This window comes from Taudactylus pleione, unplaced genomic scaffold, assembly GCF_031769625.1.
Source record: "Taudactylus pleione unplaced genomic scaffold, aTauple2 ptg000004l, whole genome shotgun sequence".
NCBI classification, from domain to species: Eukaryota; Metazoa; Chordata; class Amphibia; order Anura; family Myobatrachidae; genus Taudactylus; species Taudactylus pleione.
In genome coordinates this window covers 4185911-4330089 of record NW_028284407.1, presented here as the reverse complement: position 1 = coordinate 4330089, position 144179 = coordinate 4185911, and the positions used below count along the sequence as shown (strand labels likewise).

The following is a 144179-nucleotide window of genomic DNA, read 5'->3' as shown; positions in this document are numbered from 1 at the left end:
GCTTACATCTGTCTCTCTCTGTTCAGAGCCTGGCACCTTAACCTATAGTGAGACAACCCATCTTAGGGTTAGAGTGGAAGATCATCCCTCCCTCATCATCTCGCCTATTTGTGTCCACACACTAGGTGACACGGCAACCCCACACCGAAGTGTAAGGTCCACTGACACCCAGAAGTAAGAGAGATAATAAGGAAATGCACAACACAGAGCACACTTATCGCTTCTATTTTGGTCACCGTGAGCGACGTCTGTTGCAGCGGCCTGCAAGAAAAGAGATGAGACACCTCCCGCTCAACTGTCTACGCTTTACTGGCCCTAATGTAGTGTTCACCCAACTAATATCTACATCTACAACACAGCCCCTATCTCAACCAGGCCTAGTGTAACAACAGAGTAAAGCTAACTACAGGTGTGGTGCACTAACTGCCCTTTCTCTATAAAGAGTTACTAACCCCACTAAACACGAACAAAACATAAAAAATTACCATAAGTAAATCACAGTGTCGCAGAAGAACACAGTCCTTCTTACAATTAACAGCACACAATGACACAATACTGATAGTTAGGACCACTAGCGTGGTACACTCCGGGGAAGTTCTTTCCTATCTAAGATGGCCGGCCTCTAGTTCCTAAGGGTGAAAGTACAGGGCACATGGAGGCCAGTCAAACCTACACATAAAAGAAATGGCACGCGATTAGAGGGACAATCCCTACTTCTTAGAGGGACCTACTAACTTACTATTAGAAGATATGGTCCTAGCGCCCAAGCAAGTGAGGGCTTATGGTGGCACGGGCCTAGTGCCCGAACAAGTGAGGCCTTACGGTGGCAAGGGTTTAATGCCCAAACTACTAGGGGATCATGAGGGCGGGCCTGGTGCCTGAACAAGTGAGGCCTTAAGGTGGCATGGGCCTAGTGCCCAAACTACTGGGAGCTTATGAGGGCATGGTCCTAATTCCCACACTAGTGAGGGCATAAGGTGGCACAGACCTAGTGCCTAACTGCTGGGGGCTTATAAGGGCATGGGTCTAGTGTCCAAACTAGTGAGGGCTTAATGTGGCATGGACCTTAGTTCCCAAACAAATGGGACCTTTTGATGGCATGGGCATGGTGCCCGAACTAATGGAGCCTTTTAATGGCATGGGCTAAATGCCCAAACTATGGGGCCTTTTGATGATGCATACCTGGTATGGGCCTAGTGACAGTTAATTAATTGTCCCACGGGCCTAGTACCCAACCTACATGTGGCACAGACCTACAGTCCGACTCATGAAGGCACAGGCCTAAGCCCAAAAATGCATCACGGGCCAAATGTTCAAATTCTCTGGTGGCCTAGGGAGGCCTTAAAAAAAAGTAGTGAGGGGCGTGGCTTGACTGGCACTAAGAACAGATGTGTTCTCCATAAGCTCATGCAACCTTGGCACTAAAGGGCACTTTTAGGGGACTTCCCAATCCCCAATCTCACTATACAGTGTCCCTATTTTATCAGCTTGCTGTGGGGCCTCATCTTGCCGCAAAAAGTCCCACCCCTGTTGGATCCCTGCATATGGGCCTTCTCCCCAGCTGATGCCGCGGCCTCGAGTTGAAAGCTGCCTCCGTCCGCAAGCATAAACGGACCTGGACTGCTTGGAGACCCTCCAGAGGAGCTGCCTTTACCCCGGGCTCTATCACGTAGCGGGACTGAAGTACTTACTTTGGCCGGCTCCCACGGAGCACCTGATGTGCAGCCTGTAACCCGGCTCCCTCCCATCTCTCTGACGCTGCATCCTCAGTGTTGCGCAGAGGTCCGTTGTTGTCCTGCTCGGCTGTCAGAGAGGTCGCGGCTGCACGCGGACCTGCACGCTCCTCTCCCTGCTGTATTGCCGCGGGCTCTGACTATTCTTCTAGCGGCTATACATACTGGCAGCTTGCACACGTGCTGGCTATTCTTCTAGCGGCTGCCGCACCCCCTGAAGCATCTTCATCCGATCATGCAAGTCTGACTCACTTCAAGTCTGACTGACCTCCCGCGGCTCTGCCATTACTGCAGCTCCACTGCTGCTTGTTGGATGCCAATTACCCCGGCTGGTGTCCTGTGCAGTTCCCCTCACTCTAGAGTCACTCGGACCGCTAGCTGATCCTTTCCCAGTGTCCCCCACTCCAGCAGCCTATACAGTAACCTTCTGCCTACCCTGTGGAGCCCGGCAAGCAATGATGAGCCAAATGTTGGGTTATTAACCCATCACAGTGCCCTCCGGTGGTGTAGACCCCCCTTTTTTTTCTTCTCTCATCACTCTACATACCTCTAACCCAAGTCCCCTAATATTGCTATATCTCTAAACCATTTTATCTCTGATACTATCTGTGTGATATCACCATGAATAGATGAAGCACAAATGCCAGAAAGCGTGCTGGTGGAGATATTACTCAACATTTTTCTAAAGGGGACAAGACCTCAGCGATTACTGACCCTCCTTCTCCACATCTTTCTCAGGCGGAAGGCGATGACACACCCTCTCCAGCACCTTCTACCAAATAGGACATTATGGAGCTTAGATCTCTCATCACAGATCTCAAAGATTCTTTGGAAACTAAATTGGACAAAGCTGTCTTGTCTATTAAATCTGATTTGGCTTCCTTGTCCACCAGAACCTCTAAATTGGAATCCCGCCAAGATGCCCTTCAAAAACTCCAAAATGAGACCCACAGAGACCTAGATCATATCATTCAAGACCTTACTGAACTCCTTACTAAAAATGAGGATCTAGAGAATCGAGAATGGAGGAATACTCTACGTATCCGCAACATTCCGGAAATGATACTCCAAACTGACCTAGAGCCTTACCTCCATAAACTATTCTCTCATATCCTTCCAGATTCAGGTCTTACTCAAATACCAGTGGAAAGAGCGCATCGAGCTCTTAGGCCTAAACCTCGTGATGGTGATCCTCCTAGAGGACTTAGCACCTATTACAATTCTGAAACGCAGAGAACTTCGAGATCTGACGACTGCTCTTCGCAACCGTGGGATCCGTTACAGATGGGATTTCCCCTTTAAATTGCTAATTAATTTTAATGGTAAAACAGTGATCATTCGGGACACTAGAGAAGGTAAAGATTTTCTCTCCCATCTAGAGGATGCTGGCCCTCCCTCCACGCTGGCAGATCCTTAATAAGTCGTGATACTTCTGTTATCTAGCGATTCTACAGTTAGATATACTTGTTATCTCCAGGTTTTAAAATGTATGTTCCTGTCATGGATATTGTTTACCAAGTTCATATACAAATGACAATATTCGCTCAAATTTCTAAATCTGCAGTTTAGCTGATCTCTCACTATAACTTAGCCACTTGACACATCTTCTACTATTTATATTGTATTTGTGTACTATATCAAATGTGTAATGTTATATTTCTGATGAATCTGATTTCCTCAGAGGCTCCTAAAATGTTTTATTTCCGTGCACTATGATTCTACGGGAACCCTTAACTATCTCCATAAATGTTTGAGAATCATTTCTGGTGCAATCCACCTATCCTTTTTTTTAATTTATTTATTTTTTGCGGGGGCCTCCGACGAAATTCATAGGATTACTTTCATGCTATTTGTTATGTTGCACATGTTCTAGATGTTTATATGTTCATCCTTTATTCCAAAATATTCCATCTTTTTTTTTTTTCATTTTCTTTCTTTTTTCTCCCTTTTTTTCCGCAAGTGTTAACACACTACCGGAGGGTCATATCTCCTTGACTCCTTCCATCTCCACCTTTCCGTCTGTTCTACATATCATCCTATAGGTAGCAGATCTAATTTTTTCTGCTTCCTTTTCGGACTTAGCAGTCCCGATTTCCGTGTGAGTTTTTTCTCTGCTGGTCAAGAGGAACTTCCACTCGGATCCCACCCTCTTCCCTTCCCTTCTACAACCCTCCTTTCTACCCTTTGCGAGCCGAGGTAATTAAATTTTCTTTATTTTATTTTATTTACATTTTTTTACTTCTTCTAATTATGTCTCTAAACATTATTTCTATGAATACTAAAGGTCTCAACACCCCTCAGAAACGCTCCCTGCTTGTCTGTTCTCTTCGAACACTTAAAGCAGGGATCGTTCTATTACAGGAAACACATTTCAAAGCTTCATCTCACCCAAAGCTACATTCTAAACAATTTACAACTGCCTTTTATTCCTCTAGTCAAACTAAATATAATGGAGTTTCGATACTAATTAGCAACAAAATCCCCTTTATTCAGAACTCTGTCCATACAGACTCAGACGGACGAAATATTATCTTAACAGGTAGGCTAGGTCATTTGGAATGCACAATAGCAAACGTATACGCCCCTAACTCTGGCCAAATCTCATTCTTTAACTCTTTCTTTTCAAAACTTGAACAAATATAGAAAGGGTTGCCTCATTGTGGGTGGAGATTTTAACGCTATACTTAATTATGAACTCGACAAATCCTCTGTTTCTACCACCTCACGAATATGTTCACTGGCTCGCTCTCTAAATAAACATCTTATACAATCGGGGGTCTACGACACTTGGCGTGCTCTAAACCCCACAAACCGAGACTATACCTTTTTTTCGGTGCCCCACCAATCCTATTCAAGGATCGACCTTATTCTTTGTTGTACATCAGCATCCAAACATTTGTCCGATTCATCTATATCCCCCAACTCTTCATTTAATTTTTTCAATTTACCACCATCCCGCCCTCCATGGCGCTTAAATGAAACCCTGTTGAAAATCCCAAAATTTCAAGAGAAGATCAAGCATGCCTTAAAGATTATTTCCTCCTAAATACTACAAACTCTACATGTTCCCCTTTAGAATGGGAGGCTCATAAAGCTGTCATTCGTGGACAAATAATTAGCTATGCCTCTTTTAGAAATAAGGAACGTAGAGTCCAGTTGACCTCACTTACTGTAGAGGTTCATCGCCTGGAAACCGCTCATAAGCATAGTCCCTCTCGCTCCCTATATGCTCAACTGATTTCAGCCAGCGCATCTCTCAATGCACTTCTAGCTGAAAAAACTGAACAATCTCTTCGTTGGCTCAATCAAAAATTTTATGATAAAAGTAACAAAGCGGACACATTATTGGCCAACAGACTGAAAGCTAGAAAGGCTAGGACAGCCGTCCCTGTGTTGAGAGATGACCATAGTATCTCTCAATACAATCCCACCACCATCAACTCGCTGTTTAAAACCTATTACACACGTCTTTATAATCTTCCTATGTCATCCTCCTCGCCCGCTACAAATGACTCTACAACCTCAAATTATCTAGCTTCATGTAACCTCCCACATATAGATTCTAAGACTTCTGCTGACTTAAATGAATCTATCTCTGAAGAAAAGATAATTTTAGCCCTTAAAACACAAAAGTCCTGTAAGGCTCCAGGTCCAGATGGACTCCCAAAGTCCTATTACAAGACCTTTCAATCCTCTCTGATTCCCCATTTAACTAAGGTCTTTAACCAAATTTGTGAGGGAGCCCCATTCCATTCAGACACAACTAAAGCCACCATTATAGTAATACCAAAGCCTAACAAAGACCCCCTCTTAGCCTCTAACTATCGTCCTATCTCACTGCTCAACACTAACTTGAAAATGTTTTGCTAAGGTACTTGCGAATAGATTAAACCCACTTCTACCCGCTCTGATACACCCCGATCAGGTGGGCTTTGTCCCATCCAGGCAGGCATTAGACAACACCAGACTCACTATTGATTTAATTCATCACATTAATATTCATAAAATTCCCTCTCTGGTGCTTGCTTTGGACGCGGAGAAAGCCTTTGACAGGGTCTCATGGCCGTTCATGTTTCAAACACTACACCATTTCGGATTTCATGGGAATTTTTTTCAGGCTATTCAAGCTTTATATCACAACCCTTCTGCTTCAGTCTCAGCTGGCGGCCTACTCTCCGATCCCTTCTCCATTACTAATGGAACTAGACAAGGGTGCCCACTGTCGCCCCACTTATTATCGAGCCCTTGGCTAGTCGCATACGGGCTAACCCTGATATAGCTGGAGTTATGATCCAGCAATCTCACTATACTCTTTCTTTATTTGCTGATGATGTACTCCTTACACTGACCCGCCCACTTACGTCCCTCCCTAACTTATTTCATGAACCTACTCTCTATGGTAATCTATCGGGTTATAAGACTAACCATGCTAAATCTGAAGCTCTTCCTCTTAATTTAACAGAAGGGATGAGATCACTGTTACAAGCAAATTTTAATTTTACATGGAGGAGAGATTCCCTTAAATATCTTGGGGTTCTCATAACGAAACGATACGAATCCCTCTACAAGTCCAATTATCTTCCCCTTATTAGATTAATTCACAGAGACCTACAACAATGGAATACATATTTCCTCTCCTGGATAGACCGTATAAACGCGATAAAAATGAATATTCTTCCCAAATTATTATATTTATTTCAGACCCTTCCAGTATCTATCCCTATCTCTACTCTTAACTCTCTCCAGTCCACACTTTGTAATTTTATTTTTTTTAAACATATTTTTATTAATGTTTTCATATCTTATACAATACATAGAAGATATAACATAAAGATTTACGTATGAAATTGTAAAACGTAAATATCATGCAAGAAGCTCTGGAATGTAGTAAAAATTAATATTCAACTATGTCATGAATAAATCCGTTGAAAAGAAAAACATCCCTAAATTTGTACGTAATTAACAAAGACTTATGTCTCAAAGCAAGAGAAAAAAGAGAAAGAGAGGGGAGGGGTAAGGGAGACAAGGGAAAACACATAAGGAGTTAAAAGGTAGAGTGTCTTGTTGTATTTCAATATAATTAAAGTAGAATGAATGAGGCAGGAAAATATTAATAATAAGTTTCGCAACACATTTAAAATACTCTTTGTTGTTTTGTCAGAATATTAATCCGCATATTTCAAGAGAGGTGCTTGAGCAAGTACCGTATATACTCGAGTATAAGCCGAGTTTTTCAGCACAAAAAATGTGCTGAAAAAGTACCCCCTCGGCTTATACTCGAGTGAAGTGTAGCGCTGACCGGACGGAGTTCGGTCAGCGCTACACACTGCCAAACACACAGCCGCCGGAGCCGGCAGCTGTGTGTTTGCTGTAATCAGCAGCCGCTGAGAGTCTGTCAGACTCTCAGCGGCTACTGCTGCTCCCACTGCAGGAGCCATCTTCCGGCTCCCGCAGTGGGTGATGGGAGACACGTCGTCATGACGACGTCTCTCCCATGCAAAGCGGCCGGAGGAGCGGACAGCGGCGGGACCAGGAGCGGGAGTTTCAGGTAAGTATTTATTTATTTTTTATTCTTATCACGTCTCTCTCTACTAGGGGGGGGGACTACAGGGGGCACTACCAGGGGGCGATTACTACAGGGGGCACTACCAGGGGGTGATTACTACAGGGGGCATTATCAGGGGGCAATTACTACAGGAGGCACTAAAAGGGGGGATTACCACTGGGGGAACTACCAGGGGGGGATTACTACTGGGGGCACTACCAGGGGGGGAATATTACAGGAGGCACTAAAAGGGGGGATTTCCACTGCGGGAACTACCAGGGGAGGATTACTACAGGGGGCACTACCAGTGGGGGATTACTACAGGGGGCACTAAAAGGGGGGATTACCACTGGGGGTACTACCAGGGGGGATTACTACTGGAGGCACTGAAAGGGGGGATTACCACTGGGGGCACTACCAGGAGGGATTACTACTGGGGGCACAACCAGGGGGAATTACTACTGGGGGCACTACAAGCTGCTGCCATTTCCCACACTAGGCTTATACTCGAGTCAATAAGTTTTCCCAGTTTTTTGGGGTAAAAGTAGGTACCTCGGCTTATATTCGGGTCGGCTTATACTCGAGTATATACGGTACCAATCTGTGTTCTCGAAGAGTTTGGATATGTGCTGCTGAGTTGGGATATCTAGTGAGTCAATGTATTTTTCCCGTTTTATGTAGAATTTTTCAACCCCTTTTTCGATGTCTGGTATTGTGGCTTTTCTATCGTAATAAAGAAGTTGTAATAGTTTCTGTTTTACCAACATTATGGAGGGTGCCGATTTGGTAGTCCAATGAATTAAAATGGCTTTTTTTCCTAAGGTAAGTATGTTCGTAAGGGATATGAAAATTTTTGTGTGAACCTAGATCCCAGTTTCTAAAATGTAAGTTTAGGCATGCCAATGGATCTGGTAAAATCTTAACAGAGAGGAGCTTGTTAATGTAATCCAGGAGCTTGTTCCAGAATTTTTTTATTTTCCTACATTCCCACACGCAATGAATGAAATTGGCTGATTGCACACCACATTTCAAACATTTGCCTGATTCACTGGCAACCATATGTCTGCGTTGTGCTGGAGTGATGTAGGCTCTGTGTATTGTGTGAAAGTGCACCTCTTGAAGATAGGCAGATTGTAAGAGTTTTAGGGATTTTTCATAATGAGTGAGTAGACATTGAATTTCGCAAATTTGAGGTATGTCTGCTCTCCATTTTGTAAGCAAAACTTCCCACTGAGGTGATGAGACAGCTGGGATCAAATGAGGATATATATATTTTGTCTTAAAGGAGATATTATTTTTGTTTAAACCATTAAGTAAGGAATCTAATGAGGTTGGATCAGGGTCTGCCATTGACAATATTTTAAGAGAGGACAGATAATGGCGTATCTGAATAATACATGTAGAAATGCTGATTCGGAAGGTCAAATCTTCGCTGAATCTCTGAAAAGGAAAGAATAATGCCTCCAGGATCAAAAACTTTAAATGAACAAGAAAGTCCTTTATCGCACCAGACCTGAAATGTGGAGTTGTGTAGAGAGGGAGGGAAAGAGGGGTTTCCCCAGAGCGGGATGAATTGGGTAATATGAGGGTTTCGGTTATGTTTTTTGTTAATATCTAGCCATGCTTGATATGTATCTTTAAACATTATATTATTCAGTATGTTATGCGGTATTAGAGTGGATTTTGTCTGAAGAAGCATGGCTGGAGAATAGGGGTGGAAGAGAGCTTTGTCTAAAGCTTTATCCATATATTCATTTCTCTCCAATAACCAATCAACAATATAACGGAAAAAACTTATAAAGAATATGCTAGAATGTCTGGTGTTCCCAAACCTCCTTCTCTTCTTGATGTCTTTAATTTTTGCCTAGCTATTCTCTGTCTTTTGTTTTGCCATAAGAATTTTGAAAATATTGCCTCAAGTTTAGTGATATCTTTACGTGTTAAGAAAATAGGGAGCATTTGGATAAAATAAAAAAATTTAGGGAAAGCTATACTTTTGATCACTGCTAGTCTTCCTAATAATGATAGAGGTAACAACCTCCAGTTATCAAGGAGTTGAGAAATTTTTCCTATTGCTGGTGAATAGTTAAGATTGTATAATGATGAGAGATCAGACCCTATATTGATTCCAAGATATTTTATGTGTGTAGAGGCTATTTTAAATGGGGGATTATTTGGTGAATCCGCTTGAGACAATGGGGGACCACATATATGGAGTATTTCCGATTTGGTGATATTGACTTTGTATCCTGATACTGATCCAAATGAGGAGATTAAATCCATGATGGCTGGTAATGACTGAGATGGGTTTGATAGAAAAAGTAATGTATCATCTGCAAATAATGCTATTTTCAGGTCTACCTTTTCAATAGTAATCCCTTGCACTGCCGTGGAGGAACGAATCGCAATCGCTAGAGGCTCCATTACTATAGCGAAGAGTAAAGGCGAGAGGGGACATCCTTGCCTGGTGCCCCTGCCAATTAAGAAGGGAGAAGAGAGATATCCATTGCATGAAACTTGGGAATATGGCAGAGAGTATAAGGCTTTCAAAGTATCTATAAATTATATAGGAAAACCAAATTTTTTTCTAGCGTCAGATACAGAAAAGGCCAGGACACTAGGTCAAAAGCCTTCTCTGCATCTAAGGCCAGAACAATCTTAGTGTTAACACTCTCTCCCTGAGGATACCTAGTATGTTGAATGGCCGACAAGACTCTCCGAACATTCACCACAGAGTGTCTTCCTTTTATAAAGCCAGTCTGGTCAGAATGAATAATACTAGGTAAAAATATTTTAATTCTTTCAGCCAGAATTTTTGTAAACAATTTGTAATCAATGTTTAAAAGTGAGATCGGCCTATATGAGCTGGGAAGAGAGAGATCTTTCCCTGGTTTGGGTAAAACCTTGATTATTGCTGAGGTAAAATATTTCGGCAGGTACTTGTGAACCATTATATGGTTATAAAAGGAAAGGAGAGGTGATAGTAACTTTGGAGCTAATATTTTATAAAACTCGCTAGATAGACCGTCAGGGCCTGGGGCTTTAGCTGGTTTTAATTTTTTCATGGCGCTTTGGAGTTCCTCAAGGGTAATTGGGTCAGTAAGGATTTGTCTTGCCTCTGATGTAATTTGAGGTCGTTGTAGCATTGACCAAAATAGGTCTTCAGTTTGCATATTTGGGGATATAGGGGGGGTTACTTCATTTTGTGTATCCAACTGATCGGTCGAGAGGGAGATGTTACTAATATCAGAGAGGGCAGGGATAGAGTATAATGATTCGTAATATTCTCTCATAAAACTAGTGATTTGACTGTTGGAGTCAGTAAGACCGCCATCTGATTTAGAAAGTGGATGGACTGTCATCTGTGGTCTATTGCCTGTGAGCAGAGTTGTGAGAAGTTTCCCTGTCTTATTGCCGAATTTGTGAAACTTATCATTTACTGAAAATAAGTATTTATCACCCATAATAGTAAGAAATTCATCAAAATGCATTTTTGCCTCTTGATAAGAAGTTTTTGGTGCCAGATTCGGTGACATTTTGAAATTTTGATATGCATCAGTTAGTGTTTGTTGCAGTTCGGTGTAGGATTTTTCTCTTTGTTTCTTTATGTTAATGGCATAGGAGATTATCACTCCTCATAAAACTGACTTGGCCGTTTGGCAAAATAAGGCCGGGTCTGTGTTTGCATGAGAAAGGTTATTAAGCCTGTATTCTTCCCAGGCCGATTCTAGTTTTTTGCGAAAAGTGATCGACTGAGAAAGATGGGATGGAAATCTCCATATTCTATTGGGTCCATGTTCCGTAGAGATCTGAAGTTCAAACCAGACTAAGGCATGGTCAGAAAGAGAGATGGTCTCAATAGTGGAGGACCGTAATTTAAAAAAAAATTAATTTTGAAATCAAGGTGTAGTCAATTCGCGATAGGGTATTGTGCGCCGCAGATAAACAGGTGAAATCTTTTTCTATAGGGTGAAGGGCTCCCCAAATATCTACTAAATTAAATCTTTTGGCTAGCAATGGGACTCCAAATTTTGGAAGGGGAGATATTCGTTTAGAGGTATTAGAGCGATCGAGATAGGGGGACGAAATTAAATTAAAATCTCCACACAATATTAGAGTAGCTGGATCCAAAGTAATTAGTTTGGCTAGTATAGTACGATAAAAGGACTTTTTATATGTGTTTGGGGCATAGATGTTACATAAATTATATTTAGATCCTTTAATTAGAACCTCTGCAAAAACATATCGACCCTGCGAATCAGTCTCAACATTCAACACCTTCTGCATTTATGTCTTTTTTGCCTAGCATCACAACTCCTCGTGCTTTTGAGTTAAACGACGCCGCAGCCAATATGGACCATTTCAACATTTGGAGTTTTTTAGTTTCAGCAAGTGTCAAGTGCGTCTCTTGAAGAAAAGCGATACCAATATTACAATTGTTTAAATATAACAAAATTTTCCTACGTTTTGCTGGGGAATTGATCCCTCCTACATTGAGAGTGCCAAATTTTAGTAAAGCCATGGTATAATAAAAACAAGAGTAGTAAAGCACAAGATAAATACAATATTTAAAGCCACTTTCCTATAGAATGTAACATTGAGGGAGGGGTTGGGGAAAGAGACAAAACAGTACAATGGAGGGACAGCGGGAAAAAAAATCAAAACAAACATTAAACGAGCAGAATATTGGAGAATAAGTTGCTTCAGGTATATGGAAAAAAACATATTACTGGGTGTAGACTTATTTGAGCAATCTATCTCATCACCACCTATTCTTATTATTTATAGGCAGATAAGTTTAAACAAAATAGCAACCCAAGGTATTCAAACGGAAACACGCTGTTTTTTTTTTTTTTTTCATGCAATATATTAATAAGTAACCTTGTAAAGAGGAACCTCGCGAGGTACATTGTCTGCTATGGCAAACTGTATTAACCTCAATGAGGAAAACATAATTCAGTGAATAGGTCCCGATTACGTCAAGTTGGAGTGATAGATGGGACATCAGAAATATCATGATTCCTTTCTTCATTTTCTTCCTGTAGGTAGGCTTTGGCATCCCTCGGGTTTGTAAAATCTTTGAACGTGGACCCCTCGAATAGTCGCAGACGAGCTGGGTACATCAGGGAGAAGTTACGTTTGCTTTGAATAAGGGAGGCGCATACTGGAGCAAAGGCTTTTCTCGCTGTAGACAGTTCCACGAAAAAATCCTGGAATATGTATAACTTGTGATCTTCCCATTGCAAGGGAAAATTTTTTACGTGAAGCGGACCAAATCACAGCCTTATGTAAGTAATTTAGGCACTTGAATAATGTAACCCTTGGTTTAGTGGAAGAAGGGGTATTTCTACCAATTCTATGGATCCTTTCTATAACTAGATCAGTGCACTCATTTTCAATTCCCAGAAGTGAGGGCAAGGTATTGCAAACAAAATGGGATAAAGACGGTCCTTTAATTGATTCAGGGATTCCCACTATACGAATGTTATTGCGGCAGGACCTGTTCTCCAGGTCGTCAACTTTGTTCCATAATTGCCAGTTTTCTTTTTCTAAGTTTTGGAAAGAGCGTTTAAGTTGTGAGACCTCTTCAAAATTCGCCCCAATTCTGTCTTCAGCTACTGAAACCCTATGGGTTAGCTGGTGTAACTGAGCGGTGATATCTGAAACCACTTGTGTCAGCAGGGGGGTCATGGTCGTTTTAATGGCCTCAACAATGTCACTGTAAGTGATAGGGGAATCAAGTGGTCTGCGTACCTGAGCGGATGCTGTATCTTGTGTCAGCGTGGGATTTGACTTCTTTGCTGCAGGCGTTCCAGCGGCTTTATCAGCACCCGGCGCCATGTTTGCTTCAGCTCGACGTTTCTCCTGTCTGGGAGGTAGCGGCTGCGTGGTTTGTGGTGTCTGCTGTTGGGTGAGCTGAGCCTTTAGAAATTTATCCATGGGCAGCTAGGCAGTCAATCGGGATTGTTTAGTGCCGGCTGGGAGGCTAATAACTTAGCCGTGAGAATAGTTAGGCGGTAGGAGAGACAGAGCTCGTGGAGGTAGCTGCTCACTCCTCCATGCTGGAACCGGAAGTCCACACTTTGTAATTTTATTTGGAACAACAAAAAACCCAGAATTTGCCGAGAAATACTCGCTAAACACTCATCAATGGGAGGTTTGGGGGTGCCCATCCTACACCAATATTATAATGCCACTCGACTTAGCCAGATGATTGCTTGGCACTCCTCTGGTCGCACAAAATGGTGGGTGGATTTAGAAAATGAGCTGATAGGCTCGTATTCGGTTTCTGATTTATCATGGCTCCTTCACAAACACAGACCCGGCTTAGTGCTTCTGGTCCCAACTGTCACTCTCTCCTCTCAACCTTCACCTCTGACTCCTATATGGGACAACCCCACATTGCCCCCAAGCCTTTCCCAAGCTATGGCCCGCCCTTGGCAAACTGCTGGCATTATAAAGACTCCATCATATAGTAGGGTCATCTCCTCCTACATCATTTGTAGAAATTCATGAAAAACATGGAATTCCTAACTCCCTCCATTATCAATATTTACAAATTCGACATTTCGCCACATCATCCTTTAGCGCCCTCACTTCACCTAGCCCTACATCTTTGGAAAGATTCTGTATCTACAGACCCAATGAAAAAGGGATTATTTCACAACTTTATCACTCAATTTTAGCACGGCAGTCTCCCCCACTTGAGGCACATGAGCAGGCCTGGGAATCTGATTTAGGTTTGACCCTTGATGAAGATACCTGGGTTAATATACGCTTAGCAGTCTCTAAGTGTTCCATTAGTGTAGCCATAAAAGAGAATTCTTATAAAATATACACCAGATGGTAAATAGTTGCGGAACGCCTCAATCGAATTTATCCTTCTGTTTCCAATCTATGTTGGAGGGGATGTGGCCAACAAGGATCATTTATACATATATGGTGGTCCTGCTCCTTAATTATTACTTTTTGGGACATGGTACGCTCCCTAATTTCCCGAAATATTAACCTCCCGATCTCTCTCTCCATGCAACTTATTACTATGCGCTCCAATTGACGATGTCCCTAACTCTTCTAACAAAATGGTCCTTCATATCTCTTGCGCAGCCAAATACCAAATTGCTCGCAACTGGGAGTCACCAGATATCCCTACCCAGCAGGAACTTCTGAATAGAATTTGGTATATAGCAAAAATGGAATATATTACTAGTTTACAAAACAATACGGTTAATAAATTCCACTCTATTTGGAATCACTGGTACTCCTATCACAAAACCCCTCTCCCAGTTCTAGGATGATCCCTTCTCTGTTTATCCATATTACACTGCTATCTTATTTATTTTAATTTTTCTCCCTTTTTTTTTCTATACCCCGACCCACACCCCCCCCTTTTTTTTTTTCCACCGCTCCCCTCTTATCCCACTCTTTATCCAACCCAAACTACTGTTTTGATCTCTTCTGTACACAGTTCGTGTATTAGTTTAACCGTTTTTACAAAATTTTCCACAAAGGTTATTATTGTATCATTACTATATGTGAATTTTTATTTTATCTTTTTTGATGTAATGTACAATGTTTTGTCATCTGTTTTCTATTTGTACTGTTTTGGTACCTCCCAAGATTGTAATTTTGTCAACTTATTGTTTATTCAACATTGGGTCAGTGTATTCTCCCGTTGCACTCTGTGTTTTCTGGCATCTTCCCGCGACGCTGGTCCTCTTCTCCATCTCTGCTGCTCTTGACTTGTCAATCTCCACCGTCGATCTGACATGCTTCTCTCTGTAGTGTATATGACACTGCTAGTGGGTGGAGCTATGACGTGATGAGTACCGAATTGCTTGCCACGGCCTACTCCAACTGATTGCTCTGCGCCAAATTCTAATTGCCATGGCTTCACTGGACAAGCCTGAATCTGTACAAATTCAGGCTTGTCTGCATTAGCACCGCACTGATGTGCTACAGCACTTCCGGGAAGGAAGATGGGGTCCCCCACCAGACCACCCAATGACTGGGACAGGTGAGTGACCCCCATCAATGTCCCCTCCGTCGGGCACTCACTCATACTTTTTTTTTGTGTATAAATCACTGCTATTAAATCAAAGACACAAAAATAAAATAATACAGGTAGATGGCTGTCAATACATTTTTTATTTTTAATAGTTTTGTAGTATGTTATATCATGCTGTCCAGATTAAGCTATTGAAGGAAAAAATAGATTTTAATCAGAAATGAGCAAAAGAACAAGCTCTGGACTTTATTTAATGCTAGACAATGGCTTTAGTATAATGAAGTCATGAGATTATACATTTTATTAATTTTTAAGTTCTACCTTTGTTTATCTATTTTAGGGCCTGATTCATCACCGATCACAATTGCAACCACATCGGCCAATGGTGCGCAGTGCGCATGTGTATGCACCACGGTGCGTGTGCACAGGTTAGCATTGCGATCGCACTGTGATTATACATACAGATAGAAAGATTAGACATACAGATAGACATCGCAGAGTGAGTGACGGGATGTCAGCTTATGGGGGTGGTGACGGGGGACTGGTTGGAGAAATGCAGGCGTGCCTGTCTGTTGCGGTTGCAAACAATAGCAAATTTTCACAGCAGAACTGTGTGCGTAATCGCAGCTAACTATTGCAGTAGCGACCCATGCTGAATGAGGCCCTAAAGGTGCCTACACACTAGGCGAATTTTTACACGATCTGGCCAATTCCGACGCATTGGAACGACAGATCGTGTAAAAAATGCCCAAATCGTAAGTCCCCACTCACGATCATGATGCAATGCGCGTCCCTGCTGGTCGCACATCGCATCGTCACATCGGCTGTGCTGTAGAGCAGATCTGTCAATCTAGCACACGATGCACTGGAAAAAGTCTGGATGCAGGAGAGATCGTTTGGACACCAAATCGTGTGCAGATCATGTGCTGAGCTGCTGGGGAGAGCCTCAAGAGAAATCGTGCACGATGTCGGATCGGCAGCAAGTCGGTAAGTGTGTAGGCACCTTTAGTCTGGATAATTTATATCTCGTCTCAGCTTGATGCTATCCATTCCTCCAATCACCTTTTAATTTGTCATCTTTTAAACAATGCTGAAATAAGATGTGCATTTTGCTTTTGAACTTATCCTACAATACATAAAATGAGAAACAGTGGATAATAAAAAAATGCAATAAACAATTAAGGGTAATGTTTAGGAAAAAATCACTATAAATCCTAACACTTTGTAATGACAGACAGACCCAATGCATTAGAGAAACTCATCCTACCTGATGAAGTGAAGGCATTTGTTGTCAATCATGAAGGATTACAGTGAAGAATCGTCAGGGGATGCCAACATTCAATGTTCCGTCCAATAATAAAAACACTAAAAAAACTGATTCAGAGCAGAACGCAGTCTGCCCGCGATGCCAATGTTCACGCAGTTGAGTGTTTTTTTTTTGTAACTGGCAATTCACGAACATTTTTTAAAACATCCAAAATGACATATGCGTTACACAGAGTGTACGCACAACGGTGCTGTTGCGATCGATTCAGACAGTATGAGAAAGGTGTCAGTAAAATGATGGGCGTTCCTGTGCGGGAGGTGGCTACTAGTGGATACAAAAAAGGACTGTGGGCGTGTTATGGCACTGTCACGGAGTGACCCTATGCGGAAACGTCACCTGCCATAGGGCTGGGGGGATTTTCGCTGGTGCGGCCTATGGTAGTGTATAAGGATGCACCAATCGGTATTACAGCGTGCACGGACGTAAAAGTGGGCATCTCAGTCCTTGCACATTCGACCAGGAGAATGTACACAAAGGAAGGCGTTTGTAGGCCGTTTGCACAAAATCACAGACCATAATCTATCTTTTTTTAACAGTCCATCATCCCAGCACTGGGTTTGTCCTCCCCTATCCTCTCCCCATTTCTCTCAACCTGTCTGCAGCATAGCTGGCACTCCAGTTTTCAAATGAAAGAAAATATATACATACAATATAATTGCGAAAATTATTATTGACATGTCGTTTTTTGTTTTACTTACCTCTCAACACGTTCCAACGCTGTCCATGGAGCTCCAGAACTTCTGCACATGCCTGAACTGTGGGCCTGATTCAGAGCCGCTCGTAAGCGGCCGCTCGTTCGCTCCGAGCGATGTTCGCACATCTGCGCATGCGTATGGTTCGTAATGCGCATGTGTCAACCAGTCATTGCGGTTGGAAATCGAGCGCTCGCAAAATAGCGAGTGTCTGCTAATTTGAGTGACAGGATGAGGCATTTGTGGATGGTAACAGGGGAAGGTGCTTGAAAACGGGGAGTGGTGATCCGAACGCAGGCGTGCCAAACGGTCAAAACGGGCGTTTTAAGGGTGTGCATAATTAACAAAGCAGCGTCATCAACCACGTCACTTGGTTGTTTCTTAGCCTGAACTGTTCGCATGATTTCGGTAGGATGAACCTACCACAAGCACTGCGAGCAGTTCAGATGCCTTTCGATGTACTCGATTAATCAAATAAATAGCGGAGATGACGTAGGAATGCGAGCGGCCAGGGGGCGTCTTTACAAAATGTTGTTTGCTCGCTCGGCCATAGAGGCGTCAACAGACCACAAAGAGCGAGCGCTCATTTTAAATAGCCGGCCCCTTTTTCTGAACGAGCGAGCGCAAATAGCGTCCGGCTCTGAATCAGGCCCTGTGATCGGGGCATGAGCAATGGCCATCATACAAGGAGGATGATCTTCATAGCTGTGGTTAAGCAGCTTAGGAAGTTGGATATTGCCAGGCCAGCCGTATTCGCAATGGATTTCTATTGAACATTTTTAATACATACTGCCGAAAATAGTTTCCTATCACTGCGGTTTGCAACAGAAACAAATTATGCTTTACGGGCTAAAAACCTGATAATTGATACATTGGCCTCTAAAGCTGGGTACACACCTGAATGATGGTGCGACACAAAGTTGTGGCGATGCCTTTGTAATCATATATCACCGTACACACTACAGGATCCGCCGCACGCCTATGCGATATATCGTTACATGCTTCATGTGACAACACTGCATGACTGTGTGCCCCTTAGATGTGCAGCACATGATCAGATGGGACGATGCAACTACCCAATTCATCAAATGACACACTACACGATTGACGTTGCAATCTGTCGCGGATCACAAGATTGGCCGATATATCATGTAGTGTACTGTGTACCCACCTTTAATCCCTTTTCTGAAGAAGTTCCCCATGTTTGTAGCAGTTTGCCCCAACATTACCAGTTACCTTGGCAACCTTTAATATGTGCAATCAGTAGCAGTCAACAATATAATGAAATACTATAAAAATACATTGTTAATGCATGTTTAAATTAAAGAATATATGATCACAATAAACTATGTTAGGAAATAAAACAGCCTTGTTATGATAGAGTAATTTGTTTAAAGCAGGGCTGCACAATTTTCCTGATGTCACAGTCCTGCCAACGCAGAAGAACATGATTCACCCTTGTGTGACGCACTAAAATATTGTAATAAATAATACATGAATCGGGGATACTTAGGAGTATTTTTAGAATTCTATGTAAATAAATAATAAGCCTATTTGTTTTATTCACAATTCAAATATAATTCATTTGAAATTCTATTATGGGCCTGATTGGGAGATAGGAGGAAATAAAAACCAAGAGGAGCAAAACAAAACAAAAATCTACTTGCGTCTGGACAAAACCATGTTGCACTGCAGGTGAGATGTAACATTAGGATGGGAGATTACATTGCAACGTAGTTTGTTGCAGGCGCAAAGTGTTCCTTGTTTGCGCTTTTTTTTAAATTCATTCCTATATCTGAATCGGCCCTATATAAATATATCTTCAATTCACTGTAAACATTGTAAAAGTTTTTCCATATTACTTGTAAATTTCTAGAACACGCCATCCAGGTATGGTGACAAAATAAGAGACCTGAACAGAGGTTGGGAATCACTGGGTCGGGGCCTAATTTAGAGTTTAAACACAAGGAAAAGGAAGCCAACTCTTTTATTGTGGGGGGGCACAAACTTACTTCAATATGTAAAAAATAATAATTTTTTAATATAGTATATAGTCAATGAAAAACACTTAAACAGAACACAAAACATACATGAAGAAAATAACACTGGATAATAAGATATCTGGAAAATCTTCACATATTCTGGTTAACATAAGATTAATTCCTCCAGATGATCCAAAAAGATCCAGAGAGTATCCACTTAATGTGGCTAGCCGTAATGTTCATAAAAGGCGAATATATATAGCGTATAAAGTGAAGCACTATTATGGGGAAAATAATAGACAGACCTATATCATGTGGTGGTAAATATGTCAAAGATATCGACAATAGATAAAGTATGGTTTCAAAGAACTGCTAAGTCCGAGGAGCGAGATGCTGCTGTTAACCCATCTGCTGTAAAGCATAAAATGATAATAATGAGTGTTCCCCTCCTCAGCGGCAGTTTTCACAGTCAGAAGAATCAGATTAGTAGTAGATATTGGTGAAAAGAGAGAATCTGTAGAGTCATGCATCTGCTTTCAAATCTCATTGCTTCCAAATGTCATGCAGAGGAGATTGTGATGAGAGTACATATATATGACAGTTACTGGTCCACTTTAAAGTGTGCATCTGCTGTCGGTCAAACTGTGCCCGGCTCCTGCAGGCCAGTACCAATGACAGTGTGAAGAAAGTGTTTATAATACACCAAGGTTTGATATACCCCAAAGGCATAAATAATACATAAAGCGTATAATCATACAATAAATAAAAGTGCTTGACAAATGGGCACTTCGTCCCACATACCAGGTGTACAGATGGACTCAATATATGCAGTGCCAGATAAAGGTCCACATGGGCCTGGAGCTGACAATTATGAAAGGCCCATTGTGTGCTGCAGGGGGTGTAAACAGCGCCACGGATTTGGGACTGGTGATCTGGTCTGCACAGGGGACATATTAGTGTAATATGTATACATATATGGCATAGACATTAATGAATAAAGGCAGTAATAATGATATACAGTAGGGATGTGCAGGCTCGGATAGGTTCGAGTTTGCACGTTGACTTTTGTCCAGGAATGATGATGTTCGTCCATGTAAGATGACGTTTAACCTCTTTCTGAGTTCCGTTTTTTTGGAGGGAAAAATCTGAACTCAACGTGCAAACTCGAACCTATCCGAGCCTGCACATCCCTAATATACAGTCAGGTCCATAAATATTGGGACATTGACAGAATTTTCAGATTTTGGCCTCTATTCACCACCACAATGGTTTTGAAATGAAACAAACAAGATGTGCTTTAACTGCAGACTTTCAGATTTAATTTGAGGGTAATTAGATCCAAATCGAGTGAACGGTGTAGGAATTACAGCAGTTTCAATATGTGCCTCCCTCTTTTTAAGGGGCCAAAAGTAATGGGACTATCAACTCAAAAGCTATTTCATGGACAGGTGTGGTCTATTCCCTCGTTATTTCATTATCAATTAAGCAGGTAAAAGGTCTGGAGTTGATTCTAGGAGTGACATTTGCATTTGGAATCAGTTGCTGTCGACTCTCAATATGAGATCCAAAGAACTGTCACTATCAGTGAAGCAAGACATCATTAGGCTTAAAAATCAAAACAAACCCATCAGAGAGATAGCAAAAACATTAGGTGTGGCCAAATCAACTGTTTGGAACATTCTTAAAAAGAAACAACGCACCGGAGAACTCAGCAACACCAAAAGACCCGGAAGACCACGGAAAACAACTGTGGTGGATGACAAAAGAATTATTTCCCTGGTGAAGAAAAACCCCTTCACAACAGTTGGCCAAATCAAGAACACTCTCCAGGAGGTAGATGTATATGTGTCAAAGTCAACAATCAAGAGAAGACTTCACAAGAGTGAATATAGAGGGTTCACCACAAGATGCAAACCATTGGTGAGCCACAAAAACAGGAAGACCAGATTAGAGTTTGCCAAACAACATCTAAAAAAGCCATTACAGTTCTGGAACAACATCCTATGGACAGAGGAGACAAAGATCAACTTGTACCAGAGTGATGGGAAGAGAAGAGAAGGAAAGGAACTGCTCATGATCCAAAACATACCACCTCATCAGTGAAGCATGGTGGTGGTAGTGTCATGGCGTGGACATGTATGGCTGCCAATGGAACTGGTTCCCTTGTATTTATTGATGATGTGACTGCTGACAAAAGCAGCAGAATGAATTCTGTAGTGTTTTGGGCAATATTATATGCTCATATTCAGTCAAATGCTTCAGAACTCATTGGACGGCGCTTCACAGTGCAGATGGACAATGACCAGAAGCATACTGCAAAAGCAACCCAAGAGTTTTTTAAGGCTAAAAAGTGGAATGTTATGCAATGGCCAAGTCAATCCCCTGACCTGAATCCGATTGAGCATGCATTTCACTTGATGAAGACAAAACTGAAGGGAAAATGCCCCAAGAACAAGCAGGAACTGAAGACATTTGCAGTAGAGGCCTGGCAGAGCATCACCAGGGATGAAACCCAGCGTCTGGTGATGTCTATGAGTTCCAGACTTCAGGCTGTAATTGCCTGCAAAGGATTTGCAACAAAGTATTAAAAAGTGAAAGTTAGATTTAGGTTTGTTTAGTTTGTCCCATTACTTTTGGCCCCTTAAAAAGTGGGAGGCACATATAGAAACCGTTGTAATTCCTACACCGTTAACCTGATTTGGATGTAATTACCCTCAAATGAAATCTGAAAGTCTGCAGTTAAATCACATCTTATTTGTTTCATTTCAAAATCATTGTGGTGGTGAATAGAGGCCAAAATATGAAAATTCTGTCAATGTCCCAATATTTATGGACCTGACTGTATATTACATAATAAATATAAAATAAATGTGAAACATAAATGTGAATATAAAAATGGAAAAGATGAATACAACAAAAATATATTAATTTGGAATAGAGGGCTCGGCAGCTATGGTTCGGTGTTAACACTCTTGGCGGTATATTTACTAAGATGCAGATTTCTAGAAGTGGAGTTGTTGCCCACAGCAACCATTTAAATTATAGCTATTTTATTCTAGAAGGTGCTAGATAAATGATAAGTAGATTATGATTGGTTGCTATGGGCATCAACTCCACTTCTGTAAAAACCCACACTTTAGTAAAAACACCCCTTGGAAATTTGAAAAAGGAGTGTTTTACTCGGAAACGTCAATGCTGAGCCCTCTATTGTCTCTGGAGTGCATACTTTTTTAATATATACAGTATATATATATATATATATATATATATACATACAGTGTATATATATATATATATATATATATATATATATATATATAGTGTATATACACACACATTATATAATATATATACCCACACCACAGTAGGGTCCCTTATGCCAAAACCACAGCAGTGCCCCATATACCCCCACCAATGTACTGCCCTATATGCCCTACCACAGTACTGCCCCATATGCCAACACCACAATACTGTTATTAGTACCAGGAGGATGACAAGGGGACTCTGCAAGGTCTGCAAGCTTAGATTGAACACTTCAGATACAGAAACTCTTGTGTTCTGTCACCCAGCTGCAGTATGAGATCAGTCCGTGAGCTGTTGTAGATTCTCAGGCCACTAGGAGCATGTAAAGAAGGCAGGACTGAGGTTCAACAGGCAGAACACAGTACTTTAGCTACCGTCTGCTTTTAGTGTCCTCTCCTATCTGCGGAGTGCAGGCCGCGTTCCCAACACCTAGAATTTTGAATAACGGCTGTGCCTGCTGATTTGTGCTGCAGTGCATGATCGTTTTGAAGGACGTGCGGGCTTCAGTTTAAAGAACAGCTAGCGCTGGCTGTCCGGGGCCTGTGCAGAGGTGGGCCAGTCCATGACAAATGTTTCCTGGTGGCCTGTAGTCGACAGTCAGTTTCACAATGCGCCCCTGTGCGACTCTTGAGGTACAGGGAGGGTTAGTGAGGCCTTCACCTGGCCATGTCTGAGTCATACACAGTGTGTGACAATATGTCCGGCATTTTAAATGCGGGTGGGCGCGCTGGGCGGGCAGCGGCAGCCATGGGGATAAGGCAGGGGATGTCGGGGTTTCAGTGGGCACGCCGTTGGTCAGGACATACTGACAGGCTGCTGTAGCAGGATTTTTTGTTTCCTGTCTACTGTAGCACAGCAGGTGCTATGGGCCTATTTTGATGGAAGGGCTTGGAGCTGCAGCTCCATCCGCCCCATTGTTAATCCGGCCCTGAATATATGGATATGTACAAACCTTCTGATGTGATTTCAGCAAAAGAATATACCGCATACGTCTGCAGGGCTGGAAGAATAATATCTCACAGCAATCTAACAACAGTCAAGAAATGATACAATTCTCTAGTGCTCAAATCTGGCAGCCTGTGTAGCCTATCACAGGTAATTAGTATGTAGTTAGCGGCAGGATACCTCAGTAAGTTTGCTTCCCACCTTGTTGCTGCTGTATGTCAACGGCAACTAACAGCGATTGTACATGGAAACAAAAAGAATCATAATAAGTGTTACCCGGTGTTGCATTATAGGGAGTATGAGTCACCTGGTAAAAAAGGGATCCACTACACGCACAGCGAGGATCACGAAGTGCCAGCCTCCGTCTCCGACGATATTGTTTCGCCTAACTGGCTTGTTCACGGAAATTTATGGTTGTCCGCAAAACCGATGGTTTGCAAATGACTCCAATGGCAGGAGGACAGTACTTCACCCACTCTGTGCATGTGCAGAACTGGTCCTGTGTCATCACACACGGTGCCCCCTAAGCTGCAGCCTACTTGACAAGCTGCTGCCTCGGGGCCGCGGAGGGGGTGGCGCAGGGCAGTGTTTCTAAAAACAGGAGTGTCACTGTTTTCTGGGATTTTCAAAGCTATGGATGTGTGACAGCCACAGTAACCCATACTTGTCTACTCTCCCGGAATGGCCGAGAGGCTCCCGAAAATCGTGTGGCAACAAGCCCCATCGGGGAGGGGGGAGGATGCGATTCGCGCTGAATTTCGTCATCATTAAGCAGGTAATCTCGGCACTGCGTAGCGGGCTGGGCCACAATGATATGATTGTGCGGTCACACCCCCACTCCGCCTCCTAATGCTGAGTAATGTCCCCGGCTGTGTCCCCATGCCATGCCACACCCCCCACCACTATGCCAGCCTGACTGCCCCGTCCCATCCCACTGCGCCTAGTATAGGGTAGATGTAAGTGCCGATGATAGTGATGGCTGCTACTGCGAAAGCAGTGGGGGCAGTGTGTTTGCAAAGATGTGTAAAGCTGCGTTCACACAGTACGATTTTAATGAAAGATATGAACAAAAACTATATCGTTCATCGTTAAATCGTTCACTTTTATGCAGCCAACGACCAACGATGCGCGTTCCCGCATGGACGATAACGATATTGTTAATTTTCCATAGGGTTTGTGATCGTTGGTCGTTCACCGTTGATGATATCTTTTGTGTATGGATGAACGATATCGTTCATCCAACACATCGGGAAAGGGAGATCGTTCAGCGATATCGTTCGCTGAACAGATCGTCCCGTGTGTACGCACCATTAGACTCAGAATATATTTGTATAGTCGCATTTGCATACAGTTCGCAGACTGTTCGAGGCGGATGCCAAGAGTTGCATTTGCATTACGTATTACTCAGAATCAGACTCAAGAACAGCATTGTCTATGGGGTCTGGAGATGTACTTTTACCTCCCTATCGATGGATCAGGGCAAATGGCACATAACTGGTAAGTACATGGATATTTTTTTTATTTTACCTCTGAACACCAGTGGAAATTACTTTTTTATTTGGAGTGGAGTTATCCTTTAAAACAAAAAAAAGAATGGTTCTATCTATTCTATATATATATATATATATATATATATATATATATATATATATATATATATCTCATATCTATCTATCCTATTTCTATCTACTGTATCTATCTCATATCTATCTATCTATTCTATATCTATCTATTTATCTCTCTATCTCATATCTATCTATTTATCTATCTCATACTTGCCAACTCTCCCTCATTGTCAGGGAGACCCTGAAATAGTAGCAATCTCCCTGTCTCCCTGAAGAGTCTAGCAATCTCCCTCATTTCATCCTTACCCCCATTATGAAGCTGTTATATTAAAAAACAGAGATATATACATTCCAATGGGATCATTAGTGTCATTTCCTTGCATTGGTTATTATAAGGCACAATGATCCCTATGAATTTCTGAGAAGTATCAGTGTTTTCATCAACAAACAGATCTTACTAACTGCTTTTGGGCTGGTTTACATTTGGATGTAAGTCAGGTTTAGGACACGCCCCTCAGATTTATCAGTACACGCCCATTGTAACACGCGCTCTTAGGTGCTGCTTTCACAATGTACCTGAAATGCTTTTTCAAAAGTAGGCAAGTATGATCGATCTATCGATCTATCTATCTATCTATCTATCTATCTATCTATCTATCTATCTATCTATCTATCTATCTATCTATCTCTCTCTCTCTCATATCTATCTATATATCTATCCTATCTCTCTCTCTCATATCTATCTATCCTATCGCTCTCTCTGATATCTATCTATCACATCTATCTCTCTCCCTCATATCTATCTATCTATCTATCTATCTATCTATCTATCTATCTAATCTCTCTCAATCATCATATCTATCTATCTATCTATCTATCTATCTATCTATCTATCTATCTATCTATCTATCTATCTCTCCCTCATATCGATCTATCTATCTATCTATCTATCTATCTATCTATCTATCTATCTATCTATCTATCTATCTATCTAATCTCTCTCTCAATCATTCTATCTATCTATCTATCTCTCCCTCATATCTATCTATCTAATCTCTCTCTCTCTCAAACATCATATCTATCTATCTATCTATTCCTCATATCTAATCTCTCTCTCAATCATTCTATCTATCTATCTATCTATCTATCTATCTATCTATCTATCTATCTATCTATCCTATATCTATCTATCTCTCTCTCTCATATCTATCTATTTATCTATCTATCTATCTATCTATCTATCTAATCTCTCTCTCTCATATCTATCTATCCTATCTCTCTCTCTCATATCTATCTATCATATCTATCTCTCTCCCTCATATCTATCTATCTATCTATCTATCTATCTATCTATCTATCTATCTATCTATCTATCTAATCTCTCTCAATCATCATATCTATCTATCTCTCCCTCATATCTATCTATCTATCTATCTATCTAATCTCTCTCTCTTTCAATCATCATATCTATCTATCTCTCCCTCATATCTATCTATCTAATCTCTCTCTCTCAATCATCATATCTATCTATCTATCTATCTATCTATCTATCTATCTATCTATCTATCTATCTATCTATCTATCTATCTATCTATCTATCTATTCCTCATATCTATCTAATCTCTCTCTCTCAATCATTCTATCTATCTATCTATCTATCTATCTATCTATCTATCTATCTATCTATCTATCTATCTATCTATCTATCCCTTCTATCTATCTATCTATCTATCTATTCTGTATCCATCTATCTCTCTCTCTCTCTATCTCTACATCTTACCTCAAAATATAGGACACTGGGCCTGATTCAGAAATATACGCTAATGCCGCTGTGAATGAGCATGCAGCTGCGATTGAAAATATGCAAATGTCGCAGCTGCCGGGAGATGTACTGAGACGCCCACCTGCGACTTCGCAAATCCAAGCATCTGCGTTAAATGTTGTAGCATCTGCGCACAAAGACGCAGCATTGGTTGCAGATCATTCCATTGTTGCAGTCCTGAGTGAGTGAACCCATAGCCTTGCAGAATGACTGGGAGAACTGAGACTCTGGAGCCATATTCCATGTGTACTGGATAGTAGACACAGGATGTGACACGCCCCTAAAATGGTCATGACAAGACTGTGTTCTTTGCCGCCACTCCCCGTTACCTCCCACAAATGCTCCCTGACTGTCAATCACACTGCAAGTAGCCACTGCAAGCCACTACGGTAATGTACCTTGACGCATGCACAGTGTGACTTATGGTGCATACACACGGTCAGATTTTTCTTCAGATCTGAACGATAACGATTTAAAAAATCGTTCAATCGTTCATATCTGAAGGAAAATCTGACATATCTGACATGTCTGAACGATGAACCATGCGCGTTCCCGATGGTCAGATAATGATATCTTACATCTGATGTGTTTGCAGTCAGATTTGGACGATTCCATTCATTTTAAAGCAGTCAAAAACCGTTCATAGTGATTCTGAGAAGGTTTGGCTCTTCCCAAGTGAAAACTTAAATAAAATGTTAATTATCTCAATAGCAATATGGGTTTATGAATTAAAAGATGGGTGAAAATATGTTTTATCAAACCACCAATCTGCAAATTATTAAGGTGCGTACACACACAATGATTTTTTGAACGATTTAACTATAACGACGTCGTTATCGTTCAATCGTTTAAAAAAATCGTTGTATTTTTTAGCCTAAATGATTAACGTTCATGCTCGTTCACGTTTGTAGTTTGTTGTTCATCCATTCTGACTGAACAACTTAACGATTTTCATTAAGGGAAAGTTACAAAAATCGTTTGTAGTTAAAAAAAAAATCGTTCATTACATTTAGTAAACAAACGATTTTAGTAAACGATTTTCGTTCATTTTTCCCTTGAAAAAATGAACGAAAATCGTTTACTAAAATCGTTCATTTCGAAAATCGTTTTGTGTGTGTATGCAGCTTTAAGGTGTGTACACACATAACGATGTTAGTAACCAACGATTTTCGTTCAGATTTTCCCTTGAAAATGTGAATGAAAATCGTGTACAAAAATCCTTGGTTACTATATTAATGAACGATTTTGTGAATGATTTTCATAAACGATGAACGTTTTTTAATAATGCATACAGTGAATGGACATCGTTCATTTTGTACAACATGAACGATTTTCTGAACGAAAATCGTTTGTTGGACAGTCAGAATCGACAATGCACTACAAATGGGAGCGCGCATGAACGATTATCGTTCACCCAAAAATCGTTCAAAAAATCGTTACGTGTGTACGCAGCTTTAGTATTAAAAATAGTTACTTATTGTCATATGTAATTCTTTTTACAGCTCACCTGTCATTTCAGCTCACCTGTCATTTCAGTTACTAATGGGTTCCCATCATGTGTCAGGATTCCAAGGCTGTCTATTGCTATTTTGCCCCAGCCGATCTGCTGAGTTTGCCCGGGAATTACCAATGACTACTCCTGCACCAATCATTGTTGCTGGCAATAACAATCATTTTCTCCAGTAAAACGGCTTCAAGCAATTTAATAAATCAGCCTGTGTTTTATACCTAAAATCAGACTTTAATGATGGGTCCTTGCTCATGTGCTGTTATTGTGTGCATGCACCCCTGGCTAAAATTATCCTGCGAAGCTCAATGTCTAACTCTATTTGGCGTAGCCACACCAATGCCAAACAGTGCATGGCAGCTCTCGTCTCGCTACATGACTAGCACAGCCCTGACACTTTTCTCTCTAGTGGGGTATATTTACTAAAGTGAGTTTTTAAAAGTAGAGATGTTGCCCATAGCAACCTATCAAATTCTAGCTATTATCTTCTAGAAGGTGCTAGTTAAATGTTAAGTAGAATCTTAATGGTTGCTATGGGCAACATCTCCACTTCTAAAAACTCTCACTTTAGTTAATTATACCCCTAGCAATACATCAAATGTCTTATTTACTACCAGTGGCTGTTATCCTGCAGTAGCCTGCATTCGGCAAGTAGCTAAGTCTCCCATCTGCCTGGATAGCACTAATTTGCTGTATACTGTGCCAGGCCAGCTACTGTGGGCATTTGTATCCCCCGGGCGGCAGAGCATGCTGGGAGTTATAGGTCCCCCAGCGCCAGGCACTGGGCACTGGGCAGCCACATGTTGCTGCTGCTGCCTAGGCCCCTGGGATGTGATAGATGGATGTTTAGCAGTTATTACAGATACACGGAGGGGGGGAAAGCGCGTGCCCGCGGTCGTGTTCCTGGGACGACGCGGCAGGCAGCAGGCAGGGGGCGCGCCTTGGGAAGTACTCTCTTTCCTTTTAACCCTCCTCACGTGCCCGCGCCACCTCCCTGCAGCACAGGCAGGAGAGGGCGCGCGCGCGCGCAAGTCCTGGTACGGGGACGCGCCCCACCGCTTAGCCCATGAATGATTGGCTGGTGGGAGCCGTGTGCGCGCACTCCGCTTGCGCTTGGCAGTTAGTTATTATTTGGGAAAAGCCAGGAGGAGGAAGACGGACGGAGCCCGGAGGAGGAGGAGGGAAATGCTATGGCGGCACGGCAGAGAGTAGCGTAAGACACGCTGATTGAGTCTAGACACCCCCCTCCCGTCCCGGTTGGATTGTTCCTTGGCTTCGTATCACACCCGGGACGGATCCAAAGAGAACACCGCGACGGGGGGAGAAGGTTCAGGTACTTTCCGAAGTTTCCCGCGAGGTGGGACAGAACCTGGGAAGTTTATCTAGGGCCAGGGGGAGCCGGGAGCTGCCCCCCTTCACTGTGCCTGCAGGCTTGGGAGGCAGCTATGGGTGTCCCAGCCCCCTCCCCAGACATGGTGGATGCGCTCCTTCATCTGCCCCCCTACATCCATTGTCTGCTCCTCCTGAGATCACCCGGCTGGGCTGCCTTCCAGCAGAGAGGAGGCTGGGGAGCTGTGTGTGGTGCTGCATGGGAGCCTTCTCAGTGCTGCTGCCATGAATCATAGTGTCACAAACTCACAAGAAGTTCCAGAACAACTTGGAACCACAGAACCTATTTAGTAATAATTGGATATCACTTGGGTACTGAATCCTAGGGGGTCAGCCTGTGACCCTCCAGCTATTGTGGGACTACAAGTTTCAGCATGTCCTGTCAGTAGGGCATGCTGAGATTTGTAGTTCCACAACCACTGGAATGCCACAGATTGCCTATACCTGAAGTTGCTTGTCAGTTTTTTTTTTTTTTTTTTTTGTATTTATTTTTAGAGGACTTAAGTTCTACCTCATTGTTTTGTGTACAGACAAGCATGCAGGCCAAGGGGTAACAGAACAAAACTCTTCATAATTCAATGGCCGTTGCACCGGTTGTTTTCTTTAAATTTATTTATATACCGGACATATCTTTCAGCACTTTCCAAATAATATTTGACCATTCACATCAATCTCTGCCCAGTGGTGCTCACTCTATATATTCCCTACCGCATGCTCACACATATACAAACATAGGTTAATTGCCCCAACAAAAATTAACCCTATCTGCGTCTTTTTGGAGTGTGAGGAAACCCACGCAAGCACAGGGAGACTATACAAACTCCACACAGGGCCGTAGTACGAAACTAACCCACATCCTCAGTGCTGTGATGCAGTAATGCTAACCATTACATCGTCTGTGGTGGTTTGTGACAAGATGTTCTGCAGCAGCTGTAGGTAATGGCGCATTGGCCACTTCTTTGTACAGTGTCTCGCTGGATTTCTAACTGAGGCAGTATGCATCCTGCTACTGTGGCACTGCAAGTCCCAGCATCACCTTCCAAACCTAGTTGCTTGAGTCTGATGTAGCCTCTTTTACTATTCTTAAAACTAATAATTGTTGAACTAGTAATGTAAAGGAACAGTGAGTTGATCCATTTGATCCTTGCATACAACTTTCTGTACCATAATACTATTAGCTGGCATGCATATGGCAACATGTTTTTACCCCTGGTTTGATTTTCTTTCTTTTTTCTTCAGCAGATGGTTGTCTTGTGGCGATGAAATTAGTCAGACAGCTGAGTGTGGAAGGAGTGATTCATTGATTGGGATTTCCCTTGTACCCAGCACAGCGTTACTTCCCATGATCCCTGTTGTCGATGTGCAAAGGGGAGTGACACTGCACAGTTTCTCCAGCAGGTTTTTATTGTGACACAAAAATGATGAAAACGGAAGGGAAAGGGGAGAGAACCCTCCGAAGCGCGTCTCCACACAGGAACGCCTATAAGTCTGATTTTCATGCCATTAAGTGTTCATTTGATGGTGTAAAGCCTGAAATCTCTCCAAAGCCTGCATCGTTAAAGCTTAACACCAATGGGGCACCAGCTGACCTTACCCGTGGCCGTGCCTCGTATGGTAACCGGGTTCATAAGATCAAGAATATGTTTATGCAGATGAGCTCGACTCCCAATGAAAATCAGATTGAAACCAAACTTATAAAGTCTGATATTTCCTCTCCACCGACACACACTTCTATCGTAAATGTGCAAAAGAATAATGCCTTAAATATCAGCCCTGATCTTCCATCCACCGACAAGGTGGTGAGGACAAGCGAGGAAGTGGACTTGGACAAGATTGCCCTGGCAGAGAAGTTTTCGGAAACCAGGAAACTCTTTGAGAGAAATCTTAACCGCCAAGCCACTCTTGAAGGGTCTTCCCCAACCAAGGAGGAGGTGACCAGGACTGAACGTCGACAAGGGTCTATCGAAGTGGAGAGTGATCTTAGCCCCGCTAGTGCACATTCAAATGTGACCAAGTCTGTGTCATCTGAGGACAGTACGTTCAGCCGAAAGTCCACCTCCTCCTCATCGGCTTCTTCTGTGAATGCAGGGCCAATAAGCAGGAGGCTAGAAAGCTTTCTTGCTGACAGTGATGGGGAGGAACCTAGAGACTTTTCCAAGACGGAGGAGATTTTAATAGATGCACGTAGTACTTCCTCTCCAGCATCTGTAAACCAGTTGGCAACATTGACAAATGCAGGCGTCAACGCAAATAATAATGACGGGACCAGTAGTGTAATTACTGCTCAGTATCAAAGGTTGGAAAAGAAAGTGAGCTTTGATGATGAAGGACACACGAAAAATACTGTAAGGGGTGAGGACACTGCTGCTTCTCAGAATAACAATATATTTCTAGCTAGAGAAGTCACTGAGTCTAAGGTTCCTACATCCGACAAAATCCAAACTGAAATGGTGAGAGCAGAACTAGTGGTGTTACAAAATGAATCTTCAGAGAGCGAAGAAGATGAAAACTTAAAGGACGACTTATTTGACGACATAAAACCCATTGATCCGAAGAATTGTCTCAATGACAGTGTCCAGATTGCAAAGAGTCAAGTCAAAGAGAAAGGTGAGAGCCACTGGAAAAACATGGCAGATACTGGCACGGAGGTTAGTGCGAAGCCGACCGATGACGCCACAGACAGCGACGACGAGGATGGGAGCGAATTTGAAGAACAGATTGATAAGAACAAAAACTTGCTGAGGTATTCCACTGAGGCGTTTGGTATTGAAAATGCAGCCTTTGATGACGACCGAGACACTGAAACGGAACATCCAACAGCTGGAAGTGACAAGGTATTGGCTAATGAAGAAGAGGATTATGATCTTTGTAGTGATTATGAGGAAGTACCTGGTCTGCCCGAGGAGGAAGACCTAATGCCATCACGGACAGTCAAGTTTTCTACAGCGCCAATTAAGGTATTTATGGTTTAATCATTCACTTATCTAATAATTTAAATATTATAATTTTGTCGTTATGTATTTTCTTAGGCATTTACCATTACATTTTATTTCTATATAGTGTTTCAAAATTGTGCTTTTTATTATTCTTGTTTTCTATAAGACGGTATATATTTCACAATTTTGATATTTGCTTAAACATATGCTTTCAATATACTGTGTGTCTATATTCTGTATCATTTTCAAGTTTAACTGCTACTGCCTTGTCTAATGTTTGGTCCTTCTGAATCATCATTATTAGTAGTTGAGTGCCATCTGGTACTTGTCGACATTGTGTCAAATGCTTTACAATGTGTTGGAGATGATTTGTTTTTAGTGGATTTAAAGGTTTGTCTAATATGCATGATGGATGGTTTCTGGATTTGATCTTTGTATTTAGAGACTTTGGGGTCTATTCACTAAAGCCTTGGAGAAAGATAAGTACCAGCCAATCGGCTACTAACTCGTTTTTCAAACACATCCTTTATCATGACAGTTAGGAGCTGATTGGTTGGTACTTATCTTTCTCCACTTTCTCTCTCCAAAACTTCCTTGATGGGAGGAAGACGCATATATCTACTGTGAGTATGGTACGCTGAATAAAGATACCTTTACACTGATTAATCCATCTTTATTCAGCGTACCATACTCACAGTAGATATATGCGTCTTCCTCCCATCAAGGTATCTTTTAACCATGTAGAATCAACGGCAAAAACGTGGAAGGACTCTGTATTCCAAAATATGTTTAATTTCATCCCAATAAAAACATACCAGACTTTTTGTTTCCAAATAAATCCAGATAAAAAGGAAAGTCCAAGTGGTCAGAATAAATCAGTCCATGTGTTAGGTCTCCAAAAGTTGGTGACCCACACCTTTCCAGACACATGAGATCCCACCCAAAAGGGTACAGCCTTTGGGGTTTTTCCTTTCTATCTTAGTTTGGTGATGTAAAATACAAATATATTCTTTGTCTCAAACTGTACTATACACATATATTTCCTTATCTTTTTCTCTTTTCCATATACCCACGCATTGGGAGAACATAAATAAGCCTCTAAATATTAGAAGCAATAAGGAATCTAGATGACTCATCATCATTTTCGACTCTGAAAGTTGATTCCCATATTCCATTGGACATATAAATTATTCTAAGACGTGCCTTCATCTGAGCTCCACATCTTATTTACTGTGTCCATTAGTGGGGTGTTGGTGACACCCAGGTGCTCGTGGAAGAGGGCAGCATCTAAGTGCACAGAGGTTCAGTCCACTTTTTTATATTAGGCTATATTCAGTGTCTTTATTTTTTATGCCTTTAAAATTTCCCAGTAACAGAAAGGGCGGAATTCAATTGATTTCGCGGCCCGCATCTCCCGTCTAAAGTGACAGGAGATCGCGGGCCGCTATGCAATTGTGCCAGCTTTTCACGCTGATCGCGCCCATAGAGGTCAGGTTTAGCCGCGTAAAGCAGCTAAACCCGACCAAAGTGCTGGGCGCGATCGCGAAAAGTGATGTTTGGGCACCCAAACATGTCACTTTTCGCACATTTCAGCTCTCATCCCCTAGGGGTTGCGAGCTGAAATGTAGCGCTTGGCAGCTGATCGCGCCCGACAGGAGCAAGAAAAGAATAGCTCCGTCGGGCGCGATAGGGGATGAAAAGAATTGAACTCCGCCCCTAGTATTCTAATGTGATGCTAAGTAATATGTCCCAGTGCAATTATCAGTAATATAACTTTGTTTACTTTGCTGTTTCTCCTTTATGTAAAGCACTGGTTTTAGGAAGTTATTGCTTCCTAAAAGTTATAGACTTGGGGAAAGAGCTGACAATAGTTATCACAGAAGGCAAAGCACTGTCTAGGCCTGCGTTTCCCCACTCCAGGACCCCTCACCGTGCATGTTTTCCCTACCCTGCGCTGGTAAACAGGTGTATTCAGTACTGTCTGACGCACTATAAAAATTCCACGGCCATTACTGATTATTTCTCTCTTGATTCTGTGAGGAGACCTGGAAAACATGCACTGTTGGCTTTCCCTGATGACTGGGGTTGGGTAACACTGGTAGGCAGTTGTTGAATAAATATTAGATTTGTTAATCAATGTATGGCTCTCTTAGAAAATCAGAGATTCATTAATAGCACAGATTTTAATGAAGTACCCTCTTTCATCTATGTGTGATTAAGAAACTTGTCATTTCCGTGCCCTCTTGTCACTGTCTCTGGCTAGATGGCTGTCAGACACCCACTCGCTCAGTGACACAGAATGCTGAGGTGACGGGAGGCTTGAATTGTAAGTTTCTCCTGCGGCTGGAAAATTAAACTTTAATCAGGTGCGGAAGGCTGTGGGGCATTATGTCACATTTGGCGAGGTGGCCAGAACCTGGACCGCTGTGGATCTGTTCGTTGTGGAAGGTTACAGTCTCATTTTAACTCTGAGCGGAGTCATTTCATCTTCTAATATGTTTATTTGAAGATAAAGGACCATGTAATGTGCACTGTTGTAATGTACAGGTTTATTTACGGTCTGTGGATTGTTGCCTTAGTTATTGAGTGTTTTGTGTACAGATAAAAGCAAACTACTGAACTAGAAAAAATATTTTAACATATGTTTGGAGTGTTCATAATAGTTTATTTCTATGTGGAAACAAATATTAAAGAAGCATCAGACAGACTCTAATTAATAGATATATAGATTGATTATCTATATCATGCAGATGTGTTCCTAACCTATCCTCAAATAGTCCCGTTTAGGGCACCACAAAAATGTGACTAAGCCGCACCATGCATCCCGTTCGTTGCTCAGTATGTTTTCCTGAATTTGCGTCCGTTTCGCACTGCTAATGCAATAATAGCACAAAGTTACACTGCCACGACTGCAAGAAAAGTGCAATTCTAAGCCTTCAGTACACCAATATTCTGTTTGTGTGCGTCTGGTTTGAAAAAGACGTATGTGATGCAAAATAGAGACTAAAGTATGAAACCAGCCATCCATCGTGTAGTGTCTTAGTCTCGCTATGTGTCTCGTGCCATGTAGTGCGAAAATACTAGATTAATAAGGAGACATTTGTACTTTTTTTTTTTTTTTTTGTTCCAAAATGTTTTTTTTTTTTTTTTTTTAACCCCGGCCAGGAATGAGAAGCAGCTGGATGTGCGCTGCAGAGAGTGTTCTGCCCAACATAACTGTTCAGCTTTTACTGTGTGGGGGGTATAGTGGGGTTTTATTGTTTATTTTAAACTTAGTATATATTTTGATATGGTAACAGATCTACCTTAAGGGGGTAATTTAGAGTTGAGAATAAGCATGTCTATTCACTTTTATATATCTATAATCGTTTCGCTGCATTTTAGATCAAGAAAGCAAAATTCCATTAGGATTTTGTCTTTTTTTTGTATGGGGGCAGAAAATGGATGTTTGTATTTAATTGAACTTCATACATTAATATTGACTTATTAATAACTATGGGCCCGATCCATCAGCGGACGCAATGGTGATTACGGATGCAGATCGAACAATTGTTTGCCATCGCGCATGCGTATAAGCTGCACTGCATGTGCGCAGTGTTCGCATTGCTTTTACGGATGCATAGAGTAATCCATCGCAAAGTGAGTGACAGGCTGTCAGCATTGGGGGTGGTGAAGGGGGGGTGGGTGGTAAAAACGCAGGCGTGTCTGTCAGTCCGTACATCATTTCATGGGCGTGCATAAATTAGCTGCTGCGATTGCATACGCAGAGCGAGATCTCTCTGCGTGCGAGGAGACTTAAGGTCCCCATACATCAGAGATTGATTGCAGCAATCGTGCAATTTGCAATCGATTGTGTATATACAAATCTTTCCCTTTTTCAATTGATTGCGGATTGCAGAGATGCCACAATCGATTGAAAAAGGGAAAGATTTTTATACACAATCGATTGCAAATTGCACGATTGCTGCAATCAATCTCTGATGTATGGGGGCCTTAAGTGTCTGCAACTGGTGAGACTTGTTGTAAATGCTGCGAGACTGCCCCATGTGCGTCGATGGTACCGATGATTACACAGATGAGCGACATTGGACAGATATGACAGGGCAGCAGTGGGCCTCGTTAAGTCGGCTGTGCTTTGGCTTTGCAAGCTGAGCAAAATACAGATTAATAGTATTTTTCAGATGTACTTTACATCTGCGTCTTTGTCACAAAATGAATACAACTCTGCATAAGCAACTAAATTGTCAGGTTTGCAAGTTTTCAATTTCACATTAATAACCATGGGTAGTTATGGTAACCAGTTATAAAACCACTGTACTAATTGATAACTTATTTAATTTGTTCGTCACCGTACAATATAGATTACTTTGCTCAAACATGCATTTTTTTGTTTATAAGTACAAGTAATTGGCCTTGTATAATGTTGCCAAGATGTTAATAATCTTATCTCCCTAGTTTATTAGTTGGTATTGCAGTGTGTAATAGTCCACTGTGTCTCTATAAGAGCCGCGATCAACAGTCATGTCTCATCTGGTGTCCTCTCTTGTCCCAGCTTATGCTGCCTAAGCTACATAAAATGCCATCTGCTAAGATGAACACATACTTTGAAAGGATCCCTTAGCTGTCATCAATTTGGGTTTCATGGGACTAAGGATTTCCTTTTCTCATGATTTCGCACACAGATGATGGTCATTTAGGTGTCGTTATGTAGTCGGTGCACAATTTTTTCTGGTCCAGTATGATTGGACTACGTTGATGTATTTTCCCCACACAATTTTTTATGCCACCTGGTCTAAAATCACAGTTGACAACATGTGGTTAGCATAAGTGTTATAAAATGTTTAGCAAGTCAATGTGTGTGTGTGTGTGTGTGTGTGTGTGTGTATAATATACAAGCTCAGAGGTTCCCAAACTCGGTACTCAAAGTACCCTAACAGTCCAGGTCTTATGGATATCCATGCTTAATTAGTACCTCAGTCAATTTGATTTAACCACCTGTGCTCAACCATGGATAGCTCTAAAACCTGAACTGTCGGGGAGCCTTGAGGACCGCTTTTGGGAATCTCTGTACTAGCTGCTTCACCCATGATGAAATTGCTTCTGCCAAAATTTATATTTTTATTTAGTTGTTCTAGTTGTATTGCTTTGCATAGGTATCCTGCGCAGGAGTGGCCCACGTGGCCAGCAGAGCAATACAGACTGCTGGTAGCAGAGCCTTTACCCTCCACTCACACCAGTGTCACTGTGGGGCAGATGTATGAAGCTCTGGAAAGTCATAAAGTGGAGAGTGATAAACGACCAACCAATCATCTCCTGTCATGTTACAGGCTGTGTTTTGAAAATGACAGTTGGGGGCTGATTGGTTGGTTGTTAATCACTCTACACTTTATCACTTCCCAGAGCTTCATACATCTGCCCCTGTGTGTCCTGTGCACAGACTTCTATGTAGCTTATTCAAGGGAACGCAAACCCAAAGCACCTCTGCCCCCCCCCCCCTTACTAGCTACGCGCATGTCAATAAAGTTCTTATTATTTTAGTATATACAGTATATATACTACTACTGAATTGGCAGCAAAAAAATGACCGTGTAGAACAACGTTTCATATTTTGAATTGAGTAACAAGAAACCGTCAGTATGGAAGATGCTGAGAATTTTGATAAAAATAATTCTGTGATTGGAAAGAACATTGCATTCCCTTACCACGCATATTTACACTGGCAGAGATGGTTACTATGGAAACCCTGTTTCATTTGCCCTTTTTTGTTTGTTTTTTTACATTTCTGGGACACTGCTACATGCATACTTTTCCCTAAATACGATTATCATTCTGGAGGTGAGGTGTCTCAGGTCTCTGTTCTACCAATAATTTGCCTTTATAAGCATAACCTTCTTGGAGCACTGTGGGGATATAATTTCATTTCCTTGTGTCGCCCTGACCTTCTGCATTATGTCTGTGTTCTGTCACGTACTGATGCTGCCTATGTAGGCACCTGTTGCTGCCTCTGCACTTAATATCTGTCCTATAATATCTTCTGTAAAACTGCAGCACAGTAGCCTCATTTCTTTGTTCCTGTTGCTGCAGTTCTCTGGATGTCTGTAGTAGAACATGACGTTAAGTGACTGCTTAAGCAACACATCAGTGCAATGTTTAATAGCGACGGGAATGAATTCCCAGAGGTTTTCAATTGGCCGCGCTGTTAACCCGCGACTAGAGGATTTCTGCTCACCCCCCTCCTCAGGTGTGAGCATTGCAGCCGGGACTTAAGTCGGGGAATGCAGGTTACTGTGACTAAACACCCGGCATTAGGCGGGGACAATTGAATAGCTCTGGGAACTCATTCCCGGTGCTATTTAAAGGACTTTAAACTGAAGAAGCATAGTATGTGTTTGATTTTATGTTAGCAGCTAACACAATTGTTTGGAGTTGCATACTGGAAGCTGACAGATGGTCCAAGAGACACAGGCAATGGTAAATCTCTGCTACAAAGCATAGAAGTGTAAGGGGCACGAGCAGATTCTACTAATATCATCATCTGAATAAGCCCTTTAAAAAATATAAATCAGTGTCTTGCCTTCCAGCATATATAGTGATGCTATAGATGACGTTTCAGTTGTGCCTAATTTTAAAGAGGAATCTTGACACTGACGTATCGCTACTGGCGATGCGGTGACCGTGAGGTTAATGTTGATGACTTGGCGTAAAGCAGGCACATAGGTCCGACTCGGTATTGGCAACATATCTGGTGATATGTACTGTTCTTCATATGAGCGGAAGGCCATTATTTTTGCCTGCCTTTTATTTTTTAAAATGTAGTTTACGCCCATTTTGTAAACAGCCCTTCATCAGTCCCCCAAAATATTTAATATATATTTTAATATTTATTTTTGTTTGTCTTTGATGTTTGCTTGTGACCTTTTGAAGTGTTTCTATGTTTGTGCTGAAACTTTTGGAATTCAATGATGTTTTTACTTCTCTGGGGGCGATTTCAATTCAGCGCGATGTTGAATAGCCCCAGGAAGGAGTTCCTGGAGATATTCAATTGACCCAGCTGTTAAGTCTGACTAGAACCACTTAAGTTGGAGAATGCTGTTTACCGTGCCTTTTAAGCTGGGTGTTTAGTTGCGGTAACTGGCATTCTCCGACTAAGGTGCCTGGCTACAAGGCTGTTAGTGCCATGCTAAGCTGGAAAGCGGCATCGTGGCCGGCACTTAAGTCAGCTTTCTGCTTGCACCTCAGGAGGGTGCGTGAGCAGAAATCCTGTAGTCGGACTTCACATCGTGGTCAATTGAATAGCTCTGGGAATTCCTTCCCGGGGCTATTCAGTATCACGCTGAATTGAATCGCCCCCTATATAGTTCATGGTATGTTACATGATATCTGGTAGACTAGACCAGTATAGTCTGGAAATCTTTTACATAAAACTACTAGGAAGAAGACTCGCATAAAGGACTTGCTTACATGTTTCTGTTTGTATCCATGTAAGGTTGTCTGTAGTGGGCACAAAATTGTGCTGGCCTGCACCTATGATATGAGCAATGGCCTGAGAAGCAATTGTAGCCCCTCAGCCCTGCAGAGGGGGCCGCTAATCTCAAAATGGACAGGTGTACGGCTAGGACAGGTGCAGCGCAATTCTGCACAGAGATTTCTATAGATCAAATGTTGCCCTTTGTTGCGTTCACTGTGCCCCATGATAGACATTTGTGTTCACAGAAGTTGGCGACATACTGGGTAATAAACAGGGCCTGTCCAAAATTCATTTTTAAGGATCTAAAGTAATCCTGAAGTTCAGGCTTATACTTTTTTTTTTTTTTTTTTTTAATATATTTAGGGGCAGAATAGATGGGCCAAGTGGTTCTTATCTGCCGTCAAATTCTAACCCGCAGAGCTATGCCTGTTACTCTCATGAGTAGGACTTGGGGTCACAGGTGATGCCCAGCAGGGCAAACTTGCAGAATAAGAGCTAGGGGCTCCAACAGAAAAAGGTACTGTTGGGTCAGGAAGGGGCAGGTATCACCGGTACACGCTCGACGGCACCCATTACTGCATTAGATCCTTCATTACACCAACATTATTTTTATTTATTTTTTATTTTTTTTCACAGTTTTGTAGCTGGCAGGTGATTACAATAGAGTTAAGTCTTGTTGTTATGGTGATAAAGATGGAATATGTTTACCAACTTTCTGTTCCTGCCATAGATGTCTGCCTTTGAAATGCATAAACTGGCTTCTGTTTTGGAGCAGCACAGACATTGTACTACGTGAGATTGCTAAAAACAAAATATGACCGTCTTAATTTAATGAAAGTTTGTTCTAAAGTTAGGATGTTACAGTTTTTTAAATTAATTGTAATCCATAATGTTACGTAAAAAATCTTGAAATCACTGACTTGTATACCAACTGCATGTGCCACTTGTACCACTTTCAGACAGAAACCCCGGCCTTAATTTGGCTCGGTCCTGGGACACTGAACTCTGGTTGAAGCTGGGATTTCAGTACTTACCCCCTTTCACACCGGTGGATGGACCCGCGTTTTCCCCAGTCAGACCCGGTAATAACCCTGGTAGCGATCAGGGTTGAAGTCATGGGAATGTTGACCCGGCTTGCCCCAGGAAATTACCGGGTCCTTTTATCTGTCTCAAAGGGGTATTAGTCACGTGGTGCATAGGGAATGGAAGTATTGGGCTCTTTAAGTGACGTGGTTCAGCTTATCTCATGTTCCATACCTCTCTAATTTAGAAAAGCATCTGTACTGTAACTATAGTCCTGCTCTTTTCACAAGGTTGTTTATCATATTGTCCAGGGAAATATTTGTTTTGTTAAGTAGCAAGTAAAGTTACTTTGTATGTTTTAATCAACTGTATTTGCATGTCATGAGATACTGTTTCGATTACAAAAACTGTTCAATAATCAGCTAATCGGGCTAATAATTGAATGGTGTATTGCCGCAACCGAGCAGTAATTATGGGACTGTTGGACAAGCTGAAATCGTCCGGCATGTTCGAAAGATCTGATTATTGGTCAGCTGCGTTTAGCAGCGTGTGCCCGGTCCACCGGCCGACATTTTTTCCTGTTTCTTCACAGGGGAGGGATGGGGAAATGTTTCCTCCCCAGGAAGTTTGTATTTGAAAAGCAACTGTAAAGTTTTAAAATTTGGAAAGATCTGTGTATTGTTTGGGGTGGGTTATTTGGATACAATGTAAATATAGTGTACAAGGTTAGTGTAACCTCTAAACCGAAGTTTCTTCTTTATAATCAAAGCTTAAGGTGCGTGTCCACTACGCGCCCTTACAGAGCGATTGCACGATTACGACATCGTAATCTTGCTGTCGCTCATGAATCGGCCGCAAATCGGGCATTTAAATGTCAAAAACGACCAGCGATGCGCGTGCCCGCTGGTCGTTTTTGACATCTATCATCGCCCGTACATGCTGGTCAACCTGACGATCACGTCAGATTCAGCATGTACGGGGATGATGGATGTGCCTACACTGAACGACTGATCATTCAGTGTACGGCACATCTGACTGTGAAACGACAGCACGATTACAATGTCGTAATCGTGCTCTCGTTTCTCCGTCTATTAGTGGATACGTACCTTTTTAGTTTTTACAGGGACAGGGTAACTACAGCCAGTCGAACACTGAAAGGGTCATCTGTACATTTGATCTGTATCTGATTTACTGCTTAATCTGTTATTAATAATAAGCACACTTTTAGATTCAATGGTTGTGGGACACGTTTATTAATTACTTTTTTTTTGTCTTCCACTGCCATATATATTCCCTGCTCCAGTGCTGAAAACATACACTGTGCGAGACCAGTTGGGACTGATCGAGAGCCAGTAGTTGTTGTTCTTCTGCTCTCCACATAGGAATACTGCGCCAAACTCTGTAGTTCACTCAGGACATGGGAATATTACTGGCAGCTCTTCTATATTCTCAGAACTATTCTGCAGAAAAATGAAAAACAAATTCAAATCTGATAAATAAGTCTTGCTTGTCTACAGTCCTCTTGATCTTTTTTTAATGCATAGGTACATTGCCAAATATTGCATAGTACATGGTGCATGACATCCTCGCTGTCAAACTGTGTGCGCTGCTTATGCTGATTGGTTGGGCGATAGTGTGGTTGCCAGACTTCAATCCACATCCTTTTGTCCATTGAACTAAGCGAAAAGAACATTTTATAGTTTTGGTTGGAACCTGGGTTAGAGATGCTGAATCATATCCAATAGCAGGGGCTGGATAATAATGTCCCCGCAGCTAGTAGAATGCAATTGTTTGGATTTATTAATGACAGAGGGTCTGATTCAGAGATGGATGCTGTAGGATAGTCGCTGAGTCTTGGTACGCAGCAGCTGTGCTAGAATATGCAAAAGCCACAGGAGGCCGCTACGTGACCTTCGGACATCTGAGCAACTCGGCATGTGCCGATATGCACATACGCCTAGCAGCTGTACGTAACCATCGGGTTTATGTACATCTCTGAATGAGGCCCAGTGTGCAGGAGGGAGAATGGGATGAGGAGTGATATAGTATATAGTTTGGGTTTCCTTCCAACTAAGAGGAGAAAAAAAAATTGCCCAAGACCCCAACCGTGATGGGACATATATAAACCCTATTTTAGCTAAGAAAGAAAAACCAACAACTGAGTAATATCTGTAGTGTTTAATTATACTCCACGGGGGTGGTACAATTGTTGTATTGGCCTTGTCTGCCGTCTAAAGTGACGGGAGATTAGGAGGGTGCGAGCAGAAACTTGTCCACCCGCGGCATTTGCTCCTGGATGGAGCAACAATTGAATTGCTCAATCGGGCTCCCCTTAGTCTTACCCACAGGTGAAAACATTTGACAAGCCCCAAATGGGTTTGAATTCAATTGTTTTTGTTTGCGCACCCAAGCAGTCATCTAAACTGAAGGGGCAATATTCAATTGTTTGTTTTTTGTGAATGTCGCATCAAAATAGACCACGTTTTAGCCTCGTAAAGCGGCTAAACCAGTTTTAAAGTCTTGATGAGCACGTTTAAAAAGCAGGGACTACTCAAAGATTTCTGCGGGTGGCGAGCAGAAATCCTTTCATGAGGGTGCAAACGGAAAATATGCATTCAGGCGCAGGCAAAAACAATCAAAATCTCCCCCCCCCCCCCCCCCTCCCCTCCCCATGTATTAAATGTGTTTAGGGGTGCAACGCAATCACTTAAGATTAAAACAGGAAGTTGCAGATTAGTGTATGTGTGCCATAGAGTATAAACTTTGACAAGTGCATGCCTGCTTGTCCAGCGAGAAGTCTGAGCGCTGCTGCTGTTTATAATTCTGAGAATACAATAGACTGCTTCCAGCACACATGCTTTATCCTTCCTAATCCACATTCAGATACATTGTTTTTATTATAGTATAACAGCATACATCTTTTACAAGGAGAAACTTACTTTAATGTTTGTGCGTATTTGTTAGAAGTCAGAATTATTGCCTTATTTACATATAATTTGCTGGTACTCTGAGAATTTACTAGCTAGTTAAGTGCATTGAAGTGTAATTATTACTTGTATACTACTGATTACCTGAAAGTGTTCAGATAATCTCAGTATCATTTACTTTCTTTCATGGGTTTCAATTATGCTTCTAATAACACATTTTTAGTGATTTTATTTTTTGTAATTATGTGCTTGTCATTGTACAACACAGGAGGAGGCGTTGGCTCTTTGATCATTTTACATTTTACCCATGCATACATCCATAAGACTGATGCAATGTGCCACATGGATGTCTCTGATGTATTAGTCATTTCTTATAGATTCCTAACACAGGGTGGTTGTCTCCACTGTCCATAGGCAGCAACGTGTACCTTTCAGGGTTACTTTTCTTGCAGCGTCCATACTAATAGGGTGCTATTTGCAGAGCAGTTGTACCTAAGTAAATAACCTGCCTGATAAATCTGTAGGGCTGATGCACACCCTTTGCATTTTTTTGTGTTACAAAGTCTTTTCACTGCTGGCCGCATGACTCAATAGCTCTATTCTTCTGAGCTTTTCTCTGTTGTAGATTTGGGCCTCTGTATTGGATAACAAATGACAGCAAACCTATTGTCTTACAGTGTTTACATGTTATGTGTAACAGGATCGCAGCCAGAGTGAAGTCGCAGGATAGTACAGTACTCTCTCTCTCCTTAATCTGCTCTGCCTCACAGGAGACATCTTGCAGCAATAGTTCATGTAGTGCACACAGTCACATTTATTCTGTGGCTCTCTGGATGTTGTTTTTGTACGACTGGACATATGATGATATTTGTCATTGTTAATTAGTGACTTTAACCTGGTCATAATGGCACGTTCCCTACTGTTGGCTACTTTTAAAGTTCAGCACCATGAAAGAAAGTTATCTTGTAGCCACTTTATGATCTCCAACAAATAACCTTTTATAATGCTGTGATTATATACTGTATAATACAGGGAAAGCACTACTACTAGCGGTGGTGGGTAGAAGCTGATGGATTGGGAAAACAGACCCCGACAGATTGTCTTGGTGTCATTTCATTCCTAGTGGATGGTTTCCTAGGACTATGTACTGTATAAGTACAAGATAAGAAAGATAGAGATGAGGCGCTCTGGATATGCCTGAGATGTTGTCACCATGCTGAACAGACAAGCTATTGTTCAAGCATGTGAGTCCTGAGTGCCGCGTCCTATTCCTACACTTTGTGACTGCTTCTTCTGGCACATGGAATGTTTTATATATGTGTGTGTGTGTTGTTTAAAACTTTTATTTTTAAGTTTTTTAATACTTAAAACAATCTGGAGAGTGCCTTCTTTCTACATGAGTAGAGTGCTGCTTGTGTGTGTATATACACAGTCGAGTCACATTATTATGACCACCAACTTTTAGCCAGAATAACCTTCGTGTGCGGCACGGACAGCAGCTAGAAGGGCTGGGAGTGAATCAATAAGGTGCTGGTAGGTTTGCACAGGTATCTGGAGCCATGGTGACTGCAGTGCATCCCACAGCTGCTGGAGGGTGCGTGGTGGAGTATCCATAGAGCGAACACAACGATCGAGGTGGTCCCACAGATGCTCCATTGGGTTCAAGTCCGGGGAATTAGGGGGCCAGGGAAGCACTGGGAAGTCTTAGTCGTGCTCAACCAACCACTGTCGGACATTTCTAGCCGTGTGACATGTCGCATTGTCTTGCTGGAAGATCCCATCCACCTCAGAAGACAATCGGCATGTATGGGTGTACGTGCCCTGCAAGGATGGATTCCATAACCAATTGCAATACAGGCGTGGAAATTGAAGCCTTTCCCACCGATGCACCTTCGTTAGCAGAGGTGCAGTTACCATCCGTTCGCTTCGGAGCCCCATACGCTGCAGCGTTTTAGACACATGTCTGATGACCCCCCCCAGGTTCATTTTGACGGTGAGCTACTCCACTATAACGTGTCAGTCGTCACTCACGCACCTTCGTAGCCGACGTTCACCTCACATCAATGGCACGTGGTGCTTTGCAGTTTCCACGTCAGTTATGCGCAATGGTGCCATTTGTCCAGTCACGATACACCTTCACCACAGCAGCACGTGAACAGTTCACAAACTGCGCTGTCAGAAGTACTGCCACCCTTGGCCCGAAAGCCAATAATCATCTCTTTTTGCAACTCTGATAAATCGCCGCTTTTACCCATGACAGCAACGAGAGATGTGTGCAGACAATTAAATCCTAAAACTGAATAACTCGAAGACTTGCTTCAGCTAGTATATGTATATATGTTAATATTTGACATGGTAAACCGAATCTTAAGTACCTATGTGCAATGTAACATTTTCAGGGGACATTTCTATTATTTTTCAGGCGGCGATAAGTAATTGGTGCCCTATGGAGCAATTCAATTGTTTTGGTGATCGGAAGTGACTGCATTACTATTTGTGCTCTTCGCATCCAAATGCAATGTCCTGGTTAGGTATTAGATTTCTGCTTGTCAGGGGCCTGCAAAGAGAAATCATGCAATCGCGCCAGATTGATAAACAATTGAATAGCTGCCATGACCTAACCTTTGAATTCCCCCATAAGAGGCAGATAGAAGTAAATGCGAGGTTCTGTTGGTATCTGGCGTTATGTGCAGCTGCGGGTAATTACATGAACAATAAGAAATGATAGCTTTAATCTCCCCGCTAGTCGGGCTCATCATTATCCGGATACCAACCACATTTATTATCAGCTAAATTCTCCCCTTGCTGGACTACACAACGGGAGTCTGCAGGTAATGCATTGGTCACAATAATTGACTTCAATATACAAGATTCACAGGGGTTAGATTGATACATTTAAAACTGGACAGTGAATAATAGTAACATTCTTCTGAAGTAACACTGTTTCAATCTGTACCCTGTATTTTGGGATCACCTTTTACTTATCAGGATTTTTATCATTTATTGTCTGATATTTTATGCTACTAGTATTTATATGTTTGCATCCTGTTTATTGTAACGATGTGGTAATATGTTCATATAAATGTATATTTGTCTATACTTTTTTGGAAAACTGATCTGAGTGCGTTAGTAGTTAACTCTATGGTTGCCCTTTTTTTTTTTACGGGTAATTACAGGAAGAAAGTCTTGCTCATTTTTTTAGCTTGCACCTATATCTACTGCAAACTTATACAAGCAAGCTTTACCTAACCAGATAACCTGCATAGTATTATTGTCTGAGGTTCTGACCAGCAAATTGAATCTCCCCATCTGATTAATTATAAGAAATATCAACCTAATCAGAAAATAGGGGGGCATTCAATTAGCAGTGCGGGGATGTAGCTTCCGGGTGAAGTGCCAGGAGCTATTCATTTGCTCAAGCTGTAAGCCTGCGGCTAGCGGATTTCTGCTTGCATCTTCCTGTGGGTGCGAGCGGAAATCCCCGCTAACTAGTGCCTCGGGGCTAATCGTGGTCTTGCAGCGTACTGTAACAGCATAGCGTCCGGCACTTAACCTCGGAGATGCAGTTTCCCGGGACTAAGCTGCCGCACATTAGTCGCGGTAAAGTGCACCTGCCAGCTTATGTGCCAGGTATGATGCAGTCAATTAAATAGCTTTGGGCACTTAAACTGGGAGCTACAGCCCCGTGATGCTAATTGAATTTTCCCCCATAGTTTTGCCTTTTAAAAAACGTATTTATTAGAGTAATCTTTCCAATCAGTCCATACCCCCAATTGGAGCTTGTATTATAAATCTCCAGCACCGCACACAAATCAACATTATGTCTGAAACTAAATGACTTACCAGTATATGTTTTTACTGTGGAAGGAAACAAATGCAAACGCGGGGAGAACATACATAGAACACGCAGATAAGGCTCTGGTTAGGTAGTGTTCATTCTAGCACCCTGCATCTGTCACACCCTGTGCAGTTCCTCTGTCCTGCCAGGGTGTCGTTCTCTTCCAGCACACTCAGCTGAGGCATAAAACTGCAGAGATACAGACCAGAGTGCTAGAAGCACCAGAGCAGAGAGTGACACCACAGGCAGGAAAGAGGAACTGCACAGGTTGTGACAGGCAGTGATCACGCTGAACAAAAAAAAATGTGGGTCCCAGGGACTCCTCACTTTAAAAAAAAAAAATAGGGGTCCTACTCCACAGTTTCTGGCTAAAGGACCTGTGTGACGTATCCACCACGTGACCGCTGTAGGAGGCTGGACCGCTCCTGTGTTACCATCCACTAGGGCATATTTGTGGCGAGCACAGCGAGCCACCGTGCCCGAAGCGTAGCGAGCCCGCAAAGGGACACTTTTGGTCCCCCATTAGCATCCCCGCCCCTTCCCCTTTTAGGCCGGGTCATGTGGGTGTGACGTCACAGGTCCATCAGCGCTCTATAGTCTAGACCTAACCCTTTTGGTCCCCCGTTAGCATCCCCGCCCCTCCCCCTTTTAGGCCGGGTCACGTGGGTGTGACGTCACAGGTCCATCAGCGCTCTATAGTCTAGACCTAACCCTTCTCTCAGGGTTAGGTCTAGACTATAGAGCGCTGATGGACCTGTGACGTCACACCCATGTGACTCGGCCTAAAAGGGGGAGGGGCGGGGATGCTAACGGGGGACCAAAAGTGTCCCCTTGTGGGCTCGCTATGCTCCCCACGCTTCGGGCACGGTGGCCCGCTGTGCTCGCCACAAATATTTTTTCCCCCTCTATGCCCTAGTGGATGGTAACGCAAGAGCGGTCCAGCCTCCTGCAGCGGTCACGTGGTGGATACGTCACAGAGGTCCTTTAGCCACATAGGAAATAGCAGCAACCCCGAGAGAAGGTCTGCTTTCAATTCTTTTGAAGGGGCTTTTGGATAGAGCCATTTGATTGATATGCATATTTTTATTAAGGTGATTTGTATTCGTTTTAATATCTGGTTCCAGTTATAGAAGTTGAAAAAGCTCATTTAAATTAGCTTTGAATACTTAGTTCATACAGTCAGGTGCATAAATATTGGGACATTTGACAGAATTTTCATATTTTGGCCTCTATTCACCACCACAATGGCTTTGAAATGAAACAGACAAGATGTGCTTTAACTGCAGACTTTCAGATTTAATTTGAGGGTAATTACATCCAAATCAGGTGAATGGTGTAGGAATTACAACGGTTTCTATATGTGCCTCCCACTTTTTAAGGGGCCAAAAGTAATGGGACAAACTAAACAATCCTAAATCTAACTTTCACTTTTTAATACTTTGTTGCAAATCCTTTGCAGGCAATTACAGCCTGAAGTCTGGAACGCATAGACATCTCCAGACGCTGGGTTTCATCCCTGGTGATGCTCTGCCAGGCCTCTACTGCAAATGTCTTCAGTTCCTGCTTGTTCTTGGGGCATTTTCCTTTCAGTTTTGTCTTCATCAAGTGAAATGCATGCTCAATCGGATTCAGGTCGGGATTGACTTGGCCTTTGCATAATATTCCACTTTTTAGCCTTAAAAAACTCTGTTTGCTTTTGCAGTATGCTTCGGGTCATTGTCCATCTGCACTGTGAAGCGCCGTCCAATGAGTTCTGAAGCATTTGACTGAATATGAGCATATAATATTGCCCGAAACACTTCAGAATTCATTCTGCTGCTTTTGTCAGCAGTCACATCAATAAATACAAGGGAACCAGTTCCATTGGCAGCCATACATGCCCACGCCATGACACTACCACCACCATGCTTCACTGATGAGGTGGTATGTTTTGGATCATGAGCAGTTCCTTTCCTTCTCCATACTCTTCTCTTCCCATCACTCTGGTACAAGTTGATCTTTGTCTCATCTGTCCATAGGATGTTGTTCCAGAACTGTAATGGCTTTTTTAGATGTTGTTTGGCAAACTCTAATCTGGTCTTCCTGTTTTTGAGGCTCACCAATGGTTTAGATCTTGTGGTGAACCCTCTATATTCACTCTTGTGAAGTCTTCTCTTGATTGTTGACTTTGATACTTATACACCCACCTCCTGGAGAGTGTTCTTGATTTGGCCAACTGTTGTGAAGGGGTTTTACTTCACCAGGGAAATAATTCTTCTGTCATCCACCACAGTTGTTTTCCGTGGTCTTCCGGGTCTTTTGGTGTTGCTGAGCTCTCCGGTGCATTCTTTCTTTTTAAGAATGTTCCAAACAGTTGATTTGGCTACACCTAATGTTTTTGCTATCTCTCTGATGGGTTTGTTTTGATTTTTCAGCCTAATGATGGCTTGCTTCACTGATAGTGACAGCTCTTTGGATCTCATATTGAGAGTCGACAGCAACTGATTCCAAATGCAAATGTCACACCTAGAATCAACTCCAGACCTTTTACCTGCTTAATTGATAATGAAATAACGAGGGAATAGCCCACACCTGTCCATGAAATAGCTTTTGAGTTGATAGTCCCATTACTTTTGGCCCCTTAAAAAGTGGGAGGCACATATAGAAACCGTTGTAATTCCTACACCGTTCACCTGATTTGGATGTAATTACCCTCAAATTAAATCTGAAAGTCTGCAGTTAGAGCACATCTTGTTTGTTTCATTTCAAAACCATTGTGGTGGTGAATAGAGGCCAAAATATGAAAATTCTGTCAATGTCCCAATATTTATGCATCTGACTGTATATTCAAGGACATTGTGCATTTAAACATACTGCACAAATGGTGCAGTATGTTTAATAGTGCTGAATATGTATACCTAAAAGGAGCATATTTTATTAAGCTAACAAGTTCATGCAGTAATACTAAGTTTTTATACTGTGTTCCGATTTGACGGTTTTGCATTTCCTAATAGCTCTGTGAGTCTTGTAGGCTTTTCTCATTCTCCCTTTCTTAGAAGTGTAGGATTCAATGTAATAACTACTATTTATGTAGTGACCTATGTATTATTCAGTGCATTGCAGAGGATATTTATTCATTTACTTCAGTCCCTGCCCCTGTGGCGCTTACAGTCTAAACTCTGTGCTACACTATCGGACGCATTAGGGTCAAGTTCGGCATAAGATCAATTAACCTGCCAGTATGTCTGTGCATGGAAATGGGGAGTACCCGCAGAACAGCTGTCGCTAAACCACAGAATTCGAGAGTATGCATTAACATTGTAAGCCATCCCCGAACGGAGAGTGCTGCGGTCTGAATAAAATCCATGGCCCCAGTGCTGTGAGGCAACATATTGTCCTCATGTGAAACTGTAAGATAAATTTGGAGGGGTGGTACTGTACTTGGTCAATTTCCATATATTTACAGGTATTGGTAATTTTGGATCTATGTTTTTAAAAAAAATAATTTTATGCATTCGGTATAAAAGTGGAATGCTGAGAGTTAACTGGTTCTAGTTGTATCCAATCTTTCACAAACATAATGACAAATTCCCATTGGTGACGTAAAGCCATCACTATCCATTGTCTATACAGATATAGATCTCAACTAATTTTATATTTGCATGTCTTTCCCATTGACGCATTAGTCGCACAGGGGCTTTACCTGCCTCTCACACCAAGAGCTGAATAACAGGGTTTTCTTACAGTTTGCCCAGAGCTGCATAGCTACCAAGAGTCCTGCTTTTGGAGAGACAGTCTGGTTTAGGGGACTGTCCTGCCATTAGGGCGATTGGGAAGTTCATCTAGATTTGGGGGAGGGAAGGGGAAGGGTTTGGGAGGTGTCACAACTGGCGCATACTGTGTTTTAAATGGTGCTCTTTATGTCACATTCCTTCAAAGAAACATAAACAAAAGCCCACTAGGTGCGTGATTATGCCCACACACCGTTTTGGGTGGCATTCAACCGTGATTGGCCAGTGAAATGCCCTCTGCCCATCCGATCACTTTTGGCTCTGTTGCAGCCTTTTTAGTGCTGTTGATAGGGGTTACTGGCTGGACAGCGGTTTCCATCGTGCTGATAATTACCCTCGTGATTTGGAGATAATCCATATCTGCTGTTGCATTAATGTTTGGGACATGCAGCCTGCGGTATAAGACCAAATGGCTGATATGGTAGTGTGTGTGACCACTTATCCTTAGATGATGGAGCCACTTGAGAAATTTCTACCTGCTACATTTATAATGTTTCACAGTAGTCGCAATGGGGGAACTAACTGTATTTTAATTTTCCTACGTCAGTGCACATTTGTATGTGATTATATATTTTTATTTCAGTCTTTATACTTTTCACTGGCACAAGCGTTGATCTGACGGCTACGTGGCTCTTCCATTACCCATAACCATTGTGACTTCCCTTGTGCAGATGCTGAATGTATTCATTACTATGATAGTAAAAAACACATCTTATAGTTGATGCTTGGCAGTAATTGACTTGCCTGACAAAGGTTTTACGTAAGCACTAAAATTGTACTTTTACAGATACTAAAGGTGACCACACTTTACAAGCTAACTTACGTAATATATATGCCCTTTATGTTTCACTTTTGTGTTAGGTCTTGAATACCCCTAACTCAGGCATCTATCCCGTTGTCATGGAAATAGTGAATGTTTCAACGGAACACATATGGGCCCCCCGTAAAGCATTCCCCAGTTAGCTTGGCGGTGGTAGTCGGTAGGAGCAAGGAGGGTGGTGATCATTGATCTGGACGTGCGTTTTGTGTAACCGTCCCATGCAGTGTTCCCAGCTCAGGCACTGTAAAGACTTCATAGGACATCTGTGCTATTATTTATATATTTTTCCAATTAGGTCTCGTTTCTACGCTTGCAAAGGCACGCTGGTTGAATGAGAGCGTATCATTTGGAATTTGCTTGGCTTCCCTTTTACTAAGAGGCTTTTGGTAAAGAAAGAGGCATTGTGTGCCATAGCTGAGGTATTCCTTAGCAACTACCCGCATTCTTCCTGTAAGACACAAGCTGCAGTTTATGTTTCAGTGGCAGAGTTCTAGGTGCACAGCAGACAGCAGTATACTGTTTAGCAGAGAGATGCAGTGTTTCTAAATAAATCTGTGCATTTGTAAAGAAAAGTTCCTGCAAATGCAAACACATGGCTACGTGGTTTACATTTTGATTCTATTTATTTTTTAATTTTTTTTAGATTCATTTGTGATACATTTAGTTCTTTTGCATGGCAGGATGTAATACACACAGACACTCTCTGTTTTTGAGCTTGTGAATAATAGCTTTTAGGTGTGTCCATTCCTGGCATGCAGCTTCCCATAAGGCAGGTGATATGGATTTTTCACACTCCACAACTGTCATGATTGTATCCTGCCCGGTGTGTGTGATACTGCTTGATGCCAGAGCTTTTGAAAAGGGTATTAGTGGGATTGGCTTAGAAAAGAAACAAGTAAATGTTTAGTGCACCAGTGTGTCCTTTTGTGAGGAAGTCATTGATCTGTTTGTTACATTTCCTGTGAAAAGTTATGTTACTCAAAATAACCAACTTAACCCACGAGCAGATGGAGTCTCCCTTTTCTTATATACAATTTACGCAGAGTTTGCTTGTCCATGAATCTATTTGTATAACGGTGTTGTTTTATTCATTGGTAATTATGCAGTTGTGTTTTCCTCATATCTATCTATCCAGGCTACGAGACCCTATAGGTGACATGATTAGCTGTGCTCATTTTCACGTCTTTTAACCTAGACTTGTACGGTGCTGGGTCCAGACTTAACTTGGTAAAGGTTCAGTATCTAGAAGTAATCTCACTTGGCTGCTGTGAGAGTTGAAGTGTTCATTTTTTCTTTTCATTAGTTCCATCAATGATCAGAAGTCAATTATATGGAGTAAAGATTATGTATGAAAGGATCTTTTAGTATGGAACTGAATATTGTATATATGAAATAATGGGCAGGGTTTAAGCTATAATTAGTGGTGTCAACTATGCCCCTGCAGGCGATTACCGGATATGAAAAAGTGTTTCTTTAGCAGAGCTATTTGCTGTACAAAAATCCACTGAGGATTTGTATACTCTGGTAGGGCCAGTGATGTCACAGCAGCTCGACTGACTGACTGCATTTCAGCTTTTTATTCTATATAGGGTTCCTTGAGGACACTGCCCTAAAGATGTGGGAGGGGGTTCAGTTGTCTGTAATGGAATGAGAAGGTAACACATGTTTAACAAAGTGCATTGCAATGTCAAGTTAACACTGAACAATGTACAGTATTCTTTCTTTTATGTTTCTGGGCTGAAAACAGCTATTCACATGAGAAAAAGTAGTGTTTTATCTTCCTTTAAAATGTCAGAACACCTCCCACAAAGTTGCATTGTTTCTTCCTGATTACTGGCTTGGATCCGTAAACTGTTCTTAAATTGTTACACATTTGACAATAAAATGTTACTTGTTTTGCCAGTGGAAAATAATCTCTTGTTCTTAGCCCTACCCTACCCCAACCCAAAGGTAATTTACCATTTTATGGAATTATTTTACTGATATGTTACTCTCTTCAGTCTGTTCCAAGGGATTTCATTAAAAAAAAAAAAAATACATCTGCGTATTGGTATGGAATGACGGCATGGCAGAGAGTGAGTGGGTCCTAAAAAGCTGGTGGTAAATCTCGATCTAACTGCTTAGACAACGGGACATACAATACAGAGATTGTGTTTGCCCCGCTGCATTATACGTCACACCTGTGGAATGTGCTCTTCCTCTATCTACATTCCTGTTTTCCAGCTTCTGAATCTGTACACACCCATAAGCCTTGTGGAACAGGTGAGCGCGGGTACAATAACACTCTAGCAATATTACAGCCTGTTCGTCAAGAAAAGTGTTACTATGCTGTGACATCAATGAACTATAAATTTGGGGGTAGTAGGGATAGGTTTAGGCACAAAGGGGGGAGGTTTAGGGTTAGGCTACAAAAAGGGACGGTTAACATCCACTAGGCGACTGTGAAACGAGAGCACGATTACGACATTGTAATCGTGCAGTCGTTTCACAGTTTGTGATGTGCCTACACTGAACGATCAGTTGTTCAGTGTAAACACATTAGTCGTCTCGAAAATGGTCAACCTGATGACGTTGTCAGGTTGACTAGTATGTTCGGGTGATGATAGATGTCAAAAACGACCAGTGGGCATGCGCATCGCTGGTTGTTTTTTTTTACTTTAAACTGCTCGATTTGCGGACGATTAACAAGCGATTGAATGATAACGATGTTATCGTTCAGTCGCTTTAACAGCGTAGTGGATACGCGGCATTAGGTTTAGGGGGGGAATGTAAGTATACTTACCCGACACCTGTCTGGATACCAACCATCGGGATGCTGCTGTTAGTATTCTGACAGGAGGCATCCCGACATCCGGCATTACATACCTATTCCGTGCAGGTCATGTTCACTTGTCTTCAGAACGCTATTTTTCCCCGGTACAAGTATATGCATGTACCGGTACAAGTATATGCATGGCTTTGACAAATGAATGCATGCAATAACAACATTAATCTCTCCTATGTTTGTTTCATGAAACTCTCACACATTGCATGAATACTCACATCCGAGAAATGCCAGAAGGGCATGAAAAAGTGGAAAAATCATTCTGAACCCCAAAATGTTTTGGTATTTTGTGATTATTCATTGGGAGGGGTGTACCAGAGGTCTGCACTGTGGGCCTGATTCATTATGGATCGCTATTGCGATCTCCGCTGCGAAAATATGCTAATGTTTGCAACTGCTCAGCCAGCATAGAAAGACGCCCACTACCAGAGACTTTCTCACATCCGTAAGACCTCGCAGTCCTGCGTATACATTGGTATCATAAGTTTCATGCAGAATTACAGCAGGTCTGACCTGTCTCAGAAATTGCACGTCTTGTCACACGCAGCGAGTTCTCAAGCTGCGTATGCTGTCGCAGTGACTAATTTATGCACGCCCAGGAAATGGCGTTCAAATGGACAGGCACGCCTGTGTTTCTCCGACCTTTCCCCCATTGCCACCTCCCAAACTCTGAAGTCCCGTCACTCACTCTGCCATGGATTTCTATCTGCGTGCGTGATCGCAGTGCGAACGCAATGCTATCCTGTGCACTGCGGCCGATCTGCGTGCGCTGTTGCTTTTGCGATCCGGGAGGAATCTGGCCCTGTGTCCTGACATTTTTACCTTGCAGTCAAGGTTTTAACTTTTTCACCTGCTCAGGGGGGGGTGTGCACAAAATAACGCAAATTTGCTGGGAGAATGTAGTGAGTTTGGAATTGAATAGCAAAGCAATTCGCAGTGTGAATTTGCTGTGAAAATAGCTCGCAGGCCCAGCTCTCACCTACTGGAATATGACACCTACATGTTGGACCTGCAACGCTACACACCAAATTTTTCAGGCAGTGTTTATAAAGTAGAATACTAAACAAAATAAATATTGTTTAATGGTACCATCCCCTCTCATTGTTCCTTTGCATGACTGTGTCTAGCACAGTAGAAAGTATATTCTAGAACCTGGCCTGCTCATATGTATAGTGTTGAACTATGACAAACACAAGGTGTAGCGTCCTGTTCCCTTTAGTCCTTTCCAGACCTACCCCATCCTCAGTGATGTCACACATCCCTCTCATCCAGGCCACACCCCTAAGCTCTTGTATTTTGGGAGGATTATTGCTTCAATTAAAGGGACCATGACAAAGAGAAGGTAAATAATGATACACCTAAATCATTTCCTTACAACCTTTTTTTTCAACAATATTATCTACATGCGCTACATTATACTAGAGATAAGAGACAATAAATTAGGTCGAGTATCTATTAAAAAAAGAAAAACCACCCGAATTCTGAGCCAAGAATCTTCCTTTTCAATTCACTCAGATGATTGGTGGCTGTCATATTTTTTTTTCCTTGACCACTTGAAGTCAAATTAAATTGGGTCTTACACTTTTACACATATGAAGCAGCTATTTTATTTGGTGATTTAATATTCCTGCAGCCTATCGGTACACTAGGTTGGACGTAGGCCTTAATAATCAGACTTTCATATGTTGCAGAGATTTCAGTATGTGAATGTGTCCAAAAATAACAGTAAATGGAGAAAAAGGTGATGATGTAAATGTGGCGGTAACAACGGTATTTGTAGTGATTGCGCTTCATTGGATACGTATCCTTGTGTATAGAAAAGAGAACTCCTATGAATTCAAAGCGATCCTGATACGAGATGTTAATTATCAAGAAGAAAGATTTTTGTAAGAGAGCGATTTTCTCCACAAAATCTTTGTTATGAGTGTGTATCATGGGAATTATTTATTTTTTTTAAATCTTTTTTTATCGTTTTATAGTTACAGTACAGATACTAGTGTAATCCCCCAGCTGTTCTACCCATCAGTGTCCATTTTCAAATGGTGAACCATAAACCATTAGCGGGTGTTCTACTAAGCAAACAAAGGAACCCCAAGTAAATGTGCTTCAGCCTAATAATGTTTTTTCCCCCAACCTGCAATGTGGCTTCATTACATTATGTTGTAAATAATGCATAATGGGAGTGGGAAGATTGGTGGATCATAAATAAATTACAGTGAGGGGTACGGGTCTGGTGAGAAGTTAATTACAGGGGAGGATAGGGCTACGAAACCAAGTTATATATGTGTTTGTTTCTGACATTTTACAACAAATGCGCTCCGTTAAAAATAAAGTTTTTTTTTTTTTTTTTTTTTTTCCTTTTTGGCAGCTGAAAAACGTAAACGTAATGTCCTAAATGGTAGGCTGCCCAAAATCTGTTGATGCCCTGCTGTTTGTCACCCGTTTCAAGCCCTCCCGTTTTAGCAAGTGTACATTCTAGTCCATGCTGCTGGTATCATTGGTCCTTTTATGGTTTGTGCATGGGTACTGGTTATGGTCTGCTTCCTCTGTGTCGCTTGTGTTGTACATACCCATCTATCCCACTATTGCAGTCGTACATCAGATATTGCTGGTGCAATGTGCATTAATCTAATGTCATTGACAACATTTTATTACCCTTTCCAGGTACAGTACACTGCTGCTGGGCAGGTGAAGCGAATCGCATGACACGTGGCTATACTGTTCATTGATTTCGTAGTGCGCCGATTTTAGGTGTCTGTTACTGAATTAAACTATGATCCGTATATTTGCTTTTGAAATACTCCATACATATCAATGTATAGGGCTTACAGAACAAGATTAGATGGTAAGAACGGCATCTAGAATGCAGTACCTGTATAAGGTTATTTTTTACGTTTTGTACAGATGGCCAATACTGACAAACAAGGAAACTTCCACCGTCATGATGGCAACTGTGATCTAATAATTCTACAATTTTAATGAGTGTTATTGGGTAGCCAGCAAGCCAAGCGCATCCTTCCATCCATACGTCTGGCATTACTCACTTCTTAATTTGTATTATTGTATTTTCCTGCCCCGCATACAGACATAGAAAGCATTTCTCCTTTTGTTGCTTTAACATAGATTCTTGAGCATAATGAATGCAGTCTAAACATCTTCCCTCCTGAAACATTAATGACTCGCTGTTCTAGGCCAGATTTCGGTGTCACGGCCATTCTTTACATGCCGGTGGGCAAGAAACTTGGAAAATCCTCCGTCCCACACCCACCAATTTAGCGTAACAGGATTCCAAGAGCAGCTGCTTGTGAAAGAAGTGTATGAATATAGTTTTCAGTGGAATATAAAAAGGCACAATATGCTGTTACATGGAATGCAGACACGGATGTTTGGGATTGTGTGGTCTGTGCTGGCATGATCCAGTTGTGTACTCTAGTAAGCTCTCACATATTAGAGAAGCCTACATCAAGTGTGATACAAGTTCTATCCAGATTACTCTATTGTAACATTTTAATATCAATGAGGACTGGATGCTAATTCCTCCCCCTTCACTTCACATCCATACTGCGATGCATCTATGATTTCAGATAGACTTTGTTTTTTTGTTTTTAAAACTCTTGCCTACTTTTAGATTATACAGTGTGGGTGATCCTGGAGGTGAGGTAGGAGTGGGATGTCAGGGCGTGTGGTGCTGCGATTTGCTGTGGCGTAGGGGGGGGGCGTGCTATTATGATGGGACTGGCCACGAAATGCGTCATCAAGCCCCTGAACCACACACTACACTGGGGAAGTGGACAAGATTTGGAAGCCGCAGAGGCACTTTTTGAAATGGAGTCTCACAGACCTTTTTGGAGAGCAGGCAGTCATACATAGAATCATTGACGACCTGCACATAATTTTCTGGAAAAATAGAAATAAATACATACACAGACCTGATCGACAAGTGGCTTCATACGAGTGTTGGTGGCATTGTGGGAGATTATATGAGGGCAATTTTTATTTTTTTTAGTACTTCTTGGAGTATTAAAGTTTTCTGGAACATTTCTTTTTTTTTTTTTTTTTTTTTTTTAATTTGTGCGAATATATAAACACAAAATGTAGTCTGTAGATGAAACTAGGGCTAGGCTGCTTACCCCAGCAATTCTGCGTTCTTGTGTCTGTGCCTAGTGGCCTCTCCAAATACCTAGGGCCTGCAAATGAATTTGGTTTGTATTGGAGATCCCTGCACCAGAGCAGTGTTATACTCTGTTGTGAGCGAATTATTGGAGGTGAAAAACTTGAGCAGGTTACTTGGTGACAGTTGTGGGTAAATGTACTTACTTATAAATGACTGTGAGGATTTTTGCTCTAGAAACCTTCCAAAAAGCTAAATATGCCTACAGTGCTCATAGACTACCTAAATTGCTGGGGGGGGATGACCTCTAATCTGGTAGTCTAGAGCATAACCAGACTATTAGAATGTACTTGCCTGCAGTGTCTATATGCATTTTGTGGCCTTAGCCAATAAATGGGATACTGTCTGTGCATTAGGAGCCAGGGATAGTACTGAGCCACAATTTGCATAATAAAGAAATGATGATGATGTCCCAGGGTAGAGAACAGGATTATGGAGTGAGGTGAGGAAGTTGGGTGGAAGGGGATGTAGTGATGATCCGGAATCCCGGCAAGGGATGTAACATAGGTGTCGAAATACCGACGCCTATGTTATTCCTAACGCCAGCCCGAACGAAGGTAAATTCAGGGCGACCTTAGAGTTAGCCGCGGGGGGGTGGGGTAGTATTAGGGAGTCTAGCGGGGTTAGGTTTTGGTGGGGGGGGGGGGTGACTAGGATTAGGCACTTCTAGGAGGGAGGGTTAGGGTTAGGCACCCCTGGGGGGGAGCTTAGGCAACACTAAGGGAGGGTTAGGGTTAGACACCCCTGGGGGGGAGGTTAGGGTTAGGCACCACTAAGGGAGGCTTGGGGGGGGGGGGGGGGGGGACAGGGGAGGGTTCGTATACTTACCTACCTCAGTTGGGATCTCCTCATGTTGGGCATCCGCTGTCGGGATTTGAACCGACCGGCATTTCAATCCCATTCCGCAGGAAGATAGCCGCCTTGTTCTTTAACCAGTGACCGGACAATGCAGTATTTTATTTTTTATTTTTATGAGGTTAATGTGTGTGTACCCATTTGTGGCGGAGGTGTATTTCCACAAATATCAAACACTGCAATTAATCCAATTAAATAAAACCACAACTGTTGCTTCGTGCCAGGAGAGCGGCTTTTGATGTACTTTGCGGGTGTGTGCGCATCTCTCCAAAGACCTCCAAAATAAAGATAACATAGAGGCATTTTTTCTATCAATTGTATATTGTCCTTCAAAGTCAAACATTTCAACTAATATACAATTATTATCACTTATTTATACAGCGGACAGATATTACACCGCACTTTACAGAGAATATTTCATCATTCACTTCAGTCTTTTGCGACAGTGGAACTTACAATCTATACTCCCTACGACACACAACAAACATACACTTCTTAGGTTATTCTTCCTTTTTTTTTTGTCAGCTGCCATTTAACCCACCAGTATGTTTTTGGATGGCGGAAACTGAAGTCTCCGGAGGAAACCCACTCAAACACTGGAAAAACATACAAACTCCACACTGTTAGGGCCTTGGTGGGAATGTAACCCAAGACCTCAGTGCTGTGAGGCAGTAAATGCTAACCGCATGCAATGTATAATTATCCTTAATGGTTGTGGCAACAGATTAATTCATACTTAGGAAAATGAAGGACGTCGAAATCAAAAATCTTTATTTAGAGAAGAAGAAGAAAAAAAAGCACAAAGAGAGTGTGGAGGAACTTTAAACTAATTTGCCTGGTTTTGGGGTGACAAAGGTGTCCAGTTTGTCAATGGCGACTAAACCGATGGCTAAAAAAACAAACAAATCCGTGTTCAAATTTGCATTGTTTTGGCTGTATGGACTATAAACAGAACAGCAGAATCTCGCTGCAAGCCTTTCAGCACTTCCGTGTCACACGATGGACATAACGCACACACGCAGTGATGGGGATCATCTTCTTACCTGGCTTTCAGAAGGAACCGATCTGCTCCAGTATGATACGTCTACACTCGGAGCGATGATTGGCCAGTTTGATTAATTGCACCCTGTGGGGGGGGAAAGCTTGTAATGACTGGTGGCCCCCAAACCTATAACCATAATCCAAGTGTCACCTTTCCTCAAAGTAACATCTCAAAAGCCTCCACAATGGTCATTGTATTAAAACAGACCCTGGCCACAGCCTCAAGGTACTGTCTGAGCCAGGTTTCTGGACAATGCTATTAGTTCCCCCGTATGTAAAGCAGTTTATCATATATGATTAATGGAAATGTAATCCTTAAAATGCAGCATTTCTCATTTCTCTACCATTTACAACACCGAGCCTGATGAGATGCACGCTTTTGCCATCGCATCTGCGATCCCGTATGCAGTTGCTGTGCGAAACTTTGCAAATTTCGCAGACGCCGAGGATTGTATTGAGACGCCCACCTGCGGCTTTGCAAATCCCTGCATTTGTGTACATAGACGCAGCATTGGTCGCAGATCGCTCCATTATCGCAGATACTCAGAATGGCTGCGGGTACTGAGACGCCGGGATACCTTTTTTGTGTTCTGTGTCACAGACGCAGGCTGTGACACACCCTGGAAACAGTCGCTTCACGCCTGCGGTTTTTGCCACCACTCCACATTTCCCCCCTGTCCCTAAGCGCTCCCTGGTTGTCAATCATGCGAGTAAAAAGTCGTTGTTAACTACAGTAATGTGGCTTAGACGCATGCACTGTTTACCGATTATCTCCCAGCTGCAGAGGTATTGGCATTGCATCCATCTCTGAATGAGTATCTGATTTGCACTTCATATCATATAACGGGATGTAGTCAGCATCCCGCTATACGGGATGCCGACGGTCTAATTACCGGCGCCAGAATCCCGACAGCAGTCCGGATCCCAGCTCCAGTATACCGACCGCCGGCATCCCAAAGGTAAGTATTGAGGGTAAGGTTTAGGGTTAGGCGCTAACGGGGGGGGGGGGGGGGAGGTTTAGGGTACAGGGAGGTTAGGGTTAGGCATCGGGGAGGTAGAGGTTAGCTGTAGAAGACTTACCTTTTAATGTTGGGATTCTGACAGCCGGCATCCTGACAGCCGGGATCCCATACCAAACCATCATATAACATATATGTATTGTGGTATTTTTTTTATTTTTAAATATAATATTTTTATTATTGATACTTAATATTTTGAACATTTGTGTTGAACTTTTGAAGAAGATATTGACTGTTGTGCATTATTCCCATGTTACAATGCATCTTGTACTGTGTTAGACTGCACTGTAACCATAGAACTAGCAGATGATCGGCCCCTGCCTGGGGTGATATTCCACATTCTATATAGAGGTTGGTGGTTTTTGAAGAGGTTCCAGGAGCTGCTGGAAGTGTGTTGCATTTTTCCCCTCTTCATAATAAAGCAGAATAGATGATGCTCTGTGTGGCTCCTACACTGTTCCCCATTGTGTGATGAAAGCATCTATCATTGCTATGCATGTCTGGCAGGTAATTGCAAAATCCAAAAGGATTTCCGCGTTCCTCATTATTTCATTGTGCAAACAAACATTGGTATGAAAGGTACGTTGTGTTTGCTCAGGGTATCTCCCTGTGCTTTTGTGGTATCTTGGCATACGTTGGTTTTTGATTGACACATCTGATATTGTAGATATGGCAAATTAACAGGCTTCTAATAAACTTCTCTGTACAGAGTTCATCTTCAAGTGCCCAGTTGATTCCACAGGGAGTAAAGAAATCGTAACATAGGGGAATATAAATAATAATGATAATATAATTAGATAGTCATTGTCTCCCTTCCCATTGTATAGGAATAGCATATGGCAGAGAGTGCCGCTGGTAAAACTCAGCAGGTGTGCACATTTTCTGCTTGTTTGCAAGCACATTTGCAGCAAACCATACATTTTGGCCAGTCCCATTTTTTACACGATGACAATACGATTAGTGTTTTATCTTATGTTAATTTTAAAGTGCGTAAGATGCATAGTTATGAATAACTAGGAGAAACGGAGAACAGGAGAAGGAATTTTAGATGTCACCTAGAACTTCCTGATAAAGACATTCCACATATCATGTACTAGTTTCCCCACACTTCATGGAACCTATGGACTGAGTTATGTATCAGGCTGGTTATGTACTCAGTGGAAGCGATAAACCAGATGTGGTCCACTGTGGTCTCAGGTGCCGATGCGGGTCCCCCATTCCAAGCAACTTAGGATCACCCTGTCTTACTTTTACAGCATGTGTAGTGTTCTTTAATGATGAGATCGGCTAATACACTTGATGGTCTTGTTTAATAAGGTGACTTAGAGGGTCTTATGGAATAACTACACCAGAGATTCATTTTGCTGGGTCAAGTAATTTATGCTAACGATGCATACAGATGGGACGATCGACAACGATAACTATATCGTTGTTCGATCTCCCGTGTGTGCTGGACGATCGATATCGATCATCCAGCACACCATGTACCCACCAACGACTATAACGACCTGTTGTCAAGGATCGCGGGTCCCTATAGTAAACTGGTCATTATATCGACCATATGTGCCCGTGCATCGCAGGTCGTTGGTGGGCAAAAAAATGCACGATATTAACGATATGATCGATATCGTCCATTTTAATCGTACCATGTGTAAGCACCTTAATATTCATAATTTTCAAGAATGTCTGCTAGATATGTTTAAATGTGTCCTCTAGACCTCACATCTTCCAGAGTCTATATCTAAGGGTTTCTGGGTACATGTGATGTGGGCAGACCGGAACGCAATATTAACTACCGTAGATTTTGTGTGACTGTTCTCTTATTGCTATGCCCTCTGGGAGCATCCAGCTGTCCTGTGTTTTTTGTGTCCACCTGCTCCTCTATACCCTTAGGTTGAGCCCCTCTTTCCATAGAGGCTCATAAGTCACCAGATCAGTGGAGTAAGTAATGTGTGACCTAAACAGGAGATGCCCTATTAAGGTTCTCCGAGCAGATGCAGGGGTGTTCAACGGCTGTGACATTTCTAAATGCCCATTTGGCAGGTTAGACAGGATGGAATGGTGGTGTTCAGTGAATGAAACTGGCCACAGTGCTCCAAGTGATATTGTGCATTCTCTTCATTCCAGCTGCCAGCCAACGTGTCACTGTTGTCCTGTAATGACTGTTTACATGTCAGTCCTGAATGATGCTTGTTCACCACAGGCAAATGAAGTTTAATTTATATGGAACTTACCGGTTACACAAAGTAACATCCTGTTGGTTGATTGTTATGTCCTTTTACATGCACTTCCAAGAAATTGATCCTCTACGCCCACCATCATCAGCAGTATATTGAGGAGCACTAGAACATTTTAGATAACTACTATATTAAAATGGAAAAATATTGTATCGCACTTTTAAAATGCCCTGATGGCAATACTGTGGCAGGGCATGCTGGTATATGTAGTGCTACAACAGCTGGAGGGATGCTTATTGCCCACCCCCTGGTCTAGTGTCTGCCGGCCCCTGCAGTGCACTGCTAGTGATATCGATCTTAAGTTCTCAAGCACTGATTCACAGTAACCACAAACCTCTAGCTTGTAAATATGGATATTAATCTTAATTTACACATTACATCTATAGATTTATTTTTTTGTTTTGTATGTTTCATCTTGTCTAGGTGTTCTCTACGTTCTCCAATGAAGACTATGACAGACGCAATGAGGAGGTGGACCCGGTGGCAGCTTCTGCAGAGTACGAGTTGGAGAAAAGAGTGGAAAAAATGGATGTTTTTCCTGCAGAGATTGAAAAAGGTAAAATTTGTGTTATTTCGTTGTAAAGGTCGGCACGATTGTTCCCAAATAGGCGTTCCTGGAGCTATTCAAATGGCTGCGCTGTTAAAACAAATTGGAGGTTTTCTGCATCTCACGGCTCAAGTGTCGTGCACGATGGGGACAATTGAATAGCTCCGGGAACTCATTTCCGGCGCTATTCAACATCGCACTGAAATTAATCGCCCCCTTAGAAGGTCTATATTGCACGGACATTCGTAGGGAACATCGGCCTCTAATATAATACTTTCCTTCAATGTCAAGGTGGCCTATGTTCATAGCGGTAAGAATTATGTGTCCTGGAAAACAGCCACTGTGTGCAAATTTCTCACCAGGTTGGGCCAAACAGATCCCTATGTATATTGGAAACCAGCCAGTCTGCATCCATGCAATTGGATAGTTTCCCATGTATCTAGTTTGGTGGAGTTGGATTGTGGAGGCCTTTTGATTGGCCATTGTGTGTCAGCTGATCTCCTGATTATACAGTTGTTGTCGTCTCTCTGTGTCCAGGTGATAGTGGCCTCGGTATCAGCATAATCGGAATGGGGGTTGGCGCAGACCAGGGCTTGGAGAAGTTGGGAATATTTGTAAAAACGATTACAGAGGGAGGAGCAGCCCAAAGGGATGGACGGTAAGTAGCCGGTTACATAATAATAATAATTCTTTTATCCTTTTTTTTTTTTTTCTTTCTTAGATAACTCTGTCTTCTATACAAACACACTTTGTTCATTTACAAAATGCAGAAGTGCAGTATTTATAGCCTTACCTGACTTTATTGAGCATGGGGTAGGTCTGTATACAGATAAAGCAAGTGCTTCATTCCATTTGTATATAACCAGGAATATATGCAAATAATGGGAGGGTCGGCTCACCATAAGTGCACATATAAGGGGTTAATCTGCTAACAGGGAGGTTACCAAAGCTCTAAGCACAGCGGGACCCTTAGGCTGCTTCAGACCTGCCATTGGTGCCTCCCAAACAATGCTGCAGAGAGTTTTCTGTAGACCATTTGTTTGGAGGATACCATTGACTGGGTATCATGTATTTTACAACTTCTTAACATACTGTAGGTGGGGTCCTCCTGGGATGCACCTCTGAGTCTGGAGGACCATTTAGTGATGAGCCACTCTAGGGTAAACAAATGAATGGTAGGCCAGGATTGCTGGGCGAGGCATTAAGTTTTCCATAAGGCTTTGTATTGCATAGGGTTTAATGTTGTATTTTTTTTATTGATGTAATGCTTCGATGGTCATGCATTGTACATGTGCTGTGTACATAAACCAATAGACATAGTTTGTGGACTGCTCCCCAATGTACATAGTGTAATAATCACTTGACTGTTTTACCTTCAGGGTGTGTTTAGTATTTAATCAATGTCAGGAATTCTACATGAACAACTTTTTTTTTTTTTTTCTTACTGAGATGGTTATCACATGTCACATGTTGTTATGCTAAACTAAAAATAAAGTTTGAGAAGTAGGAAATGCATCTGTTTATTTTTAATGAGTAAACCGTGATGGCGTACATTTAATGTGCTTTGCTACAGGTGGTTATTATGCATGTTAAACTTAAGCTGCTTATGAAAACCGATGCATGGTGCTGTCCCAACCTCTGTACAGTATAGCCAGGTGCTTGTCAGGACCTTATTTTCCCGAATGCAGCATGCTACGCCTTTGTAGTCTATCTTTAGTGGTGGTTTTGTTTTGTTTTTTGTTTATTTAAAAAGTACTAATAGCTCACAAATGTTTTTGTATAGGGGGAAAAACCTGTTTGTGGATGCTCTTTTTCTGTCAAATGTGCACTATACTGCGAGTAGGAGTGAGTTTTGCTTTGTATTTTTGTGTGTTCAATGTCTGTAGTGCTTTTTGGTATAAATGAGTTCAAACTAGGGGTGTGCACCGGCCACTTTTCGTGTTTTGTGTTTTGGTTTTGGATCTGGATCTTTCTTCGTGTTTTGGATCTGGATTGATTTTGCCAAAACCACCCTTCCGTGTTTTGGGTTCTGGGTTTTGTGTTTTGGATCTGTATTTTTTTGAAAAAAAGTATAAAAACAGCTAAAATCACAGAATTTGTAGGTTTTTCTGCTCCTATGCTATTATTAACCTCAATAACCTTAATTTCCACTCATTTCCAGTCTATTCTGAACACCTCACAATAGTGTTTTTATGTCCAAAAGGTTGCACCGAGGTAGCTGGATGACTATGCTAAGCGACACGAGTGGGCGGCACAAACACGTGACCCATCTAGGAGTGACACTGCAGTGGCAGACAGGATGGCAGTTAGAAAAACTAGGCCCCAAACTGTACATAATGCAAAGAAAAAAAAGAGGTGCAAGATGGAATTGTCCTTGGGCCCTCCCACCCACCCTTATGTTGTATAAACAGGACATGCACACTTTAACAAACCAATCATTTCAGCGCCAGGGTCTGCCACACGACTGTGGCTGAAATGATTGGTTCGTTTGGGCCCCCACAAAACAAGCTGGCAATTAATGTGTCCCTGCACAAACTGGCTCTACGGAGGCAAGATGTCATCCTCATCCTCCTCATCCATCGATTCCTCACCCTCTTCAGTGTGTACATCCTCATCCTCACAAAGTATTAACTCGTCCCCACTTGAATCCACCACCACAGGTCCCTCTGTACGTTCTGGAGGCTGGTCTCCCTGGAAGAGCTGATAATTCATTTTGATGAACATCATCTTCTCCACATTCTGTGGAAGCAACCTCCTACGCCTTTCGCTGACAAGGTTCCCGGCTGCACTAAACACTCTTTCGGAATACACACTGGAGGGGGGGCAACTCAGGTAAAATAGAGCCAGTTTGTACAGGGGCCTCCAAATTGCCTCTTTTTCCTGCCAGTACAGGTATGGACTGTCTGACATGCCTACTTGGATGCTGTCACCGATGTAATCCTCCACCATTCTGTCAATGGTGACAGTATCATATGCAGTGACAGTAGACATGTCAGAAATTGTTGCCAGGTCCTTCAGTCCGGACCAGATGTCCAAACTTGGTCCTGCCTGCCCTGCATCACCGCCAGCGGGTTGCTTAGGATACCTAAGTTTTTTCCTGGCAGCCCCAGTTGCGGGAGAAAATGAAGAAGGAGCCGTTGACGTGTCACGTTCCGCTTCAGCTGACAGTGTGTTCACCAGCAGGTCTTTGCACCTCTGCAGGCTTGTGTCGGCCGGAAAGAGAGACACCACATAGGCTTTAAACCTAGGATCGAGCACGGTGGCCAAAATGTAGTGGTCTGATTTCAACAGATTGACCACCCTGGAATCCTGGCAAAGCGAATGAAGGGCTTCATCCACAAGTCCCACATGCCGAGCGGAATCGCTCCGTCTTAGCTCCTCCTTCACTTTCTCCAGCTGCTTCTGCAAAAGCCTGATGAGGGGAATGACCTGACTCAAGCTGGCAGTGTCTGAACTGACTTCACGTGTGGCAAGTTCGAAGGGCTGGAGAACCTTGCACAACACGGAAATCATTCTCCACTGCGCTTGAGTCAGGTGCATACCCCCTCCTTTGCCTATGTCATAGGTGGATGTATAGGCTTGTATGGCCTTTTGCTGCTCCTCCATCCTCTGAAGCATATAGAGGGTTGAGTTCCACCGCGTCACAACCTCTTGCTTCAGGTGATGGCGGGGCAGGTTCAAGAGTGTTTGCTGGCGCTCCAGTCTTCGGCACGCAGTCGCTGAATGGCGAAAGTGGCCAGAAATTTTTCGGGCCACCCAAAGCGTCTCCTGCACGCCCCTGTCGCTTTTCAGAAAATTCTGCACCACCAAGTTTATTGTGTGAGCAAAACATGGGACGTGCTGGAATTTGCCCAGATGTAATGCCCGCACAATATTGGTGGCGTTGTCCGATATCACAAATCCCCAGGAGAGTCTAAGTGGGGTAAGCCACTGGGCGATGATTTCCCTCAGTTTCTCTAAGAGGTTGTCGGCGGTGTGCCTCTTACTGAAACCGGTGATACACAGCGTAGCCTGCCTTGTAACGAGCTGGCGTTTCTGAGATGCTGCTACTGGTGACGCTGCTGCTGTTGCTGCGTAAGGTGATACATCTACCCAGTGGGCTGTCACAGTCATATAGTCCTTAGTCTGCCCTGTTCCACTTGTCCACATGTCCGTGGTTAAGTGGACATTGTGTACAACGGCATTTTTCAGGACACTGAGGACACTTTTTCTGACATTTCTGTACAGTCTCGGTATCGCCTGCCTAGTGAAGTGGAATCTAGACGGGATTTGGAACCGGGGACACACTACCTCCATCAATTGTCTAAATCCCACTGCACTAATGGCGGATACCGGACGCACGTCTAACACCAACATAGCAGTCAAGGCCATCTGTTATACGTTTTGCTTCAGGATGACTGCTGTCGTACTTCATCCTCCTCGCTAAGGACTGTTGGAGGGTCAATTGTTTAGTAAAAGTAGTGGTGTTCCTACTTCCTCTCTGGGATGATGAACGACTCCCAGCAGCAGCAACAGCAGCAGCGGCAGCAGTAGGCGTAGCAATGCAGGATCCTCCGGAGGAATCCCGGATAGGAGAGTCAGTCATGCCAGTGACATGGCCTGCAGGACTACTTCCGATCCTGACTAAGGAGGAAATTGACGAGGAGGGAGTTGACGGTGTGGTTTGCAGGCGCTTGGATACAACAGGACAACAGGATTTAGGTGTCCCTGGACTGCTTACGGTCTTAGCCAAAGTTTCTGAACTTGACAGTAACTTTTTATGAATGCGCTGCAGGTGCCGTATAAGGGAGGATGTTCCTAGGTGGTTGACGTCCCTACCCCTACTTATTTCACCTTTACATATGGTACATATGGCAAGACAGTTGTTGTCCGGATTTGGATAGAAATATTGCCAGACCAAAGAGGTGGAATGTTTGGTCTTCTGCCCAGGCATGACCGTGATGGGCTTTTTCATCCCACGGACAACAATTGTCTCCCCCGGAGCCTGATTTAAACAAACCACATCACCATCAGAATCCTCCTCGCCAACTTCCTCCTCAGCGCCAGCTACACCAGTATCCTCATCCTGTTGTACTTCAACAGTGACATCTTCAATTTGCATATCAGCAAGTGGACTGTGGGTGCTCCTTTCAGCACTTGCAGGGGGCGTGCAAATGGTGGAAAGAGCCACCTCTTCCCGTCCAGTGCTGGGAAGGTCAGGCATCGCAACCACCACCACACTTGGACTCTCCTTGGGGATTTGTGATATCTTCTTAGAAAGCACAGTTCTTCGCTGTGCTTTTGCCAGCTTAACTCTTTTGATTTTTTTTAGTGGGAGGAGGGCTTCCATTGTCATGTGAAGCTGAACCACTAGTCATGAACATACTAGGGATCGACCTTAGCCGTTCCTTGCCACTCCGTGTCGTAAATGGCATATTGGCAAGTTTACGTTTCTCTTCAGCTGATTTAAATGTTTTTTTCAAGGTCATTTTCCTGAACTTTGTCATTTGGGATTGTATGTGCCCTCTACTATGACATTGGGCATCGGCCTTGGCAGACGACGTTGATGGCATGTTATCGTCTATGTCATGACTAGTGGCAGCAGCTTCAGCACTAGGAGGAAGTGGTTCTTGATCTTTCTCTATTTTATTATTATCGGAGAAAGTTTGGTCCTCCATTTATGTTATATCGATTTGATATATACGTGCAGCTAAACACAGAAAATAATTTTGTTTTTGGTTTGGACTGGAGTGTACTTTGGGGGTTACAGCACCCTTAACGGTCAAGCCAGCCGGCCCTTTACTTATGACACAGGCGCACGCTTGGCACTACTTTGTTGATGCACGTGCGGCTACTGCGCACACAATTCACAAACACAGAAAATAATTTTTTTTTTGGTTTGGACTGGAGTGTACTTTCGGGGGTTACACCACCCTTAACGGTCAAGCCAGCCGGCCCTTTACTTATGACACAGGCGCACGCTTGGCACTACTTTGTTGATGCACGTGCGGCTACTGCGCACACAATTCACAAACACAGAAAATTATTATTTTTTTGGTTTGGACTGGAGTGTACTTTCGGGGGTTACAGCACCCTTAACGGTCAAGCCAGCCGGCCCTTTACTTATGACACAGGCGCACGCTTGGCACTACTTTGTTGATGCACGTGCGGCTACTGCGCACACAATTCACAAACACAGAAATTAATTTTTTTTTTGGTTTGGACTGGAGTGTACTTTCGGGGGTTACAGCACCCTTAACGGTCAAGCCAGCCGGCCCTTTACTTATGACACAGGCGCACGCTTGGCACTACTTTGTTGATGCACGTGCGGCTACTGCGCACACAATTCACAAACACAGAAAATTATTTTTTTTTTGGTTTGGACTGGAGTGTACTTTCGGGGGTTACAGCACCCTTAACGGTCAAGCCAGCCGGCCCTTTACTTATGACACAGGCGCACGCTTGGCACTATTTTGTTGATGCACGTGCGGCTACTGCGCACACAATTCACAAACACAGAAAATATTTTATTTTTTTAGCACTTGGGGGGAGCACCCCTGATGGACAGAGCACCCCCTGGACAACACTACAGCACCCCTTTAGGACTGGGACACTGCACAGGACTTTGGAGTGGACACAGCCCCTATGGAGAACTGACTGCACAACACAGTCCAGCCAGCCCCTATGGACTTTGAAGTAGTGGACACAGCCCCTATTAACAACAGCAGCACAGCACAACACAGCCAGCCCCTATGGACTTTGAAGTAGTGGACAACAGCAGCACTACACTACACTACACTACACAGCCCTAACTCCCACCCTCCCTCTTCACTGTCCACAGCCGAGTGAGAAAATGGCGCCGACGCGGGTACCTTAGATAGGATCCAAAACCCGCGAGACTCGGAAGGCGGGATGATGAAGTTTTGCCTCGATTTCAGATCCGAGTCAGGCGGGAAAAGTCGAGCCTGACTCTGATCGGACTCGGATCGGGGGGGTTCGGATTTCAGAAATCCGAACCCGCTCACCCCTAGTTCAAACTGGCAATATTTTGCTGATTGTTGACACCTAACATTTATTGAATGATATTTTAAAAGCGTACAGAAACAAACTAGGTCTAACTGCAGCATGCACAGTTTACAGGTTATAAATATATGGCTCATAAGATAGTCATTTGTTGGGTCCTGGTTGCTGGACAAATCCCTGGAGCTATACACTGACGTGCCACAATTCATGGGATAGCAGTATGTAATGGTAGATGGCATCGACGTACTGCGACACTCTTGGAAATGCCGACACCTGCATCAGTAGTAATCTGGCATCTTGTGAGTCAATTTAAACACTGGCTAGGCCGCTCATGACAAGGTGACGCAAATTATTGGAGTTCGAACGGGGCACGATGGTGGGTGCCCAATGGATGGGACATTCCGTTTCCGACGTTGTGGGGATATTCAACATTCCTCAATCTATGGTGTCACGTTTGTACCAGGAATAAATCATGGAGGGCCTTACCACCCACTGTGGAGAGCGCGATGACGGGCCACGTTTGCCTAATGACCGCGACCAATGGTGTCTGGCCAGAATTATCCATGGTAACAGACAAGTGACACTGGCTCAAATCATATCCACATTCAATGCAGCTAGTCAGTGCAACATTACTTAGCTTCCATGGGCTATGGGAGCAGAAGATCCACTAGAGTGCCCCTTTTAACACTCTGACACCAGACGCCGAACCTCGCTTGGGCTTGTGACATCGCTAGTTGGACCCTGGAAAATTGGCAACTTGAGTCATGGTTCCAGTTGTTTTGGTCTGATGGTAGGGTTTGGGTGTGGCGCAGACCCCATGAGGCCATGGAGCCCCGTTGTCAACAAGGCACCATGCAGGCTGGTGGTGGTTCCATAATGGTGTGGGGTGTGTTCACGTGGCATGGTTTGGGTCCACCTGAACACGTCATTGACTGGTAACTGCTACATTTCATTGCAAGATAACCATTTGCAGGACCTCATGGACTTAATGTACCCTCACACCGATGGAATATTCCAGCACTATGTCATTGGTCCCAAGTTGTCCAGTGTTGGTTCGAGGATCATTCTGTAGAGTTCGAACGAATGGTGTGGCCGCCACGTTTGCCCGACATGAACCGAATCGAGCATTTATGGGACGTTGTGGAGAGGTCCATTCGCACCCAAAATCCTGCACCTACAAATAACAGAGCTGTGGGAAGCTATCCAGACAGCATGGGTTAGCATCTCTCCAGTGGTCTCCCGCTTATCTGTGGAATTGATGCCACGTCCAGTTGCTGTACTTCACCGGGCTAGAGGGGGTGATTCACGATACTAGGCATCTATCCCATGGCTTTTGGCACTTGTGTGTAAGTAGTCATGGTCTCCCCTCTGCAGGTTTAGGTTTTATGCTATCATTTGTTTGGTACATATGGCATGTAGGTTTGAGTGACTGTGTATACCTATTAAAGGGTGTCTGAAGTAAATTAGGGAAGGCTTTGACGCAATATCACTGCAGTAGTTGGCGCGCAGTAACCACAGAATAGGAAGTAAATGGTAGACATAGTAAATACTGAGATGGATAGCTTAACATTTGGCAAAACTGACTTTATTAACATTATTTATTAACATTTTATTTAAATAGCACCAGCACATACTGTTGCGCTTTACAAGTGGGAACATAACAATAACAAAATAATAAAATGGGTAATAATAGACAGGTGAGAGGGGGGTCCCTGCTTGTATACTTGCAATCTATAGGGAAATAGGTATTTAATACAAGGAGGATAAGTGCTACATATTGCAATTTGTCCAGCCAGATTGCATCTGCTCCAATTGGCTCGAACCCTAATGCGTCGCCGTCCCTGTAAGCAGTGACTGGCAGGTCGCTGTGCGTCTCTGTTCTACTGTTAGAATGCTTGAACTACTGTGTAAAAGTGACCAGTGCAGGTCACCGTACCTACTCTCTTCCAGGTCGATATTGATTCTGATAACCTAATCATGAAATGTCTGTTAATGATTGATATTGCCTCTTCGCTCAGAACAGAAATGTTGTGACAGTTCTTGGGCTGATGATATATTTGATCTACTTTGAGTTTGAACACCTCTCGCTACTTTTATATAAATTTATTTATTTTTTTGTACCTTTTAGGATTCAGGTGAACGACCAAATTGTGGAAGTAGATGGTACAAGTTTAGTGGGAGTTACACAGCTGTTTGCTGCAACGGTACTGAAGAACACCAAAGGCACAGTCAGGTAGGTAAACTTGAGTTTATATATTTTTATTCCTGCGTCATAGAAAAACAAGAACCTATTCCACCTGGAGTATAGGTGCAATTCTCTCTGACATTACTGTAATGCGGTGTTTATAGTGTGTGAGAGGTGATAATTACCATTTTCTTGGATGTCAGAAAAGCTGCAATTGTACTGAAGTAATGTTATAACTTGCTCCCTGTATATAGTACTTGTCCCTACTTGTTACATCACTTTTTCGTGTACAACAGACAATCGCTGGTGGTCATTATCTTGAGGTTGTCTTTGCATATAAAACCGGGTCCTGTGCTATTTGAAAGCTGATTTTTGCAGACGTATGAAATGAAAAGAGAAGACTGTAGCCAGTGCAATGATTTTTTTTTGGGGGGGGGGGGGGGGGTTTGCTTTGGTAGTAGTTAACCCTTTCACTGTGAGTGGGACTCATTCTAAGCACTGCAGGGGCTCATATAGGGGGGAAGCACTCCTAAAAGTCTCCCCCCACACTCCCCTACAGCTGCTGTCACTCGGGTTAGAGAGGGGGAGGGGCTTGTCACATACCTGCGATGGGGACATACAGAGCACAGCCCTGGACTGCATAAATCGTTATGGAGCACAGGGATGGGGAACTGTACTATCTTTGCTTCAATAAATTCAGGGGCACCATTATTTGAAAGACGAGAGTCCCAACTATCATAATGTGGCCCCAGTAGTTTTTGTCTAGTGGGCACCAGACCATATCAACATGCATGGCAGAAACGCTAGTAGACCTGGCGTATGAGATGAGGACACCATTGTCTGATGGAGGGAGCCCCCTCTTTCAAGCAATATCCCTCTTAGGAGTTTTTTTATCTAGTGATCACAAGACCATGACTCCTTATGCTATAAAAGTGTTAAGTCCACATATGGGGGGGTGCTCTAATGCCCAGATATTCCACATCCTGGCATCAATAAATACAGGGGTCCCCTCTTTTAATTCAGCCGATTATCTATGTATTGTATTATTCCTATAAGTTTTTTATGCGTTTCATTTAAACAAGTAAATAAAAAAATATATATATTTTCAAATGCAGATTCTATCATGAAATCCTGTGTGTAGAATCCCGCTTTTTGCCCGTTTAGATGGGTGGGTTAAGAACCACAAAGTATTTATCGATGGTGGTTACAAAAAGAATACACACGTTTTGCTTTTAGTTTATTTTGTTGCAATTTTAATAAAAAAAAAACCCAAAACATTAATGCTATTTTCAAGAAATTAAAGTCTTCTGGGAAAAAAATAATCCAAGGTATAATTTTGTGTGAGTGTTGCATAAATTATTATGGATATTGATGTTGGCCCAAAAAGGGCCAAAATAAACTCTGTAGCGACAGGTGTAATGGTTTGTTGATTGAGATGTGGAATCTCCGTATAATCCCTCCATACCAGCCTGACGTGATCTCTGTATGTTTACAAAGAAGGCCACTTCTGCTTGTATGGACGTACCTTTAATTATTAATGCAAGAATATATTTAATGGATCCTGCAACATTTCGTGCATTTTGTCCACATATAACTTTCAAAAACATATACAGGTTTTTTTCTTGCATTGAGTTTAAATGAGTTCTTTATTGTTTGGAGAAATACTTTGGTGAATATTATGTATGAAAACGATATTTGGGAGATTAATAAATGAGATTGTTGGGAGAGTAGAAACCTGCCATATACTGGGAATCTCACTGAGGTGCTGTATGATTCAATAAAAAGATCATCTAATTTACAAAGGTTTTTGTTTTCTTTTTTCACTGTTGACAGTAATACTAGATTTAGGGCCAAATTCAATTAGAGGCGAAAAGCGCGATGATTTCTCCTCATTCGCCTGTTTGGACGCAATGTTTTCGCCATGCGCGTCACCGCTTTTCTCCCTATTCAATTCCAAAACAGGCGATAACGAGGATAGGCGAATGTAGTGAATAGCGAAAAGGACAGCATATTTTGGGGCAAATCAGTCTGTACCCCATAAAAAGCCTAAGTGACCCTGGGAATCAATATAGAAGGGTATTAATAGCCCTAAAAAAGTATTTAGGGCTAATGACTTGTATTGAGTCAAAGGGCTGTTATATGCATAGTCGCGTAAGCATAGAAAAATATGAAGCAATGTTTTTATGAGAAAAATAAGTACCGTAGTTAAATTTGGGCTACATGTAAATGGGTAATAGTATATTTTGGTGTCTCTAAAGTGAAGATTTCAAAAATCTAAAAAATACACCTGCTGCAGCCTCCTGCAATCCTAAATACACCTGTCTCAGCCTCCCAAATACCAGGCCCACTACTTTTTTTTACCCATTTTCCAACACTCTTTACATTTTCGCCCCAAATTATGATGTTTTTTTGGGGGTGCATTAAGGTAATTTTTTTGGACAAATTTAGTTATTAGGGGCGATGTCCAAAGAGTTCTGAACCAAGTCCCCACATTTGTACCACAAAGTATGGATTATGCACTTCTTTTGGGAAGCAGTCGGGAAGCCGGCAGTCGCAATGCCGACTGCCGGCTTTCCGACTGCTTAATCCCGGCAAGGTAAAATGACAGATGTCGAAGCCTCGACGCTTGTCATTAGACCTACGCCGGGAGCCCGACACCCGTCTTACCGATCGAAGGTAAGCCGGGCGCCAGGAGTGGACTGCCGTGGGGGGGTTTAGGTTAGGGACTCCCGGGGGTGGGGGGGGATTTAGGGAGGTTAGGGTTAGTATAGGGGAAGGGGAGGGTTGAGCGGTAATTCATAATGATTCCCTTCTTTTCTCCTGCCTTTTGCTGGAGAAACTTTTTTGCCTGTTTTTGCCTATGGAGGTTTCGCCTAGGAGAAAAAACCCTGGAAAATACTTTGAAAACAGGCGAAGATCTGCGAAAACCATTTGCCCATCGCGTCTTTTCGCCTTTAATTGAATACGGCCCTTATTTTGTGTTCTGTGTTTCTGAAAGCCATAGATTTAGAGTGTACATTCAGCACTGCGTCATTTCTAGTGTGTTCTAGTGTGTTCTAGTCAGTTCTATTGTGTTCTGGTAGTTTCTATACAGATGTGTCATCATACACTTGTACTTTTTGCGCCATATGACGGGTGAAAACGCCTGGCGCGATTCCCGTACTCTGCATTTTCCTGAATTTTTCTTTTTATCCTATATTTTGCACGTAGTGTAGTAGGTACGTAGTGCTGGTTTATAGAAGCCCATAGCAACCAATCAGGTTCTATTTATCATTTATCTAACACCTTCTAGAAGACAATAGTTAGAATCTGATTGGCTGCTATGGGCAACAACTCCACTTCTGTAATCCCGCACTTTAGTATAAGTATACCGTTTAGGATTAATTCTGGGTTTTTTTTGTCACAAAGGAATTGGTACTTAAGATTGGTATTTTTGTAGCAAAGTAATTGGCATACAGTTGCAGATTAAGCATAACGATACATGGCGCTGGCCACTCGTACTGGACCTGTTTTTCGCCGGTTTACCCTAGATCAGGGGTCAGGGAACTATTTTACCTTTTACCCCAAAATATATTTAGATACGCCGACGTTACCCCCTTGATTTGAAAGGAAGGAAATCATATAGTTATGCCCCTGTAGTAGTGCCCTCATAGTTATCCCCTGTAGTAATGCCCCCATAGCTTCTGTAGTGCCGCTTGTACAAAACACTTACCTTAATCCCCGGTCCTGCATCCGCCGCCATCCTGTCCGTCTGGCTGCTCCTCGGAACTATGGGAGAGACGTCATGACGTCTCTCCCATAGTGCGCATGGAGAGAGGCGAAACCTGGAGTTCAGAAGAGAACTCCAGCCTCCGGCTAACGTGGCGCTGCAGGGAAGGAGCTAGGCGTCCGTCTTAGAGCCTCCCTGCGGCACAGCCGTGCATGCATATGAATCATTCTATATTATAGAATGATTCATATGCATGCCTGGCTGTCTGTCCATTACCCCCAGGAATTTCATTTTTACCCCTGTTCCCTGACCACTGCCCTAGATTGTGTTAATTTTCTCAATTATGTTACTGTTTTTTCTATTTTGCTACTTTTTACACAAGTTTGCATTTTAGTTCGCTTATAGCGTACTAGGTACTTGGGGTTAGTGTGTTGGCTCGGCTACGTTGCAACATCCATGGTGAGATAAATAAATAAGATTACAGATTTGGCGTGACTTGAGGATAGGTGTATGTGGAAACATCTGTACCTAATGTTCTAGGCTCCCGTGCAGGGTACAGTTGGGGTCTTCGGGATGAAACCCCTGGTGTCCCTGCTGAATGAGGAGACTATCTTCAAAGTAATATTTTCCTATACTAGCCTACATGCCACTGAAGTGCGCCCTGTTGATCAGAGGTGCGTCAACGGAGGCTGAATAAGGACGGGGCTTCAAAGCGTTTCCTATTGCTTATCTGCGATTCTTATAGAACCGGCAACAACTGATGTTTTCATTGGATGTTGCAGAGTAATCGCTCCACACATTCCGATTTACTTCCTGGCCAAATATTCTTTGTAAAATCTCCTGACAAGGGAAATACCTTTCAATTTAACTGTATGATCTTCTCTATATTACTATTTAATTAGAAGTGATGATTGTAAGATTATTATTATTCCCTTTGTCCCAGCTGTTTATCGTGAGTTACTGTCCTAGTGATTAGAAGCCAAAACTGCGACATAAATCCTAAATATATTTAACATTTGTTATTGATTGTGATCATGTTTAGTTTGATTGGCTGGCTGTCTGTGCCTGTCAATATGACTGTCTATTCCAACAGTTCTCTCCCGGTCTTATAGTCTTTGGATTGCTGTATGCATAGGTACAAAGACCACAGCTCTCCATTCAAATTCAGTATAGACCTATATCCTTTGTCAAATGGGGATGACTGATGGTTGGGATCAGGCTATAACCACATCCAGCATTGTGCCGTCATCGGCTGGACTAAGTCTTTCAAATTTGTCAATAGACCTGGACCAAAATGAATGGCTGCCAGTTTATAAACTCAGAAGCAAAAATTGGAGAACCTCTACTTGTTAATCTTGCGTATCGTAGCAGTGTGCATGCTCCATTGCTTAGAGCACGCATCCACGGACTAGGCCTATGTAACTCTGTGGCATCTCCACTTGGCATAACTGGCTGGCAATGGAGTGTCCGCATGAAGGCTCACTACAGAGAGAGCGCTTTGACAGGACTGCTGCTATGCAGATTTCTACGCAGCAATGTGGATCTCTTGCACTCAGTATAGGGCTGATGTAAGTGCGAGGCGTTGAGGGGTTTGCTGTGACACCATGGGTAGGTTGGTGGGGCCGCATTGATGTGTAACACTAGGCAAATATCCGCATTCAGGTCCGTGCGTGTGTGCGTGTGTGTGTGCGTGCGTGTGTGATTACGGCCAACTGTTGAACAATTCTGAATCTGCTCCCATGTTTTCATAGGTCAGTGAAACTCTTGAATATAATTAATCTGTCAAATAAACTTCATGTCATAACGTGCATGGGATACTACAGCTGGTGTCAGGGAGTGGGCCCTATATCAGACCATGTGTGGGCCCCAAAGTGACTGAAATAATGGTCCTTCAAAACCATAGGGTCATTGGGCGTCTTTGTTATGTGGGTGGGGGGTGATGGCTGTCCACCTTCATGTGTGGCCCCCTTCTATTTCCACTATTAGACCCCAGCGATGGCAAAAGTGATCCAGCCTACGTGCCAGATGACTGAAATTCCTACAATGACAGCAACTTGCTTGTGTGGCTGAATTGGGTGGTGATGATGGCTCTTGGGCTGAGCATCGGTGTTCTATGGGGCAGAGCTTTAAGAAGCATTTAAAGTTTAAACGCCCTTAACATCGGTTTCTAACATTGACCAATCTGCTGTTACTTGGTAATCAAAGGTTTTTATTATACTACGTGCTTTGTACATTTAGATTTCTGATTGGAAGAGAAAAGCCGGGATCGCAGAGTGAGGTAGCCCGTCTTATCAGTGAGACCCTGGAGCAGGAGCGATGCCAGCAGCAGATGTATGACCAGCACTACTCAGAGGGCAGCACCGGGCAGGTAGGGGAAATCTTTCTCTGCGTTTCCTCCATTCATTCATTTGTTTTATTTTATTTACTTGTCAAACTTTGATCAGCGAGTTGTGAGTGCCTTCGTCTATAGCAGGGGTGGGGAACCTTTTTTTCTGCCGAGGGCCATTTTGATATAATTAACATTATTCGCGGGCCAGATGCAGACCACGTCCCAGCCGTGTGATGTCACAGGGGGCGTGGCCACAATCGCCAGTGATTGCAGCAATGCCCAGAGCATCCTGAGGATGCCTTGGTGGAGCTGTAAGGGCAGCGGTGTGACCGTCTGACGCATCCTAAGGACCCTCCAGGCGGCACTGCTGCATAGATTCTGGCTGCAGGGTGCTATTATAGGCACCCTGCTATCCAGATGAGGCTAGCAGAAAAAAGCTCAGAGGGCCAGACCAAATGCTTCCGGGGGTCTTATATGGCCCCTGGGCCTGAGGTTCCCCATCCATGGTCTATAGTTTTAGATTGATTACAGCTTTCATTTCCATCTATAAGTTTACATATGTAGTTTTTGCATTTGTCCGTTGTGCCTGTAGGAAGAAGATTCTGATGATGATGACGATGAAGATGATGAATATAATCTAGAGCCGCAGCTACATGGGAATTCTGTTGAAGTGTTTGAGCTGTCGGAAAGCGAGGACCTACATTTCCCGTTGGATATGGATGCGTCTCAGCTGGCTCTTAAGTTTAAAGAGGTAGATTGTTGGCCCGAGGCATGTCGCACTTGTACTGACTTATTGTCTTTCACAATTTTCAAGGGGTTTTAGACCTATTAATTTTACTACTTAGTTTGCCTGATAACAATATTGAGGGATAACTGTATGAAAGGGGATGTAGTCTCCATCCCGGTGGTCAGGGTGCCGGCGGTCAGAATACCGGTCCTGGGATAACCGACAGCAGTCTGAATCCCGGCTCCAGAATCACGACCGCCTCCATCCCAACAGTAAGTATAAGGGTTATGGATGGGCACTATGGGGGTGTGGGAGGGTTAGCCTACGGGAAAGGTGGGTTATGATTTATGGTTAGTATACTTACGTACTTGTGTCAGGGTTATGACTGTTGGAATGCCACTGTCTGTATTGTGACTGCTGGTATCCCGTACTCAACCCCATGAAAGTATTAGTATTACTCCTCCGTTTAGTTTAGTTCTGTTTTTTATCATTTCTCATGCCCATTATATGCCTCTTATCTCCTCTCAGAGCTGTTTTGGCAATGTTACTGTGGTGTGATGGCCCTCTTGCAGTTCCGTAGCCTGGGGACATGGTCTAAACCGAAGGGATCTGTGTGATATCGTGTTCTTTTCAGTTATGATGCTGCGTGTATTAGATTACACTCAGGGTGGCACTTAGAGGGATAATTTACCATGTTTGGATCAGGGCCGGGTTTAATGGTCTCATGGGCCTGGGGCTGGAAATGTACAGGAGCCTATTGAGTGAAGCGGGGGAGCTCTGGACAGTGCTGTGTGGGCATGGACACCTTTATACCATCAGCCCCAATGTCTCCCTTAATATGTAAAAATTATTAGAAATTGAGTCGTTTTTGTGAGGTATTTAGAAATACAAGTTTAATATTTATGATTGATGGCCGGCAGTGTGCTCAGCTTGCGGCTGATCACCATACTGTCACGGTGTAGACGTATTTTTATATGCGGAAGTACCTGATCATTGGTCCTATAAAGCGAACCTGTGACTTACAGACAGCAGCCGTTTTGTGGGGAGAACGCAGCACGGCAAACCTTTTACTAATTACTTCCAGTGTATTGGAGGCTGCATTCCCATGGGTATCAGTTTAACCCAGACTGCCGCTGGCAGTGAGTACCCTTACTCTGCTGTAACTACAGTACATGGCACGGATGGATCCCAGTAGTCTGCAGCTGGTCAAATGTCTTCCTTGGCAGAACTGACCGAACTTTAGCTTTTGAAAGGTTTAAGAATCTATGTCACTCGCACAAGATGGGAAAATACCTGCTGCTTTTACATGTAGCACACAAATGCGGGGCAGCTTTAGTGTTACACAGCAATTTCGAGCTGTGCCCCCTCCCCAAGTTAAATCACATTATACATTTGCCACCCACCAGCACCACATTAGTTTTTTTTTTTTTTCCTCTTGCTTTACCTCTAACTGTACATGAGACCCTCAGTGCCTCAAACACCACATGCCCATAAACAATTCCAGAATACACACACAAAGATTCTATAGATATACGCAATGAATAATGGTCTATAATTGGGCTTCAGCATGCTGGCTGTCTAGTTACAGGTATCAGATCATTGTCTGAGTCGTGTAATTTGTTTTAGTCTTTTAAAGTTGCTTTTTTATTAGTCTCTGAAAGTGGGGACTAATACACAATACTTTATTATAAGAAATTGGGAAAATAGTAGAAAACCATGACTGTGCTTATGTCCAGCTCTAGTTTTCTTCTGGTTTTATTTTATTGATTTCAATGTACAGACATAAATGAAAAAGTTTGTATATTAGCTAAAACGTGTGCCATTTTATTTCAGCTTCAACTGAAGCACGCAGTCACCACGGCTGAGGTGAACCAGCTGAAAGACCGGGTAAGTCTGCAGCTCTCCTTCTCTCATATAAATATGCAATACTGCAGTCTGCATAGACCTGATTCAGCTTCCCTCATTTTAAAAGAAAGTTTGGGGACTGTGGGCCTGATTCAGACCCAGACGCTAAGCCGTGATCGCTCACTATGGGCGATTGTCGGCCGTCTGCGCATGCGTATGCACGAACCAGTCACTGTGATCGGGAATCGTGCGCTTGTAGCACAAAGTCTGAGCGCTACTTTGAGTGACAGGGCCGTTTGTGGGTGGTAACGGGAAGGTCCGGGAAAACGGGGGAGTGGATTTGCAAACGCAGGCGTGTCTTGGCGTCAAAACGGCGTTCTTTGGGCATGCATAATTAACATGGAAGCGTCATTGTACACGTCACCTGCTTGTATTTCAGCCTGCAGTGATCGCAGTGCTTGCGGCGGGGTAGGGTCTACCTTAAGGGCTGCGAGCAACTCCGATGGCCCTCGATGTTACTGATTAATCACACACTGCCTGGAGATGACGTGTGCTAAAAGAAAAGTGGGCGTCATTACACCGGCGAGCGTTCAATCTGCCGTCGTTCTCTAATACATAGAGGGTGTGGGTGAGCCTGGCTGTATGATCGCTGCGTTTGCATATTCACCCCGTCGGCTGCGAGAGAGCGCAGCTTAGCGTCCGGGTTTCAATCGCCACCTGTGTTGCTTCTACATAGAGCTGGGTAGAGCAGTAGTCGTAACAACAACAGGTGGCTTACCTGCTATTATTTAACTGTAGATCTTTGTATGCCCTGCTTGTCGTCTGGTGGTTTGTCGACAAATTCGCAAACCAGTCGATAGGTATAGTTGGGCAGCTCAATAGCATAAACTTTAAACTGTTGTAATGCAAATTTATGTTGCGAATACATTATATAAAGCATAGCTCAGTCTAACCATGAAATACCTTACATGATGATAAACTCTAAAATGTAAATACTGCTATATAAAACATGAAGGTCCAATGTACTTGTGAGACCTTGAGCAGTGCCGGATTAACGAGAGTGCAGTTGGAACGGTCACCCAGGTACCCCCACACACAATGTTATAGACACTATAGCATATGTGAACTGGGGCTTCTGTGCGGCATAATATAATCTATCACTACAGTGTTTTAACACACATGTGGTGCTGAGAGCATTTACACAGTATCACCAGCATATCCTACTGCCAATTTTATTTATAAGTCAATTGTCTGAGGGCCTACACAAACCTCTATCCAACCCTGGCCCGGAGGACCAAACACAAAGTAACGGTGGTTGCTACGCCAGTGCTGACCACAGAATGCGATCACGGAATGTCCACTTGAGTTTGACTATAAAACCTGAATATTTGATATGATGGAGCTGTTCAGAAAGTTACCTTTATTCTTCTTCATGTTTAAAGATAAAGGCTGCAGAGGCTGAGAAACTGGATTGGGAAACAAACCGCCTGAAGTATCTGCAGTCTGTGGAGGAGAACAAGGAGAAGATTAAGAAGTTGGAGACCTACTGGCTGGAGGCTCAGGCCCTATGTAAAACCGTCAATGAACATCTGAAAGAAACCCAGGAACAGTATGATGCCCTGGAGAAGAAATATACCAAGGCCAAGAAGCTACTGAAAGACTTCCAGCTAAAGTATGTTATTTATCCCTTATCCATGTAGTAATGTGACGCAGCCACATGTGACACCTTTTTCCCTTTAGTTCCTGGTGAAAGGCAAATTGTATGTCGGTTGGGTTTTTATTTTGTTTGAATTTTTTGCTTAAATGTTCAATAATACACAGAAACACACATTCCTCTTTTTTTTCTAAGCTGATCTATTTTTATCTGAGCGTGACTCTGCAAAATCCTATATACACACAGGCCGGTGCTCAGCGGTCATGCCGCTCTAGGCGGTTGTGAGCAGTGACGCCTTGCAAGTGGGATGATAGCACTTAGTTTTACATTTCTTAAAAGGAAAATAAAAGCCATTAACCCAGTTTAGAGTACGCTCGTCTCCCCGTCCTAACTCGCGTTATTCATAATTTAAAAGGCAAAAGAAAAGTAAACACTAAGTGTGTTGCACATAAACTAAATAGAAAGTGGTGTTTAGTTATGCAATACTTGTGGCTTGTCCTCTCTTCTAGTATGGAACGTGTTTGTTTCTGTCTCCTGTCATCATCTTACACACTCTGTGTCTTCCTTTAAATCCTCTTAGGATATCTGTTGTCCCAAAGTATCTATCTTCTCCTCCGGTGTGTGCTTCCCTATGCTCACCAGGGGGAAATGTGTCAAACCACATAGAGAGCGGACAAGTGGAGATGATTCCTGTAGCAACCAATTAGCTTCTTGCTAGCATTTATGAAATACATTCTATAAAACTATAAGTATCATCTGGTTGCTATGGCCAACTTCAGCATCTGTCCACTTCTACACTGTTTATCAGGTTTGATAAATTTCCCCTCAGGTCTGCTTTCCCCCCATCCACTCCATGTTTGCCTCCCATGTCTGCTTACACAGGCTACAAATAAGTCATTGTGTATGTGTGGCCGCTGTGCCCATGCTAGATGCTTACTGGAGAGTAACATTGCTCACTTCACGACGCACGCCTATAGAGGGTACAAGATCAGATCGGTGAGGATGTGCCACCATCGAGAGTGTTTCCAGGCTGTTCCAGTGGCACATTGCCAGCATTGCTTGTAATCTGTTTGTGATATTCCTAGACACGGCATACAATAATTTATTATCTCATTTCCTGTAATGCGTGTGGAGGGCATACCCCCTATATAGATTGCACATATAACCTGCACAGTTACCAGCCTTACATTGGAGACATTAAATGACACTCTAGATTCTGGCTTTGAGCAGAGGGTTCTATACACTGAGGCAGACACAGATGGAAATGGCTTAGAGGGAATCCAGTCAAAATACCGGCGGATGGGATGCTGGACATCATTATACAGACGCCGGCATCCCGAAGGGATCAATATACCAACGTCTGCATCTTGACCGCTGGCATCCTGAAGGGATCAAGATTCCAACGTCGACATTCTGACCGCCGGCCTCCCGAAGGTAAGTATTGCGAGTTAGGGTTAGGCCGGGGATGTTTTAGATTTAGGGACCTACTTGGGTGGGTTAGGGTGTGGGAATGGGGGGTTAGGTTTAGACTCCACAGGAGGGAGGTTAGGGACCACCGGGGGAGAGTTAAGGCTGGGGGATGGGGAGGGTTAGGATACTTACTGGCCCCTGTCGGGATGTTCACCATTGGGATGCTGCTGTCTGTCTTCTGACCACCGGCATCCCGTCTGCCGGTAAATCATACAGATTCCGGTGCAGGGAAGGCAGCTGCTTGATACTTTACTGGAGAGCGTATCTACCCAACAAATATACAGAGGATAGGGCATTTAATGGCAGAACAGAACTAGGGTCTATTTTGCATGTTTATTCCTTTTAGAAAGGGAATGAGTGAGCCTGCAAAGGTGGGCTTATAAATTAACTCATGATTTAGTCATTGAAAGATATTTATAGTATTGTTTTTAAAATGATCATTCCTGTCATGAGAATGCCTTGGTAACATAATTGTGCTTCTTTACTTTTCAAGGGAAATAGAATTTGAAAAGAAAGAGGAGACGCACAGGGAACTTCTGAAGGAAAAAGACAAGCGGCATACCGATCAAATGGCTCTGCTAAATGCCAGGGTAAGCCTGACTTAGCGCAACCAGATCTCAGACTTTCTTTTCAAGATGTATTGAATCCACAAACTTTGCTATAGAAATATTTAAATTTGTATTACGTTTCTACTAGTTTACACATTAACTAGTGATACAAATATAAGGAAGAATAATTGCATAAAAATGTTCATACAAGTCATACAGATGCAGGCAGGCCGAAAAGCTGTCCTGTTTGCACATTCTTCCAATACCTAAAAATAGATGAAGCAAAGGTCAATATGTGAGATATCTGCAACTGCAGGGCTCCGAAATGTACAGGGACAGTCCTGCATTAATGCCAAACCATTGTTTTTGTTTAATTGTTTTTTTATTATTATTATTATTATTATTGTTGTTTTTTTTTTTAGCTGACTTTTTGTATATTATCTAGACATGAAAGATTATTGGAACACGTGTGACATGCAAAACTACAAGCTACTGTCTATTAGTAACATTTAAATAAGTCATCGGCCCCTTGTTCATCCTTCCTGTCTGTAACCCTGTTTGGGAGGAGAATAGGTGGATATGGTCAGATCTTAAAATGCCTAGAACTAGTTAGCAATGAGGAATACTGTATATTAATTTATAAACAAAAATCTCTTATATTCATTTGTAAGTGTTAAATGATGCCTTTTCTCATTTAATGACTTTTATTATACATTGAGGGCCTGATTCAGAATCGCATGCAGGTCCATTTTGCGGCCGGATCTCGCTATTTTCCTCACTGCGCACGCTTTCGGACAGAACAGACACAGCAATGAGCGCCTACGGACGAATCTGAGACTTATCTCGGTCACATCTCTACTTGCAGCCGAATGTGTGTAAAGCTGGGTACACACTGATCGATGTGTACCCGGCCGATATGTCAGCCCGACGGCCGTACATGGGTACCCATCAGAACGATGTAATGAATGACTGAACGATCACTCGTTCCGCCCTTCAGAATGCTGCATTGCGCCACATGCGATACAGTCAACCTGACGACGATGCATGCGACCGCGGGAAAGGGCATAACGTGCATCCACACTGCACGATTTGTCGTTCAAATTCAGCCAAATCGGAACAACATCGCTCAAGTGTCTAACCAGCTTTACTGGACGGCAACTGGACATTTGCATCTAGGTTGTGTTCTGAGGTCATGGCTTGTATGCAGAATCACAAGCCATGCAGAATTGAGTGTTCTAAGATCAGTCTCATCTTGGACAGTTCTCTTGCACCAGGCTGATAGTGATGGGGACTGTACGGCCACCTAGGTGCATATGGAATGCTGCATATGGATTTGTTTCCATACGCTTGTGACAGACATGCATGCAATTCTACATCAGGCCCTAACGGTCCTATAAATTGTGCAGAAGTGACAAAGTAGTCACTGATTAAACATATTTGTTTTCTCCTAAACACTGCGTATAACTGGCATCTTTGGAACTGTTGATTAGAATTTAAAATCGGCCAAATGCAGCAGTTGTGTAGGCGGCAATTTCAGCTTCTTAAACCTCTTCACGAACATGAGGATGATACTTTTAAAATTTATTTAATCATTCCCGGCAGTCTTAAAATAGACATAATTGCATACGCCTCTTAACTAATGGATTAGGTGGAATTTGTACTTTTATTAAAATAGCATCTGACAAGATACCGTCTTGCGGAAGACTTAATGAGGAAAGTTTCCAGCGATTTCACTAGGATACCTCATTCTACTGTATCAGTGTACATGTTACAGTACGTGAGAGGTCTGTGAGATCCAGATAACCTGGCTCTGCTCTTTCCTTTAACAGATTTTAGCTCTTGAGAACAAACTTAGTGCATACGAGGAAACGATTCACGTGACCCCCAACAATAAACACGAGGATGTGAATGAGGACAGCAGTGAACATGCACAGACGGCTGCAGAGAAAACTTCAGAAGATCCGGAAACAGAAAGTTCCGCACTTCTAGAAAGTTCCTTATTCGGTAAAACTAAGTGGCAGCAATTATTTATATGACTAATGCTTATTTAATAACCTGAACAGTGGCGTGCTGCGATCTATATCAACCAATCCTTCTGTCTAATACATCCAAACTAATGATGTCTAGTGCCTGATTGGCTGCTTTTTTTGTTATTACTGTACCACTATTTCCTATAACAAAGCGTTGTAGAGAATGATATTCATGAAGTGTGAAAATGTTAGTTCTGTGTTACAGGTATATCATACAGAATTCTGACACTGGATTTACTTGTGTAGAAATTTTATATTTTTTTGAGTTTTTTGTGTTTATTTTTTTAATCAGTCAGTTAAATGGAGCGCATCTTTTACATAGAGTATCAAGCAAAGATGACACCTTCCTAGCAATATAAGATCCTGATCCACATGATGAATATGACTCGCGTTGTAACCTGGTTTGTACCTTTTTAGATTTTGATGCATGCGTGGGAGAGATCCAGCGTTTGGACACCAGCGCTCACCGAGCCAAAGCTCAGCTTGCGCTGAAAGTAAAGCGAAATCGACCATCAAGGAACAAATTAAAGGAACCTTTTGTTGGCGGGGGACAAAAGTTGTGCACAGAGGTGAGATTATAAGTGGGCATTATTATACCAGAAATAAAACCGAAGAAATATGCCCGCGCTTGGATCGACAGTTGTTGCCGGCGCTATCATTAATACAGCAAATCTGTGTATATCTAGCAAATAAAACGTAGAGATTGTTCATATTTTGAGCAAAACATTCCTGCTTGAAGCCCATCGTCAGTACCCCAACTTTCTGCAAGTTCCTACACGAGCATAAATGCCCAACACACCATTAAATTGCTTAAAAATGCACTCCCCTCTCAGGTACAGAGGGTAAGATCCACACACACAACCACACACACACACACACACACACGCTTGTGAGACGCACATAGGTAGGCCTTTCCTTTTTATTATACTAAAAATATTACATATATTAAATACAATTTTTTCATTTTTTTTAGAACTTGTGTTAAGAAATGGTAGATATGTGTTTCAGAGCAGGGGGGAGATGTGGTCGCTGGAATAGGTATATGAAGTCGACATACTCTAAGGGGTATATTTACTAAAGTGCGGGTTTATAGCAGTGGAGATGTTGCCCATAGCAACCAATCACATTCTGCTTCATTTATCTAGCACCTAGAAGAAAATAGCTAGAACCTGATTGGTTGCTATGGGCAACACGTCCACTTCTATAAATATACCCGTAAGGGATCTTCAGTCTCATTGCTTTTGGAATGTTGATCGTCTTGCATTTACATCCAGAACCATTTAGGAAATGGTTGTAGCTCCAATTCGTAGTCAGGTTTTGAAAACATTTTAAAGGTATCCCATAAGATTTCTCCTGGTCTTAGAGATTCTTTGACTCAAATTTCAATTGTGCACAGGGTACATTACTCACCACATTGATATGCTAAATTCTGCCTGGACTCCTCCTGGCATTGCCAGCTGGAAGGATTTCCTTTTCTAATAGGCTGTTTGCCATAGATACCCAGTCTTGGCTTTTCCCATCTCTTAGACACGCTTGGAAGCAGGGGATTTTGGCTTTAGTGTATACATTTCAATACAGGACTTGATGGTTTTTAGAATGCCTCATCATTTCTGCACTTTATTACACAAACTCCTTTACTTTGCTGTTAAGCAATGGCTGTAAGCTGGCACCCACTTAAACAGGAGTAGTGGGCATCTAACCAGGTGCACATACCACCCTGCGCTTTATCGTCCATGGCCGCATTCAGCTGTGTGCTGTCCGCTGCCGGCTTATCCCATCTGCCGTGCAGCACAGCAGATGGAACGACCCCGATGTCGGCAGGGCGCAATCATGGGTACACATCAGAGAATGTGTATGGTATATCACTCCGTTCTGCGTGGTCGGACAACATATCGTCTGATGTGTAACCACCCGTATGGAGGGGACACACGGTCAGATATTCTTGTCGATATGAACGATAACGATGGAAAAAATCGTTACATGGTTCATATCGTTGACATGTTTGGCATGCATCGACCAACGATGCTCATGCCCGCATGTCAGATAATGGTATCTGAAGTCTGTGTTTGCAGTCCAACTTGGACAACTTCATCATTTAAATACTGTCAGAAATCGGTCAAATCGGTTAATGAGATCGTTGGTAAAATCGTTGAAATCGTTTGTCGTTGATCTCGCAAGTCTGACAGTGTGTATGCACCATTACTCTCCTCCCTTTGGTGCACGGCAGCTTCAATGATCCACGAGTAGGATTAATGGATCCTGGAACGGAACCACATGTCAGTTGTGCAAACTGATATATGTACTGTTTGAAAATGTTGTCGTACCACAGCGCTCAACCTATGTATATTGCTCCCTCTAAATAATGTAATGCAGTCAAATTTCCTTCATACAGTATTTCATTTTATTAAAATCTTAATTTTAACATATCGTTTAAAAATAATGAACCTTTTAGTATTGTTGTTTTGCTCTGATACAGTTTGTGCTCCCTATTACCAGCCGGCTTTAAGTTGTTTACGTTAGACACCACAAAAAACATGACACGTATGTGCCCAATATGGAACAGAGGAAAGGAGTGTGTGTGTTTGGAACGTGATACAGACAGGGACAGATGTGTGTTATAGTGAGGGTAAAGGGATTTGGGGGTTGGGATGCAGATGAAATGGTAATGTCCCGGTACTCAAGAAAAATTTCTACTTCAGCGTCCATAGGGGGTCCACAGGGTTGACCTTGGGGTATCACTGGATCTGGATCCACGCAGTTAAAGCTTTCACTGCTCCCAGGATGCACTTGGATCCATCCTCCTCTATACCCCACCCCCGAGCCACAGGCACCTCGGTTTTAGTTGGTGCCCGGCCGGAGTTGGGTCACCCTGTCGCAGTGGGGCTGCAGGAGCAGCCCCTAAGCTTATTTTTATTAGAAGAAAATTATTATTATTTTCTACTTCAGGGTCCATAGGGTATCCACAGGATACCTTGGGGTATAGGTGTGACGTCAGTCGCAGGGCACCAAAGAGTTAAGCTTTCAGCCTCCCAGGATGCACTAGGTCCCCCTCCTATACCCCGCCCCCAGGCCAAGGCACCTCAGTTTAGTTTGGTGCCCGGCCGGAGTCGGGTGCACCTGTTGGAGTGGGGGCTAGAAGAGCCCCTGAAGCTTATTCTTCATGCAGCTGTGGCTGCACAACTGGATGAACAGCATGGACAGTCAGTCCTGACGTCCATGCTGTCTTCCCTACACCCCGCCGGTACCAGAACGCCGGTACTGATCCGGGGATGCTGGTGGGCGTCTGGGGTCACAGCTAGCGGTGACCCCAGATGCTCCGGACCATGGCCGGATTCAAGGGGGACAGAGGTAAGCAGCGGGGTCCCGCGGTGGGTCCCCGCTGATCACATGGTCCTAAGTCCCCAGGCAGGGGGCTCCCTGGGGACTGGCTGCAGCGTGGAGCCAGGCGACCAACCTGCGCTTCCACTACCCCCTGGGACAGCGGACCGCAGCAGAGCGGTAGCGCTGCGGCGTCCCAGGGGTTAAATGCATGCCAGGGGAGCGCGCCTTCCCTGTCTCACAGCCGGCGCCTCCCCCGCTGCACACAGCCCTCTCTGCACTGTGCTGACTGGTCCTGTGTCAGCGCTCCTCCCCCAGGCCAGCTTCTCTCTGCTCCTCGGCGGCCATCTTCTCTGCAACGCATGGTGAACGCTGCTGGAAGTCTGGAAGGAAGCATCGTGGTCTGGGTCCCCCCGCATACCTCTCCTCCGCTGTGGCTCAGGTCTGTGTATGCAGCGCTGTGTCCTACCAGGCCCTGTGTCTGTGTAGTTGAGTGATCAGCGCTGTTAGTGCAGGAATTGTTATTTCTCTGCATTGTATGTGACTGTGCTAGCGCTGCCTGTAACTATTCTTCACTAAACTGTCAGCTTTATTACTGTCCCTGTTCTTTCTGCTAAAGCCCTTGCGGTGCGGTGCTGCAGGGTGGTCTCTCGCCTATTTAATACTTAATTGGTGAGAGAGGTCACATACGTGGTGCCATCATGTCTGAAAGTGATTTTCCCCTCCGGCTACAGTGTACCACGTGCAAAGTACCGTTAGCGGAGGGGGAGGGTAGCGCGGAGGGCCTTTGCCGGCAGTGTTGTCCATGGCGCGGCCTATTACGGTTACAGCACCGGTACAGGAGCCGCCCTGGGCTTGTTTCGCTCAGGCGTTAACAGCTTTAGTGGGCCAGTTAGCTCCGCAGCCCGCGTTTACTCCGATGGGTTTGTCCCAGCAGTCTGTGGTGTCGTCACCCATGCAGGGGTTCCCACGACAATTGGTGGTACCCCACAGTCTCCCTATTTCCCCGCTCCCGGGTTCTCAGGAGCCAGCGTGGGTTAACTCCCTGACGAGTTCTTTACAGCACTTGTCGGATGTATTGCAAGGGGAGTCTGTGATGCGGCCTCATAAAAGGCCGGTGGCGTCTCTGTCCGCTCCTTATGAGGATGACGAAGGGACGTCTGATGATGGGGAGATTCTGGATCCTTACGATCAGGAACCTTTCCATACTAAGGACGCTGATGCTAAGTCCAAAGTATATATTCCTGGACTTATTCGGGCGGTCCGCACAGCCTTGGTGATTGAGGACGAAGTTCCCCCAGCGGCTAAATCTAAGTATGCCTTTTTCAAAGATGTGAAGGGCGATGCCACAGTCTTTCCTCTTTCGGGTCAGTTGGTGGACCATTTAGAGGAGGCGTGGAAACAACCTGGCAAAAGATACCAGCCGCAGAGACGCCTGGCGGTGGCTTATCCGTTCGCGGATAATTATTTTGCTAAGTGTGAATCCCCTCCACAGGTGGATTCTCACGTGACCCGTCTTGTCCGTAGTGCCACATTGCCGATGCCATCCATGTCCTCCCTTAAGGATGCTACGGACCGCAAGGTAGAAATCTGCCTGAAGTCCGCTTATTCCCTTGCAGGGGGGGCAGCACGGCCGGCTATGGCCATTTGCTGGGTTGCCAGAGCGATGGAGCGCTGGGCGGATTCATTAGAGGCTTCTTTTGAATCCGACTGTCCGGCCGAACAAGCGGAGTTGATTGGCAATCTCCGTGATTCGGCCACCTACATCAACGAGGCGGCTCTAGACATTAGTACTCTGGTGTCTAGAATTTCTTCAGCAGCGGTAGCTGCTCGTCGCACCTTGTGGCTGCGATCCTGGAAGGCGGACGCAGATCCAAGAAAGGTCTGGAAGCGTTGCCGTTTACCGGAGAAGTTCTCTTCGGTCCGGATCTGGATAAGATTGTGGCCACGCTGGCGGCAGCCAAATCTGCTTGTCTCCCGTCGGCCGCTGCTCCTTCTGGTTCTGGACCATCGTCCTTTCGGTCATCTAGGGCCCAGGGCAGGCCCAAACCACAGTCGTTTCCTCGACAGGCTGGCCCTAAGAAATCGGGCAAGCCCCGGAAACAGGCATGGAGTACCAGACGTCCGGCCCCCAAGCCAGATGACAAGCCTGCGGCCTGACGGTCCGGGTCTCCCCTTGGGGGATCCCAGGGTGGGAGGCCGCCTGCTGCAGTTCTCCCGGTGTTGGTCGTTCACTACGACAGACACTTGGGTTCTGGAGGTGGTCTCTCACGGGTACGCCCTCTCCTTCCGGCACAGACCCCCGGCTCGATTCTTCACCACGGGTCTACCATCAGACCGGAACAAGGCTACGGAGCTGCGGAAGGTATTGCACACTATGCTCCAGGCTGGAGTTATAGTGCCTGTTCCATTCTCCCAGAGGGGCCAGGGTTTCTATTCAAATCTATTTTTGGTACAGAAACCCAATGGGTCATATCGTCCGATTCTCAACCTCAAAGCACTCAACAAGTCTTTGCGGGTCCCGAAGTTTCGGATGGAGACCCTACGGTCCATCATTCTGGCGCTGGAACCTGGGGACTACATGGTGTCATTGGACATACAGGACGCTATGGCGGTCATGGCGGCTTCTCTGCGGCTGCAAGGAGTCCGCATGTTGCCGTACTTGGACGACCTGTTATTGGTGGCAGGATCTCCAGAGCTCCTGTTACACCACTTGGACCTGACCATTGCACTGCTGCAACGGCACGGCTGGCTAATTAACTGGCAGAAGTCCACTCTAATCCCGTCTCGGAGGATTCTGCATCTTGGAGCCTTATTGGACTCGGGACAGCAAAGGATCTTCGTGACGGAGGACAAGATCTCTGCTTTACAGTCAAGGGTGCGCAGTTGTCTGCACAGCCGCCGGGTGTCCTTACACTCGGCGATGAGGTTACTGGGCTCCATGGTGTCGGTGTTCGACATGGTGGAATACGCCCAGTTTCACTCTAGACCTCTGCAGCACCTGATCCTGTCCAAGTGGAACGGGCTGCCTCAGTCTCTGAAGTTCCAGACGATTGTGCTCACCCCGGAGGTTCGCCTGTCCCTTGCGTGGTGGTTAAAGATGACCCACCTCAACAAGGGACGTCCGTTCTGGGTTCCAAATTGGGTCCTGTTGACAACGGACGCCAGTCTTCGAGGCTGGGGAGCAGTTTCGGGTCCACACTTGTTCCAGGGCAGGTGGACACCGACAGAAGCGGAGCTTCCAATAAATATCTTGGAACTCCGTGCGGTCTTCAATGCTCTCCTGCAGGCACAGCGGTTTCTCCAGGGTCACCCGGTGCAGGTCCAGTCGGACAATGCTACCACCGTGGCCTACATAAACAGGCAAGGAGGAACTCGCAGTCGGGCGGCTCTCGTAGAGGTCTCTCGGATCCTGGTTTGGGCGGAGCGCAATCTTCCGGCCATATCAGCGGTCTTCATCCCGGGAGTGCTAAATTGGGAGGCGGACTTTCTAAGTCGCCAGGACGTTCATCCAGGGGAATGGTCCCTGCACCCGGACGTTTTTCAACTACTGGTGGACAGGTGGGGTCTTCCAGAAATCGACCTCATGGCGTCCCGGCACAACAACAAGTTGCCGGTGTACGGGTCTCGCACAAGAGACGAAGGGGCGTCTCTGGTGGATGCTCTGTCCGTCCGGTGGACGTTCAGGTTCGCATACCTGTTCCCTCCGGTCTCCCTTCTTCCACGGGTAATCCGGAAATTCAAACAGGAAGGAGGGACGCTCCTGTTGATAGCTCCCGCGTGGCCCAGACGGCACTGGTTCTCAGACCTTCAGGGTCTGTCCGTGGACAGTCCTCTGCGGTTGCCGCTACGACCGGACCTTCTGTCTCAGGGTCCTTGTCTTCACCCGGACCTGACTCGGCTGTCTTTGGCGGCGTGGCTGTTGAGACGGCCATGCTGAGGTCCTGGGGGTTTGCCAGCTCTATGCTGTGTACCATGTTACGAGCTCGGAAACCGTCTTCCGCGAGGATATACCATCGCGTGTGGCATACGTTCTTCCAGTGGTGTCGACCGAGAGGTTATGCACCGCGGGAGTTTCGTCTGTCTCGGATTCTCGCCTTCCTGCAAGCGGGACTAGATCATGGGCTTCGCCTTGCTTCTTTGAAGGTACAGGTTTCGGCCCTATCTGTCTGGTTTCACCGTAGGATTGCTACAATCCCGGATGTGCGCACCTTTATGCAAGGTGTTCTCCGTATTCAGCCGCCCTTTGTTCCACCTGTGGCGCCTTGGGATTTGGCTGTGGTCCTGAGGACTCTCCAAGGACCGCCGTTTGAACCACTGGGCTCAGTGGATATTAAATGGCTAACAGCTAAGACTGTTTTCCTTCTGGCCGTTGCTTCAGCCAGACGTGTTTCTGAGTTAGGGGCTCTTTCTTGTAGACCCCCTTTCTTGGTTTTTTTCATGGGAACAGGGCAGTGCTCCGCACTCGGCCCGAGTTTCTCCCCAAAGTTGTTTCCCAGTTTCAGGTTAACGAGGAAATAGTTGTTCCGGCCTTTAACTCACCGGGTCTTTCCGTGGGTGAGGCCTCTTTGGATGTTGTGCGGGCCTTAAGGACTTATGTGGACCGCACTTCTTTGTTTAGGAAGTCGGACGCTTTGTTGTCCTCTATGGCTTCTGTAAAACGGGTTGGCCTGCTTCAAAGCAAACTTTGGCAGCCTGGATCCGTATGGCTATTTCTGAAGCTTATCTTCATGAAGGCCTACCGGTCCCTCCTTCTCTGAAGGCTCATTCCACTAGGTCTGTGGGTCCTTCGTGGGCAGCTTGACGTGGTGCCTCGGCAGTTCAGATCTGCAAGGCTGCTACGTGGTCTTCTGTCCATACCTTCGTGAGGTATTACAGGTTTGACACCTTCGCCTCTCAGGATGCTTCCTTCGGGCGGCGGATTCTCCTTTCTGCACAGGAGCGTCCCCACCCTTAAAGGATACTGCTTTGGGACATCCCCAAGGTATCCTGTGGATACCCTATGGACCCTGAAGTAGAAAATATGAGATATGGTAAGAACTTACCCTTGTTATCTCTATTTCTACGAAGTCCATAGGGTTCCACAGGACTCCCGCCCTGTCGCACCTGTGCTGCAGATGGGCTTTGCTCTGGTCACCGGTTTTCCGTCTCCCTCTGGTGAGAATGTGATTCTTGTATGTGTCCAGATCTTTGTTCTCTCTCTTCCTTCTCCTCCTCCGGCCTATGGCTTGGTAACTAACTGAGGTGCCTTGGCCTGGGGGCGGGGTATAGGAGGGGGACCTAGTGCATCCTGGGAGGCTGAAAGCTTAACTCTTTGGTGCCCTGCGACTGACGTCACACCTATACCCCAAGGTATCCTGTGGAACCCTATGGACTTCGTAGAAATAGAGATAACAAGGGTAAGTTCTTACCATATCTCATATTTTTTTTACACTGTTTGAGCGGCAGCACCAGACTGTCCTTTAGGACGTCCACGCTGCCGCTCATATCCCTGCTGGCGCCGCGACACCAGTTCAGATCTGGGGATCGTGGCGGGACCCCAGTTTGTAGTAGCTGGGCTCTGGGGAATCCCAGGACTGCTGCCGGAAGCGACGGGGATCAGGTAAGCCGCAGGTCGCTGCGTGCGGCGGCCCGCGGATACTTTAAATGCAGTCAGATGCCTCCGGTCTCTGGGGACAGACCGGAGGCGCAAGCAGCGGTGGCGGGCTCCCCCTCTCTGAGGTATACCCCGCATGACCGCTAGACCACCAGGGTGATATGCTGGAAGCGGGACCGGCAACCTGGGAGGTTAATTGCTAGCCAGGGGAGGCAGCCTTCCCTGTCTAGCAGCTCCTCCCCTCAGCTCAGCGCGCCTTTCTACACGGGTCTGGCGTCGCTGAGCTGCTGTTATCTCTCGGCCACTCCTCCTCTGAGGTCTCCGGCGGCCATCTTCACTGGCAGATCGCAGAGCTCCCAGGCGGTATCAAGTGGACCGGTCCCCCTGTGTACCTCTCCCCTGCTGAAGGACAGTGTACACAGCGCTATAGCCCTCCCAGACACTGAATCTGGGCGGTTGATTGTAGCGAAAAGTGCAGTGAGTATATCTTCCTGCATTGTATGTGACTATTGCTAGTGCTGCCTGTCTGTGACTTATTTCTACTTACTGTCAGCTTATACCTGTCCCTTATCTTCTTCTGCGGCCCGGCAGGTGTATGGGGGAAGAGCGTTTTCTGTGGACCTCACTTCTATAATCATATTGTGGACTGTTTGAGTTGCATACTTGTGAGTGCGCAGGTGTTATCACCATCCTTCCTCTTGTGATACGTATTCATTGAGTATTTACTGTATCATGTCTGATGAGGAGACTGAGCACTCTGTGGCTCCTGTGTTGTTTTAGTGCAGACGCTGTTCTACATGGGTTGATAGGGAGGATTTATCTCAGGATGGTCTGTGCGGGCGGTGCCAGCTGGTACCTGGCCCCTTTAAACCCCCTATATCGCCTTGGGCGATGTTTTCCCAGGTGCTGGCGTCAATTGCGGACCGTTTATTGGTCCCAACAATGGTCCCTTCTGGGGCGTTGCCCCAGCCCACCATCCCCCATTCCCCGGGTATTCCGCAGTTGTTGCGGTCTTCCCCCGGGTCCCAGACTATGGGTCCCTATACAGGGCTGCCTGTGTATGTTCAGTCTCCCCCTGTGACGCAGCAGTCTGTGGTGCCTGGGTGGATTTTCTCTCCAGCTCTGTTCAGAGTCTGGCGGCCTCATCTTCGGCGTTTCGGTCGATGTTGCAAAGTGATGTGCCACCAAAGGCGTCCAAGCGTCATGTTGTGAGTTCACTGACGGCGCAATTGTCGGACTCTGCTGTGTCTTCACATGACTGAGAGATTCATGAGGACTCTGACTGATGCCATGGGCCAGGAGGTGGAGACTAAGTCCTCCATTAATGTGCTGGCATTGGTTAGAACAGGTGCGGGCCATCCTCCATATAGAGGATGATGCGCCGGCTCCTGGGGCGAAGTATCCTAATTTTAAAAAAGCTAAGGTAACTTTGAATGTTTTTCCCCTGTCTGACCAATTAACGGATCATATGGCGGTGGCCTGGCAGTTGCCCAGTAAGAGATTCCAACCACAGAAAAGGCTGGCGTCTAATTATCCTTTTCCTGAAGCTCATTGCAGGAAATGGGAAACCCCACCAGCGGTGGATTCCCATGTCACACGCTTGATTAAAAGCGCTACGCTGCCATCGCCGTCTATCTCCTCTTTGAAGTATCCCACGGACAGGAAGGTGGAAACTTGTCTGAAGTCCATTTACTCTCTCTCTGGGGCGGTGGCTCGCCCGTCCATGACCATCTCCTGGGTGGCTAAAGCCATCGAGAGCTGGGCCAACGCTTTGGAAGATTCCTTTCCTGAGGATGCTCCGGATATTCCGAGAGCGTTAATAGGACAGATGACGGATGTGGCTTCCTATATTGGGGAAGCGTCGTTGGATGCCAGTCTGCTGACCTCTAGGGTTTCGGCTGCAGCTGTGTCTGCTCGTCGGTCCTTGTGGTTGAGGTCCTGGAGGGCTGATACAGACTCTAAAAAGGGCCTGGAGGCTTTGCCTTTTAATGGAGAGTTACTATTGGTCCAGACTTTGACAAAATAGTGGATACCCTGGCTAAATTCAAGTCAGCCTTCCTCCCTTCGGCTTCAGCGCCAGCTAAGGCAAGGAGCTCTGCCTTTCTGTCATTTTGGGTTCAGGGTAAGGTCAAGGGTCAGTCCTTCCCGAGGCAATCGGCATCCAAGGTCGCCTCGAAGACCAAGAAGCAAGCATGGAGTGCTAGGCGCCCTTCTTCCAAGCAGGAGGATAAACCTTCTGCCTGATGGAACGGGCCTCCCTCTGGGGGACCTCAGAGTGGGAGGCCGACTTCTTCAATTCGCCCAGTGCTGGCACAATACCACCACGGATGCCTGGGTTCGAGAAGTAGTCTCCCAGGGGTATGCCCTGTCTTTTCGACTCAGGCCGCCCCGCCAGTTTTTTTGCACGACTCCTTCTCTGGAAAAAACTAAGGCCTCGCAGATTCAGTTAGCTATAGAGTCCTTGCTGCAAGCAGGGGTCATTGTTCCCATTCCACAGTCTCAACGTGGGACGGGGTACTATTCTACTGTTTCTGGTGCAGAAGCCCAATGGTTCTCATCGCCCTATCCTCAATTTGAAGTCTCTGAACAAATATCTCAGGGTTCCCAAAATCAGGATGGAAGCGTTACGTTCCATCATTCTGGCGATGGAACCCGGGGATTACATGGTCTCCCTGGATATCCAGGACGCCTAGCTCCACGTGCCCATAGCACCTGCACACCAGCGGTATCTGAGGTTTGCTATTCTGCTAAATCACTACCAGTTTCGGGCGTTGCCCTTTGGCCTTTCCACGGCTCCAACGGTATTCACCAAGGTAATGGCAATTATGGCCGCCCACCTTCGGAACCAGGGTATACGGCTGCTGCTGTATCTGGACGATCTCCTTCTGTTGGCGAGCTCCTCAGAAGTACTGCTTCGACATCTCCACCTGACCATTGCTTGTCTTCAAGCACACGGGTGGTTGATAAATTGGAAGAAGTCATCTCTGATCCCTTCACAACGGATGGTTCATTTGGGAGCCCTTCTGGATTTCCAGCAGCAAAGGATCTTCCTGACTCCGGAAAAGGTTTCCTCCCTACAACTGAGGATTCACAGTTGCCTAACCAGTTGCAGGGTGTCGGTACACTCGGCAATGAGAGTCCTAGGGTCCATGGTGTCGGCATTCGACATGGTGGAATTTGCAGACACCGTGTAAACTAAACGTGTTAGTGGGCTGCCTCGTCCCCACTCTACATCCCATAGTGCCTTAGTTTTTTTTTTGTGCTCAAGGGAGTGGTCATGGTCTTCTTTGAAGAGCTGTGAGGGTTTTTTTTTTTTCTTTCTCGCCCCCCCCCCCCCCCTTTCTTTCTTACATCAACCACCAATGCGCAACACGCAGCTTCATGGCACTGGCAGATACAGTCAAAAGCTTTCGATGGGCAGAAAGATGTGTGAGTAACATCGGGAGTGTTCATCCCAGGCATATACAACTGTGAAGCCTATTTTCTGAGCTGGCATGAGGTTCATCCCTTCATCAGGAGCTCTTCAACCAACTCGTGCCAGTGATGGATTTGATGGCCTCTCGACTAAACCACAAGGTACCACTCTACGGCACACGCCTGAGGGATCTAAACTGGTAGATGCAATGACAGTCTCCCGGAAGTTCCGATTAGTGTATCCGTTTTTACCGATTGCAAAAGCAGAGGGAGTTCTCATCATCCTGGTGGCTCCGAACTGGTCAAAATTCAGCATTATGGCGGATCATGCGATTCCCCATCCATCCCTCTGTTCAGTCGAGGCACGTTTTTCCATCAGGACTTGGCTCATTTGGCTTTGACGACATTGCTGTTGAAACCATGACCCTCTGAGGTAAGGGCCTCTCTGATCAGGTCATTCAGACCATGATAAAAGCCAGAAAGCCAATATCAAGTTATTGAGGATTTACACTTCTGGTGTGTACGGACATGGGCTCATATTTCTTCATTCAACTTGGCTCGTCTGTTGTCATTCCTGCAGGATGGCTTGGACTGTGGGTTGATGCTTTCTTCACTAAAGGTTCAGGTTTTGTCCCTTTTCAATATTTTTCCAATGTCAGTTGGCCGACATTCCTGAAGTCTAGACCTTTCTTCAGGGTGTATATGCTTCATGTCCAGCCACCCGTTGTTCCTTCGTTGGTTAAGTGGGATCTTAATTTGGTCCTATCCAGCCAGCTTTTGTACCTCCTAGATGTCATGGATCTCAACTTTCTAACCTAGACTGTTTCTTTTTTGCTGGCCATTTCATCTGCCAGACGAGACTTTCTTGCAGGTCACCGTTTCTCATTTTTATGAAGGCTGGGCGGTTCTGCGAACCAGACTTTATTTTCAGCTGAAGGTAGTCTTCCGGTTTTATCTTAACTGGGATATTGTGATTCCGACTCTGGATGATGACTCCATCCTCTGGCAGCAGGAATGCTTTGGGCCTTCTTGATGTCAGAGCTTTGCGGATCTATGTGGAGAGATCTGCTTTATTCTGTAAAACAGACTGCCTCCTGGCGCTCTATGAAGAGAAGTTGGCCAGCGACAAAACAGTTGGTGGTAAGGTAGATCAACCAACAAGTGTTTTGGAGGGACCGTCAATTCCAGGTCGCCTGGTGGGTCATTCTACCAGATCGGTGAGCACCTCTTAGACAGCGTGACATGATGTCTCTGTGGAGCAATTATGCAAGTCTGTCACCTGGTCTTGTTTGAGTGGAGTTATATGTAGGGTTAGCAACCATCGAGGTTTCCAATTCGATGGAAATAAGTTTTCCATCGAATACCGGGATTTCGATGGTTGCCAGCCATCTGATGTAGCTTTCTAATGCCCATCCGATGGCTGGCTGTAGGGCGGGGGAGCACACACTGCAGCTACTGTATTCACGGCATCTATTCACAATGTAGGGGTTGCCTAGGAACAACCCAGCATCTCGGAGAGTTCTGGGCACATCCCCACAGTGTGTAGACAGGTGATCCGTGAGGCTCTGCTCCCTTTGCCACAGGCTTCGTCCCCTTTTCGCACGAAAGTATAACTGTTATACTATCAAATTGTTGCAATGTATGGCTAGTTGCCATCACATCGTATGGATTGATGTCGGAAGCCCAGCAACCATTCAATGCTGGACTTCAGATTGCCTATCCCTAGTTAGGTGTGTTATCTTTGTCTCCTGTGAGCTTATTAAAGTCAAAGTAAGGCACTATGGTATGTAGAGGGGCTAGGAGGCAGCACACAAACAAGTTTTAGTTTACAATTGTGCCTGCTCCTTGAATAGCGCCCTCTATGTCCCATGGTATCCAATGTCCCCCAAATGGATTGAGAAACTGATTTAATGGTGAGTACCAAAAATCCTATTATAGGGTTAAATGTTTTTAAGCCAAAATGAAAAATAAAATGTTTAATTTTTTTTTTTTTTTCTTTAACATCTGCATATGGTACGGTTATCTTGACAAATTCTGTTAAATTGGATACACAGGAGGACGAGGCAGAAGAGACGTTGCTAGCAGAAACTGGGAGACCTTGTGAGAAAAGACCTGAAGACCCTGAAGAACAGCTTGGAGGCCAAGATGGCGATCAAAGGATTGAAAAGTCCAGAGCGGCAGAAAGTTTAGGTAGTCTCCCGGAGTCCCACCCCTCCATTTCCACTTCCTCCTCCTCCCCCGCCCACAGGACTAACACTGAAACCATTCTAACCTCCAGCCAGTCTCCTACTGGGGAAGGGCTAGCTCAGAGTTCCTCAGGAGAATGCGTTAGGAATACCAAGCTAAGAGAATCTAAAGGAAAAGGCAAAGTCGTTAAAGGTAAGCTTAGGCGTTAGTGTGTTGAAACATAGCACATTTTGATGGTAATCATAAGATCTAAGCATATTAGCTGGGGAGTGGTAATATCAAGTGCTTAATTCATATAATCTCTGTATGAGCAGGAATCATGTGATTGACGTGAAGTTATATAGAGCGGCTCCTGGAGTTACTTGCAGCAAGAAGCGAGCTATTGTGTTTAGCAGAGATTCAGTGTATTCATGTCCAGTGCTGAATAGAGCTGTATTTGCTTATGTTAGGAATAGCACAGGCCACACACAACATGCATTGTTACATGCCACGTCATGTGACTCTCCTGTGAGGACAGTCCTAACGTTGTGTACTGCCCCACATAAGGCACTGTGAATGAAGTGACGGGTGTTCTGAGGATACACTGTATAAAACTATGCATTCATTGCAGAACTTGTGACAAATCCTTGTATTAAAGTATTTAAAGACCATTGGATAGTATGTAAGGGCAATAGCCATTGGTACCATTTTTCTTCTCAGAATTCTAATCTGCTATATATTTGTGTATATCAGTTCCACTGGTTTCATCAAGCTGCATGCATGTGCCTCCAAATAATACAGGGCATAACCATTGCTCGCTGACCCCAGGTATATAATTACTCTCCTGCTAACCGGCTCAATCACCATTGCTCCCTTACTAATAAGTATATTTATTCCTTTCATCACCCTTCCATGGCACACGTGTCCATAGAGTTGTGCATTCCAGAAGAGGAAAGTAACTATGTCTTGTTACATTAAATATTTATGTTTTAGAGGACAAATGCTTCATACCACACCGGGCCTGATACAATATTCTAATGGTGTGTACACACGGTCATTCAGCACCACGATCAGATAACAATCGTTATCTGATCGTCCTGCATGTGTTAAATGATCGTTATAGAGCACATGCATTAACCCCCTAACGACTACAACGACCCACGATTAACGATCGCGGGTCCCTATGGTAAACAGGCTAACCTGGTCGATATCGACCAGGTTGGTCTGCATGCACGGGCGACGGCCGATGGTCGTCATCGACCATTCGTGCCCACACATCGACCTTTGGTCGTTTGCAGGGGCCAGAAACTGTACGATTTTAACGATCTGATCGTTATCGTTATCGTTAAAATCATGCAGTTTATCTGACAGTGTGTACGGGCCATAAGTCTGTAGGAGGCGTCTGAAGGAAATAGTAACCTCCTGACAACATCGCAGAGCCGGGTGCCGCGTCCAAAGACGCGGGAACGGTTCACCATCGCGACCATCAGAATTCAGACTTACCTACGTTGCCAAGGCCGGGAAATCTGCAACACGCCATCTTCTCCCTGTCCCCAAATGCTGCGGCCTGTCGATCAAGCTGCGACCGTCGGGCAGAATGGGTTACTGAGCTAATGCAGCTCGCCCACCAATGGGTTAGTACGTAAGCCATCGGGTTTACATACTAACCTGATTCTGTTCGTTCTAGTTTATTCTTTTTCTCTCCTGGAAAATGGCTCTCTTGTTTACGTATTTTGCATTGATGTGTTTGCCGTACACTACGCATAGATGTGTTCAGATATATTTGCACGATAAAAGCAAAGTTGGGCTCGGTCTATTTGATCAGCCCATCTCTACTCAAGCACGTTTCAGGCAAGTTCTTGTTCTTGAGACCATTCAAAGGGCTTTATAATCTCATAATGTTACCATCTCTTAGCAGTGACCATGTACCTTTTCAATTAGTTTCTGTAGATGAGAAGAGAAATGACGACAAAGCCGCTGAACTAAATGAAAACGCAGGAAAGCACAGAAGAAGATTCCCTGATTTTGGGTAAGTAGTTCTACTATAAGCTAGAGTTTTACATTTTTATATATCATCACTGCATTAACTTTGTTTTTACAACCCTAAGTTTCTGTTTTTTAAAGCAGCGTTGTCCCTCCCACAGTATGCAGGTATTCTATCCATCCGTCTGTGCGATGTAACCTCTCTGCCTGGCCTTGGCTGCTTCTCATTACTAAAGGGAACAAATGTCTCTAGGGGAACAGCAGCAGCAATCCACCTGTGTCTCGATTACCATTCTGCCACTATACACCACTGATCATCTAGAATTCGAAGCTCGCTATGTTTAAATTGTCAGGTTTTGTTTTTACGAAGCAGATCTACTACAATATGGATGCTATGTCAAGACTTGTAACCATTTGTGCGGTGCAGAAAAGTTGTTATCCCAATAGATTAAAACCTTTTTTATTTCATTTATTGGCCACTTAATATCTTATATTTATGATCGGATTTGTACAGTGTACCAGTTTTAGTTAGATTTTTATTAAGGGCAGTTGCTTATTAGAACTTTTATAGGGGTATAACCAGACTGCAGCCAAAGGTCTAAAAGTCATTCACAAAATGAAGTACAATTTTGACAAACAACTTCCTAAAAATGTTTCTTGTAATACTGTCCTGTGCGCAGTGCAGTGCTTGTCGTCACTGGGTGAAATCTGCCTGTCACTGGGGGAAGCTGGTGTATTGAGAACAATCTCCATGATGTAATTGTGTTGTGCATGGACTTGCGTACTGGTATAACTATTTCTCCTGAGTTAGTGTCTCCCTGATAAAGTCACCAAGTCATCGATCTACAGAATATTGTCCAATGTTCTAAACCAGAGTTCTAACCATGGATTTGTTGCTTTAGGGGACTGAGAAAGTCTGGCGGCAAAGGCAAAAAACATGAGCGGGAGAGCCAGAGAGGATCAATGGACAGCCGGTAAATAAGACCGAAATTGGTCATGCGCTTTACTAGTATTTCCCCTCTCCCTGTTTTGATAAATAGGGGAAAGAAAGGGTTAATGCATACTTTGCTTTAGTTTTTTAAGAAAATCAATGATTCAGCTCAATTTATTGTCTCTACAACATTACAAAATGCACAAGTGAAATGACATTGCAATCTCGCAGCTCCAATAAAAAGAAATAAAACACAACAAATAGGAAAAATTTAAGCTAACCGTTACAGATGGAAAGAAACTGTTCTGCAACCTGCTAGTATGGCATCTAAGGCGGGTAACGCGTTTCTCAGAGGGCAGCAAGAAATAAAGGGAGTGACATGGGTGACTCGGATCAGCAATGATCTTATTAGCTTTTTACTAAACTCCTAGCAAAAATGTCCCCCAACTTTGGCAAAGATTGGCCACTGGTTCTCTCAGCCGCTTTGAGCAGACTAACCATGGTTTCATGGTGAGAACATGTGGAATTTCCATACCACATCGCGATAGTATAAGAACATGTCTCGGTAAACCCGCTGCCCGCAGTCATCTTTAAAAGAAAAGGCTTTGCCATACAGTACCAGTCAAAAGTTTGGACACCACCTCATTCAATGGTTTTTGTTTATTTAAATTATTTTCAACATAGTAGATTAATAACGAAGACATCAAAACTATGAAAGAACACACATGGAATTAGTGTTAAACAAATCAAAATGTTTTTTATATTTTAGATTCCTCAAAGTAGCCCCCTTTTGCTTGGATGACCGCTTTGCACACTCTTGGCATTCTCTCAATCGGCTTCATGAGGTAGTCTCCTGGAATGGTTTTCCAACAGTCTTGAAGGAATTCCCAGAGGTGCTAAGCACTTGGCTGCTTTTCATTCACTCTGTGGTCCAACTCATCCCAAATCAGCTCAATTGGGTTTAGGTAGGGTGATTGTGGAGGTCAGGTCATCTGACGCAGCACTCCCATCATTTTCCTTCTTGGTCAAGTAGCCCTTACATAGCCTGAAGGTGTGTTTCGGGTCATTGTCTTTTTGAAAAACAAATGATGGTCCCAGTAAGCGCAAACTAGATGGGATGACATGGCACTGCAGAATGCTGTGGTAGCCATGCTGGTTAAGTGTGCCTTGAATTTTTAATAAATTACCAAAAGTGTCACCAGCAAAGCACTCCCACACCATCACACCTCCTCCATGCTTCACAGTGGGAACCACACATGCAGAAACCATCCGCTCACCACCTCTGCGTCTCACACGGCGGTTAGAATCAAAAATCTAAAATTTGGGCTCATCAGACCAAAGTACAGATTTCCATGGTCTAATGTCCATTCCTTGTGTTTCATGGCCCAAACAATTCTCTCCTTCTTGTTGTTCATCCTCAGTAGTGGCTTCTTCGCAGCAATACGACCATGAAGGCCTGATTCACGCAGTCCTCCTCTGAACAGTTGATGTTGAGATTTGTCTGCTACTTGAACTCTATGAAGACTTTATGTGGTCTCTAATCTGAGGTGCTGTTAAGTAGCGGTTTCTAAAGCTGGTAACTAATGAACTTATGCTCTGCAGCAGAGGTAACTCTTGGTCTTCCTTTCCTGGGGCGGTCCTCATGAGAGCCAGTTTCATCATAACGTTTAATGGTTTTCACAACTGCACTTGAGGATACATTCAAAGTTCTTGAAATTTCTCCTTCATCCACTAGGGGACACTGGAGTTCAAGACAGTGGGGTATAGACGGTGGTAGAGTAGAGCCTGGCACTTTAAATAATTTAGAAGTGTGACTGGCTCCTCCCCCTCTATGCCCCATCAGCCCCAGTTTTTAGAATGTGCCCGAGAGAGCCGGTCGCACATGAGGCTGTCTCCAGCCTTTCTCATATAATTTTTTATTTTTATTTTTTATTTTTATTTAACAAGCTGAGGACAGGCAGGCTGCTTACTGTGGCAGTCTGCCTGCTACGTGGGAGCCGCCGGGAGGGCACCACACGGCTACTGCAGTCTGTGTCCGGTGACCCTGAGGGGGGACTTTAAACAGAGTCATCGGACTCCATGAGGACCCGCCACAACTGAAACCGGTTCGTGTCCGGGTTTCCTCATTTGCCCCCCTGCCCAGCAACCCGGCCGCAGCAGTCCGTAAGTATATCCCACTACTCCTGACTAGCTGGAGTGGTGGGCCAAAACGCTGGGCTCAGGGACAGCGCACACTGCATGGCTGTCGCACACGGCTCCTTCCCCCTGCCAGTGAAAGTGGTAGTGTCGGAGCTGCTGACGAGACCTGCCGCTGCACTCGACAGTCAGCGTCCGGGTCTCTGGCTTATACCTAGCCATCCCCCTCCTATTAACGAGGGGATGGAGCGCGGGCCCCTGCAAGTGCGTGTTAAGCGGCAGTGATTCCGTGACTGTCACTGAGACGCCTGTTCCTCCCTTCTCTATATGGGAGTAGAAACGCTGGGCGGTGTGAGTAAGATCACACAGATGACAGACGCCGCACCGCTGCTCACTAAATAGTGAAGCACAGGGGAGGTCCTGCCATCTGCCATTGGTAGTGTAATGGCGGGCTTCAGGAGACCAGACGAGTCCCTCTACATGAGGCAGCGCTGACAAGCAGCACGATCCTTGGTGTAGGAGTACCCGCGTATAGAGGCTTCCCTTATTGAGACAAGGGCCCAGCCTTATAGATGTGTCTGCTGATGCTCCCGTACCCCGCTCAGAAGGGCCGGGAGGAAGGATGTCTTCCCTACATTACGCCCAGCCCACTTTTTCCTAGTAAGTGGGCAGAGGCGAGCCTTACAGTGCACGCGCGCGCACACACTGATAGGGCGTCATACATCCTGCCGCGTCTAATAAGAGCCGCGCCATCTGTAGTCGGGCTCGTGCTCTAAGCCCTCATCTGAGAGCAGCGCGGTCTGCCGGTCCGTTAGCGCGGCTGCGCAGACATACTCGGCATTAGTCCCCCCGTGAAGGGACCTCAGAGGTACCTGGGAGGGCATCCTGCCGCGTCTAAAGCAGGCAGCAGTAGCCCCCCAGTATTAAAATGGCGGCCGCACTCGGGGCAAAGCCACGCCCCCTTCGCGGCCCTAATTGCGAGCACGCAACAGCCCAACCAGCGGGGCAGCCACCACTGCCTACCGCTGGTTAAAGATGCAGTGCAGTGCAGACCAGCGCCTGAATGAGCGCGGCTGCCTCCTAACTCCTGCAACAGGGTTAATTAATGCGACTCCCTCCCCCTCCCACGCTGGGAGTGCTGCTAGCACAAAAGTAGAAGTAGGAGGGAGTGCTTTTAAGTGCTAGCTACAAATAAGTATCAGCGCAGGGCTCGGATCTCTCCACGGCTCTTGCTGTGTGGAGTTTGTATGTTCTCCCGGTGCAGGCAGCACTGTTTTTGCTTAGGCTCATCTTAACAATTAGCAACGCTCCTCATCTAAATCTCAGGAGGAGATGCCGCGTCCCGCAGCTCCTGGCTGGGCTGAGCAGGCTTCCCTGTTAGCTATAACATAGGGCTAATAGCCTTACGTTATACCAGCACAATGCGGCTCCACGATGCAGCGCTGTATGACCATCACACTCCTGTCACAGCAGGACAGCATCACCGCTTTATACTATTAAGGGGGCTAGCAGCGCTGTGCTAACTGGAGTGTAGCAGTTTGCACACGCACAGCGCGGTATTCATGAACAAACAGCGCCCCCTGTTTCCCTTTTAAGGACTGTAGTTACTGCCTGCACACAAGCAGTATAGCTCAGTGCACTACCTGCAGCAGGGAGTGCTTTAGCGTGGGTCTCTTACGACTACCACACTGGGAGTGCTTCAGCGCAAAAGGTAGGGGAGGCCCTGTCCTTGTATAATAGGAGTTTAGTGCTAGCTACAGTGGATAGCTGGTTGCTAGCTGTATGGGCACTAGCCCAATTCCCTTTTGCACATAACACCACGTTAGGCGGTTCTGAAAGAGGCCAGTTCAATCGATGCATCACAGCTAGAAGCGAGGGGTTGGCGAGACAGTCCCGCCAATGCAGCGCCGCTTGGCAGGCTTCCCTTCGTTCTTTAACAAAGGGCGCCTAGCTTAATCTAATGGCTTGATATCTCAGCCTGTGAAGTATCATAGCCTCATGGTGTACTAGCTCTACTGTTCTGGTGCTGCTGCCAGAACTTATGGTTATAGCATACCCTTCACCCAGGGTTAGCACACTTTGGCGTCCCATCCCCAGGCTTATGCCTCACATGGGCTCGCCTTAAAGAGACTTCCCATGCATATATGTGGCAGCACATATACTACATTATAGGCTGGTCTTAAAACCTTTCACCAGTTTTCTGTGCTTACCTTAGAAGGTATGCATATGTGCATCTATTTATATCTCATGTGTTCCCTTCGGCAGCACATACAGGAAGAGGTTAGTAACGTGCGGCTAGTGTAGTTGTTGGCATTACTGCCTCACAGCACTGAGGTAGTCTTTTTGATTCCCACTTCGAAAAGTGGGTTAATCTGGCGCTAAAAGGGCTCACCTGCTAAGGCGAGTACACCTGTAACAGAAGGGTCCCAGGATCGAAACCAGTCTGGGACAGCACGCAGCTACCATATCCTGCCCCTGAGCAGTAGCTGAGTGACGGCCACACGCGGTACATGAGCAGTCCCCCTGCGGGGGGGTAAGCCACGGGTATGGTATGTATATATGTGTGTGTGTGTGTGTGTATATATATATATATATATATATATATATATATATATATATATATATATATATATATTATGTATATTGTATTTTATACTAGCCCTGCAGTAGAAACATATACATGCTAGAGTGAAATTTGTCCTTGGAGTTCCTTCTATGGCTTTAATTTTTGCTCATGTTCTAGTTTTACAATATTATCGTCACCTACTAAATTTGTATGTAGGTATGCGTATGCCTATATGGATATCGCTTCTTATCCTTCCCATAAGAGCAGGGGTAGGATCTGTTCTTATCAGTTTTATGTCTGATACCTAGCATATTGATAGAAGGCTGCGATTGGAGGCTGGACTCCTGATGCGGAAGTTGGTACAATAACTCCGCTTAACACGATCTCTCCCGGGGGATTGGGTTGTGTGTGTATATACATGTATATGTGTAGGAGGCCTATACTTCCACAAGCATTAGGTTACCTATAATACCACGCATGGGAAGCCGCCTGGGATTACCAGAAGCTGTAGGCTATATCCATACATATTATATGGTGGCTCTATAATCTAAAGTCATGTGCTGCAGCTTACATAGTGATAGTCACAATTCCCTAAGGCATTGCTTCTAGCATGGACCCTAGACATGTCACATGTATATAAGGATATATACTTATATAGCTCGGTTCATGTCAGTCTATATCTATGGCGCCCCGTTTCGGGGGACCTATTATCATTACAGTGATGCACTTGGTAGCAAGCTTGTAAGATGCCCATTCTTTGTATATTTCCTAATAATTGGGAAACAAAAACCTGTTTTCTGTTTAACCCTACTGGGGTTATCACTCCCTTCTTTGCTTGGGATAACTAACGAGTTCTATGTCTAAGTACAGGTACCCTTCTCAGTATCGATTCCGGTACTCCATATTATTGTCGCATATCTCAATAGAATGAGTCTAAAGGGCCCTTAGGTACAATTCATATCTTGAAGGCCTAGGGCCACCTACCGATTTAGGCAGGGACAGACCTGGGTTATATTAGATTGGTGGGCATAATACACATTGTAAATATTGGTGTAAGGATACTTAAACTAGCAGACCGTTTTTGGGGTATAAGTATAATCTACAGATACACGTCTCTAATGGAACAGGCTCAGGTATAGAGTCCTGTTTTACGACCTTCTTGTCTCCACTAACATTTTGCTAGTTTCCACAGTATTTTCTACTGCACATCTCCAGACTGAAGTATGTGCTGTAGACCATTGGTCTTAGCCCACTGAAGCTACTCTCTATTCCTAATGTGGCGGGTTGCTTTGCGATAGAACAGGTCAGTGACATTCTACATTTCGGCCAGAGGGCTTCTGGTCGCTCACAGGTGAGAGCTTACCCACTAATGCCTCGGTAGAGGCTCCTATTTCATGTAAACTGACATACATAGAGTTCTTCTCCCTTACTGCCTCCTAGCAGCCATCCGCTCTTTTAATCAGTTGGCTCTACACTTTAGAATTTTCCTGGAGTGTGGGTGCATAGTTACAACATTGAGAACCAATTCTACTAGAATCTGTTGGCGTTATGGACCAAAGCACATCTCTGGGCTACTGCACATCTTTACATAGAAGTGTGACAGTCACTATGTTCCACTCAGGGGGCCTGGTGGGTTTCCTGTTCAGTAGCTGTTGATATTTTTATCATACTGACAGGTACCTGACTGGTATCTTCCTGGTTTTTCTCATGCTATGTTCAGGCCAGCAGTTACTACTGCCTATGCACTTCCATCATGTTGGAAGTTGTCCGTTGTTTCTCTTTAGCGTCAGGGTTTCAGTTGCTGGTTTATTCCTGTTCTCAGCATGGGTTGTACTGCGGTCTGACCCTCTGAAAGGTATTGTAATCTCAATCCTCTCGAAGCCACCTCATGGCCAGGGTGATCTCCTCTCTTTGGAGATTTCTATGGTCTCATCCTTCCGCTGGTTAACAACTTTGTAGTACTTGGACTTCCAGAAGGGTTCAGGGCGACTGTGCGGCCTTGACTTTTACCTCCCTGTATACTCTTTGTGAGGAGTTTGTGGACTCTCTGTTTTTGTAGATTGGTATCGTTATACTTCTATCTATATGAGTTATGTCCAGCAGTGCTGGTATTCTGCTATCTGCAAAATGTGGCAGCTTCCTGTTTCCGACTCTGGTACGGTTTCCTTGAGGTTTCTTCTCGGGTTACTGCCCTTCTCCTATGGATTCGGGTAGGAGTTCTCTTCTCCCAACAGTATGGCTTGGTCTGTTTTCAGCTGAGTTTACAGTGTTCTGATGCTTCTCATCTGAGGGTGTTTTCTCGCTAGCCGCTTATTCCATTCGACTACTGTACGTTGTGGTATTCTGTGTCTGTTCCGCACGGAGTTCTGTTTGTCTCCTGGCTCACGACACTTGATTCTCAGCTCTTGCCTTCCGTTGAACCTCCGGTTCTATGCGGTCCCTGTTCGGTTGGCCGAAGGGTCGGCATGTTCTCCGCGCTTCCCACCCGGGAGGTTGGCTTTGGGACGTCCCCACTGTCTTGAACTCCAGTGTCCCCTAGTGGATGAAGGAGAAAACAGGATTTTGGTACTTACCGATAAATCCCTTTCTCCGATTCCACAGGGGACACTGGACGCCCGCCCGGCGCGGCGTACCTGCCTGTTGTGGGTCTTTATATAGTTGTGTGACTGCATGTGTTCCCTGCAGTGGTTTCCTCTGTTTTCCTTCAGTCGGTATTGTTCCGTTCTGTGGTCTTCTCCTTCTCCTCGTTTTCCTGTTGTCCTCCGTCTCCTCTCGGGCTCAGTTCTTAAACTGGGGCTGATGGGGCATAGAGGGGGAGGAGCCAGTCACACTTCTAAATTATTTAAAGTGCCAGGCTCTACTCTACCACCGTCTATACCCCACTGTCTTGAACTCCAGTGTCCCCTGTGGAATCGGAGAAAGGGATTTATCGGTAAGTACCAAAATCCTGTTTTTCCATATTGAGTGACCTTCATGTCTTAAAGTAATGATGGACTGTCGTTTCTCTTTACTGAATTGAGTGGTTGGTGCCATAGAATGGATTACAACAGTAGTCAAATAGTGGTGTCCACTGTGTACTAACCGCTACCTCTGCATAACACAACTGAAGGTCTCAAACACTTTAAGCAGGCAAGTCATTCCACAGATTGACTCTTGACAAGGCACACCTGTTAATGCAAAACCATGCCAGGAGACTACCACATGAAGCTGATTGAGAGAATACCAAGAGTGTGCAAAGCTGTCATCAAAGCGAAAGGGGGCTACTTTGGGGAATCTAAAATCTAAAACATATTTTGATTTGTTTAACACTTTTTTTTGTTTACAACATAATTCTATATGTGTTCTTTCATAGTTTTGATGTCTTCAGTATTAATCTACTATGTTGAAAATAATTTAAATCAACAAAAACCATTGAATGAGAAGGTGTCCAAACTTTTGACTGGTACAATATAAGAAAAAGAACAATCATAATATAATATAAAAAGGTTATATAATAATTTCCGATCTTCTGATGTTAACTTTTTCTCACTAGCTTTACTCTGTATGATGCTGTTCAGTGGTGAACTTTCCTAACTCTGTCCTTTCTCCATGTTACCAGCGGCTCTAGAGACTTGCTAGATGAAGACTGCAATCAGTCCCTGTCGGACTCCGACTCCCCAGTCCCCACCTGTATGCCTTTCTCTTGGTTTGGCGAGAGCCACAAAGAATCCTCCAGTGGCAGCCTGAGCTTCCCACACAGCGGCCCCGACCTCACTACGGAGCAGGAGAGAAGCAGGAACAAGGTAAACGCCGAGAAGACTCGCTGTAACCTCAAGAAAGATCTTTGCTTAGTACAGAGGAAGGCAACCTGTGGCACCCCAGCTGCAATGGGACTACACATCCCAGCGCGTGCCCTGCCAGTTTTAGCATGCACTTATTGCAAAACTGCGGCAGGGAATGCCCGGATGTGTAGTTCCACAGTATCTGGAGTGCTAACAGGTAAACCCTAAGCAACCAATCTGTTCTTAGCCGAAGTAGAAAGCTGATATGTTTAGTTATAGGTTGCAGCACATTATTGATACTATATTAGGAAGTAAACCTCATTTATTTAAAGCTGCCTCCACTCTGCCCAGGCCTTTTATATGCTTATACTGGACTAAGACAGGCTGGTGTTAGGTGATATTGGAATTATGGGCTAAACATAAAACAGATTATTTGGCAGTGAAAACTTTACATATTGGGGGGTATCTAACTATCTGCGATTACCCGTTTTTCAGGGGGAAAGTTTTCACTTCTGAAAACTTTTTTCCAAAAATGGTTATTGGGCTATCCAATTAGGCGCGGCTTTTGCAGGTTCGAAGTCTTCCATATGGCGAATTAGTTTTCACCATCTCTGAATAGGTGAAAAGTTGTGCAAAATCCCCATTTTTGGCTGGAAATGTTGGGACTTGGTGCAGAACCCCTGGGACTCCATCCTTAATGGATAATTAGGCAAAAAGATTTATTTAATTAGCTTATTTGGGCTCACATGTCATTTTTGGGGTGAAAAAGTAAGATGTGTAGGAAAATGGGTTCAAAGTGTAATGGGTTAGGTATTTTGGGGAGGGGGGCTGTATGGATGGGGTAGGTGTTTTAAACATTGCAGGAGGCAGTGACAGGTGTATTTTTTAAAAAATTTAAGTGTCCTAAAATGACTCAAAACTACCCCCATTTTTATGTACCCAAATTTAACCAGAGCATTAACTTTGGGCAAAGAAAAATAGCTTTCTAATATTTTTTCACTGTTACAGAAGAATGCATATAACCGCCATTTGACACAATTTAAGAACCCCAGCACCTATGGCCACTAACAGATTTCTATACTGTTACCCAATATTAGTGTACCTTTTTTTTTTGGGGGGGGGGGGGGGGGGGTACAGGCTAATGTTCCCATTTTCACCTGTACTTTTGCTCTGTCATCCCTGCAATAATTATCGTGCAAATGCGTTCTGGACATTTTTGCAATAGGATCCATGAGTTAAGCGTCAAATTTGTGCTATGGGTCCAAAACGTTTTTCTCCTGAGAAAACTTATCGTTATCGCGGCTAATTGAATACAGCCGTAGTAATACTGTAACTGTATTTTTCTAGTGTAAAAGGTGGTGCTTTCTCATTAGCCAAATTTAACCAATAATTTTGACTTTTTATAATATCCATAATATGTAAGGAAATTGTTTTTATTTGATTTCTAACAGTCGCTCGTATTGTAAGATTATATTTCTATGCTCTCATTGCTTTTTAGAAGTTTATAATGTAGTGTAAAATTAATGCAACTTACACACCTGAAATGGTGTAAATTCATGATTACTTTATGCAGTTTATAGCAATACGGTTAAATTCCTGGAAACTCGGCAAGTACAGCAGCAGAGCCTCGCTCACAGTCTGACTTAAGTAACACACTACAATTTAATTGTACCTTCTCCTTGTTTGTTTGCATGTGTGTGTTAATTATCTCAGAGTGTATTTATAATCCGGGACAGAGTCAGTTGCTGAAAAACAATAATTGTGGAATCCTGCAAAGCAGAACATTTCCTTCTGCGACTTACGTATTTATTATTTTAGTGGATAATTGAAGTCCATCATTCCTAGAACCAGTCTGAGAATGAGAGCAAGCTTAAAGCCAGCCCGTGGATGCATTTAATGTATCGTACTAAATTGTGCAAGGATTATCATCTGCTACAGAACTCCTTCCACTTCTAAATTACCACTTAATGTTTCTCTGTGTGCAAATAAAGGTGGTACTGCAAATGGAAGGTTATGTTGGTAGAAGTTTAGTTCAGAGGACAGAATTTGAAATCCGTTAACAAAATATAAAAAAAGTTTTTTGCAGAATTTTCATTTGGCTTTGTATATTATTCAGGTTCCTCCTTGCTGGCTTGGAAAGCATCTTAATGTAGGCGCAAAAGTAATATATGCAACAGAGAAAAAAGGTCACGTATAAGGTGCGCAATACCTGCCGCCCCTATAGGCACAAAAATAGGGGTCTCACTAAACCCACAAAATATAATAAAAAAAACCTTAATGTGCCCTAAGTTGGCGCTGGATATACAATAAAGAGTGGTGTAAAGAAACAAGAGCGATACTTAATCTTTTAGGTAGTCTGAAATTCTCTTAATCGCCCCCAATCCTTTTATGTACAATTTCAGGCAAACACAGGAGATTCCATATGATGCATATGTGGAAAAAACATACAGAAAAAAACACTTCTTAATGGAAAAACAATTTTCACATAAATTGCAATAAGTATGGCGACTTATTCATAATTTAGAACCCAAATATCATGGCTATTTTTCGTACCGAACTCACATGACAAGCTGTGAGTTTATGAATATCTCGGTATCTTTATCCTTCCACTTTTTGAAACAACAGTTTTTCTAATTAGAGTATATAATGGACCCAACACAAAGGTGGTACTGCGTACCTAACTCACATATAGGATACGCTAGCAGTGTCCGTAGTAGTTTCTTTTGGGGTCCCCTTCACTGTACTTTTAGTTTCTCATCAACCATTCATATATCAAGGATTATCACCAAGTGTCTCTGAACAGGCTCGTCTGCCTGCTCTCCCAGGTGTCTCACTGTTGCGTGCTGCACGTTGCCATATTTTAAATGGAACTGTGTGTTGCATACGCTGATAATGGGTCCCTGCAGCTAATCTTAGCGTCAGTCAGGACCGGTATGGCGCTGCTTAATATTTCCGTCAAGATAGTCAAATATATCTGACCAGGAGATTGCGCACGATACTGCACCCATTATTGCTATCCTGCAAGCCATGTGCTGCAGGTATTAGTGCGGTGGATTTGACTCAGAAAGGTTTTGTATGCGGCGCCATCTGGTGCCAGGCCCCTTGCACGACCCCTTTGGGCGTTTTATTTCTCAGGATCCTCTCCTTTGAGGATCGCCGGGCGGGCCCCATTGTCGTAACTCGCTTGTGGTTACTTCACCATACTGCCCTTTTCAACTCGGGGTATCTCGCAATTACTTGCACTTTACCCCTGTGTCACAGACTATTGCTCCCTGCCGGGGTTTTTCATGGTACATGAATTACCTCCGGTACCGCATCGGTCTGTCATTCCCCTTGCAGGGATTACCGCAATGGCCACCCTGGTGGATGTCGTTTTCTACGAAATACTAAATGGCGTGATATACGCCCTGTGGTTACTTCCCAGTGGCTCTGCCGTGAACTGGAGGGTGTCTTCGGCTCTTTCCCCCTCACATGGGGGGAGCCGATTTCAAGTATTATTATTCCTGCTTTGGGGCTGGTAGCCGGGTTCATTCTGGATATATAGAATGTCGATCCTGAACCTGTATCATACATTCCTCGTTTCTGCCCAGCGGGTGGATCTCATGGCGGGAGTCTGGCTGTCGCCAGGTATGAGGGGTCACAAAGGCCTCCTGTTTCCCATTCCCTGAGGGTCCTCACAAGTAATAGAAAACTCCTTCTGGGGTGGATTTGTATGTTAATCGTCGGGTTACAGGCATTAATATGCCTCCCATCCTGGCCTGGACGGATTTTACGGATCCGTAGGTGGTAACTTTACCTGAAATCAATGTACTCGTTTTCAGGGTCTGTTGCCCGTCCTACCATGGCCATCGCATGGTTGGTTAATACTGTTGCATGCTGGGCTGATGCATTTGTAACGTTTTTCCCCTTCAACACGTCTGGGATTCAAATGTCTTTTGCCGCTCACATAAAATATGCAATTGTCATATGTGGGATTACCTACATTGGATGCCGGTCTTCTAACTTTCAGTGTTTCGGCTGCGTCTGTATCCGCCGCAATACCCTATGGCTGCGTTATGGGAAAGCAGAGGTGCAGTCTCCTACCATGGGGAAGATCTTGTTTGGTCCGGCCTTGACAAGATTGTTGCATCATTGGCAGTATCACTAATGGAGAGATGCCGTCTTTAGCTACTCCCACTACATTCGGACTAACTCTGTTAAGTCTTTTTGTCCTCAGGGTCAGCCTAAAGGCCTGTTTTTTCCTAGGCTGTTGGCCTCCACGGGGGCCACCATATCTAGTACCGAGCTGTCCAGGACTTCTGGACTGCCCTGCTTCTACGCCGGAGGATAAGCCTTCAGCCTGACGGGGCAGGTCTACATCTGGGGGATTCCAGAGTGAGATACTGATTCTCAACGGCCTCTCATTGCTCAGGCGGCCTCCTCACAGGCGTTGTTACATGGGCCCTTCTTCCAATCAGGGCCTTACAAACCCAGAAAGCTATACAGCCTTTGCGGTAAGCAGAGCTATTTCGGCCAGCCTCACTATCTCAGCGAGGGACTGGTTGTTCTTTTTTCTTTCTGGGGCAGTGACTGACTGGTCCTTCATTTGCCTATACTCTGTCTCAAATCCCTGAATCAGATTCCAAGGGTGCCTGGACTCAGGTGGAATCCTCCTTGCTCCATCATCCGACGTTTGGAGCCTGGGGACTTTATGGTATATCTGAGTATTCAGGATACGTACCTACGGGTACATACAGAGCCCTCTCATCAGCAGGGGTTCAGGTTTGCTGTGCCACAGCAAAACTTGCAAGTTTCGGGCTCTTCCTTTTGGGACTGTCCTTAACTCCACCGGGGTTTACCAGCTTTACGGATTTTCTGACAGTTCACCTGTTCAGTGTATCCGAATGCTCCTTTCTCTGGACATCATCCTGCTTTTAGCAGGATCACCGAGGTCCTTTACCGCCGGGTCAGGATAACCGTGGCTTTTTCTCGGCACAGATAATTAGTCACCGGAGAAAAGTCCTCCCTGCATCCCTCACAGAGTATTCTTCATCTGGGAGCACTGCTGGATTCTCAGGAATCTGGGAATTTTTCTGGCGTAAAACAAGCTCTCCGCTCTTCAACTTGGAGTGTGCGGATGTCTACGCGGTCGACATATGTCATTACTCTTGGTGATGCGCGGTCTCCCAGAGTGTCTACCTTTTGGGAGGGGGGAATGTGATCAGTTCCATTCCAGGCCTTGCCATAATTGACTCCAGATGGATCGAGTTTTTTCCATCGGATCGCTGTTCGGACGTTGATGGTCTCTCTGGAGGCGAGTCGGTCTCTGTCCGGGTGGCTATGGCCATCTCGTCTAGGGTATTCTTTGCTGCAGACAGTGTCTGGTCCGCATTCATTTCGGGGTAGCTGGACGTCTGTCGCTTCCGCCCTGCCACTTGTTGGAACTTTCGGCTGTCTTGGGCCTTCACTCTGGCCTAACCCTTATGTCACGGTAAACCTGCATAGGTTCAGTCCAACAGTGTCACAACAGTGGCTTCCATCTAGGCAACACTGGTAGTTCGGTGGCAATGACAGGAATGTCATACATTCTCACATAGTCCAAGGGTCTTCTCCTGGCCAACTCTGCAGTGTTCATTCCGGGAGCTCTCCATTGGGAAGCGGGCTTCCTCAGCCGTCACGACGTGCATCCCGGGGACTAGTCTCTTCTCCAAGAGAGGTTTCAACTCCTGGTGAGCAGAGGGGGCCTCCCTGAGGTGATTGGTCCTCATCGCCTTCTGACTCTATCACACACTACCGGTGTTACAGTCCAGCTCTAGGAGTACTGAAGCTACCTTCAGTGACTCTGTCAGTGAAGTGGTCCTTCCACTTTGTGTACCTGTGTCCTCCGGTCTCCCTTCTTCCTCGAGGTCTTCGGAAGTTTAATTCGAGACGGAGGGGCTTTCCTTCTGGGGGCTCCAGTTCATCCCAGACGTCACTGGTACTAGGATTTTCGGAGTCTTCTCATCGATGCTCCGTTCCTACTGCTTCACTATCTGGACCTGTTGTCTCAGGGTCCTTGTTTTTCCCTGGACCTGGATCGTTTGTCTATGACTGCGCCCCTGCTGTGGTCCTAGGGCTTCCCTGGCTCTGTCTTCCTTGAGATGTTTAGAGCAGACAGGCCAGACTTTGCTGGGATCTGCCACAGACTGTGGCATACATAATTCTTACGGTATCGTACCTGTCGATATGATCCTCCGGTGTCCAGGATTTCCAGATATTCTGGCATTCCTGCCGGCTGGCTTGGGTTTCACCCTCGGCCTGGCCTTCCTGACAGTGCGGATCTCTACACTGTCGGTATGGTTAAGATATGGAATTGCTCCACTCTGGTATCCAGTTCATCCTTTGGTGTGTTTTCTGGCCTCTGCCTCCATTTGTCCTCCCTAGGGACTCCTTGGGAGTTAGTAGTGGTTCTTCGTTCCCTCCGGGGACAGTCGATGGAACCGCTGGTTGTGATAGCCATTACATGGTCTATTGCTTAGGCTCTTTCTTTCTCTCAGGGTGTTTATATTAACCAGGAGAGTGTCTGTCTTGGGAGCGTTCTCATGTGTCTTGGGAGCGTCCTCTTCTGGAGGGCATCATGTCAGGGTGTGAGTTGCTCTCGCCCTGTGTTTCTTCTTAATGTGGTTTTTAGGTTCCATATTATTCTGGAACTTATGGTACAGCCATTCAGCCCCCAGTCCTCTCGGCTGGTGTGGCATCATTGACTGTGGTCCGGCCTCTTTGGATTTATGTGATCCGTTCAAGCTCCTTACGGAAATCGGACTCCTTATTGGTGGTCTGCGATTTCTAGTTTTCACAGGAAAGGATGGCCGGCCTATAACTAAATGTTGGCTGGATGGCCTCGTATGTCTTCCTCAGGGGCTTACCTAGGGGTAGGCCTTTCTGTTGTTGATGCTTGTTTTTTTCTCGGGCCATGTAACCCTTGTGGGCGGCTCGCTGTGGCGCCTCGGCAGTTTTACCTTACTAGGTGGCCACGTGGTCTTCTGTCCACACCTTTTTAAGGTTTTAGGCATTGGTTTCCTTTGCCTCTCAGGATGCTTCCTTTTTGGCGACGGATTCTGCTCTCAGCACAGGAGCGTCCCCACCCTTGGTTGAACTGCTTTGGGACATCCCCAAGGTCAACCCTGTGGACCCCCTATGGACCCTGAAGTAGAAAACAAGAGATATGGTAAGAACTTACCTTTGTTATCTCTGTTTCTACGAAGTCCATAGGGTCCACAGGGCGCCCGCCCTGACGCACCTGGCTTCATATGGGCTGTGTTACTGGTCACCGGTTTCCCGTCTCCTTTTCTGTGAGTATGGTTCTAGAGTGTTACAGTTTTCTCTCTTTTTCTCTCCTCCTCCGGCCTTTGGCTACTTACAAACTGAGGTGCCTCTGGCTGGGGGGGGCGGGGTTATAGGGAGAGTGGACCCAAGTGCATCCTGGGAGCTAAAAGCTTTAACTGCGTGGTGCCCGGATTTGGTTCCCAACCTATACCCCAAGGTCAACCCTGTGGACCCTATGGACTTCGTAGAAACAGAGATAACAAAGGTAAGTTCTTACCATATTTCTTGTTTTTTTTCGTTTAATCTCAAACGAATTAAAGTAAGGGGCGTATTCAATTAAACGAGAAAAGTCCAAAACCGCGGAAAAGCATCGTGGCTGACATCATTTCACCAGGTGGAAAGTTTCCGCCGTCTTCAATTCCAAAGACTTGTCGCGTACGCGATATGTCAATGCAATGTAATCTGCGGAATAGTTTTGCCTATGAAAACCAGGTGGAAAAAAGTGCAGAATTGCGGTTTAGGAGTGAAAACTTCAGGAAACCCCCTGCACCCTGGGGACAGTCCCGCAAAGATAAACTGTCAAAAAAACATTAGAACACCCCAAAAAAGTACTTTCATTTTGTGTGCAAAAAGTACAAAGTTGGGGGACAAACTTAAAAACTAGACTTCTGGGGGGACCCCAAGTATGGGGCAGGTGTTTTTATGATTGCAGGTGCTTGTGGCAGGTGGTTTTTGTATATAATTTAGAACTTCACTTTAGCAACTTAAAAATATGCTAGCCCCCATTTTCAAGTACCCCAAATTTGCTGGGAGTAGTTATTTTCTCCAAAAAATACTCCTTAATGCTATTCTTCACCACTTGTGTTAATGCGCTAATTGGCAACAATTGACTCAACTGAAGTACCCCAAATACCTTCATTAGGGCTAATCGGGGACATCTATAGTGATCCTCAATGTTAGTGCATCTTTTGGGGGGTGTCAGGCTGAGTTCCCCATTTTTTACACGACTTTTCGCCTGTTTCAGGTTTGCCTGGTGCTTTTTTTTTACGTTCTTTCTAATTGAATACGGCAAATAGCGGGGGCGCGCCCAAAACTTTTCCGCATGCAAATCACGCGATGTTGGCGAAAAAGTATCGCGGGTGTGAAACGAATTTAATACTTCCCTAAAAATCCCCCCCCCCCAAAAAAGTAGGAAAAAGGGTGATTATGGGGTACTTTAAGGGCACCTTGAAAAATGTAAACAAAATGATAAAAACATTTTTTCAACTAAAAAATTATTGTAATTAAATTTGAAGTGCCTAAACTAACGAAACAGTTGATTTGGGGGTATTTTGTGGACAATTTTTTTTTTTTTTACCCAAAAAAATGACATGTAATTATTGGACTAATTAAGCTAATTGGAAACTTCCAAATGCCTGATTGGTCATTAGGGGGGGGGGGGGTATCCAAGGGGTTCAGCACAGTGTCCCGACATTTTTAACCTTAAGATAAAGATTTTCCTTTCCAACTCTCGCCCTCAGGGAGGTGCGAGTGGAAAGTTGTGAATTCAGTCTGACTGATTCAGTGCGAGTTGCTAATTGGATTGCAAAATTAATTCGCTATGCGAATTCGAAGTGAAAATAGCAACTTGCAATTCGCACCTAATAGAAATGACCCCTATAAGCAGACGTACAGGCAAGTGCTTTGGTTTTATTGAGTCCTATGAGATTTTACATGGCAGACTGTAACACGTTAGGACTTTGGTGCACTCTACTGCATATAAACCTCCTTTGACCTACGGCCTATTTGTAGATCTGTAGTAAGGCAGTAATCCCTATTCTGCCATCGCACCTTCACGGTGCCTGGACATGTGCACGCTGCAGATAGAAGTGCACAAATGTTATGGATGTTCTCCTTGTAAGGGGCATGGATAATACAATCTTATTTCTACTTGTTTTCAGAGTAGAGTTGTCATAGATGATTCATACAGTTACAGCCCCTACTCTGATCTGTCAGGGTTAGTGGCAGAGCCCTCCCTATCGGGGCGCTCACACACTATCACCTTCTCTTCTAATGAGGTGAGTTCCTTAGTGTGTGTCATGTGTGGTGTGCTGTAGTGTTTTGTGTAACCGCATGTCTATATCTAGTAAATGGAGGAAAATGCTTGCACCTTATGGCCTACGTGTGAAGCAGCCAATGTGTGCGACTGTGTAACTTTTTCAGTGCCCAATATGATTAGACCAATACTGGGACAATGGCACAGTAAGGTAAATCTTGGGGCCATTGCGTCTTATAGATACACTTAGAAGGCACTGAAAAGGTTTATGGAGCATTTCTTTCATTTCCCCATTGATGAGTTTACCAGAACTACAAAACCTGAAACCGATAAGGGAATGTAGCCTAAATTTAGTAACCGACCAGGTTTTCCATCTCCTGGTGAGTGTTTTTCATTTTAATTCATAGCACTTGTAAAGAAAAAATAATAATACTTGGAATTCAGAATACATAATTCTGGTATACAACAATTTATTTTTTTAATGTATGTCAACCATGTGTATCTGGGAACTTTTAGTAATTTTGGAGTAATGTTCTTTCGTCCCAATAAGTTTAAGAATTGTTATACCATATATTGCTAATGACCTACATTACTAGACCTTATGGTACTGAGCAAGCTGACTTACATAAATCTAAATATTCCTACTGACCAGTGATACAGTGACCCCTCTATGTTACAGTGCTGCTTGCTCATCCTTCCTGGCTTGCCCAATCCCTAACATCAGAATCCTAAGAAGTGGGCAGTACTCTGTCTCCACGTATGTTTAGGTCATGTTATTGAAGGTATTGGGTAAGGAGGGGAAGCAGGAGACACACAACCATAAGATGTGAGCTAACGACTTTGTCAGCTGAGTAGAGACAGGATAAAGAATCCCCTCTGGAAGCTATATATAAGGATTCCTCCTTCCCTTTTGGGACCTTGAGAATCCTCTCTCCCCCCGTACCCCTGCCCTCCCCCCCAAGTGTCCTACAAGGTATAAACCACAACATGGGTGGGAGGAATATGCAACTGCCATGAAGTGTTTAAATTAAATTAAATTGATTTGACTATTTCAGTTTCAAGTCCATGGCAGCCGTAACATTTTGGGATGTACCCAAAGAGTATGTACAATTAGAGGGTGGAATGAGCATAATCAACAGGAGGTGCAAATGAAGTGCAACAAAAGACTTACTGAAGAACTGTTTGAACGATTCTCCTTCCAAACTGAGCATCAGCAGAATCTGTCACCTCCGATAATGTCTGGTAAAGACACGGAAAGATGACCACCCTGCTGGCTTGCATAAATCGTCTGTGCCCTGGAGGTATCCTCCACCCTCTTTTAAATTTGCCACCTCATGTTTAGTCCCCTTGTAAATCTACACAATGACGTCCTTATTCCATCTTGCTAGAGTGTGTCTGGGTGGAGCAAGTTCTTGGTGGCGTCCTTCAGATGCACATAAATGTTCCTGGATGGAATGGAATTCTGATCTCCTGCTCATTGTGCATGGCAGACACTAGGGAGAAACGTAGGGTTGCTCTTGTATCTCCACTTTGTTCTCCTTACACCATGGAGCATGTATTCCTCCCACTCTATGGGTAAACATGATGGCTCCCAGAAACCAAACCTGAAGTTTTATGGAACCAGACGCTAGAGCGTCTAACAGGATTGAGGTGCTAAGGTGCCGCTGAAGGCTTAATACAAGGTCTATATAGCTCTGGAGCTTACAAGGAAATTAAGAATTCAGTAGATTGATCAGATGCCAAACTGGTGTCCAGAGAAGCACGGAGTGCAGACACCTTATCTGTAATGGTAGCGAGAGCAGGATGCTTGTCTATTCCGTTCTGCATACGATTCAGAATGTGTGGGACGGGGCTAGATGCAAAAATAGTTTAGTACCACAGAATAAGTGGCTTACTAAAACTAGCAAATAAAGTCAGAAAACTCTAAAATCTTCCTCTAAGTACTTTAATGACTTTATAAGCCAGAAGATAAAGAAAAAAGGACTCTTGGTGGGGGCACACTAGGTATAGAGATTTGGCCGTTAAAAATTTACTTTTATTGAATACAATTATAAGAATTGAGCAACTTAGAGTGATTAAACAAATACAAAAACATACAATACACATATACATCAATCAAAGGAGATACACTCTCCACCATGGATTATAAATAAAGCTAGGTAAGGTGGTAAAAAATAGTATAGATACAGAATGCGCCTTAGGCCACAATTAAGGATACCATACCATTTAACTCCTAGACGTATATAGATAAATCCAAGGAGATATATACCTCCACTAAGGATTTAAAAGGCCAGATAATTGAATACTATAATAATGTGAATGCGTGTCTATGCCTATGGCCACAAACATACTCCATCAAGAAAAAATAAATATGTTACTAAAATCTACGTTCCAACAGAATAATCTTCTGAATGTACATTGACAAACAAGGGAACACACAATACATATATAAATAAATCCAAGGAGATCTGTCCTCCACTTTGGATTATAAGAAGCCAGGCGAGATAATCTTAATAATTGATCGTATTTGCCTATAGCCACAGTATGATGATAATTATAATAAATACACAGTTAGGGCATGCAACGATAAAACAATCACTGTTAATACTAGTATTTATCTCCTAATGGGATAAATCCTTATTAGACATAAGAAGTAATCATACATATAGTGATATGCCTGCATGCACTGAAAATTAAACCAGACAAAATGTTGTCAAATGAACATTCCTTCAGTGAGATGATTGGACAAAATTGAATACATGTCAATAACATATATAATGCATCTCACTTATAGAGATTACAAGGGATTTAACATATAATCAGCACTGAAAAGAGCCAGGATGAACCTCATTAGTGAATATACATGTGATAAGCTTCACAAATTGTTGGTATAACATGAGGGTATAGGAACAGATAAATCGCTGGTTCCTCTAACATAATGAACTATAATACTGCAAAATAGAAAACAATAATGAGGTGTAGAGGTGATGCAGCGAGTGTCTGTAGAATAAATCAGTGAGCTGTCTGGTTAGGTGGCCGTCTGCCCTGATGCGCTAGGCAGTGCAGGGGGTATGCGCCACTTACCTGATCAGCGTGCTGTCCTGGTTGATAGTTAGTGATGCTGGAAATAATACTAGTGCATGCCGCTGTGTGTGGCTGGAGAACCGGAGTCACGTGTGCGCATCACGTGACCCGGAATTGTCAATCTGACGCGCGTTTCGCCACTGGTAGGCTTGCTCACAGTTCCAACCCTGTATCCATTGGCAATGGGTCTCTCCTCTTAAACCCATTAGTAGCCAATCACAACATCTCTTTGAATGAATGCTGAACCCTATGGCCTATCACCATCGTGAATCCTTCTGTCCATTGCATTGGATCAATCTATGATGGACATACATACTACCCAATCAGAGGGCTAGAAAATCGGCAGGGTGTATTACATGATGGACATTTGTATTAGCCAATTAAAAAGGCTAAAAAACTGCAATATACAATAGCCGATTATTCCTAATAAGTAGTGGTTTCATAACATGGATTATCAAAAATGATGATGATTGGTGCCACTGTAGGAGCAAATTTAATGTGCATACATCAATAGCATGTGATATTACATATGCATAGTAAGATAAGAGGCAGATAAATGCTAGACTCCCATAGCCTATCCACATCAGAGATCCCTCTGTCCATTTCATTGGAATAGTTTATGATGGACATACATGCAAACCAATCAGAGGGCTAGGAAATCGACAAGGTATATTATATGATAAACATCTATATTAGCCAATAAAAAAATAAAACCCTCTGATAAGGGAGGAAATGTAGTAATTTGGCCTAGGGAGATGTATATTATCGAGGCAAACAGACAACTTGAATCGTCAGATTGCTATCAAAAAATGATATTCAATCCTATTGAGGATTATAAAACCCTATATCATGGTATCATTGATCAAGCATTTAGAGACCAAGTGATATCTGCACAAGAACATGCCTATCTACAAATGAAACATCCTAGGATTCCAACATACTACATGTTGCCAAAAGTACACAAAAACACTGATACTCCACCAGGGAGACCGATAGTATCTGGAAAAGGAAGTTTGACAGAGAGGGCCAGCACATTCTTGGATATACATCTACGACATCATGTAACAAGCCTGCCCTCTTATGTCCAGGATACTACTGATGTACTACGCAAAATTAATGACATTAAACTAGAGAAAGACCAATATCTTGTCACATTAGATGTTGAAGCTCTGTATACGAGCATATCCCATGATATAGGGATCAAGGCGGTACATTATTTTATGTCAATGGAAGGATTGGCAGACTTTCATGATTTTCTTTTGAAATTATTAAAGTTTGTATTATATCATAATCTCTTCACCTTCAATGATCAACTGTACCTGCAGACTAGAGGAACTGCAATGGGGGCAGCATGTGCCCCCACTTATGCAAACATTTTTCTAGGCTGGTGGGAGAAGGAATGTGTCTTCCATGAGGATAATGATGATTTTTCATCACATATCATCACATGGATAAGATACATACTGTTGATTTGGGAAGGAGATGTTCAATTACTATTTATTGTTCATTTCAACATTGAACAATAATGATCTCAACATTGTCCTTACACATGAAATCAGTCAACAGAAAATACCATTTCTAGACCTCATGATATATGTCATGATAGGCCATAGGGTTCAGCATTCATTCAATGAGATGTTGTGATTGGCTACTAATGGGTTTAAGAGGAGTGACCCATTGCCAATGGATACAGGGTTGGAACTGTGAGCAAGCCTACCAGTGGCGAAACGCGCGTCAGATTGACAATTCCGGGTCACGTGATGCGCACACGTGACTCCGGTTCTCCAGCCACACACAGCGGCATGCACTAGTATTATTTCCAGCATCACTAACTATCAACCAGGACAGCACGCTGATCAGGTAAGTGGCGCATACCCCCTGCACTGCCTAGCGCATCAGGGCAGACGGCCACCTGACCAGACAGCTCACTGATTTATTCTACAGACACTCGCTGCATCACCTCTACACCTCATTATTGTTTTCTATTTTACAGTATTATAGTTCATTATGTTAGAGGAACCAGCGATTTATCTGTTCATATACCCTCATGTTATACCAACAATTTGTGAAGCTTATCACATGTATATTCACTAATGAGGTTCATCCTGGCTCTTTTCAGTGCTGATTATATGTTAAATCCCTTGTAATCTCTATAAGTGAGATGCATTATATATGTTATTGACATGTATTCAATTTTGTCCAATCATCTCACTGAAGGAATGTTCATTTGACAACATTTTGTCTGGTTTAATTTTCAGTGCATGCGGGCATATCACTATATGTATGATTATTTCTTATGTCTAATAAGGATTTATCCCATTAGGAGATAAATACTAGTATTAACAGTGATTGTTTTATCGTTGCATGCCCTAACTGTGTATTTATTATAATTATCATACTGTGGCTATAGGCAAATACGGTCAATTATTAAGATTATCTCGCCTGGCTTCTTATAATCGAAAGTGGAGGACAGATCTCCTTGGATTTATTTATATATGTATTGTGTGTTCCCTTGTTTGTCAATGTACATTCAGAAGATTATTCTGTTGGAACGTAGATTTTAGTAACATATTTATTTTTTCTTGATGGAGTATGTTTGTGGCCATAGGCATAGACACGCATTCACATTATTATAGTATTCAATTATCTGGCCTTTTAAATCCTTAGTGGAGGTATATATCTCCTTGGATTTATCTATATACGTCTAGGAGTTAAATGGTATGGTATCCTTAATTGTGGCCTAAGGCGCATTCTGTATCTATACTATTTTTTACCACCTTACCTAGCTTTATTTATAATCCATGGTGGAGAGTGTATCTCCTTTGATTGATGTATATGTGTATTGTATGTTTTTGTATTTGTTTAATCACTCTAAGTTGCTCAATTCTTATAGAGATTTGGCCGTTAAAAATTAACTTTTATTGAATACAATTATACCTAGTGTGCCCCCACCAAGAGTCCTTTTTTCTTTATCTTCTGGCTTATATATTCACATATTGACTCTGGGGAGCACCATAGACTTTCCTAGTGACAGGTCTAGACTGTGGTCCTATGATCCATATTAGGAATATTGATACACATTAGTGTGGTATCCATAAAGTCTATCTTAGGTATACCTAAGAGATACTTACATTATAATCTTGTAGAATTTTTTTCAGTGCGGCTCCAGTACTACTCCTTGCATACTTTAATGACTTTGTCAGGGCTCCTTTGCAATGACAGCGCAATCTCATTGCCTTCAAAGGTAGGACATTGGTGTTGGGATGCTCAGTTAGCCCCTGATAGATCTGAACTAGGTGGCAGAGGCCAAGTCTGTTCCACATGCATTCCCCTAGCTTACTGCAAAGCTGGGCCAGCATGGAGAAAATGGAAGCACCTCCATAGTCCTTGCGAATTTGCAGACTTATCCCGTATCCCTAAGAACTGTAGAAGGCACCATATTTGCTGTATTGATGATCTTGCCATGTTCCTGTAGGAACTTTATCAAATGGACTGTTCTGGGTCTGGCCAAGGGCTCAGATTATCCTGTTACTAGAATGTCATCCAGATTGGAACGTACTGTGAAAGCTTGTTTTCAGAGAGCCGGCGTCCATAAGAATTACCATTACTTAGGTCAAGGCTCCTGGAGAATTGTATGACACATGATGGAATTCTCATGCAAGACACATGAACTGAAAATGGTGGCCAAGCACAAAGAATCTGAGGAACTATTGGTGTGGAGTTTAGGAATGTGGAGTTACACATCTTCTATATCTATTGATGTAACAGTCTCCTGATACTGTCACGAGAATGGGTTGTTCTCACTTCGGTGCTGATTCTGAGTTGGAAGAAAAAAAAAAAAAACCTCCTAACTTGCATAGAGATTTAGATTTGTAGTGTTCATTTTAGCACCCTGCACTTGTCACAACCCGTGCAGTTCCTCTCTCCTGCCTGAGGTGTCACTCATTGCTTTGCTTTGGTATTTCTAACACACTCTGGTCTGTATCTCAGCGGTTTGTTGCATCAGCTGAGTGTGCTAGAAGCACCAGAGCAGAGAGCGACATCCCAGGCAGGACAGAGGAACTGCACGGGTTGTGACAGGTGCAGGGTGCTAGAATGAACACTAATTTTGTAGGGACGTGTCCTAGCTCAGATCGAAATTGCAATGTAAAAATAAAGCTTCTCAGCGTTTTGTGAGCTACATTCAAAAGCAGACTGTATTTACCCTGTATGCAAAATAATACATGTATTTGCACCCCTGCAGTGCAGCATGGTTTGTCCAGGTACAAAGTTACTACTTTGCTTGTATTGCTCCTAATTCAGAATCTGCCCCCCATGTGGAAATGTACTGGGGTGTTTCTTTTTCTGCGTTTGCTCAGCTGACTAACACGTTAACACACGTTATTGCTGCCATGGAGGTGTATAGGAAATATTGAAAATGTTCTCAATTATCAAACATTCCTCATTTTGTGTATTGTTAAGTTTTGGACATTATTCAGATATGAATGATTAGCCATGGGGTGATCAGCAGATTAGATAAACACTGCCTTCATGCCTTGAGTTCCACCTGGGACATTTAAATAAGGAGGAACCTAGTTAGATAATTACTCCTACCTCATCTTCAGGACATTGTACTGATCGGGGATGGGATGTGGGTCAGAAAGATGAGAATGTAATAATTTCCCTATTGCTGTGCCATAACTGCAAAGCAATTCCCGCAGCTAATTGAATTCCCCGCCTCTTATACTCCAAATATTTAATGTGTATTATGCAGCTCAGTAATGCACACCCTTTACTATATGTTGGGGGCTTTACTTCACTTGCATTCAGACTGTGTTGTCTTTTTTTCTTTCTGATGATTAGGATAGTGCAAAACCATGGGTTATATTTACTAAACTGCGGGTTGTTAGAAGTGGAGATGTTGCCCATAGCAACATAGATTCTACTTAACATTTATCTAGCACCTTCTAGAAGGTAATAGCTAGAATCTGATTGGTTGCTACCGTCAACATCTCCACGTCTAAAAACACGCACTTTAGTAAATATAGCTCATAGAGAGGACTGATAAATCAACTCTTCAGACTTGGGTTCCCAGATATAGCGATCATTGATCACTAACAGGGCTGTGTTCACTACACAGTGTTTTGGTTGGTCTATGTGTTCTTGAGGACTTTTTTTGTTACTGTTTCCCCCCCCCCCCCCCCCAATCTCCCTTAATCTATAGCTGTGCAGCATGTGGTGGCTCTTTATAATCAAACTAGTACTGTCATTACAGTGTTCTACAGCGGGACTGACATTGTCTTTCAATACTTTATTTCATAGGCTTTACCTACAGCTACAAATTACCCTACGTTTTCATGGCTGTGCTTGTAGTAGAAATTGCATTATTAAAAAAAAATTAAATTCCTTCCACTGCTAGTATATGATAGATGATAAATGAAAATATTGCAAATGCAGATTATAATTGCACTGGCAGAAGTTAATTCCTGAAGTTTGGGATACCCAGGACCTCATTCTGTTGTAGTGTGGAAAATAGTATTTTTATCTGTTCTCGTACTAATATTGTATTGTAAATTACATTACGTTACAGACACAAATGAGGGTGAAAAGTAATTAAAGGTGAATTAATAGCAACGTTGCTACACTAATGTCTGTTTTTCTGTTGGTAGAGGTCAAAGTGTAACTGTGCTGTAATTTTAATCCCTTAGTGTTCTCAGACTTCAAAGGCTTCCTCCAGAATTCAGTGGTCCTGTGCTACAAAGAGAAGCACTCATAAGACTAGGCTATACCCTGCTGTGCATTGCTTTAACGTTATACTGGAGTATGAGCGCTTCCTAGGAAATCCACAGGGCTTTCTACCTATTGATCAAAGGGAAAGGCAAAGCCTAATCACAGCCTTACATGTGCTGCTATTTTTTTTGCATACTTAGAGCTGTCAGCCCTTTAGGACATAGGTAGTTCCATAAGGTGCGTACACACACAATGATGTAAGTAATGAACGATTTTCGTTCAGTTTTTCTCTTGAAAAAGTGAACGAAAATCGTTTTACAAAGTAGTTGGTTTTACTTTACTTAATAAACGATTTTGTGTGTTGAAGGAAAAATGTTGCAACTTCTATTGAAAATCGTTCAGTTGGCCAGTCTGACTGAACTACAAACTACAATCGACTAATGTGAACGCGCATGAACGATAATCGTTCATAGTTTATTTTACACTGAACGATTGTTCAAACGATAATGACGTTATAGTTAAATCGTTAAAAAAATCGTTGTGTGTACGCACCTATAGATATTACATCTTCATCAACCTCTGTTGTACAATAGCTGCTTGTGGCCATGTCTGTTAATATAACATGTGTGGCCTGTTGCAAGTAATATATTTTTAGCAAAGGGAGAGATACAATTACCACTCGGGTTGTCTTTTCCCGGGTAAATCTTCCAAAGCTAGAGACCTGCGAGCAGCCCCGGGGTAACTGCTATTGCTGACTTCTACTCACACCCTCCTGAGGTCTGAGCCGAAATCGGCATTTACTGCTGTCTAAACACTTTCCTTGCCATTTTACTTTGGATTTCACTTAGTCGGAAGTCCTAACACCGTACCATTATGCGCGTACACACCTGCACAATCTATCAATCGAATGAAAAGTAAACTGCACATAAAACCAGATCTTTCAATACGACCAGTTCTCTTCCGACAAAACAGGATGGAAGCTGTGTACACACTCTTGAGATCGTATGAACGCTTTGAGAATCAAAAAAAGAGCCCTGACAATTGTATAGGTGTGTACCCAGTATTAGGGCTGCTCACTGGTCTTTAATTAAATCGCATCGGGCACTTTACCCACATTAAAAGATCACTTGACACAACCTGCTAATAATTCAATCTGCCCCTAAGTGGTGGTAATGCAGAACGCTCTCTTCCAGGATTTTGTGCACACTTCCAGGCCAGCTTCTTATTGCAACTCTCTCCTACCCTATATAGGGGGGCAGCAAAGCAGGCCGCACAAATTGCTCTTAATTATATTTCTAGCCCCCTTCCCACACCATTAAAAGACATTCTGGTTTTATCATACTCTGCAGCTCCATAGTCTTACTGCATACTAAAGACGCTGTGTAGCAAAGCAGAACACTATAATCCTACTATTTTATTATTATTATCATCCCTTATATTTATGGTGCCAGAAGGGGTCCGCAGCGCCTTACACAGTACAGAAACCGTATGAAGAAAACAGTGACTTACAGTACAGAACATGGACAAGGTCTATAAACATTACTGCATCAGCTGTCATAGTACCCAAATGCGCAGAGGGGTGGCCGGTCCCAAAGGTTTGGTGCGGATGTTGGTAGTGGGAAGGTGGTGATGGTATAATTGAGGGAAGAGGGCCCTGCTCGTGAGAGCTGACAACATATCTGCAAGCTACAAAGGGGGAGAATGTCAGTGTTACATACCTGTTACATGTACCGAGAGTGATACAAGGGAGTACTTCATCCTGTACAGCTTAACTCAAAGTAACAGGTTATGGTCCCAATAAAAGAGAAATCTGAGGGAGTATTACTGAGACATTCTGCAGCCATGATACCATTTTACTCTGACATTCTGCAAATGTTATAAACCGTTACATAAATAAGGGGTAATGGCTAAAAACATATAGATAATAAGGATGGAACATAACTCAGCGGTTGGAAAACACTGATATTGGTAGTTTTGAAATTTTCTATATATTTTTTTTATATTTTGTGATAAATATATGGGATTTGACTAGGGCTATATTTTATTTTAACATACTTAACTGCTTTGTTGTTTTCTGCATTCGTTTGACCAAACTCCTCAAAGACCCTAATAGCAATGTGTAGACATCTTTACTTAAATACATTGCAAAGTTGAACCAGCTTTGCCCATAATATTACTGTAATCGGTTATACTTCCCCCTTTATAGAGAGAGGTTTGGGATGTGACTTCAGAAAAACAGCATAACTCTGCCTTATGTAGCTGGCCGAATGCTCACAGGTCTTTGTGACAAAGCCCATCCATAGAAATCTGCAGCGGGTCTATGGCTTCTGGTCGGTCATGGATGGAGGGCGCTGTTGATCCGTTATATATAGCCTCTGTATATTTTATATCCTAATGTTTTTTATCATACTCTGCTGTCCTAAACTGAAATCTTAGAATTACCAAATAAGCTCAACTAGATAGAACTCCAGGATCAGGGCCAAGAATGTACTAGATCATGAAGAAATGAGTGTTCCGTTGGCCAAACTGTTTCGTGTTCTGGAGCTCATCCAGTTAGCTATACCCAGCAGACCACCAGCAGCAAAGCTCTAAAAAGAGTCACTAAGCAGTTCTCTTGTTTGCAGGCATTAGACGATGATGTCACCACGACCGGGAAACAGAATCAGTGGCATAGCCGACCTGTGTCTGACTGGACCGCTCAGCAAGTGTGTCACTGGTTAATGGGAATGAACATGGAGCAATATATTACTGATTTCACTGCCAAAAACATTGACGGGCAGCAGTTAATGCTGCTGGACAGTGATAGATTGAAGGTAAGCTTCAGTATATTTTCTATCTTGCATAATAGTCCCAGAAAAGCTGGCCAGCCTGGTTTCTGATTTCACAAATAATCTTACTCTACAGCTCCATTTTGCGGACGGATCTTGCGATTTCTGGCACTGCTCAAGTGTCGGTGCCGCACACATACCACCCATAAACCACTATGACGATGCCGAGGTTCATGCATCTCAGCCGCTTACCCACTTGCTGCAGCTGAATGGGCATAAACTGGGTGGCGGATGGTCATTCATACTTAGGAAGTGTCCTGTGTACTATTCAGGGGTGAGCGTACAGAGAGATCCATTTACTCAGACACCAGGTACAGGGCTGTTGCAAATGCACACTCATAGTGATAACGCAACTTGTACGAGCGGATGGAGATGAGTGCTGCTGACGCCAGCTCTGTATACAGACGAAAGATCAGCATTCCTTTCCTCGCACACAATGCAGCCAGCTAGCCTGCAGCTCTGAATCCGGTCCAGTATGTGCAAAATACAGACTGCGCTGTTCTCTGACTCAGGACTGCGGGATATAAGCTCACAGGGGCCGCACACTCAGTTTATGTTTGACTGGCGAGCTGGCTGTTAACACTAAGGAGCAGGATAAGTGCTGTAAGGTGGGACAAAGAGCCTAATTCGGAGAAGGACGATAATAGTCGCTTCAAATCTGTACAAGTTCCAAAGCTTCCCCGAGCAGAAGGACGCCCACTGCTGCCTTCTCGTATGCGTACGACGCCGCTTACCTGCGTAATATGTGACATCGATGCACATTGAGCGGCCATCTTGCCCTTTGCGGCAGCTCTGACCAGCTGCAGACTCTGCAGCTCTCCTGACACGCAGAGGGTTTCTCATGCTACGTAGGAGATCGCAAGGGATAATTTATGCACGCCCATGTAACGGCGGTTAAGCGGTCAGAATTGTCTGCGTTTTTCGGACCAGCCCCTCCTGTAGGAGGACAACCTGTCGCCTACTTTGCGATGGATTCCTCTGTGCGTCCGTAATCGCAATGTGAACGCTGCGCACACGCATGGAGACTTATGCGCAGTGTCAAACAATCGCTCGATAGGCGTCCGTAATCGCCATTGCGTCCATCTCTGAATCAGGCCCAAAGTACTCAACAAGTTTGTGATGGGTGATTAAACTCATTTTACATCGGTGGTCATATCTGCTGGATAAGACAGTTGTAGTCCTATCGTTTAGGCCGCAGGGGTGGGCAATAACCGGTCCTCCAGCTGTTGAACTACAAATCCCAGCATGCCTTGCAACAGTTTTAGCATGGCCAAATAGAATAACTGTGGTAAGGCATGCTGGGGTGTATAGTTCTACCACAGCTGGGGGGCCGCTTATTGCCCACCACTAATTTAGGGGATTCTTTTTTTTTTAAAGGTTGTCATGGTATCCATTTTAGCATGGCCCCCCCCTCTGTACAAAATGCAGATCAGACCAAGAAGCAGAGATGAGATGATCTGGCTTTCCTGTAAAGTGAAATTAGTAGTGTGTGTGGGTTTTAAAAATGTTATCTTAAAAGGTTCACTTAATTTGGTGTATATTATAATGCATTTTTAATTCCACGACCAGTTTTTTTTTTTTTTTTTTAACACAAGTCAAATAGTGCCACCTGCTGGTAATATTAACACTGTACTAATCTATGATGATGCAAATCCCATAGTAGAGATTAGAGGCAAGAAACATTTGACCACTTTTCCTCATCCCATGTTTGGATGAGCGTTTGGAACACAGAATTCCCCCACCAGGGCCTCTCTCTTATGGAGGGTACACACGGTCAGACTTGGAGACCATCAGATAACGATCGTTATCTGATCGTCCTGCATGTGTTGGATGTTTGATATTGAACATCCAACACATGCATCAACCCCCCAACTGTTATAACGACCCTGCGATCAACGATCTCTGGTCCCTATAGTAAACAGGCTAACCTGGTCGATATCGACCAGGTTGGCATGCATGCACGGGCGATTATCGATATCGACCATCCGCGCCCCGCGTATCGACCATAGTTTAGTCGTTAGAGGGGTTGGAAAAAAGAACGATAAAATTGATCAAACGATATAGTTATCGTTTATATTGTTCTTTTGGGTTGGACCATGTGTATGCACCATTAGTGGTTCTGTGTCATGACGCAGCCAGTACCAAACGCATTATAAACAGTTCAGTCTCCCTCTCTCTCTCTCTCTCCTCGCCTTGCAGAGGTGACCTTACACTTTTGGCCATTAATTTGCTGGTTTGTCTACACTACTAGCAACACTGTTAATCACAGGCCAAATGCTGATTACTTTTGAAGCTCAACAAGGACCCCACAGGAGAGAATTGTATTCTGACTATCAAATGCTACTCCTGATGGGGCTGGGGGTGATTTTAACACCATTGATGTGTAACTTGGCTACTCCCATGGAGCTTGTGTATGTATATATCTAAAATAAATATATGGTAAAGGCGCCAACCCAATAGATGTCCACTCTATACAACAAGACTGTTATAAATGTGTGTGGCAACCGCACTCCCTTTAAATATCAGGTGTCAGCTAGACTAACTGTAAGTAGGACATTGGGTTAATTGCCCATAGGCTAAATTATGTTTAATATATAGTCAATCCAAGCGACTGGTGTGTTGAAAAAACAAACCATAGGTAATCTATATCAACTTGTTTAGTGAAATAAAGTGCCAAAATGTGCACTATATATACTTGCTATATTAATCAATAAATATATAGTGAAGTAAAGTACATAAAATAATTAGTTCTAGCTTCCAGAAATAGCTTTAAAACAATTTATTCACATATATAAAAAAGGGCCAAACATAGGGGGGATTCAATGCGATGTTGAATAGCCGCGTGAGGGAGCTCCCGCAGCTATTCAATACACTGCGCTGTGTGGTCGGAGAATTCCGGTTATCGCGCCTTAACAAGGGTGTTAAGGTGCGTTAACCGGCATTCTCTGAACAAAGTGCCAGCCGCGCCGCTGTTAACGCCGCGCTGAGCGGAAAAACAGCTGTGCGCCCGGCACTTTGGTCGGATTTCTCCTCGCATCCCCAGGGGGGGTGCGAGAAGAAATCCTTAGCGCGCCCAAACAGGGCGATGAATTGAATAATCCGCAGATTAATTGTAGCAGCAGCTAGTTAATCTACAATTGTGCAAAAAGTGCTATGTGCAGTGCAAAATATCTAAACAATCCTTTTATTGTTTCATACAGCTTTCAGGTAATGTACTTAATAAATACCATAAAAAGCTTACACAGAACTATAGGTCACTCATAAAAATACACAGAGGAAAATAAATTACATATTTAAAAGTTACAAGCATTTTTTTTTAAATAATTCTTATCTGATAGAACAGTTCAAAGTTCATAAGGCAGGAGGAGGAAGCAGCCTCCTGCCTTATTACTTTTAAATGTAATTTCTTTTTCTCTGTGTATTTTTATGAGTGAGCTTTAGTTCTGTGTAAGCTTTTTATGGTATTTATTAAGTACATTAATTATCTGAAAGCTGTATGAAACAACAAAAGGATTGTTTATATATTTTGCACAGCACATAGCACTTTTCAGCACTGTTTGCACAATTGTAGAGTAACTCGTTGCTGCTATAATCTGTGCGGATTTATTGATTTTATGTTTGGCCCTTCTTTTTTTTATACATGTGAATAAATTGTTTTAAAGCTATTTCTGGAAGCTAAAACTATTTTATGTACTTTATTTCACTATATATTGATTTAGTGTGCGCATATATATATATATAATTTTTTTTTTTTTTCTATATCTATCCCATTTTTGCACTTTATTTCACTAAACAAGTTGATATAGATTACCTATGGTTTGTTTTTTCAACACACCAGTTGCTTGTATTGACTATATGTAAATGTATGTATATATCTCTATGTATTATATATTTTTCTTCATTTTAAGGCACTTGGCGTTGCGAGCCAGACAGACCGAGCCACCATCAAGAAGAAAATTAAAGAAATCAAAAGAGCACAAGAGAAACTGGAAAAGCAAAAGGAAAAATGTTCCAAAAAGGAAATACAAAAGAAAAGTGGCAAAGTGGTGGCAACCGTGGAATCGAGCTGCTAAAAACATCCCACCAGGATCCTTCTCAGACCAAGTGTTGTATATGTATATAGGTGTACAATTACAAATGAGTGACAGATCTTTAACATATATAGAACATTTCTTAACTACTTCTAGCGTCGGCTACTGAAACTAACGCTGCCAAAGGAGCATAATTTTATTTAGTATTTTTATTAAAACCAGTTACTATATTTGCATATTTTAAACAAACCCCCCATGCCCCCCAAACAGCCACTTAATATAGCATGGATGGCGTCTGAACCCTCCACACGCCAGAGACGAGGAGGTTTCCTGTCGCTCTCCAGGGCAAGATGTGCTGATGTCTGTGTAACAACACTGGTTTGCTTGTAGTATGTCTGTAGTGAGTGTCCTGTGTGATTGTCACCCCAATACCACTGTCAGTCAGATTGCTTTCTAATCCAATCTGTGGCTGCTAACTGTAAGTCAGTGACATGTACTTTACTGAGAGATAAGTAATCCACCGTGACCTGTTCTGATGGGGACTGTGAATGGTTTGTGCAGCTTTGTGAACGAACAGTAGAACTAATCCAGTATGACAACCGGTAACGAAATAACTAACTCTGTGTGTGATTTCAATATAGTTGCCTGTATTCAGATGGGGCTAAGAGTCTATGTACAGCATCCCCTTCATGTTCTAATGCACTTCTTCATACAGAGGATTTGCTTGTACATTTTCCTGTGAAGAATTAAATATCCATTATACAAGGACAAAAATTCCAGTGCAGTTAACACGTGGCAACTATATATTTTTCTCTTTTTTTTTTATTTTTTCCCTGTGCAAAAATATACTTAATCACTTCTATGTAAAATGATGGCTGGGATGATGGTACTATTGACGGGGCGATGAGAATCTATCCACATCTGTGGTACGCTGTATTAATGGGCTTTTTCAATTGTGGTAGAAGCAGTTTATGGAAAAAAGTCTTATACTTTGTTGTTTTGTTTGTCCCCCCTCCCTTAATATTGCTGGTACTCTACTGCCTTAGGGTGCTAATAGACCAGCAGGCAGCTGTGGCTGGGAGACTGCTCTCCTTATATAATGGGACCACAGATCCGATTGGCTGGTGTGTATTCGCACTCAGACCGGAAATCGCAGCGTAGAGAGACGCTGATCCAATGTCACCCGTGCTCCATGCGATATGTCAACCACTTCAGCTGAATAGTGTGGCTTTTTACCCACTATTCCGCTTTATAGACTAATGCTGATATACTGGTTGTAGTATGATGAATGAGACCGATGAGGCTGCGTGATGAGTGTTTTATAAGTCTGCTTTTGCATCCTTCTATATGAATTTAAATGTAGGAAAGGCCGTAAAATGCCATTTGTTATACTTTCAGGTTTTAGAGACAGTATCAAAAGGACAGGTTTCATATAAATGTATATGCCTTGATACTAGAAGCCACGTCTAATCATTTTCCCATATATCCTGAGAACCTGTTCAGTGGATATTGAAGCAACTATACATTCCCGCGATCTGACCCATTTCCTTCTGCCTGTCAATTGCTTCATTGTAGGTGATACTGTCCCTTTAGGTAGAAGATATCTTTGTAGAAGCCAAATGAACTCTATTTTTTCACAGTCAGAATGAAATGTTTATACTGAAGCAGAATGTTACAGTACTATTACTTCTGTGCTTTATGAAATGTCATTTGTCAATTGTGGACCAATTCATGCTCTGGTTTTTTTTCCACTAAATGTAGATCTTTAAACAAAATCATGAAAACTTAGGAACATTTTGTAAATAAAAAAAAATAAAAAGTTTTATATAATAAAACTGACCTTTTTCTGACCTTGTATGGGTTTCATTTTACTAAACTGGTTATGAGATGGACACGTCCAGATGTAATGTGCCATAGATGAGTAAGTTCTTGCGCCAAGTCTGCACGTACCTTTTGTTCCCGCAGAGCTTTACAACATTTCACATGTGACGCAGGTAAAATTATTGTATACAGAATTTTTCGAAATGTTCACTTCAGTCGAAAGGTTCCCAAACGCGGTCCTCAAGGCTCACCAACAGTTCAGGTTTTGGAGAGATCCATGCTTGCGCACAGGTGGTTAAATCAAATTGACTGAGGTACTAATTAGGTCACCTACTGGTCAACCATGGATATCTCGAAAACCTGAACTGTTGGGGAGCCTTGAGGACCGCATTTGGGAACCTCTGCTTTAGTTTAATAATGTAGAGAGAGAGAATAAAGATTCTTGATGTCTTATATACAGTCAGGTGCATAAATATTGGGACATTGCCAGAATTTTCATATTTTGGCCTCTATTCACCACCACAATGGCTTTGAAATTAAACAAACAAGATGTGCTTTAACTGCAGACTTTCAGATTTAATTTGAGGGTAATTACATCCAAATCAGGTGAACGGTGTAGGAATTACAATGGTTTATATATGTGCCCCCCACTTTTTAAGGGGCCAAAAGTAATGGGACTATCAACTCAAAAGCTATTTCATGGACAGGTGTGGGCTATTCCCTCGTTATTTCATTATCAATTAAGCAGGTAGAAAGTCTGGAGTTGATTCTAGGTGTGACATTTGCATTTGGAATCAGTTGCTGTCGACTCTCAATATGAGATCCAAAGAGCTGTCACTAACAGTGAAGCAAGCCATCATTAGGCTGAAAAATCAAAACAAACCCATTAGAGAGATAGCAAAAACATTAGGTGTGGCAAAATCAACTGTTTTGAACATTCTTAGAAAGAACGCACCGGAGAGCTCAGCAACTCCAAAAGACCCGGAAGACCACGGAAAACAAATGTGGTGGATGACAGAAGAATTATTTCCCTGGTGAAGAAAAACCCCTTCACAACAGTTGGCCAAATCAAGAACACTCTCCAGGAGGTAGATGTATATGTGTCAAAGTCAACAATCAAGAGAAGACTTCACAAGAGTGAATATAGAGGGTGCACCACAAGATGTAAACCATTGGTGAGCCACAAAAACAGGAAGACCAGATTAGAATTTGCCAAACAACATCTAAAAAAGCCATTACAGTTCTGGAACAACATCCTATTGACAGATGAGACAAAGATCAACTTGTACCAGAATGATGGGAAGAGAAGGAAAGGAACTGCTCATGATCCAAAACATACCACCTCATCAGTGAAGCATGGTGGTGGTAGTGTCATGACGTGGGCATGTATGGCTGCCAATGGAACTGGTCCCCTTGTATTTATTGATGATGTGACTGCTGACAAAAGCAGCAGAATGAATTCTGAAGTGTTTCGGGCAATTTTATATGCTCATATTCAGTCATAAGGGTTTAAAGGAAGGAAAGTAAATACAACTTGTTTCACTTTAGGTTGTTTTAAAGTTTTTCCACCTGAAAAGGATTCTATTTTTTTGGAGTTTTTTTTTGCTAATTCTAAATATATATATTATATATCATATTATGTGTTTGCACTCCTCATTGTTGCTGCTACTAAGAGTGTGCTGCTGGTCTCATTTGCACTACTATATATATATATATATATATATATATATATATATATATATATAATTATTATTTTTTTTAAATTAAGTTAACCAGTATTTGCATGTTAGTTTATTTTTTGTTAAATTGACTATGGTGACATCACTTGAACAGAACAGATGACACACACACACTGTAAACATAGAACCAAAGACAGACAGCGAGGTGGGGGAATATATAACAAGACTAACATGGGGAGAAGGAAAGAGGAATGAAGACAAGTGAGGGGGCTGACCAGGGGTGTAAATACAGGAGACAATGGAAGGTGCTTGCCTCCAGGCCCCAGCTCTGAAGGGTGCACACTGACATCTATTGCTCCAGGTTCTGCTTTATGCGCCCAGAGCACTAATAAGCAGGGCAGCCTAGGGGCATGTAATGCTTCCCTTCCTCTCTGGTCTGGAAAGGAAAGACTGATCAGCAACAGGTAGGGAGTGTGTGTGTCTGGGTGCTGTTACTGGGGTGTTGGCAATGAATGCAGGGGGGAGGGTGTGTCTGGGTGCTGATTGGCAGTGAATGCAGGGGGGAGGAGAGTTTGTCTGGGTGCTGATTGGGTGTGAATGCAGGGGGGAGGGTGTGTCTGGGTGCTGCTTAGGTCTTGGCAGTGAATGCAGTGGGGAGGTTCCAGTGCTGCTGGGGTGTAATGGATAAATATTGGTTGTGCGCCAGGGATGGGGGCATTGTGCCATGAGTCATTGTCGGAAAGCCTTAATATTTTGCAGTGAGAGTGCTCCAGGGTGGTGACATCTGCAGGGGGGAGCGGAGCTGGAAATTAGCTACGAGAAAGGAGCCGCTGTGGTGTCCGGGTGATCAGTAAGAGCTGGGAGCTCTGTGCAGCTGTCACACACACACAACCTTAGTGTTGTATAATAGATTGTGTAGGAAAGAAAGACTGACCCTGTATTTATCTACATAATAGGTTTAGGGTCTCCCAGGGGGACTTACGGTTAGGCTAGGGGAAGGAGAGTTAGGGTCAGGCAACCCCCCCAGGAGGGTTAGGCACCCCT

At 43.7% G+C, this 144179-nt stretch overlaps 1 protein-coding gene across 4 annotated transcripts; it reads left to right on the top strand.

Annotated features, from left to right (window-relative positions):
- Positions 1 to 29529: 29529 nt before the first annotated feature.
- Positions 29530 to 141485, top strand: LOC148543358 (neurabin-1-like). Of its 4 annotated transcripts, none has more exons than XM_088471454.1 (19): positions 29530 to 29762; positions 31061 to 32775; positions 65171 to 65303; positions 65832 to 65952; positions 74425 to 74529; positions 80429 to 80558; positions 81112 to 81270; positions 83080 to 83133; positions 84534 to 84763; positions 86709 to 86805; positions 88593 to 88767; positions 89211 to 89362; positions 103176 to 103500; positions 105229 to 105316; positions 106173 to 106244; positions 114502 to 114685; positions 123889 to 124005; positions 135401 to 135589; positions 139513 to 141485. In XM_088471454.1, exons 2-19 carry the CDS (start codon positions 31237 to 31239, stop codon positions 139675 to 139677), a joined length of 4035 nt encoding a protein of 1344 aa, XP_088327580.1. In that variant the 5' UTR covers positions 29530 to 29762; positions 31061 to 31236; the 3' UTR covers positions 139678 to 141485. The 4 variants fall into 4 exon arrangements, with proteins under 4 accessions (XP_088327580.1, XP_088327725.1, XP_088327493.1 ...); XM_088471599.1 differs by having other exon boundaries at positions 31058 to 32775; positions 103176 to 103311; XM_088471367.1 differs by having other exon boundaries at positions 31058 to 32775.
- The last annotated feature ends 2694 nt before the right edge of the window (positions 141486 to 144179 follow it).

Bases quoted from the DNA above. Each gene is read 5' to 3' on its own strand.
- LOC148543358 (XM_088471454.1), top strand. From the start codon at position 31,237: ATGATGAAAACGGAAGGGAAAGGGGAGAGAACCCTCCGAAGCGCGTCT. The intron at 81,271-83,079 runs GTAGATTGTTGG...ATTTTATTTCAG, and splicing joins TGGCTCTTAAGTTTAAAGAG to CTTCAACTGAAGCACGCAGT. The intron at 103,501-105,228 runs GTAAGCTTAGGC...CTTTTCAATTAG, and splicing joins AAAAGGCAAAGTCGTTAAAG to TTTCTGTAGATGAGAAGAGA.